Source organism: Notothenia rossii, assembly GCF_949606895.1.
Source record: "Notothenia rossii genome assembly, chromosome: 8".
In the NCBI taxonomy this organism is placed as follows: Eukaryota; Metazoa; Chordata; class Actinopteri; order Perciformes; family Nototheniidae; genus Notothenia; species Notothenia rossii.
Genome location: NC_136906.1, coordinates 66,824,441 through 66,966,767, shown reverse-complemented (window position 1 = coordinate 66,966,767; position 142,327 = coordinate 66,824,441). Strand labels below are relative to the sequence as shown.

Sequence of the window (142,327 nt, the reverse complement as noted above, 5' to 3'; positions counted from 1 at the left end):
CACAGACCTGTAACTTCTTCTTTAAGAGCCTCCTCTGTCCTCCACTTGTTAACTGTATTAATGTCACCTGTTTGAACTCGTTATCAGTATAAAAGACACCTGTCCACAACCTCAAACAGTCACACTCCAAACTCCACTATGGCCAAGACCAAAGAGCTGTCAAAGGACACCAGAAACAAAATTGTAGACCTGCACCAGGCTGGGAAGATGAATCTGCAATAGGTAAGCAGCTTGGTGTGAAGAAATCAACTGTGGGAGCAATTATTAGAAAATGGAAGACATACAAGACCACTGATAATCTCCCTCGATCTGGGGCTCCAAGCAAGATCTCACCCCGTGCGGTCAAAATGATCACAAGAACGGTGAGCAAAAATCCCAGAACCACACGGGGGGACCTAATCAATGACCTGCAGAGAGCTGGGACCAAAGTAACAAAGGCTATCATCAGTAACACACTACGCCGCCAGGCTCAGATCCTGCAGTGCCAGACGTGTCCCCCTGCTTAAGCCAGTACATTACCAGGCCCGTCTGAAGTTTGCTAGAGAGCATTTAGATGATCCAGAAGAGGATTTGGAGAATGTCATATGGTCAGATGAAACCAAAATATAACTTTTTGGTAAAAACTCAACTAAACGTGTTTGGAGGAGAAAGAATGTTGAGTTGCATCCAAAGAACACCATACCTACTGTGAAACATGGGGGTGGAAACATCATGCTTTGGGGCTGTTTTTCTGCAAAGGGACCAGGACGACTGATCCGTGTAGAGGAAAGAATGAATGGGGCCATGTATCGTGAGATTTTGAGTGACAACCTCCTTCCATCAGCAAGGGCATTGAAGATGAAACGTGGCTGGGTCTTTCAGCATGACAATTATCCCAAACACACCGCCCGGGCAACGAAGGAGTGGCTTCGTAAGAAGCATTTCAAGGTCCTGGAGTGGCCTAGCCAGTCTCCAGATCTCAACCCCATAGAAAATCTTTGGAGGGAGTTGAAAGTCTGTGTTGCCCAGCGACAGCCCCAAAACATCACTGCTCTAGAGGAGATCTTCATGGAGGAATGGGCCAAAATACCAGCAACAGTGTGTGAAAACCTTGTGAAGACTTACAGAAAACGTTTGACCTCTGTCATTGCCAACAAAGGGTATATAACAAAGTATTGAGATTAACTTTTGTCATTGACCAAATACTTATTTTCCACCATAATTTGCAAATAAATTATTTAAAAATCAGACAATGTGATTTTCTGGATTTTCTTTTCTCATTCTGTCTCTCATAGTTGAGGTATACCAAGGATGAAATTGACAGGCCTCTCTCATCTTTTTAAGTGGGAGAACTTGCACATTTGGTGGCTGACTAAATACTTTTTTGCCCCACTGTATGCATGCATGCTAATGAATACACACTGATTTGTTAGCACTGCTGCTTGAGATAAGCTAACCATACACCAGATCTAACTTTCTTTTTGTCATGCATGAGATCTGTATACAAAAGCCCAGATAAGTGTGCCACTTTATTTCCATATAGTGGAACAATGGAAACTATTTTCTGTCTATATTGACAGGCCAAACATTACAATCATGAGGTTACGGGACTAATATCCTGAACACACAAACATTGCTTTCAGTAAAGCTTCACTGTGCTCATCACGTGACCCCCCCCGCTGCCTCACCCTGAACATTGGACAGTTCTGAGATTAGACATGATGTTAAAGCAAATCATAAAGTCACTGAGCAATAGCTCCTGGCTACTGTTCCACTTTTTGAGTTGTTTTATATGCAAGTTTGGACACAGTTTATAGTGACAAGGAGCTGGTTCAGGAACATTCGGCACTCACCTAGATTGGATTGGATATTTTACATGACAACAATGATTCACTATCAACAACAATGTGCAAATCTAGTCCAGTAAACAACACAATGCAGCTGCAGGGCCACAAGTTAATAGTCCTGTGTTGATGGTCCTAAAGTGTTTACACGGAACACAATGGCAACAAAATAAACATCTGTAGCTACATACTTGTAAATCAAATTTCTTCAAGGGAGTTTCATTAACCTGACACACACACACACACCACACACACACACACACACACACACACACACACACACACACACACACACACACACACACACACACACACACACACACACACACACACACACACACACACACACACACACACACACACACACACACACACACACACACACACACACACACACACACACACACACACACACACACACACAGCCGTGGGCAAACATCATAAGCTTTCTAGGAACTTGCCGCTATAAAGGAAGGATGATAACCTTTGCTCAACATTAACTAAAAGAAAACCACTCACTCTTAGTTTAACTCATTCAGTCCAGGGAGACTTAGAGCTGCTTGTTGCTGGTCCTCTGAATTGGCTGTCTAATTATTTAAGTATAAAAGCAGTGATTTGCCTTCTTAAATATTCTTAGAGACAATGGGAAGTTAGAAGAGACACCGAAAACTAAAAGGCTATATTTCTGTCTGCTCGTCATCTGCACAGGAACATTACGCTGGACCCATTATATCTACAGCTCACTGTACACTTCCTTCTGTCTCATTATTAATTCATGGGAAAGTGTAACTACAGCTGAATTCTCGTAAGATGCTCAGTAATAGAAACCTGGAAAGAGCATGTGTCTAGTCTGGTGGTGTGTTTAAGGCTGGATATAAGTGCTCTCTGGGACATACAGATCATCACCTTTCCACTTAATGAAATTGTGATGCAAACAACTTTAGTGCATCTATGAGAGAAGCCATGAAATAAAGGTGTATTTCACTGTTGTACTGTACAAGCCTTTTCAACTTAATAAGACACTTGACAAATTCAACTCTTAAAGTCACAGTGACATTTAGAAGGAGTCCCACTCACCTGCAGGCAGTGTGTGGATCAGGAGAGTAGATTAAAGTCTGTCCAGCCTATAAAGGCCGCATGGACCATAGGAGCCAAGTAATCACAGTGAACTGCTGATAGGCTCCACTTTCAGCTGTAATGAAGTATTCACACACCTGAGAAGATTCAAACATGCAGTCTGCAAAACCCTGTAGCATAACTTCTTCTTCTACAGCCGCTCACTTTCCCAGCTTACATTGCCATGTGTGCTCCTCACTATTGTTACTTATTCCCGAGTCTCTCTTTCTCACTCTCAGACTTTCTCTATCTGTCGATCTCAGCAGCTCTGGTGTTGAATCATTAACAGTAACCTGAGGCTCCTCCCACCGCAGCAGGTAGAGGTATACAGGCAGGAGGAGGAGGAGGAGGAGGAGGAGGAGGAGGATGGACTGGAAATATAAAGCAATAATGGGGTTGGAAAAATCACAGTCAGCTGCTAGAATCACATTTAAACCAGATTCTATTACATGACTTTATTGTTAATTGATCGGCAGTCTTGTTTCTTCTTACTTTTACAACATAAATGCAAACCCATTTGTGTGACATTGAGAAGTGATATATTATTTCCTTCTGACGTAGAATACAACTACCTGCATGGAGGCACACAAATACAAAATGTCAAAGCAATTGTAAAATATGACGTGAAAGGGGAAGTCAAATGAAACACTTAGGTTAACTTTCATTTTTTACAATATGAGCCGTTTCCTTTGAGTCACATTCCTATAGCTTGATTTGAGGGAAACGATGAAAGCGGAGTGCAACCAGGACAACGCTGATTACATCTGCCCGAGTAAGAAGTGTGAACTCCATCAGGCTCCTTATTTTCCACAGGGGGAAGGACACTGGATGTTTTCCAGGCTGCAGCGTCATTAAATGAATCTAAATGAGGCTGAAGGGTTAGCATTGTGACAGAGGGCGTGGGCCTTTATTGTTCCGAGTTAATTATTGATACTCTGTCTGGTTAATCATCAACATTAACGACCCCACTGATCCCAGATAAAAGCTCCTCTGGTTTCAGCTGTGGGACCTGAGGGACCTCTGATAGGCAGTGAGTTTGACATTTTTCCAATAGGACCAACATGGTGATTGTGTTATTTAAAACAGACCATTGTTGGGTTGTGTGTTGCTGTTGACCACAACCACTAATGAGAATGAGTTCATTTCATCTTCATCACTCCTAAAACCAAGAAGATACAACACCAAAAGAGATCAACACATGTACTATTAACATTGTTTAATTCAAATTGAATTCAATAAACACAAATGTATTGTTCATAATGCCCACAGTTCCTTCAGGAGACAATCTTTATCAATATGCAAACAAAATGCTTGTAGTTACAGCTCATAGAAAACAAAACACATTCGTCCATTAAAAATAAAATGCACAGCAATTAAAAGGCAAGTGAATGTGGAGAACATCATATTGAGCAAATAACCACAAAATAACAGCAATAGGAACAAATTCTGCTATAATCTTTAGTCACATGTTGATCTAAAGAACGGGTAAAAATAACATGAATCATAAATAAATAATACCTTAATATTGGTATTATGAAATAATGTTGGTATTACTGTACACACAGATAATAAATTAAAACCCTATATATGTTTCTACAAACACGCATCATGTACAAAATATTCAAATTAGTGATTCAATTCCAAACTAATTACCTCCTGTACAGTAAGTCTAACTTCACATCAGATCGTGTGGACTCAAAGTGTCCGACATGATAAGAAATTCTTTGAACTATCGCCCGAACAACAAGGTGCGTTTGTGAGAAAAAGGCAGATTACAGCACACACAACTTCAAAAGCACTCGCTAGTACATTTCTGATAACCGGTACATTTATCTCAATTACTATTTACACGGTGTCAGCTCATTCACTTCTGGTATACTGCATCATGTACATTGCAACCAAGCACACTGCAGAAGCGTACACAACACTTCTACACTTTCACATTTCGTTTTCAAATCAAAAAGTCTTTCCATCATGGCAGATGTAAACTCCTGCTGTGTTTTCAGGTTGAGACAGTTCTTAAAACTAGGATGCTAGCAGAATTAACTAGCACGTTTGTTTGTATGCACTGCAATGAAAAGTGGTATGAAAAGTGTCCATGGAGGTGTGGGGTAGTAAACATTTAAAGAATGTTTCACACTTCAAAAATAACAAGTCTTGCAAAACAAAACTAGTAATTCTAGAAAAACAACTACATAGTTTCACATTCATTTCATTTAAATAACATCTAGTTCCTAAAATCAAAGCTTTAAATGTCTAATTGTGCGATTCGTTTTTGACACTAACTACAGTGCGCCATGTGAAGTTGGGACGGCAAACAAATGTTTTAAGAGCTTACATTCTTATATATTTTTTAACTAATATATATAGTTGTTTGGGTGTTATTATAAAAGTAGGCATTACCCAGCTCAGGACTTTTTTTACTTTCTTAGAATGCTAATTGAAAGAAAACCTGAGAGGGCGAGGAGGTAGTTGAGCATGATTGTACAATACCGTTGGTCATTTTCTGTGCAAACATGGAGGAGACGCAACATTCACGTGGTAACAGCATGCAAAGCTGAGCCATGATTTTTTTGTGAATTGCAGTTGCAGGATGTTAGTGGCTTCATATTGTGCTCAGCCAGCAGGCGTCCTGGGATTGAGTCGGGTTCAGAGCGTACAGAGAGACGGGGTGAACGTTGATCAGCTGCTCGGCTTCTCTTTGATGCCACAGGCTTTCTTAATATCTTTAGGGTGTTCAAAGGCGGCTTGGACAAACTGACCGAACAGGCGCTCCATGTAACTCTCGCCGCGGGGAAAGAAACCCTGCAGGAATGCAATGTGTCCGCCGTGGGCCGTTAGCAGCATGGCAACATTAGGCAGGCTCTGGATAGTGGTCAACGGGAAGGCTGTGTGAGCAGGAAATACAAAATTAGTGATTTTGTATTCCCTGATGATTAGTTAGCTTTGCTGAAACATTAGATGCTTGGCATTATTTGTAGCAGGAGGATTGAAAAATGAACTACGGCAGGGAAAAACTTAAAGTGCAACTACACAACTTTTGTAGCAGGAAAAACGCCCCCTTTATAAATTGAAAAATGCAACCTACACACTTTTGTAGATACTGTGTGTAATGCTTAGATATAACATCTGGTGGAATTCATAAAAACTTAAGTTACACATGTTGATGAATACATCCATAATGATGTGACACATGTAATATTTAAAACTGACTTGTTAATTAGCTACGATTTATAACACTTACTGCATGTCAACTTGTAAACATAATCTATGGACATTTGACATGTACACATATCTATACATTCTTGTATTAGTGCTTAGTGTTGAAACTTGAAGAATCATACAATCTTGATTTTTAAGTATTTACGTGAAAACTTGCATCAAAGTAAAAAACACATAGTCCCTCTTCTCCTGTTTCACACTCACCGCCTTGGGGAGAGAAGGGGTCATCGGCAGCGTTGAGACACATGATGGGTACCGCTGTATTTGGGAGTTTATGGTCTGGGCTGGCATCGTGGTAATAGTCCGTACAAGATTTATAACCAAACAGCAAAGAGGTGAAGCGTTCGTCAAACTCACGGATAGTCTGCGCCTAGAAGAGAAGGATGAACAGACATGAATATGAGGAGGAATTGCCATCACACATTAACAGCATTGAGAAACTGGCGCTGTGTTTGAAACAGGTCTTACCTTCAACACATGGTCAATGTCCACCACTTTCTCCAGAACCTTCCTGTGCCTGTGAGAAACAGTTTTTTTTTTTGTTTTAACACAGAGTTATTTAAACTACACCGAGGAATGGATGAAACTGCACCGTATCTGACCTGGTGACAGCCTGACACAGACCGTTGGTGAGGTACTTATTGAAGAGCAGCCAGTTTAGTGGTTCCTCCATCGAGGCGGCGGACTTCATTGCATTCCAGGGGACGGAGATGGTGAAACCCGCCACCATCCCTGACTCTGTGCGCTTTCGGGCCAGGTAGTTCAATAATAACATGCTGTACAGGGTGAGAGAAGGGAAGTATACAATTAAAGCATTTAGACAAAGAAAGGTAGGATCAATTTGACCATAACGTTTTGGACAATTATTACAGCATGCACCAACTCACCCTCCCAAAGACACACCAGCTCCAAGCACAGGGGCATGTGGGTAGAGTCCATTGACATGAAGCACCACGCGCTCAAGATCCGATGTATTGGCTGCACAATAGGTGACAGGCGTCTGAAGAGAGCAAGAGGAGGAGGGTTACATGCTGTGTTCAAGTGCTAGATTTGAAAACAGCTGGCATTATTTTATATTTGTCTAATTGTCAACAAGAATTATGTGAGTCGGGCCTCTCAATCATTTCCTACTTCCATGTCTTGATGGAGCATTTGGAAGTTCCACTGTGTGGGAACTGATTTATACGATATATATTTCAAATTTTAAAACTAAAATAATAAAAATGAGTTTTCCTACTTTTTTTGGGACATTGCAGATCGTACATTGTTAATGAAACAGAAGTTAATACTGCCTTTATTAGGGAGTGTTTGTACACACAATTTGTGCTTGAGTGAGAATTTACAGCAGCAGGATAGCATATGTTTGACAAAAAAAATAAACATTAGTGCCCATGTTCAACAGGGTGGTTCATTGTATAGTTTAAAGACAGAAACTATTTGACAACAATGGAGGTTTATGCCATAGAAGTACTGTCAAAGCTTGTTCAGGCTTTGCTTTGGGTACACATCAATACTTTGTTGGTTTTTCATTGGATCTGTTGATATGGGTCTTTTTTGAAATAGCAGCAGGATTAAATGAGTGTTCTTTAAGTAGTCAGGTACTTACCAACAACTCTTCCCCTCCCAGCCCTCTGTTGTTGAAGACCACAACTCTAAGAAAGAAAATGTCTTTAGGGTGTTTATATTTCACTTAGATTTTGGCTCACAGGTGTAATCAATAGGGCAGGAGACAGTAGAGGAGCTGACCTGTAGCCGCGCCGGGTGGCCTGGTTAATAGCATGGCGCACATAGGACACCTTGCTGTTTCCTGTCAGGCCCGGGAGGATCAGTACTGTGGGGCGGATGGAGGATTCTGGGTACTCCGCACTGTCCCGATTGTCCACCCAGTCCAGAGAAATCTGACCACCATCGACTGTACGGATCAGCTCACTGAGGGAGGAAGGGAGGATTACTATTTCACATAGAAACACTGTATATAGATGTGGAAGAAAGATAACCAGACGACTAAGTAGATCAGGTAAAAGTAACATATTAAAAATAGGGGACCCGTGCAGGTGGTTGGTCCTACTTGCGATAGCAGACAGTTGGTTTGGACTTGAGGATGGCACAGACCAGGGTTTGAATGCGGCCCCCCCAGCACCAAGGAGTGGGGATGAAAGGCTCGGACACCACAGGACAGTGCTTGTGGAGGAAAGCACTGAAAGCCTTGCTAGACACCAAGGCAGGAGTCTGAGAGGAAAATGAGTGAAGGAGTAGAACACAGGTGTATTTCAATTAGTACTTGTGACAAACAAGAGTGCATGCAAAACAGAGGGGGGGGGGGGGGGGGATTAGAGAAATGTGCAGCTTCAAGAAAAGTAAATATTTGGTGTTTTCCTCAATTCTGCATCATTGTAAATTAAATATATATTTGGGTTTGGGGAGTAATATTGTACCAAGGGACACCTTGGGCTCAGAGTTTTTTCGATCATGTAAGAGTTAATTATCAGATTAATCAAACATTTATAGAACCGGCAAAAAGATTTGTAATGATGTAGTTTTCAACTACTTACACTATTTCTTTTTTAAATCCATAACTCGCATAATTAATCTGAACAAACATTATAAAATGGTTAATAGATATGTTGAAAGACGTGTTTTATATATGTTACTACTATGTTAAATGTTGTTTCTCAATTTTGCATTTATTACCATGTTTTTCACCACTAATGAATGCTTCAAATGACAGTTCTATTAAATGATAACTACAATATAGAGTTCCAGATGTTGTTAAATCTCCTTACCATTAATTTAAAGTGCTTTTTATATAATATATTCATTTTTGAATATGCTAGTTATAATGCCAAATAGGTTATATTTAGTTATAATCTGGAGTGATGGTAAATAATCATTAGTTGCAGACCGAAACATAGGGCTTCATAAATTACATAACTTACATCTACATTTAAGTGCAATCAATTAAAAAAAAACACAGTTAGCTAATGTACTACTGTACTATTATGTAACATTATATTCATAGGAAGTCACATTAGGATGTGGCTGGGGTCTTTAAGGTGACTTTTTGTGGAAAGTTATGTCACCTTATAGACACTCAACTGTGTATTGCCTAATCAACAAAAACGTTTAAAAGAGAAAAAACTAGATAAATAATATAACATTAAATAAGAAAAATAAGAATATTAATAACAAAGAAAAATTAAAACAGAATAATATAATACAAACATGTAATAATTATATAAGAAACAAAAAAAATAAAACAGAGTAAACTCAAAGTTAAATATAGAAAATAAAGGAATATGCAATAAACTAAAATAAAGTATAAAAAGCATTTAATAAATAAATATAAACAATATATTGAAATAGGAAAAGGGATGAGGGAAAATCCAAAAGAAAAGGTGTATTTAGTGCAGTCATAACCGCTAACCTTTACCCCAGTGACTGACCTGACACTTGCGGCCCCACAGATAGTATAGTGCGGCCGTAATGGAGCAGATGAGGACCGTGTGAGGTCTGGAAAGACAATCCCAATATGTTCTCCATAGGTCGAAATGAGATAAAAACATGGCTATTGTCTTAAGTAGTTAGCTTCAGAAGAGAGCTAACTTGCTAGCTAACGGTATGGACCGGTAAATGACTCTTAAGCCGACACAGCGGAAAGACAGAGATACGTGTAACGTTGGTTACACTAATGCCCGACAACATGCCTTCATCACCATCAGCTAACGGTATAGATGTGTTACAGCCGAGGACGTCCCATCACCTCTGACGCTAATGGGTGGGAAATAGCGGGTATCCACCTATGGTATCCACCTGCAGCCTTTTATTCAGCGGTGTTTCCTACAGCAGTTGCCGCTTCCTGGTTCTCAGACCATAACAGGAGATCGTATGTTAAGTTAAAGCGACTCCTCCAATGTCAGCGACCGCACAACGCTAAGGTCCGCCTTCACCAGACGGACAACAAACCCCACAATGCAGTTCTGCTGCCAATTCTTCTTCTTCTTATCTTTAGGATTTTCGGCGTCTGCTCTATGACAATTTGGTGAACTACCTCCACTTACTGGACTGCCGGTGTTGAGCAGGAAAATAACTGGAAAAATAATAATACTACAACAGAATTATAGAAATGCAACTAAAATGTATCTCAGAAGAAGATTAACTAAATGATAAGGTTCATTTAACACATGTGCCCTTGTTTTACTTGTTATTACTTCCTGTCTGTCTACGTCCATAGAATGTTAAAAAGTCAAAAAACAATCCTTATCATAAAAGGTTGTGTAGCTGCTACTTTGTAGCAGTTTGACTGACAATTTCTTTTTTAAAGATAATGTTCATAGGTATCGATATGTTTGGCTATCTGACACTCAGTACGTATACAATTCTGTAGGTCAGGGGCCGTTGTTGATGAGCATTTCCCCGTTTTTCCTTTTTAATGAGGCTACTTATAGTTCTTAATCTTAAATCACCATTATCACACTGGTGGTATAAACTAAGTTAATTATTTTGTAAGTACGTCAGAGTAAGAATTATTTTCTATGCTGCAGGCCTCCGACTCTTTATACCCATGGCAGGAAAAAAAAACTTTAATCCTCTATGTTTCAGTCCACATTGGCTATGCTGAAACAAAGGCCATAACAAATAATAACATCTCAATATGTCATGCATACTCTTAACTGCTTAATTGCGGAAAAAGTACTGTATAGTTCGTAGAGAAAAAAACTTGGAGATAATCATAATCATTTATTCATGACAATAACAAAGCAAGCACAACAGTTATTATTTATATATTTATTTGTATTTGATCACATAAATATCAAAAATATTTGGCTTTAAATGCAATACACCAGTCTCTTACAAAACAAGGTCTTTATTTTAATCTTTCTTGAATGACTTAATTTGATAATTGTCTTTACAACCAGCACATAACATCTAGTTGAGTGGGATTCCTGCAACCACCTCTGACTCAATGCCACACTCATCATTTCCACGCTTGATCTTGAAGAAACCTGAAACAAGAAGACATAAAAACATGTTTAACACCATTCACTCTCAACATTGCATGATTATATGACAATGAAAGACTGTGTGACCAAGAAACAAGACGTCCTTAAACCCTGGTCCTGTGGTACCTTTATTTCCCCAGTCACTGTTCCAGGAGTTTGCAGCGAGCCAATAGGGCGTCCCATTCTCCTCCCCCCAGCCGAGGATCTTAATGGCATGACCGCCGAGCATCTCTCCTGTCACATGCTGGTACACACCTACAGTAGAGGAACATTCATTGCAATAACACAGCAGTTATAAGACAGTAGTGATTGTCTTTCTACTTTTTAACATATACTACAGATTTTATAGAGAATAAACTATGCTTTTAATCACGTTTATATGTTGTAGGACAGTTACATACACTAATCTGTTTTGTTTTTTTGTGAAATACTGAATATTTGTTCTCAACACATAATGTGCAAATACTTCAAATATAACAATCTGAGAAGGAAAAAACATTCTTTATTTCGATTTCTCACCACACATGTCCACATTATGGCCTTAAATGATGATGAGTGGTCACATGATTCGTTTTAAGGGGTCATGAGACAAAAAGGTAGGGAAATCCTATAGTATGATTATAATATGGAACTCAAAAAGCAAAAATAGATTGCATGACAGTTATGTGTCTGACTAAATATGAAATACGCAAAATAAACCAGGTTTAAAGTTGATTTTCATTCTGAGATTTAGTCAAACTGCTTTAAATATAAATACTGAGGTTACTTGTCCTGCTTGTTTGCTGCTGTGTGTAGAGGAGAGGTGTGTGTGCATGCAGTTTGTTGTAGCTAACGTAGCGGAAAAGTCAAATCAGTCTCACTCACCAGTCTTGTACAGCAGAAAATCTGCATACACAGAGAAAGCTGCCTCCACAGGCCCGTTCTTGTACAGCTCGGTCATGATCTGCTCCTGTTTGGACGGGACGCTGTATGCGTGCTTACCTGAAGAGGGAGACACAGTTAACAAAATCATGTAGAAAGAGAAGCTACTGGGAGTGGGAAAATTGATTGTTTGGGGGTCTGTACCAAAGTTTTTGTCCTTCTGATAGGATGGTGAGTATCCATCAGCGCACAGCTCCACACACTTGGGAGTCTCCTGTTCTCCCTGACACGGAGGACGGGTCCCGTTCACATGATGCTCACAGGCAGGGATGCTGTAGGGTCGGCAGCCTGTCAAACACACCGTCAATTTAATCATGATTTTCTTTAAACCCATTTGCAGCTGAATTTTTTTTATTTCTCATTTGTTCTCTGGGATGTAAAGTTCAAAATCTGTGAAACTGGTCTTAATTACTTAGTCAGGGCACATGAGTATATTCACCATATTTTGGGAACAATTATCCCATGGGCCCATAAATAATTGAGTATTTGATTTTTCAAATAATTTTCAAAAGATTTGTCATGAATTTGCCACAATAATCAAAGTGTGATTTGTCATGTGATCAAAACATTTCAAAGTTGTTCCATTAGATGCTTGCTAAACGTTTTTTCATAGTAGATTTCAAGACGTAAGACAAATCAGAACTAATGCTGTGGCATATTTTCTAATAATACTTCATATCTATTTCAGTTCACAGCTTACCAACGTTGGAGTTATACAGGCCTCCTGTCACAAGCCCTTTTTTCGCCCAGAACATCCAAGCAGCAGCTGGATTACCACCGAAACAGCTGCATCCAAAGGAGGATAAAAACTCCATGAGCGTTGTTGTTTAATATCCTCTAAAAATACCTGGAATTAATTCGTTTTGCTACTCATATACTCACCCCATGCCACATTCATCACAGCAGGAGAGCAGATCTTCAGCGGAGATCTCCAAAGAAACCTGACCACTGCTGTGGATACACAACCTGTCGGATATCGCCTCAACTGCCCCGAAGGCCTGTGGGGAAAGAACATTTGATTACTGGTTTAAGAATATGCTAGTTGGCTCTTAAATGCACTTTAATTGTCTTTTAATTCCCTTTAACCTGCAGTATTACAGCTTGCCCTGTCTAGTACACTGTTGTGTCCTTTTGTTGGCCTGTCTTACCCAGCAGGACCCGCAGGATCCCTGGTCCCTGATCTGTTTGATTGTGGGACAGTTAGGCCACTGCTGGCGCGGGTCGAAGCTTTCGGGAAGCCTTATGCCTTCAGTATTGTGAACCCTGAAGAAGAGAGGACAATCACTGATCTCTGCAGATAAGATGAACCTGCTGACTGTCACCTGTTTCAGCATGTGAGAGACTGCACGCACACATAAATCTGTGCCCTCTCACACTCATTAAACTTACACCTCTGGCAGCCTGGGTCCGTTCAGTATTGTCCCACACAGTCCCTTCACATAGCTGATGTCAATGTTGTAGAAGTTCTGCCCAGCCTGGACATAAAGAGATTACGTTTAATGGGAGATTAAAGAAATCACAGCAATCTTGGACGGCAGGTTTTTCTTGTTGCTGAAAAGACAGTTATCAGAAAAAATAACCCGAATTGACTTACTGTCCAGGTGGTGTTGGCTTTGTTAATAAGGTCCACCATCTCTGAGGAGGCATGAGGGCGTTGAGGTCGTGCCAAGGTGACAGAGACCGTCACAACGACACAAAGGAGAGCCAGAGGATGCATCCTTCAAACCAGATGACAGTCTGAAAAATCACCTAGAAGGAAAAATGTTGTATTACTTGAACATGAACATCACAAGGAAAGACAGTTTCACTTAGATCAGGATTTTCCTGTAATACCCCTGGAACCTCATGTTGTTTCTTCTCAAAATATGAATTCAACAACTCAACAAATATTGAGTAGAAGAATTTGAAGATGACGAAGCGGTACCTGTACAAGTCCAGCGCAACTACAGAATGCAAGATAGTAGCACATAATGTTTTTATATGATCATTATTAGCATCTATCTCTGTTCTTTTCAGAAGCATTAATGAATTGCCACATATTGCAGTGCTGACATGTGAAACCAAATTGTTGTTTTTGATCAATTAAAAAAGAAATTACAAGGAAGGAAATGGAGTCGCAGAAGCAAGTGAATCTACATACAAATATCAGAGAAAAAATATAAGCTACATATAATATAAGCTTATTCAACATTCACTCAAAAGTGAAGATGGTATGAAAGTCTAGCAGCTTTAAAGAGAACAATTTAACACAATATAACACAAGAAAGACGATCTCTCAAATATACTGTAGGTCTTGAACATTTACCTGCAGTTGTTTTTGATCAACGTCCTCCTGCAAATCCCTTCTGAAACTGAACTGAAGTACTTTCACTTTTTACAAGCAGTAAGTCATTCAATCACATGTCTCTATGATAAATGCATTGTCAGTAAACATGTGACTGAAATAAAAGTATTTCCAAAGCTTGACAGGTGATCTTAAAATGATGACCTGACAACAATACAGAGAACATTTATGACTTAACATTATTGTTGACTCATATTTACCTTTGAACAATGCTGTACAATTGTTGAGTCTAGGCTCTATTAAAATATTCACCCACTTCGTGTTGTTTGCACAATAACAATTCAGGCTGATTAGATTATTTAACTTCTTTATTTGTCTCATATATGTACAAATCAAAATGTCACATTACATATAAATGTTTGTAGCTCTCCTTTGGTTCTGTACAAGGTAACTCTGTGCAAGCCTTTCTACTCACCAAAGCTGCATTAAGGACACTTTAGCTAGCAGTCACGATATGGTTTTTTTTCAGATATGAAATGTATCAGAAATTACATTTGTTCTTCCTCATTCATTTAAAAAGTTCATGTCAAAACTACATAGGAATAGCTTCTTTTTCCTCCTATTTCTAAAGCCATAGAAATGTAACACAAAGACGTATAAGTGGTGAAATAAAGTTATAGTGTTGGAGGATGCAGATGCAACAGATTAACTGTAAAGTGCATGATTGTAACTTATATTTACTTTGAGTGTTTCTCCTGAAGAAACATAGTGAGATGGATATTAAACTTGCTTTAAATTTGACCTGAAAAATATAAGAGTTGACACAGAATCAAACAAAAACCTAATGGAATTAGTGACTGCCCTCTCTTAGATCCTTGAAAAAGGCAGTGTCATGTAATTTGCATTTACCAATTAATGGGAAAAATTACTACCTTCTGTCTTTAAATGTTAAATATGCTGAATAACTTTATTCAAGGGGTCAAAATGTTACAAATGAAACAAAAAAAGAACAGAATCAACATAAACAAACAAGAAAACACCCTGAATTGTTTTAATGTGTGATTTATGCTGGTGAATATGACCACACAACATGTTGTGTAATTAATGTATCCAGATGCAGGATGGACCACTATAAATCACTGTCAAACAACCTAAAGAGACCGGCCTGCTACCAGAAACCCCACATAGTTTAAATATGTCCATGTTCCTCTGAAGGCTGTAGGAGGGCAGTGTTTCAGATTCCAGATAGAAAGGAACTGGACATCCAGAGTGGGCAAAAAGGGGCTTTCTGAGTCTGTGGGCCCCGGTGAGGTTAGGATCAATGGGTTCACTGTCCCTTCATGTCCCCGGTGCCCTGTGCCTGTGCTGCGGTGGTGCTGAGGTACTGCCAGCTGAGAGCAGCCAGCAGCATGGCAGCAGACAAGTACATGGGCGACAGGTGGGCAGTCCTGGAGGGCAGGTTGCTCTGTGACACGGCCGACTTCTCCCGTATTAGAGCCAGGATGCGCAGGGTCTTGTCCCGGGTCGGGTCCGTGTGGGAGACCTTCTGTAGAATCTGCAGAGAGGGAGAATGGGATGTTAAGTGTCACTCAGTACAATCATGTGAAATACTTTAGATGGGAAGTTGGATTAAGAAAAACATTCACTAGAGTAGAAAGACATACGAAATAAAACAATACATATTACTTACAAAACATAAGAAGAAATAATAAAATAATATCCATACAAAATTGCACTCAGTGTGGGTACGTTATGTCTGTGTCAGAAAACACTTTTAAACTTTTACCAGAGGGTGTCACCAAAGCACAGTTTGCATTAAAACTGAGAAGTTTTATTATTGAAGCAAGACTTGTTTTGCAGAACACCAGAACTAACTGACTGGGTTTAACGTTTGACTGAAACTGTGTCTCCTGTAAAAACGAAAGAAGGAGAAAGAACAGAACGAAATGGAAATTTAAGTGGGGTAAACATTTTTTTACTTAATTAAAATCTTGGGAGAAAAGCAGAAGCTAAATATTATCATGGCTGGAGCTGTATGATGTATGAAAGTGCATTCGTAAAATATTTGTGTTTAGTCTTTTTGGGGTTATTTGTGTTGTTTGGTTTTGTTTTCCCTCTCTTTTCTGGTTGAGTAATATGTATCGACATTTATGAGTCATGTGGTTGTTAAATTGCTGTTTGAAAAGATAACAAATAAAGACTTAAATGATTTTTTTAAAAGGGCACCAATATGGTGAAAGCCAACATGACGACACACCCACCTCCTGGTTGTACTGGGCCATGATGGTCTGCACGGCTCTCATGTTGGTGGCCTCCATCATGAGCGTGACCGCCTGCCCCTTCCTAATCTTCACCACTCCCTTGAACAACATGGGGTTGTTGTAGCAAGTCGACAGAGTAGCTATTGCCATCACCTGATCAGGAGAGAATAAACATGTAGTTGAAGGAAAGGAGTTAAAGAAATAATGACATTTATACTATATTGTTGCCTCCTTTTTTCTCATCAACAATATTGCATGTTGGTCAAGTAGCAGTTAGCATTTAATGATGCGATGCTGTTTTATCTCGTGTTAGTCATGGAAAAGGAAGTACACTGAAAGGTAGTAAATGTAAAATGGACAGTATTTATATAGCATTTTCATAAGCATTTAACCATTCTTTGCGACTTCTCAAAGTCACTATTCACGAATCCAAACTTTGACATGCTAAGTGCAATCACCTCAGGCAAGCTAACATTCAACCACTTCTATAGGAAACAACTTTGGGTTAAGTATCTTGCCCAAGGATTCATCGAAATGTTGTTTGCAGGAGCTGGGATCGAACCCATAACCTACCTCACAGCCACAGTAATAAGACATAAGTCAGTGTGTACCTGTGGAATGGCGCAGAAGTTGAAGACGCTCTGGTTTTGCAGGCGGGACAGGTAGGCGATAACATCGGGGACGTGTCGCAGAGCGTCAGTGACCAGAAAGTTGAGACAGGAGAGAGCCGAGTCCAGCTTCTCAGGCTGAGCAAAGTCCTCCAGACGACCTGCAAACTGACTCCAAGCCTGCACGGGGACACGAGATATTAACACATCACATATGGTACTGTTTTTTTTTTTTTTAAATCAATATTCAGTAAACCTCTAAGCAACATCATCAAGAAGTCAAAAGGAATCATGTCAGTTTTTATATTTAGTAAGAGACACAATATACATAAAAGGTGTTTGAGACACTAGCTGACTTAAAAATGTTGGTCTTTGTTTGTAAAATCTGTATATTCTGCATTTCTGTTACTATCGAATTTCAAAACTGTGGTGATCAGGAAAACAAACACTCAAACCAGGGCAGAGGACAGGTTCTTACCTCTTGAGGCCAGAAGGCGCGTCCCACCTGAATGTCCTCCAGATAATCTCGGATGATGTTCGTCTTCTGGAGAAACAGGCCCATGGAGTTAGCCATCTCGGTGTCACGCCCCACCTCGGGGTCCTCCAGCTGGGACGCAGAGAACAGCTGAGACAGGCCGATACCAACCAGCCCCGCCACGTAATGGCAATACTGAGGATAACAGAAGACCACATGGGATCAGATTTCATTGTCCAAGCATGATATGTATTCTGGTTTATGATTAAGCAAACACAGTTATTCTAACATCCAAAGATTTTAAAACATTTATTCAATATTGTCAAAGTCATAGACAAATAGTTGGTTTTATATAAGGTTTTACGTGGTGTATTGTAAGACTGCATCAAAATCAAGTTACCATAATGACTAAAATATTTTTAACATAACACATCGGTAAGACAGAATGAAGCTGCAGAGATACAAGTCAATATTGCATATAGAAAAGTAAAATAGCATATATTTTTTCATATCTTATGTTATGGAAAGTGCAGGGTATTATAAACTCTGTTAGATATCTGTTTGTGTTGTAAGGATATGCACTTTTGCCATTTAGTACAAGTCATTGTTCTACTCCTGTCATTTATCTAACATTTTTGCTGTTATTTTAAGATAAGGTTGATATTTACCAGGTCCCACTCCTTCATGGATCCCACTTTCTTATCCAGGAACTCAGCCATTCCTACTCCCATACGGTGGCAGATATCTGAGATGACGTCTCGGTATTCCTTAGCGAGGTTTCTGAACTCCACTGATATCTGGAATGCAAGTACATATAAAGATTGTAGTAACAGATACAAGTGACAAAGATTTCATTTCAGATTTTTCTATCGAATACCAGCCTAGACATTTATAAAAGGAACTACATCAGTAAATGACACTCTTGAGGCCGTTCCAAGTAAAACCATGCCGAGCTACTGACCGTGGGGAAATCTGCCAGAACCTGTCGGTCTTTCTCCTGGCTCTCGGTGAAGCGCCACTCATCCTGGTACAGGAAGGTGTGGAAATCATTCAGCATGGGGACCTTCTTGTCCATAGGAATCGTCATGTCGTCCTCCACCGTGTCCAGCGCTCGCAGCACCAGGTAGAAAATACAAACTGCATGCCTGGATCAGAAAGATAGGAGAAGGCTTTTAGTGTCTTTTCACATGCTGACTGAAAAGATGCATATCCTTGAATCAAAAGACAAAAATAGCAGGCGTGTCAAAGAGGTCGTCACAGGTCAGGGTAGTCTATATGTAGAGGATTCTTTCCGACCGAGGATATATAAAGTGGACACCCACACACTTAGGATGTGTATTTTATGTTTAATAACTTACTCATTAAATGTCCATCTGTGTTTGTTTGATTAAGTGTGACATTGAGACATGAGCAGATAAGCTGATCAATCATTCTGTTGATCTGTTGATGTAGATCAACAGAAAAAATGAATGTACTGTATAAAGTGCTTTGTCATACTGAATCTAAATACATCCTTACAGATATGTAGCCTTATTTCCTTGGTAAATTACAGCAAACTATTGCCAACTGTGCGTTTGTATTGGTACAAGAAATTACTTAAATCATTAAGTCCTGCAGTGGACTTTGGTTTGTTGAGGCTGATACCTGTTGTTGAATTGATAAGCTATCATGTGCAAAATGTCTTCAAAAATAATGACTTATACATTCTGAGTGCCTGACACAAACGCAGTCTGCATGGAGCTGTGTCTTGTGTCAAACACGGTTGCAACCCCACAGGTGATACCGTCATTTGTGGGTACTTTTGGTAGAATATCAAAGACGCGCCAGATAACATAATGGATGCAATCCGAGTATTATGTTTAAACTGCTGATAGTGGTGTTGACGATGTTAATCACTTTAATGTGTCTTTTGCACATTATGCACATGTGTTACTCAGAGAACTAGTGCAGAAAATAGAAGTACCCCAGCCAACGCCCATCTGCCCTTCACGAAGAAAACATGCCCACAGACACACCCCTCCACCTGGAGCCAAGGCTGCAGTGGAATAGTCCAAAAGCCAGCTATATCGTCTATTCCTATCGTCTATTGCTTAACCTCTGTGTGAAAAGTCACGGGTTTAAGGAATAGTGGATAGGAGAATTCAAAAGGATTTAGGAGAAGAGACTGCGGTGCCTTGAGAATCGACTGCAATTTCACTATCCGACGTATTTATGATGCGCCAGCGGACGTCATGAATACGCGTCTGCTGTGGGGAAACTACAGTTTTCTATACAGCAGACTACATGGATGTTTCATAAGAACGGATGACTGTAAACTCATCTAGAGACTCTGCACCGTGCTCTGATGGTGTTGTGTTATGCTTTATGAACGTAGACAACAGAGAAACATAATATGCATGACTCACCTCAACTCCCCGTCCAGCGCTTGAATGACAGCTGCAAAACTGCGACTGGTTTGGTTCAGATACAGATAGCAGGTCCGCAGACTCTCACTCATGGATTCCTGGCAAGAGAGACAGGAGAAGGTCGAGTGTCGGTAAAAACATGCGGGTCTGAGGGCGCTGGAGGGTCGGGCGGCCTCCTGCAGGGCCCGCTCCCCCAGTCTCCAGCACGAGAGGAGGGACCGAGGAGCGGACCCGCAGCCACGCGGCGCCACCGACAGAGAGCGCTTGAACACGGACAGAGAGAAGGTACACTTGCAGCAAGCTCCGGCCATACGGACAGCCTGCGCGACCGACCCTGCAACTATGAAACGACTCTGTGCATGTCGACGCTACGGCTGGTGGGGAAGCTTGAAACATGTATCCTAGAGGACAAATGAGCGGAGGGTCGGGTGAGGCGAGGAACGCCACTGACTTCCAAGCAGTTTTCCCCACTGCGTAGAGGAGCGGATCTGCGCAGAGCGTTTGTAGATCTGTTGTTATGATTTTACTGCTCCTCCCACCTTTACCCAACAACAACACCAGTTGCGTATTTCACAACTTGCTGCAGTTTACAGCTAGGAAATAAGGCTAAAACTCAACATGCACTTCTGTTTTAAACCCTTCTGAATAACAGCAGACGGTTACATTAAAGCATAGAGGGTTTTGTGAGTGGAAAAAACATAATATTAAAAATAGCACTCGACTGCAGTTGCTTCTGCGTATGTTGACAATTTTTTTCTCAACTTTATTTATAAGAGGTACGCTGACAAACTATGCTCTACAAGTAAAGTAACGACTCGTGTAAGATGTTTCACATTGAAATACATTATAAATCAATTACCTATTACCTTACGTAATATTAAAAATCAAACACATTTATTTTTGCAATATTGAAAAAAATATTAAAGATATAAGTGTTAATCCTACTGAGGCAAATTTGCTTGGTGAGAATAAACTGTTTTATTTGTGTCTGATAACGGCAAGTTTGCTGCGAAAAATACATGGATAGCAGTGCATGGTGTGGACACCTGGTGGCAGACAGTGGGAAGTACAGTAGGATGTATGAGTGGAGTCAGGTGTTGAAGTCAAATCTGTGACCTGTCAGATTCTGTGAAGCTGGAGGGTTAACTTAACAGTGGTTAAGAAATATAAACAGCTGAAATGACTGACTATTACTATAACTAAAATGAATGACAATCTAAATGTTATAGGCTCACAACTTTTGCAACAGCCTCATTGACCCAAAATGAATTGCTGGTGGTCAGAGGTTAGTAAACCTTTGCATGCAAATGTTAGCATATTATCAAGTCATAAATCTGGCAGATCACAGAAAACTGGACAAACAGCTGGTACTAATACATCTGGCTGATGGAAACTAAATGCACATCTAGATGTCTGGGTTGGATTTGGCACTGTAGTAGCATCTATAATAAGTATTACTTACTGAACAAAGACACAATTTGTACTACAGGAAAGTGAGGGCTTGTGTTGCTACTGTCAACACGCTTGTTTCCAGCACTATCTTTGTATTCCTATTATTAGGTTAACTTCACTTTGCAGGGATATGCTTTTGTTAACCTTTTGTCTGGGTCATTTAATAATACGCCCAACCAGGATAAACTAACTGTTAACTTTAAACCATGGTACAGTATTTGCAGACTCTCTCTCTCTGGGTCACATTCGTGTTAAAACATTGGGATTAGCCGGTAAACGTGCGCACATCATCTCTCCCTGCTGTTGAACCCTCCAAGCTCCTTATGTAACGTAAATCCCAAGTCAATGGTCATATCAACCTGTGCACACCTGAGCCAACAAAGAGTGAGAGATCTCATTAGTGCATCTAGCAGAGTCTAGCCGAGCATGCCTCTGTGGGTTTCTGTTTCACTACCTACAACCTGTTTTTGGTGATGCTGTTAAATGAGGAACATCATGTGCTATAGGCTATGATCCGAAAGGCACGTTTGAAAATGAAATCCTGTAGGCAATACAACCTGCACACTGTCTTCATATGACTGTAGTATTATGTAGATATTAAAGTTATTCTCAGTATGTTCAATAAGAGTGTTTACTCACATAATCCAACTTTCGCATCACAGTGCTGCATCCCCCCATTTTAAATTTGAATAGGTTGAATATCTCTTCCGGGTGCCCCAGTGACTTCAGGATGTCCATGTTGCTTCAGGTTTTCTGCTGTTACTCTAACAAACTGATGTGTAAGTCTGCAGAGATGTTCACCCATCAAAGCGAAGCGTCCCGAGATGCAGTTGCACCAAGGAAAAAATGCGGCTCTCAGTACCAAACGTCGTCTGATCGACCGACGCCTCTGATTGGCTGGCGAGTCATGGGCATAGCGGCCAGTGCCCAATGAGCGAGCAGAGTGGCTGGTGTGATGCCCCGCCTCAGCGGAGTGACAGTGGAGCACGGCTTCTGATTGGTCCGTATTCTTCCGAATGGGAAACCATACCTGCTCATTTACATGATGTAATACTAGACTATAACACCCCTTGCTGCTAAATACAAACCAACTTTGTGCAATATGTGCTATATGTGCAATATATATATGCCATTAATAACTGTGTAATTTATACCTGGCCGCAAAATCAATATATATATATATATATATATATATATATATATATATAGCCTATATATGCCATTAATAACTGTAATTTATACCTGGCCGCAAAATCAATATATATATATATATATATATGCCATTAATAACTGTGTAATTTATACCTGGCCGCTAAATCCTAAGAACTGCTACAGGATTTAATTTGTAGATTTGATTTGTTTTTGATCGGTATTTTTGAAAATTATGTAACTTTTTTAGTTTTTATATATATTTTTTAGCATATTGTTTATTGTTTTATAACTTAGTACTTTTTTAGCATATTGTTTATTATATTATAACTTAGTACTTTTTTTAACGCATTTAAGATATGCAACACTAAGCTGTTTTCTGTTTTCCTGCTGTAGTGCTGCAAATTTCCCCTCTGGGACTAATAGAGGTATTCTGATTCTGATTCTGATACCTGTTGGTTGTGATCTAACTCTTTGACACAGCGTGTTAGCAATCATCTAATATATAACTCTAAGCTTTGTCTATTTGAAAACGTTTGTTCTATTGATTTGAATAGAAAACCTTTTATTTGTATATTTTGTCTGGTAGGCTTTTATGCCTTTTGGTCTGACTGTGATGCGATGTTTTTTTAGTTTTTTTTTACAGATATAATAATAATAATAATAATAATAATAATAATAATAATAAAGCTTTATTTATAACACATGCAGCTCAAAGTGTTTTACAAAATGACACATCACAAGTTAAAAACAAACAACAAGAAATTCCCCTCAGATTATTTATTAAGAACTTTAAAAAGGTATACATGCAGCAAATATATACCATTGTATCAGGTTTATCGACAAAAGGAGGTAAAATCTATGATAATATAAATATAAAGTTTATTATTTTTTTAGTCAGGTAATAAAAGGAGCTGAGGATTGTTCTAAGGGAGCTGAGGAGGAATATTAAGGAGGCTCAAGGCTCCTCAAATCTGTGTGGGATTGTAAAGTTCCTCTTTAACCTGAGCCTGAAGCAAGGAAGGGTACCACTGCTGTGGAAAACATCTGTATGGTACCAGTGCCTACAGTTTGTCTATCAATCTGGCATAGTTGTGGATGAAACTGTCCTCTGCACAGAGATCCCTTTCCCACCTGGAAAAAACAGGAATAACTATAAGAATCGTGGGTTTTTTTGTATTTCTCCAGTGCCTTTAATTCATGCTTCTGGGGGACAAGCTGGAGCACTGGGGGGAAATCACCACTGCACCTACTTTATTCATTTATCTTTCAACGCTTCATGATTAACATTGTCCCTTTTTAAGATATTCAACTGTTTTGATCACACAAGAAATGTAAGTTCCACAGCAGCAGAAAACTACAAGAACCTAGCAACATATAAATAAGCAACTCAATCAAACTTGATTATTATTATTATTATGTATTATGACCCTCTTAATAAAACAAAAAGTTAAAGATGAATATACATCAGTGAAGAGACGAGGAAATTGTGATTTAAAAACATCTATGCATGAATTTGCCTGCTGAGTTATAGTTAAGCTGAGCTGCTTCATTACAATGCTGCTTCATCATTGATTGACCAGAGGACATTAAGGTTTATCCAACGTGGAACACATACCATAACCTGACAGCTTACTAGCAATTTCACATTATATGCAGAAAAAACAAAGAAGGAGGAAGAGAGAGACAACTGCCAAAATAGGTTGAACGTATGAGGTCAACTTAAAATAATTAAATGGGACTAAGTGCTTTTCTAGGTAACAAAGATTCTTTCATAAATAAATAAAATCCCATGGGGTAAATACTAGGCTACTAATACAGCTTGTTAGAGATGTTTGTATAGTAGCCTATAGTAAAAACAAAGGTGCAACTAATTACACTGGTTCTGTATTTATTTTAATTTTATAACATTGATGTGGGAAAAGGAAAAAGCAATTTGTCCACAAAAATCGAAAGAGGGCATAATCAGTGCAATTCATTTACATGGGACACAACTGCGTTATATTTATAAGCTTACGAAAATAATGTTGATTAACAAATATGATATAATTTGTATTTAAAGCACCCTTCATTTGCAACATTGTAACGGAGGGGATCTAGGTGTTATGTTTGTGTAGAGTTTCATTAGGCTAAATGCGAAGCATTGTTTGCACCATTAGGTTGTGTGTTGCCTACAGTTATAATAGCATGTTTAGCACAAACACATATTGGAACACAAACAGACAAGCAAGTGTGGCGTTTAAAAACTTGTATTTGATGGCTTTATAATATCAGCAAGCAAGCAAACGTAACTCATGTTAATTTCTTATAGCCCAACCTATAATAAATAATAAATATGATATATAAAGGATTATGTTGTAGAACGTTTTCGGTGGCTTAATCAAAGTATTCATGAATAACAACGTAAGGGTCTTAAATTAAGTGATATACAGCGTAAGCCATAAGGTAGCCTACATCTTACCTGAGCGCTAACACTAATGGTCCGCGGTTAAAACGGTCCCAGTGGAAAGAAGACCTTTTTGTAAAGTAAAAACAGTTTCACAGAGTAAGCTACAGTAGGGGGTGATATAGTTGTTGGTAGCTTTTTCTGTATTGTTTTTAAATGTATTAATTATACATAGCTTCATAAATGTGTGCTTAGTATTGTGGATTTCATGTTTGATATAGTTTGACTTGTGTTTGACTATATGTGTAACAGGTGTGACTGTAAGTAACAGGCCTGTTTTTTGGTAGCACCTAATGGTGGGGGGCTATATAAGACTGCTCATACCGATTTGGGTTGTTACTGTGGGCAATGCAGCAGGCCTTACTGTTGCAGAGCATGATGCTAGCCATGTACGGACTTGTGAATAGTTTTCAAGAAATGCCCACATTTTGAGTTTGCTTTATTTTCTTCCTCCTTACTTCTGGACTGGTCCGCTCTCAGGTCAGTCAAACATATATTCCTTAAAGTAGAGAGGAGGGAAAGCTGCAGTATGCTAGCTATTTTTGTGAAGGCCTGCAGGTAAGTTCATTGACTGAATAAAGAAAGAGGATTTGTCAATATCTCTCTGTATTGCACGCAGGCATAAAGATCTAGGTTTCTTAACTCCGTGAAATTTCCCTCCAAACTATAAATGCCATCTCGTCTCTACGTGGCAAAAACCCCTGGACTATTTTTCTATAAATCAAATCACCCCAGGGTTCACATACATCGACAAACCTCGCACACAAGGGCGGGGTGGTGGCATAGCTGCTAACAGAAAATACATTAAAACGATAATAATCTCCATCCCCGATGTTTTTTCATTTGAACACCTGGTCTTCAAACTCTCTGGTCCCACTCCCCTGATCACAGCCATCATCTACCGTCCCCCGAAGCCAAACCCCTCCTTTCTCTCCGACCTCTGTGATATTCTCACTCAGCTTTCTGCCATATCCCCATCTGTTCTCCTCTTAGGTGATTTTAACATTCACGTTGACGACCCGACCTGCAAATATGCCTCTACATTTTTGGGAACCCTTCACTGCTGCAACTTCTCTCAACACATCAACTTCCCAAAACACACACATCCTGGACTTGGTCTGCTCCACTGGTCTCACCATCCATCATCTGTCCAGCCTCAATCTCCACATCTCGGATCACCTGGCCAGCATCATGGACATCAACATCCCCATCCCCGCCCAAAAGCAAAAACACACAATAACCTACAGAAATCTCAAATCCATCTCACCTTCAGCAATCACTGCCTCCATTACCTGCAAGATGGAGGTGTCTTGTCATTAGTTTCCCTGGTGTGTCTAATTGTCTGATTATGTTCACCTGGGCCCCTGTGTTTTCTCCTCCCTCCTCACCTGTGTCTTGTTGTGTGATTGAGTCTTGTGTGTATTTAAGTTCTGGGTTGTCTGTCTGTCTTGGTCGGTTCGTCTTGTTCTCTGTCTAGTTCTGCGGTGAGTGTTCTGTTTTGTCATTGTATATATATATACCATAGCCTTGAAATAAAGGAATTTTCAGTTTATATCTGCATTTGGGTCCTGCTTGTTTCACAAACCGTGACAGTACGAACCGACCAAGAAATGGGCCCAGCAGATCCGTTAGAGTCGGAATTATTACATTTTTCCTTTTTTTTGGCTAACTGCTCGGATAGATGGAAGAGAGCACCCGGAGTTCAGCAGCGGGAGGCTGTGTTGTCGGAGGCGCGCCAGATGGCTAGAGAGAAACCAGGTATGGTGAAGTTCTTACCTGGCTGGATTTCAAAGATCCTCCCTGTGTGTGATTCCCGGCCTGCTAGCCCCAGACTTGCTAGCTCCCGGCCTCCCAATTCCCAACCTGGCACCATACGCCTCGGTGGGTTTCGTCTGCAGTCAACCCATGCTTCTGCCCCAGTTCGTGCTCCTGTCCAGGAGTCATATTCTGGAACTCGTCTGGCTTATGGAGGTCCACGGAGTATTCAGGCGGCTGCTAAGAGGAGTCGCAAGGCCAAGCTAGCAGCTCAAGCCCCAAGAGCCATGGTTCCGGCTCCAGAACCGGACCTTACAGCCATGTTTCCGGGTCCAGAACCGGACCTTACAGCCATGTTCCCGGCTTCAGTGCCAGCTCCAGTAACCATGGTCCCGACTCCGGCTCCTCGTCACCTGCTGACTCATCGGCCGACGCCAGCTCCTCGAGTCCTGTCGGCGTACCGGCCGACTCCAGCACCTCGTCTCCTGTTGGCTGTCCGTCCGACGCCAACTCCCCGGGTTCTGTTGGCGAACCAACCCACTCAAGTGTCGTTGGAGGTCCCGCAGACTGCCCCGCTGCCGAGGGTCCTGCCAACCCCATGTCCTGTGCCGTTGGAGGTCCCGCAGACTACTCTTCTGCCGGGGGTCCTGCCAACTCCATGTCTTGTGACGTTGGAGGTCCCGCAGACTACTCTTCTGCTGGGGGTCCTGCCAACTCCATGTCTGGTCCCGTTGGAGGTCCCGCAGACTACTCTTCTGCCGGGGGTCCTGCCAACCCCATGTCCTGAGCTGTTGGAGGTCCCGCCGACTACTCTTCTGCCGGGGGTCCTGCCAACTCCATGTCCTGTCGCGTTGGGGATTCCGCCGACTGCTCTCCTGCCGGGGATCCTGCCGGTCCTGTGTCCTCTTCCATGGGGGATCTTGCCGACACCGGCTCCTGACCGGCCTCCGGAGGTGTCTGGTCTTCACCCCTCCTCGGACTCTGCCTTGCCCCCGGGCCGTCCGCCCGAGATTCCCTCCATGGACTCTGCCTTGCCCCCGGGCCGTCCGCCCGAATTCCCCTTTTTGAACTCTGCCTTGCCCCTGGGCCGTCCGCCCGAATTCCCCTTTTTGAACTCTGCCTTGCCCCCGGGCCGTGCGCCCGAATTCCCCTTTTTTGAACTCTGCCTTGCCCCCGGGCCGTCCGCCCCACTTCTCCCCTATGACCCCCATGCAAATGTCCCACTTCATGACTGGAATTAACTCCACCTGCACACTTGACCCAATGCCCTCCAAATGTGTTAAAGAGAGCCTCCCTGCCATCTCCCAGCTCATCGCCACCATCATTAACTCCTCCCTCAGATCTGGATCCGTTCCCCCCTCTCTCAAACTGGCTGCTGTCACACCCATTCTCAAAAGACCTGGACTCACATCCGACATCATGTCCAACTTCCAGCCCATCTCAAATCTCCCCTTTCGGTCAAAAATACTTAATTGCCTCACAACTGAAATCCCACCTCAACTCCAATTACCTCTTTGAGCCATTTCAATCCGGTTTCCGATCAAAACACAGCACGGAAACAGCTCTTCTCAAAATCACAAACAACCTCCTCCTCTCCTCTGACTCCGGCAACCTGAACATCCTCATCCTCCTCAACCTCACCGAAGCATTCAACACCATCAACCACACCATCCTGCTGTCCCTCCTCGAATCATCAATCAACATCACTGACACTGCACTCTCCTGGCTGAAATCCTACCTCACCGACAGACATCAGTTTATCAACATCAACAACTGCACCTCCTCTTCAAGGATGAAGAGGAGGGGGCCAAGCACCGAACTCTGGGGGTCGCCTCGGGACAGAGGAGCAGATCCTTTACATGCTCCCCCTTGGCAAAATCATTCTTCCCCACAACCTTCAATTTCACTGCTACGCCGATGACATCCAACTTTATATCTCAACAAAAACCATCACCCCCACAACACACTCCTCTCTCACCAACTGGAGTTATCTTTGACAGTCAGCTCAAATTCAATCACCACATCAATAACATCACCAGGACCGCCTTTTTCCACCTCAAAAACATTGCCCGTCTCCGCCCATCACTCTCCTCCTCTGCTGCTGAAACCCTGATTCATGCATTCATCACATCACGACTCAACTACTGCAATAGCATCCTCTACGCAGGCAGGGGTGTCGGGCCTTGAGTTTGACACCCCTGCTCTACGGCATACCTACCATCCAACCTCCTCAATAAACTCCAATATATCCAGAACTCTGCTGCCCGCCTCCTCACCCACACCCGCTCCCAAGACCACATCACTCACGTCCTCCAGAACCTCCACTGGCTCCCCGTCCGTCAAATAATCGACTTCAAAGTCCTGCTCATAACTCACAAAGCCCTCAACAATCAATAAGAAAAAGTCACGGGATCACCACAGAAGTCAGTAGGATTCATCCTATGGGCACCCTGAAAGCCATGATGAATAATATGGCCATGATTATTTTAATTTGTTTTAATTGATAAAATATCCTGTATTGAAACACACACAGATGTGCTATAACGTGTTACTTTGCATGACTCACACCTACACAACACTGTCTGTGCATGTTTATATTTCCTAGAAACCACAAGGAGAGTTATTACAATTCTTTACTGCACACATATGCAGTAAAGATTATGATCAAGAGCCTGGTTATTGAACGCATACTTTATTCATCACAGTCAAAGAAGAGATGGTTCTTCAGACAAGTCTTTTAAACACAAAGAATAAAGGGAAAAAGATAACACATTTTTCTAAATAAAGTTTCATTTATTTGACAGACTATTATATGTATTAATAAGCTGTAAAATGATGTAATACTTACAAAATGCTTCATAAGAGATGCTCTTCTACTGTGTCAGATGTTTATAATATACACAACCGCACAGGTCATTAAGGTTCATGGACTTTTTCAACCATGTGAACCAAGGACTCATTCTGCCTCCAGCCAGTATGTGTGTCACTTGTGGCAGCTTCCAGGAATTAACTATACAAAATAAATGATCAAGAAGCATCTCATACAATCCAGTTCGGCTTCTACTCTTTTTATTTATGTGGTTACAGTTATCATTTTTGATTTATCACTTCTATGAACTGGCTAAACTTGAAAAAGAGTGTCCTAGGATGCCGCAAGACAGTTGATGACACACATCTTGGTAATACTAAATAAACAATGTGCAGGGATCATATCAGGTGAGCAAAGGGAGGAGCTTACTGTTCAAAGCTCTTAAACTGTTGTTTAGGTAAACATGTTGGGAGTACAACTTTTCACCTGTCGGAGGTGACACTTTGTCAGAGCATTTTACTTTGTAATAAGGAGACAACTTAATGAACGACTCGAAAAGAGGAGGACTCATTTAACCTGAAAACTTCCTGGACGGATGATGGAACTTCCTATGTGAGTACACTTTCACATAATATGAGCTAAAAGAGAGGGGAAAGGACATGTTCTTGTATCTTGAGAGTTGTACTTCTCTTTGGCATTTTACATTTTATACTTTGGCATTTTTATTTATTTATATTTTTATATCTGTTGTAATTTATTGTCTTTTATTGTGATTATAGTAATGTGTTTTTATTACATGTACTGTACAGCACTTTGTCTCGACCAAAAATCGCTTTTAAATGTGATTTATAAGTAAAACTTGATTTGGTTTGATTTGATATTGGTGGAACGGCTGAATGTCACGATTCTTGTGTTATGTCACGTTTATACTTTTGTATGTCTGGTAATGTTTTTTTTGCTGTTCTGTTCTCCCTGTCATGTTTTCCTCCTTGTATATTGTCTGGTCCTTCTCCCTGTGTTTTCCTCCCTGTCGTTAATTTCCCTGGTGTGTCTGATTGTGTTCACCTGTACCCCTTGTGTGTCTCCTGTGCTCATCATCAACAGCCCCGCCCCTGATTGTTTTCACCTGTGTCTTGTTGTCATGTGTTTAAATTCCCCTGTCTCCCAGTGTTCAGTGTCAGTTCATCTAGTCTCTTGCCACAGTCAGGTCTATGCTCTCTGTGCTCTTGAAAAGTTTTGGTTCCTCACTACGTGAGCGCTTTCATTGTGTTCTCTATTTTTGTCATTTCAACTTGAGATTTGATAGTGACCTTTTTTGTTGTTTTTCATCTTGCTGTATTTTGGAACAATAAAGTATCTTACCAATACTTTACCTCTGTCTCCCGGGTCATACAATTGGGTCCTACATCCTAAGTGTCTGAGTTCGTAACACTGAAACACTCTTACATTTTTTAAAATCTTTTAGCAAAGACATAAACTATTGTTATCCATAGAAGTCAAACTGAATTTTTTTTTATTCGAACAGCCACCGTACATACACTGTAATCTGATCCCATGATGATATTCCTGTTTTCTGTTTCAGAGTTAGCCGTAAACGACCTCTGTGTAATGGGTATGCAAAGGAGCTTCCCATGTGCAAAAAGAAATGTCTCAAAACTCTGGCCAGATATGAGGCTGACACACGTACAGACAGGCATGACAGACAGTAAGTGCTGACAGAATATATAAATGTAATCTGGGTCGTGGAAATGTTTTCTTGAGGTGTTGCAACAGGAATGTCACAGGTTTATTCATGCGTCTGAGTTGTTTGAGGACAAAGGGTATTTCAGGGGACATTTCCAATTCTTCTTGGTATGCCACATCGTTGTTATGGCAACATAGGCCTTCCACATGTCGCATCCCTTTATTTGATGTGTCTCATTATGTTTCACTACTGTATTTAAATCACCACACCTTAACCACAATCCTTCTGAAAGCATTTTAAATAAATGTAAAGAGATCTGTTTCATATTTACAATTCACAAGTCGGACAGTAGGCTATTCATATGGTGAAATATTCATTTATCGTAGAGCTGGATTATTCATTGAAATAGGAAACTTTTTTTAATATGGTTTATTAATGACCATGGAGATCATTGTTGATTTCAACAATATATTCAGAGTTAGATGATCATTATTGTCCATCAAAAAATAATCTATATATTGCAGCCTGTTAGATGCTTAGACTGGAAACAGCGTAGACACGAGTGTGACTCTGTCCAAAGGTAACAAAATCTGCTTATTAGCACTTCAATTTAATATTTGTTCCAATTGAACACAAAATATGGTGTGTTCATTTTAAAAATAAAGATGTGGGTTTTGTTACTTTTTAGACAGGGCCAGGCTGGCACTTCCCCCTGTTTGCAGTTTTTATGCTAAGCTGACTTGCTGTAGATTTATATGTATTGGACAGACATGAGTGTTTTCTATCTTCTTGTCTTAATCTCTGCAAGAAAGCAAATCAATGTATTTCCCAAATGTCCAACTATTTGTTAGAAAAGCAAATACAATAGTAATTTAACAACAGAATTCTCATCATAAGACACCTGATTTAAATATGAATAATTAGTGTCAATAGTAGTCAATTGTAGTGTGTATTTACAAACAATACGCCCCAGTTCCCAGTTATCACAATGTTGGTGTTATTCACCCAGACTTGTATGCCATACAGTGAGATATCATGTCTTACAGGACAAGCTGTGGCCCCTTCTGCACACCTGAAGACTGTGTGAATGTAGCGACAAAAAACCTGACTGATACTGAGAGCTTCTTGGGTGACATATTGTCCTGGGCTGACACACAAACCTCTGTAAAGAAAGTGTTGTTGCATCTCAAGTTCAAAAAAGCCACTGATGACGTTTTACTCGACAAATCAATCAACAAGACATTTTTGGAGTTTCAGCACAACATCACAGAGGAATGTGGTGCAGTGGACAAGCAGCATTCATGGGCTGTCATTGAGAAACAGGAGGAGATTATCATGTATGGACCTTTCTATCCAAAGTACAACAAGGGAAAACACAGCGAGGACTTCATAATCAAACAAACCCAGGAACTTCTGGAGTCAGAGGCTGCCTCAGAAGGCGGGAAGGTGTATGTTTTCACCAAGAACAGCCCCTGTTTGGCTAGAAATACAGATGCGTGCATGCTGAATTTGGTTCAGAAAGCTAAGGAGTGGTGGACTGTGTATCGAGTGAAGACTCATATTGGTTACGTGAAATGTTGGGGCTTCAAAGGAAATAAAGAAAATGTCTTCAGGGATATTCACTTCAGCCAAGTGGACTGTATCGATCAGACTGAGGACTATGAGAGCTATGTGAAAGCAGCTGAAGAGACTGATCTTAATCCTGCGTGTGAAAATGTGTTTTCTGCTGTGAAACGCCTCCTGAGACCTGCAGATTTGGCTTTTATAAACACCGTGCAAGACCAGGACTGGAAGAGCTTTAAAAGAATGCATAGTATTTTTGAAGGCAAACCAGAAGAGGAGAAAGACATCCAGGAGCTAAACAGAATGATCAAAGCTGCACAAGTCCTGCTCCCAGACAAAAAAGAAAGTTTGGAGGAACATTTAAAAAAAGGACCTGCTTTTGCATTTGAGTACGCTCTTAGCTCACAGATGTCTGACGCCAAGCAGGGTGAAATAAGGCTCACATTTCAACAGTGTTGGAAGGAGATGGTGCAGGACAAATATGCTGAGTTCATCAGGGAGAAGCTGACTGAGGACTTCAATCAATGCACTGTACAGCTTTTTATCAAAGATGTTGTAAGCTTCACAAGAGAATACTTAGAAATTGGGAGGATACAGTTTCCAGAAGAAGCTTCACAAGTTCCCCAATGACTAAACTTCGCCAAGATGAAGAGGAAGTCACTGAGACTAGATGTCAAATATGTTTTTTTCAGTAGAATGATATACCCAGAACGATTACATCATACAAACCATTGGTTTTCTGTCAAAATGCTTGGTCTTTATTAGTTTTCTCAGTAGAGCTACAGTTGCACCCAGAGGAAGGGCATCAGAGTGTTAGTGCACACATGTCCGTCTCTCATTGTGTCTTTACTTACAATATATCACAAATGGTGTATTAAAATTATACTGGAGTGGAGTTTTCACATATATGCTCATATATTTGATGGTAATTACATGTGATGATATCCCACATTTACACGTTACCCCCCCCCCCCATGCTTGTCAGAATGCAAGCAAATTAAAGCATTGAGTATTTATAATCATCTGTACATTCTTGATACATTAAGCCGTCACAAAATCAAACAACCTTCAGCTAACACATGATAATTAAATGATTGTTAGGTTTGGGGTTGTGCCTTTAATAATAAATACTATATACCAGATATCTTTCTTTTTTTTGAGGCCCTCAGGTATTACAGTGTTCTTACGGATGCACATCTGCTCTTGTGTCAGCAGGGGGAGCTATGTGCCATATTCAGAACGTGCGACATAGCAATAGGTAGTTTCTCATGTATTCTTTCACAGTGGTGTCAATACTGACATGTGTTTTTTACACTTTAAATCAAAAGGCACACAGTTCAGGCAACTGATCGAGAAACGAGAAGCAACCAGGGCGCTTCTTCTATTGAACTGGCCTAATAAAATCCTTTCTCTGGTGGGGAGTGATGGATATCTTGAGCAATTCTCTTAAAGTTACAGTAGGTTTAATGCTACAGAATAGCTTCTTTGTAGATTTAAATACACTGTGAAATTATGCATGTGCATTACAAATATTGGTATCACATTTAAATCCGTGTAATCAATGAGGATTATTAAGTAACCTGAACATTATGGCTCAGAACAGTCTAAATACACACATGCACACAGAAGGATTCACACTTGTATTTCATGATCCACAAAAGGATTCACACTTGTATTTCCGGATCCACACTTGTGTTTTTCAATGCACACACAAATGTTTTCCGTTTCATATACATGTAAATAAAATCCAAATACTGAAAAAGGTTTTACATATGTATTTTTGATCCTCACATATTTGATTTCCGTTTAAAACCTCTGAACCTGCAAACACAAACCGCTTTCTGTGCACGGATCGCTTTGCATTCGTGTGTGGGTTTTTTGAGAGTCCCCTGACGCTCACCCGATTCGTACTTGTAATGTTTTCTATCTATAGCCAATCAGATGTCTCCTCAATTCTAAGCCAATCACATGAGCGCGCCCCCACGAGGGTTGATTTCTTGCGTTCATGACGTAGCGCTTCATGTAAGCCTACGCATTTTGCGCAGTCCGGAGCCAACAGGTCCATGACCATGGAGCAAATCTCAGGACACCTCCACTCTCAGTACATTGCCACTTTCCGAACAGGAAATGCACACAAATACAAGCCTTTATATTATTAAGGTACAGCGCCACTTTCCGAACCATTGATGAATGCTTGTGTACACAAAAACGGCAGGCAAAACCGTTTTAAATGTGTGTTTCCTGTATGGCGAATACAGCTGCTTTATGTATGTCTGTATGAAGTTGTTGTGAGTGTGGAGGGAGCAGCTACAGGTTAGCTTAGCCTAATCGATCAGTGCACTACGAAGCCAGTGCTAGACAGTGAACTGTCAACGAGGGGGGGAGCCCCGCCGGTCATTATCGGCCGATATTCACTCTTAATAGTTTGATCGGTGCTCTCTATAAAGGCCGATCAGGAGAGCTGGATCTGATCGATATTGACATAAACGCGAGTGACGTATAACCGGACGCGAGAGAGAGATCAGATCAGCTGCTGAGTCTGATGGAGACACGCAGCTCTGCATGATCACCTGAAGCTCCGCCCTCTGTTTAGCGAGCTGACCGGACAGCGCAAAATGCATAATAAGTGTCATGAACGCAATAAATCATACCCTCGTGGGGGCGCGCTCATGTGATTGGCTTAGAATGAAGGAGACATCTGATTGGCTATAGATAGAAAAAATTACAAGTACGAATCGGGTGAGCGTCAGGGGAGTCTCAAAAAACCCACACACGAATGCACAGCGATCCATGCATAGAAAGCGGTTTGTGTTTGCAGGTTCAGGGGATTTAAACGGAAAACAAATATGTGAGGATCAAAAATACATATGTAAAACTTTTTTCTGTGTTTGGATTTTATTTACATGTATATGAAACGGAACACATTTGTGTGTGCATTGAAAAACACAAGTAATCCTTTTGTGGATCATAAAAGTTTGAATCCTTCTGTGTGCATGTGTGTATTATGAGACTGTTCTGAGCCCATAGAACATTGTTTGCTCTGTAAAGAGATGTAGCTTTTGAGGTTTTGAAATGTATTATTAATTTAACTGGATTCTATTGTTGTGGCATTTCAGAAAAAAATTATAATTTCGTTTTTTGGTATTATTGTGAACTGACCCTTTATTACACATCTCCTCCATGGTGCTACCTTCTTTTATTCTTTACATGTTGTGTATGTCCATCGTTTTAAGGCAAATTGTCAATAACAACATGAAAATGAAAAGAAAGTATTGAAATAAAAAGACCTCAATAAGATAAAGTCTGACCATTACTGTTATTTGTTATTGGATTATGTTACAGTATCTATCATTTAAAGCAACTTCACTGGGAGGGTAGAGAAGCATGTACATGTTACAGTTCTTAGAGTTCAAGAGTTTTGTGTGTCTGATCGCGGCGCTGCTCTTTAACAAACTCCAAAAAGTCCCTCGATTGCTGTGAGTAAACATACAGTATCTGAGCAGTTCTGTTTAAGATCTCCATTTCTTTTGTGGCGCTCCCACATGTTTGTCCCAGTGACTTGTGCGGTGTGTCTGCTGCACAAACATCTGCATACAAAGCGCTCTGATCCCTCAGAAGAGTTTAATCGCTATAGATAGATTGGTTTGAGATGCGTGCCAGGTTGTGGGTCTTCTAAGCCAGGATTAGGTTGTTCCAGGGCTCAGCTTTGGAGCCAGAAGACCCACCGTGGCCCCCAGGGGACATCTTGAGAGGAGTGGCCCCACTTTGAGCTGTCATGTAGGCTGGCAGGGCTGAAATCTAGAGGGATACAGAAGGAAATGGTGAGAAGGCCTTGCAGATTTCTTATGTTGGCAGTCTGTCAGAGACTTTAACCTTTTTTTAATCATGGGGGAGAAAAACGTTTTAAAACATAACAAAATATGCCAATGCTGTCGAATCTGGGTTGATGTGTTGAACATTGGTTTAACTCTGTTCCTTATAGGCCATATTAGACCTTGGCCTTTAGGTGATATGATCCCGTTTTTTTATCTGATTAGCCTCTTTTTCATCACAACCACCAACTCTAACAACTATTTGATCTTAATATTCTCTGAGATTTGTTTAAACTGTGTCTTACCTGTGCGTGTGAGCCGTGGTGTGAGTACAAGCTGTGGGTTTCCGGCTCCGTCTTTATCTGCCGAGGCTCCTCAGTGGTGCTGGAGGCCCGGGGAGTGCTGCTGGTTGTGATGGGAGACCCCTCGCTGCCTGGGGTCCCTGTGGAGCACCAGAACTAACGTCATGATACATTCACAGACAGTATGAGCATGGAAATGGGCCTAAGTCTTGAGCTCCTGCCATTGTAACAGCTATCACCATGTCTGCACAAATGTAAGAATGTGGTTTTGAAGCTCACCAGTTTGGGGCTTGTTGAGGCTCTTAGGTTTGCGTTTGCGGGTCTGGATCCCCTCTTTCTTCATAGCCAGGGGTCTTGCTACCTGTCAGGACACCAAGACAAAGGAATAACCATTAGTCAACAACAGCAGACTGAAATAAGAGTAGTGGAACTATCTTGGAGAATGGTGTAGAATAAAGGTTAATACATTGAAGATGAACATTTAAATTCAAGATCAAAAGGGTTTTAACTATTATATAAGAATCAGAATCAGAAACAGGTTTATTGCCAGGTAGGTTCGCACATACTAGGAATTTGACTTGATATCAGCAGTTTTTGAGATGCACTTCTTCCCCCTCTTCCCTCTCTCACCCCATGGAGTTTCATGTAGAGGCCACAGGCGTTGCAGACCGGCTCTCCCTCTGCGTTTCGTCGCCACAGTGTGGTGGTGGTGGTGTGACAGTTGGTGCAGGACAGGCCCACCCTCCTCGAGGCAGACTGAAAATATGTCAGGAGAAAAAGATAATACATGTATTTTCCCAGAGTGAACACTTGAATGTATCCATCCATGTATTGCTTCACTGTTTGGTACAGAATACTAAAGTGCTGCTCTGTCACCCACCAGCCGTCTTTGAGGTTTGATGAGAGGTCTGTTGATGCCGTTCATCTTATGGTACAGTCCGCATGCATTGCACAGGTAGTGGCCGGTACCATCCCGCCTCCAGAGGGGGGTCGACATCGCCCCGCAGTTCACACACTCTCGCCCCTCAGCAAAGTCATCAAACAGGTCTGATGGAGGATGACAAGAGAGAAATATGATAAGCCAAAACATCTTTTTTTTTTTTTCCCCCGTAAACCTGATCTGGCTCTAACTGTGATTTGCTTCTATCAACTTATGGGTACTTTCCACGTCAAGAGCAATATAATTTAATATGAGCTAGAAAAAAGTCTTAAACCATCAATCTGTACTGAATAAAATAAAAAAACATCCTGGTTAGGTTAGGTTGAAACAATGGCTGCTTTTCAGAATAGTTGATGTGTTACACATTTGTTTTACCAATTTAGTTAGGAGAGATATTACAGTAAGTGTGTCTTCTACCATTATGAACTATTGCAAAGAAACATTTATTATCAATAATCTCCTTATAAGGTAGCACATATCCATCTCATGATACAAAACAAAGCTGATTTTGATAAATTCATTTCCAGCTGGGTTTATTCCACACAAACTTTTTTCCAGCTATCTTAATGAACACTTTACTCCACTGTAAACCCTGATGATCAAATGCAGGGGCCTCTCTATACCAGCAGGAGGTGCAGGCCGCAGTGTTTCAGGCCCACACAACAGCAGCCTGGAATCTCTCCTTATCTCATAGCTCCCCTTGAGATAAAGAGTCGGCTGGAAATAGAGACGCAATAGAGCTCCATCATATTCAAATAGAGACTCTGTGTCTAACACATCTCTCCCAGTTAACATGACATCTCATAAATCTGTCATAGAGTCTAATGAACCACTTAGGTATTCAGCGAAAGAACATATCCATCTGATATGTGAAAGTGACAGAACAGGTTAGAATATGTGAGGTTATGCTAAGAATAGATTGAGGAAATGTGCAAAACAGTCACATTTAAGTTGGATGTTATTGTTGTTTGCAACTGTACTTTCCCCTGTGCATAATTATTTGTCTTGAGATAGCATAAATCTAGCCCCCGTCTGCTCCTCCCTCGCTGCAGAGTGCAGCTGATACAAATGCAGGCCTCCTCCAAGGCTGAGAGCAAAACAGAGAAAGCAGGGCAAGCTAACCTTGAGCCAGGCAGAAATGGTAGCCAATACAAGACAAAAACTCAGAGGAAACACTGCAGTGTCCAGGTCTAAATGGAGGTTATCATCTCCGCTGTGAAAAAGTCACTGTGTGTCTTTATCAGGGGGCCCTGGTGGCTTTAAGGGGACAAAGGTGGAAACACCCGGGATACATAGACCAACTGCTCCGTAAAGATTATACCTTGATTATTTTAATAAACAGTGAACAGTAGGAACTGTATAAAACACTGTTAAAAGTCACAAGGGGTTTGCTTTATCTAAGGTCTGTCTGTGTACTTCTAATTTCCAAGATCATTTCCCTTTCTTTGTCCTTCTGTATTTTTAAAGATAGCAATTTGAAAACATACTTGACAACCATTTAAAACTCAATAATTGTACTTTTACAAATATACTCCAATTGTTTAGCCGACCTCACATTTTTTTCTTGTTCTTCTTTACTTTTCATATTTTTTCTGCACATATTGTTCGTTTTTAGATAATTTTTAATTCAATACTACAGTATTCACTGTTATTTTAATCATCCAAAATCTCCATGTCTACGGAAAAAAGTTATTGGATTGGAACTTTTTACCCAATCTGCCGTCTGTTGACACTATTGACATTGGATATAAAGACAACATGCAAAACATATAATTTGAAAAGTATTTTATGTTCCAGGCAATATTACAAATGTATTGTTTTATAAATTAAAATGTTCATGTGTATTCATACCATTTCATAACAAAGGCTTATATTGTTGTCAGAGAAATGGTATAGTTGTTAACATATATAATTATTCTATTAAAGTCATCAAACTCGAGAAGAATAATGATTATAAAGGAAGAATGTAAAATGTGATCCATTAAAGTCATATAGATGTTTCTCTGGAATAATAAATCAGTGATTAAAGTGACTTTTAAATAATCCCCAATATAATTTAGGTTTTTCAGTAAGGCTACATATCAGGCTATTGCTCAATGATCATTAAACTAACTCTCACTATGACTTATTTATATGATTTGAATTTTAAAAGCGCCACTTCACAGCTGAGGGAGTTTCCCCTTCATCAACAGAGCAATAGAAACTTTCTTTGCACGGCTCATCAAGCACTGAGGTTTGATTTAATTTGATGTGATTGTAAAACAATGCAGCTGGTTTCTGACACATAAAGATCAGCAATGAGTAAACACACTGATCTGTGAGTTAAGTGTGATTATAATCAGATGAAGAGGTCAATATGGATCAATGCTTTTATCTGTTAAACTGTTGAACAGCTCATCTTTTTCTTTCTTCATTGAAATTAGATGACCTCCTGTGTTAGGCCATGTAAATCATCACCGAACAAAGCATTTTAAGAGCAATCAGAGAGGAAGTTATAAGCCATTCATTTTCTGTTAATATGATACAAATACTATACTATCTGATATGACTAATTATGATCAAGCCCATCAGATCACGGTGTAAATTACATGATAATGAAATGAATGAATTAATACATTAAATATTGTCCAATATTGCCCATCACTCTGAATAAAATCTAGATAATGGAAGGTAAAATAAACAAAATGAAGATTATTAACCGAGACTATGGTGCAAGTCATCGAAAAAATGTCAACCTAAGCTAAATCAATGTGTTGCGATACAGTCCAGAGTTCAACCTCCAACTAAAGGCCAAATTCACATCCAACACAGACAAAAGATAGCAATTAATATTTAAATGAAGGCTTTTTAAAAGAAAAATTCACTGTTACTTCACTAAAAGAATTAATTATTTGAGTCTTGACCAAGATCAGATATCTTCAAATCAAATCTGACCTAATTATGAGACCAAACACAACTCGTAAACTTGAAATGTGTAATCAGCTCAGGTGCAGTTAAATATTCATTTATATCACTTCAGAAGTATTATTTCTATAACTCCAGTTCACCAGCAATAACAAATGGTTTGGCTAAAGCATTGCAGGTTCCCTTCTATTCTGTATCTGATTTTCTCATGTTTGATTGCACTTAAGTCAATTTGGATGTATGTCAATAAATGTAATAGGTCAATAAATGAAATAGGATATAGTCATTCAATATAATTTGATCCTAGAAAATAAACAAAAATATTTGCATAAATAAATATGTTATTTTTTGATATTTTATGTGCCAAAAAGTCAACCTGAGTAAGTGAACCAAACGGTAATTAATTGTCATTACAGGCTGCTCAATTTGGCCTTTTGTGTTGTTTTATTAAACAGTGAAATTAACGTTAACATTTGGTTCGAAATGGCTCATAAATAAAATAGGCTAAACTTAATAACCCCTTTTATTGTCAAATTAAAGAAGCTATGCATTTCACCCAATACATTTGTTTTGACTTAGTTTACTATTTTAAGATGTAAAATGTAAATTCGAGGTTTATTGAATAACTAATGTGTATTTAGTAAGCACATAATAACAAGGTTATAAATAATACAGCGATAGAGCGAAGCAGTCTCAAACGTCATTATCAAAAATGAAAATTGCTTAACACAGCATCATTAAAAATGAAAGAAAATGGCTCTTTCCATATCATAATAACTGTCATGGAAATACATTGCTGAAATAGAAATCGTGCTACTTAAAGAAACAAGCAGACACGATTTGAAGGTGATAAAGAGCCTTAAATTATTCTGCGGTATTTTTGTTGTTGTTGATCTCACGTGGCAGTCTATAACTTTTTTAATTCGTTTACTTTTTCAATTTGTTTTTAATAGAATATAATAATTTAAAACAAAACCTTTCTTGCTTTATTTAAATTAGAAGTTTTTTTTACAAACGCTCGTTCTGCAGAAATGCGATGAACAAAAACCGTCTCTCATAATCAGATCTTTAAAAAAACAAAAAGTTCTTCAATTTAAATGTAGCCTATCTCCTAATTTCAAGACATATTTCATTTTTGTATACCAGAATATTTGGGAAGTATAATCTTATTTTATTGTAATAATATTAGTCATGCAATCGGGTGTTCCTGTAAATTATAATGCCTTAATCTTGATGGGTCATGATTGAGAGATTATTTGTGCCACATGCAAACGAAACATGAATAATATATATAGTTTTATGGCGTGTAAATATTTATATTGTTAGTATTGTTTTATAAAATCATGTTGATCTCTATTTTAAAAAAGTACATTGATTTTTCAATCAGGCCTTGCAACCTTTAACCTCGTTCATGTAGTTTAACTTCTTCAATCGTTAACAAATACAAAAATAAATACATATATAAAGATATGCTACTTTCTTTTAATAATCTGCACTTGTTTGTCTCCCTGCAAGCAATGCAGTTTATCATTTAACATGATTTAACTTTCTGTGTAACACAATTTAAATAAAAACACCATTTACTGGAAAAATATATACAGCGTTACAGTTAAACAAAATATTTCAATTGTACATGTATTTTCCTGTAGCTTACCTATGTTTGGGTGCCGTGTTGTGCAATGAGGAGCGCCGGTTTGGAGACCGTGGAGGACCGAGCTATCAAAGGGGGACGCCGGCCATGTTCCACCCACGTTCGGGCTCATGTAAGCCGGGTACGGGCTGTGATACGACCCGCTGAGGCCCCGGGCGCCATAGTGCTCCCTCCCGTTGGCAGAGATGTTTAGGGGGCTGCTATAAGAGACAGCTGTGTCCCGGGCCGTGGCCACCCCGGAGGACATAGGCGGGCTGGTGGAGAAGGCGAAGCGCGGAGAGTGAGACACCGGGGAATGGTTGTACGAGGACACCGAGTCTGCGCACGGTTGTGCCCAGGCAGAGTGGCTCGACACGGGGCTGCTCTGCTGCGACGCACCGGGCGTCTGCAGGTAAGGAAGCGCCGGGATCATCGGGGTGACGACCCGGGTGGTGGGCACATAAACCGGAGAGGTGCCTGCCGAGGCGTTGTGTAGAAATCCGGCTTCATAAGAAGGGGGTCCGTGGTTGGTGGTCATTATGCCCTGATACATATCCTCTCCTTGAAGCTGGACATCCGTGTTGATAGAAGGGATAATGATATTGTGGATGCACTTTTGCTCAGTGCTGGTATTAATGTGATGTGGTCACGTCCTTAAAATCAGATATGCTGATAAAATGTGAAGCAAATCGACCGCAACATTGAGAGAATTAGGAATAACCTGAGAGAGGAGACATGTGGAAGACGAGTGAGAGAAGACTACTTGTGATCAAGATCCAGCTGTTCTCTCCCTACCTCCCTCTCTCTCTCTCCCTCCCTCTCTCTCTCTCTCATGAAACGTAAACCTAATAGGCTGATTTTAAATAATAACAATTACCATCCAAATAAGGTTTTATTATAGATAGCTGAAGATTATTGCCTTTACATCTATTGTTATTATCTAATTATGTTCTCAATTCAATTCAACCTTTTGTTGTTGTTTCTGGATTTAGGTAATCTTTTAAATACAAAAAAACTTTTATTTTCGTTTGTGAATTCCAATTTTCATTTATTTAAATGTATCATTTTAGCTGTTACAAACGTTTAAAAGATCAGTTTATATTTCTGTCAAACAATTTGAAAGTTGAAAAGCAACTTTAATTTATAATTAAATTAAAATGATTTCGTTAAATTGTACTAGGCCTTATGCCTTAATTGGACTATTATACGAGCTCAGTCTTTCCCTATGATAATTGTTAATTTCGAGTAATTTGTTCGATTTACAATTGCAATTATCTCAACAAACGCGCCATAAAAACCGTAGGCCTATTGTTTCTCTATCCAATTGAAATAAAGACACGTATATTGGCCTGTTCATGCCCCACAGGCACAGTTATCAAGTTATCCCGCAGAAAAGTATTATATGAATATGCATTTATGAAAGAGCACAAACATGTGCTGACATTTAAAAGATTGGTTCGAATTCGTTATCACGTTATTTGCTTACGTGTGCTGAGACGACATGCATTTCGAATAATCATCATCAAGGTCTATTTTTTTGTGTACTTCATTATGACAAACATGAAAAATAGTTCCGGATGCTTGAGCGCCTTTAGTGGGAAGTTTACGGCGGCTGCTGTGTTCATAAGGACATATTTATACCTGTCATCAACACCAGTGGACGTAAACACAGGAGGCCATTTCATTGTGCAGCCACTTCCCCTGACGGTCTCTCATTGAGTTATGAGACTATAATACAGTCCTGTGTGTGTGTGTGTGTGTGTGTGTGTGTGTGTGTGTGTGTGTGTGTGTGTGTGTGTGTGTGTGTGTGTGTGTGTGTGTGTGTGTGTGTGTGTGTGTGTGTGTGTGTGTGTGTGTGTGTGTGTGTGTGTGTGTGTGTGTGTGTGTGTGTGTGTGCTTGTGTGTGTGTGTGTGTGCTTGTGTGTGGGTGTGTGTCCTCACTCCTATCAACAGGGTATTCTACCTCCTGGGTTTTCCTGCTTCTCCATTCTTCCACCTTATATGCCATTTTTATTTTACCAAAATAATATACTGTATTTGATATTATGTCATGAATGGGTCATCTGCATTGCATATAGATAGGTAGGTAGGTCGGTCGGTCGGTCGGTCGGTCGGTCGGACCCAGGGATATATAATATATTGTACTTGGGCAGCTGGTAGCTAAGTGCTAATTGAACTGTAATCTGATTACATTAAACACCTGTGTGGGTCTATTGTACAGCTGCAGGCCCTTTTAAAAGAGCACCAATTTAGCGTTTTACTTTACAACATTGTTAAACCATAGGAAGTCTTTTTAGAGACTCAAATGCAGTGCAGCTGAAGCAGAGAATTATATATTTGAATTCAAATGGACTTTTAATTGGTCAAACTTGTGAAGTTCCCCTTTTAATTGGCCAAAACACCCACTATCTGTATGTGTACGTGAACCTTATACAATAACCTATAACCATAAACAGCAGTATTGATTTTCTGCCCCCCCCCCTCTCTTGTAAGAAGTCAAGGCAAATAGAGCAATATTGCCTCAATGGAAATGGGGAACTGTCATCAATGTGTAACTGCATGCTGATAACAGAACCACCAATTGGTGGCTAATAATATCGAGGCGTGGGCCCCTGTGAGCCTGCGAGGGCTTAAAGTGGCAGCAGAGTCAGAAATGATTCATGCTTTTATGGTTCAAGTTAATGTATAAAAGCCAAGTCTGTGTTTGTGTTAGTTTTGCGTGTTGTACAAGAAAATGATTGAGCAAGATAGGTCCCGATTCAGCAGCAAGGCTACCACTACAGGCTATTAAAGGATGTAAATAGAGTGAAAAGTTTACAAAAATACAAAGAAATCAAACAGAGATCATCCTTTTTTCTGTTATTTTACAGTACAGTGTGTGTTTTGATTTGTGTGATTGCACATGCCAGGCTGTCACAGTGACAGAGGCCAGAGCTTTGTGTGTGTGTGTGTGTGTGTGTGTGTGTGTGTGTGTGTGTGTGTGTGTGTGTGTGTGTGTGTGTGTGTGTGTGTGTGTGTGTGTGTGTGTGTGTGTGTGTGTGTGTGTCTGTGTGTGTGTGTGTGTGTGTGTGTGTGTGTGTTTGTGTTTGAATGAGGAGGTGTTGGGTGAGGGACTAGATAGAGATGATGGTATGTGGCGGACAACAGCAGACTGTAACTGAGGAAGGCTTGTGTGCGTGTGTTAACACATTTTTGTTAATTTGTAATCTGACATACGATATAGGTGTCAATTTTAATCTCAATTTACCCATCAAAGCACCTCAGTCATTACTATATGGTGATTAGTGGGCAGTTGATTCCCAAATAAGCTATTTGGGAAAATCACCCCAAAAATAATTGGTGTGTGTTTGTGTCTGTGTCTCCAAACCAGGCACCAGGAAAACTGTCACCGTCTTGGCTGGGGCTGAGATTCAATCATTTGGGGTCGGCTACTTACTTTGGCCCCTCTTCCTTGCACACACAAACGCTCACACACACACACACACACACACACACACACACACACACACACACACACACACACACACACACACACACACACACACACACACACACACACACACACACACACACACACACACACACACACACACACACACACACACACACACACACACACACACACACACACACACACACACACACACACACACACACTGACTAGTAGACTCTTGGCTCCAGGAAGAGGACTTCAAATGGAGAAGCAGGAAAACCCAGGAGGTAGAATACCCTGTTGATAGGAGCGAGGACACACACACGCACACACACACACACACACACACACACACACACACACACACACACACACACACACACACACACACACACACACACACACACACACACACACACACACACACACACACACACACACACACACACACACACACACACACAAACACACACACACACACACACACACACACACAGACACACACACACACACACACACACACACACACACACACACACACACACACACACACACACACACACACACACACACACACGCACACACACACACACAAACACACACACACACACACACACACACACACACACACACACACACACACACACACACACACACACACACACACACAATCACACAATGGCATGCTATTTTGCAAATTAGGAAGAACATATTAATTCTCGTCTGCTTCTGCTGATGTCACCCGTTAGTGTTGTTTTATCTTATCAGGTTGATCAACATGGATCCACTCTTGTGATACTGATAATGATGAAACAGTGCTAATCAATGTTGGTTCTTTGTCTGTCAAATTGTCCCTTAAAGACCTTTAATCATGTCTGAGGAGTCTCAAAGTCCTTTTGGTTTTAATTTTCAGATTTCAATTGTCTACTAAATGCAGATAAAATAATATACTACATTCTTTTGTGGGGTCAAGCTTAGTCATAATATTTTGGTTAAAAGTGGGTGGGTCTTTTAGTTAGATTAAGCTCTATTCCAATATTTCTTCAGAATACATTTTTCTATAAATAGGAACTATATTCTTATAGGATTATGGTCCTGCAGGTGTGTATGCGTGCCTAAGTGTGTGGATTTGTGTGTTATGGTCAATTATCTGTATGTTGTGCTTGTGGATTAGATGTGTTTTACCAGGTAAGGTCAAGGGGTCACGCTGCGAGGGACACAAGTCTGCTCAGCAAGACACCTGGGCTTCAGCAACACAGATCCTCACATAAACACACACTTACTATTAACCAGGAGGGTGTGTGTTTTTTGTTTTTGATTACATTATTAACTCCTCAGTTGCAGGTTCTCATAGGTGACGTGCTCAAGTGCTATTAAACTCTTGGTTCACAGTGTTTGAATAGCAGCGCAAACACATCACAAAACTCTCAATTACAGATGATAAGAATTGAATTATCAAAACGTCTTTTGTTCTGATGGCCTCCACTGTTTGGAAAGCTACTTAACCAACTCACTTGCAAAATATTTCTTTGATGCTTGTTTGCTAATATTTGAAATTCCATTCCTGGGTGTTGCTGGTAGCTATAAAAATATTGAAAAATCCTAAGGGAGTTCTGTGAGTGACTTGTTTTAATCAGGTGAGCGTTGTGCAAAATGCCACTGACCAATCATATTGTCTGCGTTTCTGAATGACAGCTTTATAAAAGGGAGCCCATCATACCCAGAGTGTGTGTGTGTGCATGTTTATGTGTGTATGTTAGCGTTGGCGAGTGTATTTTTAGGAGTGAGGACTTAGGGATCCCACAACCTCTCCCTGTGATAAGAAATGGCCAAAGTCCGCAGACTAGCAAAGGCCTGAAGAGCAAACAGGGAGCACACACACTCTCACTAATACACACAAATGCAAAGGCAGTGCTTAATATGCTGATACGCTGGGCCTTAATTGCAGAGAGAAAGCTGTTTGTTTGTGCGCTGAGGGGCAAACTAGGGGTAAGATTCAGGTTAGGTAAAGGTGAGGCGACATCATCACAACAATGGATCCTGGAGTCTTTAAAGGGGTCGTGCAGAGTTCACGAAAGATGGTTAAATAGTGACTTACATGGTGTGAGAATAAGCAGAGTGTGATGGAGAAAGACTGAAAGAAGGATGGAGGTTTGGAAACAAGTGTGAGAATGTTTCAACAGTGTCAAAAACTTTTTCTGCTGTCAGTCAAAAGGCAGCTTCCTCACGCTCTCAAAACACTGCACGAGAAAACAAAAACACAATGAGGAAGCCAGAGGAGTAAAAGGTGCCTCAATCCAGGGACGGCCATAACGCACATGTCCGATAAAAGCGGGGATATTTCTGTTTGGACAAGAGGAGGAGGGGTAGGCGGAGGGAGAAAAGTCTAACAAATTGGTTTAAAAAAAAAGAAAAAAGAAGAAGAAGTTGAAAGTGCACGGAAGAAGAGGGAATGTCAGACAGGAGGAGAAGGGAGAAGCCACCAGACAGGAGGAGCAGTGGAAAACAAAAGAGGCTCCACACTCTGCTCTGTCTTATCTGTCTGAGGGTCTTATCCACCACTGGCTCTGTTGGTGTAACCCCATTCGCTCCCTCCCCCCCCTCCCCCCTGCAGGCCGCTCTCCTTCCACCTCATCCTTCCATCTCCGTCCCCCTCCTTCCTCCCCCTCCACCGCTTGCTGTGGACCCCCGTTATCAGGACAAGGCTGACGTCAGGGGGGCCCGCTGGTGCTGGGGGGCCGGAGACGGAGGCTGATAGCACGGCAGAGGCTGCCTCCGCACAGGCTGTGGGAACCGAGGACCCAGCCCATCTCGACCCCGTGGCCCCGCACGTCCACCACCAAAACACACAGAGGTGAGGGTAGTTAATTTAGAAAAGAAAGAAAAAAATGTGAATTTGAAAACACTCTTTTTGCAATCCAGAACTATTTATTTTAACCTGAGACCAGTATTTTTGTGAAATAATGTGACATTTGATTATACTTTTGAGCCAATAATGATGACATAAATATGAAATAAATCAAGGCTTCTGGAATATAATTTCTGTCGGTGTGGAGATTATTAGAAAAAAGGATATAATATGCTTTACGGTGGATACAAAAAGAAAGAATCTTAAATGAACAGTTCACTGAATAAAAAGAAGACGCAGCATGTGACTCATGACCCCCATGTATTTCAAATTGAACCACAGGGTATCAAATTCACTCCAACTGTATAAAAAAGCAATTCTCAATTTAATTTAGAAAAATGTATTAAATTGAGAACAAATTAAAGGCACTCAGTCATAGGGAATTCAATTCTTTGTTTTATGCTGCTTTCAACAATGCTGCAATATTATGCTATGTATAACAAAAAAAATGTGTCTCAGACATAAACATAAGAGACCAGAGGATCACTTCTCTTCTTCGAGTCCGTAGAAATCTCAGATGTCGTTCTGCCAGTATCGGGCACAGGCCACAGCTGATGGGGTAGGTTCAGCCAGGTCTTCTGGACTGCACCGGTGGGCATCGGCACATTCCAGTAGGTGGGACATTGTCTGCACTGATCCACAGCTGCACGTGTCTTCTGTGGTGTAGTTCCACACTTTCATCAGTGCTTTGCACCTCCCCTGTTCCACACGCAGTCTATTAAGTGACTTCCAGAGGATCACTGAACCAGAATGATAGAGATGTCAAAACCAATGCAAAACATTCTGTCTCTAAAAAAAAACGATTTATTTAATTACAAATCACTTTGGGCTTCAAAGTATACTCTTAGTTTTTAGTATTACGGCCCCGATGCTTATCCATGTGTTCCTCAAAAGCACAGCTAACCTAGCCCTCTATAAAAGGGTAACAAATGCACATTTATATAAAACAGCATTCATATTTCCACATTTCTACCTTCAACTTTCATAGACTCTGCACTCTCTCCAAGCCTTAAGTAAACACAACAATCTCAGAGCAGATATATACTGCACAGTGAATGACCTGTTTCTTATCAAAAGGAGGATCCTCTCATCCACTTCTATAAAAATAGGATGTCTTGTGCATAAATATGTCCCAGGGTAGCAATATTACTGTTATCTCCCATCATGTGTGTTGCAATATCTCAACAGGGACTGACTACTACTTTACAAAAAATGTGCACAAGTTCAGCGAATCACTTTACGCGTCGCACATTTTCAACCTCACCCCTTAGAAATCAATCCCCCAGGAACCCTCTCCGCTTGATAAAACTGTATATGACATATATTATGTAATTTAAGTTTAAGATAAAGCTGAGGTTACTTTCTTTTGGACATTTGTCAGCCCATATGTCTCCATAAAAGCTGCAGTGCAGTTGACAGATTGTGATGTCAGGGTCAGTATTAGTCCATGAGTCATAAATTCACTTGAGGAAAAAATCATGGAATTAATTGCCTGAGACTAGGTTAAGGAGGCACTTAGCCCTGAGAGGTGGGATGGCTATTGTCATGCCAAAAAATATGATGTGTAAAAGGTGTGTGAGTGCATGCATGTGTGTGCGTGAGTCTGTACAGGTCAACAGGTGCAAGTTTGATCGGAGGGGAGTGAGTGGAGCGTGGAGTTCTGCAGCAGATGAATTTGGCAAGTTTCTCATCATTAGTTGCAGGTGCAGCACTCCCATCATGTGCAAACACACTCTCTCACACACACACACACACAACTCATGTCATCTAAACCTTGTTAATTATCATCCCTTAACATCAGTTTACCCACTGAAACCATCCAACTCAACCCTTCTCCGCTATTACACTTTGGTATGAGTCACTTACAGTAATGGGAGTGAACTGAATAATCAATCTGTCCGTCACACAGAAACAAATGTCCACATTTTCCTAAGTGCGTCTCAGATGTTTTCGGAGATGGATCTGTCGGATGGGGAGTGGAGACACAGTTATCAGTGTGTTGTCCTCGATAAGGCGGAGAAGATTTGTAACTGTTTCAGTGTGTGTGTGTGCGTGTGTGTGTGTGTGTGTGTGTGTGTGTGTGTTTGTGTGTGTGTGTGTGTGTATGTGTGTGTGTGTGTGTGTGTGTGTGTGCGTGTGTGTGTGTGTGTGTGTGTGTGTGTGTGTGTGTGTGTGTGTGTGTGTGTGTGTGTGTGTGTGTGTGTGTGTGTGTGTGTGTGTGTGTGTGTGTGTTTGTTTCTCTGACTTTGACCCCTTTGGCCAGGCAAGTAGGAGGAAGAAACGAGTGGCCTTGACAGAGCGAGGGGAGGGGTGAGATGTATAATAAGAATCAGCGAAAGAAGGAGACTGTTGTTCCGAGTTTCTTTCTTTTTCTCCTCCTCTCCCTGTCGTTTTCTCTCACTCTCTTTGTCAGGCAAACACTCCCTAAATTTCACCAGTGGCCACGGTGTCCTTGATTGTAAATAACCTTTTTAGAAAGAAGTTGAACTTCAGGTGACCTCTAAAAATGTTTTATTGCACTGGAAAAAGAATGAACTCCATACTGCTACAAATGATACTACATCACCGTTTACATCTCTGATTCAGCTCTTTGGACGTAACATAAAAGCATGTTTGGAATATACACAGGACATGTTATGTAATTGTTTTATTTTGATCAGAACATTGAAGTCAATGCAAATTGAACCGCAGGGTACCAAACGCAATCCAACAGGATAAAAAGCAATTACATTTTTTTAAATTATTTTTTCATATTCGCAATCAGTCATTGGGAATGAAATTCTTTCTTTACACTTGTTCAACAATGCTGCAATAGTATGATATGTATAACAAGAAAATGTGTCTAAGACATAAACATAAGAGACCAGAGGAGCACAGAACCAGAATGATAGAGATAACAAAATCAATCCAATTAAAAAACTATTTAATTAATTACAAATCATTTTGTGCCACACAAGTATACTCTTGGTTTGAGTATTGTTCTAAAACATAAAGGTGAAAATACAGGGAATACATATTAAAAATCCCTATACTTGCATCACACATTTCAGTATCAACCTGAACTAAGTATTTGTGTTAGGGTACTTTACAGAATGGCATCAAAACCAGACAGCAGCAGTGTGTTGGGCTAGTTAAATGTGTATATGCAAGTGTTAATTTTATGTCCAAGTGAGTGGCTGCGGCCTAATTCAGTTACAAGTTAATTCTGAAGATTACAAAAAATAATCAACCACTACATCCTACTTGACTAATATGTCCAGAAAAAAATAAACAAGTTAAGATTGTTGTGTGGATAAAACATTCAACTACATTACTTCACTCACACTTGGTGGCAATTTCCATATTTAAGTAGTACATTCAATCAAATTTGATCTGATTTGTTTTGCTTGTCCTGATTCGGACTCATCCAGTCTCCCCATTGTATCCTAAATTTACATTTTCAATCTAAAATGAAGTGGCAAGATAGCAGACAGATGCTTCTTTATACAATAGCCAAGGTTTCTTTATGTACATAGCCTTCTGTATACTGTATGTGTGTTTGTGCTTTTCCAGGAAGTGTTTGTTTGAACAGATGATTGATTCATATCAGAGATTGTAAATGAATCACAAAGAGAAATCACATTTTTTTTTTTACTTTGCTTTATCACCAAGCCATCACTCAGAGAAAGTGTAATGAGATCAGCTTCCAAACAACTCTCTTAGCAGTCGGACCTCTTCTCCGCCCTCTGGGTGACATGATAAGCGCAGACCTCATTAGTCTTTTTAATTGGTCCAAAACAGTTGTAGTTACTGTAGCCAGTCTGTGGTCTGGCCACATGCCAGGCTAAAGTAAACCGACCCAATGGAAACACTGCACAGGCCGACCAACAGATCACAGATTGCAACATTGAGCTTGACAAACACACAGCTTCATTTATAATTTAAAAGGGACAGTTCACCCCAAAATCCATAAGAATTGTTTATACACTTTTCTGTTGTGCTTTCTATAAATCTAGATTGTTTTGGTGTGAGTTGCTGAGCTAGCTTGAGTTACAGCTCAGTCGATGTGGACGCCATTACTGTTTACATCGCACGTTGTCACAAGAACAAGCCAAATAATACAAATGTGAGCCTGCAAAATATTTTTCATGGACCAGCTTTGTTTGATCTTTTTTAATCACACAAGTTATCCATATCTAAACACATCTACTCCCTTCCCTTGACAGCTTGTTGGCCTTCTCTTTTGCCCACAAAACTTTGACCTGACTAAAGTGCCAAATCATTAAAAATCAGTTTTTCATCAGCTATTCAAAAGAAATGATTCTTCCCAAGATGAGAGCAAAACAGAACAACTTCTGAGTATGACCTTTAGCCATTCGAGGCCTTTGTTTTCTCTAAGTTCAATGTTAAAGATGAATGGTATATTGTATTATATTTATTAGCTTATATTGCTAATACGTGTGTGTGTGTGTGTGTGTGTGTGTGTGTGTGTGTGTGTGTGTGTGTGTGTGTGTGTGTGTGTGTGTGTGTGTGTGTGTCTACCCTGGCGTCTATAGCTTGTGGGGAATCCATCAAAGCTTATCAATTTAAGTAAACATGACAGAGTGGACAAAATGTCTTGTGCACCGCCAGACCTGCTATCTAACCCCAAGCCATATCTGTGATGATGGACTGATGTGGCGCTAGCTTGGACTCACCAGAGTCTGAGTGTGAGAGTGGGAGCGTATGTATGGGCGCACACACACACACACACACACACACACACACACACACACACACACACACACACACACACACACACACACACACACACACACACACACACGAACACATACATCAAAAGGTGTACACGTGTAAACACTCAGTAAGCACACACTCGAGTTACCTTTAACATGGCCCTATATCTCTCACAGGAGTACTACCTATACAGTATATGAAAAGTTGACCTATCGCACAATCATAAATGAGCAGGCACAGTCATAATTCATATAGGAATTTATAGCTGTTATTTATTGGCTGATTTTTGGTGGGGCTCATAGTTTCTCCTATGAGTTGAGCAGAAAAGAGATGCTTACTGTATAGGACAAGCCTCTTTTTATGGTGGATGAGATCAGAGGAGAGTTAAGGAGGGCTGAGGGAGATTTATTAGTAATGCTAGCTAATAGTTCATGATCTGTATATTATCATGGCTCGCCTCCGTTTTAGGATATAATTCTTTGTTAAGCATGAACCGTGCTTTTTCAAATAAAGTTATAAAAATCGGAAAATGAACAAACTTGTTTGGAGCTTTTTTGACTGCTTTGAGGTTTTTTGCATAATGTGTGTTTCTCCACTTGTTACAACACCACTGATAAGCAGGGTAAACACCCATGCACTGTTTGCTCCCCTACCATGGTCATGTGATCAAAAACAATGATGAGAGGGTGAGTGTTTGTCTGTATGTATTTGAGTGAGTATGATATAGTGCTTAATGTCCATCTCTCCGTTTTCCGACACCGTCTGCTCCTTCCTTGAGGTGCGCCCCTGCACTGTCTGGACATTTGGCTTTAAGAACGAAAAATCCCCAACATTGATAACCTTTTCCCCCTCCATTCAGTTCCTGGGTCAAAGGTCATGGCTGCAGTGCCTCAGCTGATTTGGCAGATTGACAGTGTGTGTAGTGGCACTGGATGGTATACAGTATGGAGCTGTTTCAAGCAACGTCTCCATCACTTTCCATCCCCTCTCCATCTTCAACAACTGACAATGGGAGTGTGTGTGTGTGTGTGTGTGTGTGTGTGTGTGTGTGTGTGTGTGTGTGTGTGTGTGTGTGTGTGTGCGTGCATGCGTGCGTGCGTGCGTGCGTGTGTGTGTGTGTGTGTGGGGGGGGGGTCATTAACCCCATGGTAACCTATAAGGTGGTCTTTCACTCACTCTGGACCCTTTTAGACCACCAAAGGAGTGATAAATGTTTCTCCATCTCATCTCAACTGGGTCATATAAAAGTTTTCTAGATTTCTGAGTTCTTAGTCACTGCTGCCTAGCACCAGTCACTTACAGTGACTGTTATCTTTATGATAAGAAGCTACAATCAGGGCCAGTTAAATAAGTTTAGCACAAAGAATGCTAACAGGCGGAAGCAGTTAGCCTGGCTCTGTTGAACAGACAAAATATATACATATATTTCCTGTCTTTCCTTTTAAAAACGCAAAATTAAAGTGTGAAAACGACAATTGTAGCATGGGCTATATGCTACACTTCAGTTACGCTAGTTGTTTGACCAAGCTAACATTAGCTTTTCAGTTTACTCACTAAGCTAGTCACATCCGTCACAGTTGTTAGCTGTCGAGGTTCTTAAGTGGGACTCTCAATCCTGATGGTAAAAACAACTGTCTTTCAAATAATTAGGTCCTAATTGGTTTATTGTACAACAATCTCTCAGTATGTTTACTTGTAAACATGAACAAACAGATAAAATACTGTCTGATGGAAATCTTTTTCAAATCTAGCTAGATCACAGGTTGGGTTCATTATATTGAATTACGACTCCTAATACCTATAGATTATCCTTTGTGTGACATATCCTTTTTCAGTGTTTAGGTTTTGCCGCTTCCTGCTGCCACAGTGTACTTGAAGTTATCAGTAGTTGTAGTCTAAGCTAGAAGTGTATGACGTCCGAGTAAAATTATTTGAAATATCTCCAAGGTCTGTGCTGGGTCAGACCTTTGTCACTACAACAGTTTAGAAAGATATGCAAGATGATATCTACGTTTGTGCTGACTTGGCAAAACAAGGCAAAAAATGACAATGATTTTAGGTGCTGCTAGTGACAGTCTGAATACACAATTGAAATGTGATAATAAAAATGTAATGGTACAAAAGTTGGCACAAACAATAACACAGGAATTCTGGGTGGTACAGCCAAAGATACACTATCTGAAAATCTTTTCTTTTGTTCCTTGTTCTGCTCATCCTCTAAATTCCTGTGTGTTTGTTAGAAATAATAACAAAATAAACAATCTCTGTAAAGCTCATGCTAGAAGATTGTGGGCCGGGAAGGGACAGTACTGTAAAAAAATTATAATATAGTCTGAAATGATACCATCTGCATGCTGTTCAGATCTTATACGACAGAGAGACCCTGACGCTATAAGTTTGATGGACTAAGGCTGTTACCCTGTCTCAGTATCACATCTTGAAAACATCAAACAGTAAAGAGTAAACCCTTTACTAAATTTCATCCTTGGCTTTTTTTAGTGCTTAAAACTCTGAAACTACTATACTTTGTAAAGTTGTATACTTTGGAAGCATTATCTGTGCTTCCAGGAAGACAAAGCAGAACATCAAGGACGATTTTGCGCTATAAAACTTTTAGAACGTATTAGAAATAAGGAAAGGGAACCAAGAGCATGAGATAGGGGAACAGCAACATTTAAGATGTGGTCATGGCTGTCCTACTGCTAAGTCACATGAAGGTTTTGATGGTTTGAAAGGGGACGATGATACCCAGAGCCCCGGGGCCCTTGCCAACACAAACCCTGCTTTCAACCAAACAGTCCCCCACAATCCTTTGCTCCAAGCAGGGCAGGGGAGAGGAGGGGGTCAGTGAGAGTCTGAGCAGGACGGAGGAGGGACACACCGGCGCCATGGCGATCCCTAAGACAACTTATCTCCTCTCTCACAATGATAGCGACTGTCAAAATCACTGCCAAGATACATAGCCAGCCAGGAACTGGTTAACTCTGCCTCGTCCAATCAGAGCTGGGTTCTCAGTCTTCCCCCACCTCAGCCAGCTCTATGGGACTAAAGCTCCACAAACACACTATCTCAGGCTAATTTATCTCTAACAGGTTCAGTTTAATTAAGATTTATTGGAAGAAGTGACAGGAAATCATCACTACATCACATTTACATCTAAAACCATTTGCATTAATTTAACACATTTTGGTGGTGCAATATTTACCTTGTATTTCTGTGTAAGGCTAAATTAAGAAATCAATCTGGAATCTTCTTTTTAACTTGCAAGATACATTTACTTAAAAAGTGACTAATTTAGCTTAAGTTACTAAGCTCTTATATTAGACACTGTTTGGTTATGTTATCAATTTCATGTACAATGTATAAGATCTATCTATAATCTACCTAATAAAAATAAAGTGATGCAGACATCTGTTTCTAGCGGGCTACTATTTGTTGTGAATTGTCGCCACCATGTGGTATTCATCATTATAGATAGCTCAGGTCAGGCAAGGTCAAGTGGACTATCTCATCTTCCAAGAAGTCACGTGCTGATTCTAAAGCTATCTGAAAGTAAACAACAAAAAAAACAATACATTTAACAAATATATTTAACATTTTTAAATGTTCGGATGCATTACAAAAACCAGAGAGTATAAACGAATATCTTGTTTTAAATGTAAAAAAACCTCAACAATGTGATACTAATACACCTAAGCGTGCATTTACATTGCATCAGTAAAGCATTATACTAAATATGACCCCAGTAGTTTAAAACTTGAGACAATGATCATATTCCAAATTTTAACCAAAATGTATGTCTCTGGTGCTTTAGGTATCTTAGTTGACTACCTAAATAACCATTTAAATAAAACATTACCCCGACCTTCCCCCCCACAGACCCCTTTATACATCCAGAATTCCTATTATGTGACTATCAAAAATACATAAATCACCATAAAATCTCACTGATTTAAATAAAATGTTAAAGTAAGATACTTTTGATGTTGTTAAAGGACCAATAACTAAAGCAGAGGGTCCTTTTTTTTTTACAATGACACATTTCCATGTAATAGTCACCTCAATATCATACACAATCAACAAACATATGTGTAAAATGTTGACATTTTTATGTTTTATACTACTAAAACAGCCTGGGCTCAAATTGACCCCAAGGAACACCGATGCGTACAAAGTGCGTACAGGACATTTTAAAAAACATCTTCATGTTCATTTGATGTTTACCCATTAGTCCTCACTAAATTAGGAAAAGTCACGAAATACTAAGCAAAAAAAAAATGTGAACCATTTTTTTAGATACATAAAACATTGAATGGGGTCAAATTGATCCCAAGGATAACAGGAGGCTTAAGTGATTGATTGTACTGTATGGGTAAATTCATGATCGGTGCTATTGATATAATAATTTACTTGACTTCAGTAATACAGCTGATAGTGCCTCAGGAGTCCATGCAAATCGGTTAAACTGAGGTATATTTAACTGTAGGAACTGTTATTTGGTCAGATAAGCTTCATGTGCTCCGCAAACTTTCTTGAGAGGTAAACGGAATTTAGTCCGAGAAAAAAAGAGTAGTTCCCTGACCGGGAATCGAACCCGGGCCGCGGCGGTGAGAGCGCCGAATCCTAACCACTAGACCACCAGGGACCGTTGTGAGATGAAAATATATTTATATTTTTAAAGCTTTTTCCGTTTAATACGTTTCCGATATTGTTTGTGGAAGCTTATATAGACCTTGTATATCGACCAACACTCTTCAACACATCTCACCTACGCTAATTTAAGACCTAAACCTATTACCTGGAATTTAGCTAGACCTAGCTAAAGTCAAGCTTGTGTTGAGCTAATGTTTATACAGCGCACATGACACCAGAGGGCGTAGTTAAGGAAGGCTTCATTCGGAATTGATTCAGCTGGTGGAGGATGCACGCAAGGTAACGTTATGTGGGCATTTTGGCTACCTGTTTTTCTGTCTAATTTAACGTTTACATGCGTTGTTGTACATACATGTTGAGCTTCAGCGTAAGGCCAGGTTGCATGGATAGGAATACCATATTTTAAGAGGAAGCGTTAGCGTCTGGACCGAATAAAAATATCAATATTACCATCTCCAGCAGGTTGCTATTTTCTGTAAACAACGTAGCTAGCTCGCCAGTTAGCATCAGCTGTTAAATCAGCTGGAAAGGTGAACCTTGTTCACAGTGATTGTTTGCTTAAACCTGACGGTCGCACATATTGCTTTCACATTAGCACAACAGGATGTCTGTCGTTTGCCGCTGCACCTTAAGAAGAGGCTGAAATCTGGTCAACAGGAATTGCCATTGAGCGAGCTGCTACAAACTGAAGAATGTAGCTAGGTGGGGGTAACCGTTGCTTCAAATTAGCCTTTCCTCTATAGCCATTTACCTGTTATATATCTATTTGAGGCTGTACATAGGTGAACGATTAATGCTTTTCTTGTTGTTCACGGTGTGCGCCATGCGTGTTAACGATTGTTTGGTTTCTCGCTTACAGCTAGCTTGTTTTTTTTATGCTGCATGTTTACATCTACTGGATTCCATAAGCATAATTACATAATAAAACTCATGTTTACTGAGGCAGTGTTAACAAGTAGCAGATGTGTCTTCCCTCTGCAGCACAGTGATGCATTTTCCATTCCGTCTGTTGGTCAGCCATTGTCAGCTGAGTGGCCTGACATGCTTGTAGGATGCTTTCATCGCCCTCTACTTAGGCTGATGAGGATTCAGTATCATTTATATGGTTTTTGCCTTGTAGTGAGTGTTGTCGAGTGAGAAGAATCCCTGTAAATCTCATTGTTTAAATTCTCTGCAGGACAAGAAAGAAGAGGTGATCTTCCAAAGTATGCTGTGGATGTTTGTATGGATGCCCTGACTCCATGCTGATTTAACACCCTGGACTGATGGAGAAGAGAGACAGGAAGCCGGGATATTTTGCCAGGTAAGGCCCCTTAGTGACTGTGTATGTTTGTTTTTATTTGATGTCATTTATTTGCATTCAAATTATGTATTTTCCATGCAGCTAAACACAATTTTGCATGTTTCCTGTGATTTATTTTTAATGTATGTTTTATGAAGTACATTTTGTTTAAGAATAACACATTTACCCAAGTGCTTTACAATGTATTCAAAGTCTATCATTCTAACCTCGATTAGAATCAGAGAACAACTACTAAAAAAATACAGATAACAAAAAACATAAAAGAAAATATATGTGCAGAATTAGAACTGTAGATGCATTAAATTGAATCTGCTGCAAATAAATCCTGTCATTTGTTATTCTCTATTAACATTACAGACCAATTACAGTGTCAGGTTTCTTTCTAAATGCTCTCCAGTTAACAGACGTCCCATTAGCTCAAAAGTTAATAAATGATCAAATGTTTCCTTGCTGAAAAGGACAATGATATATCTGCTGTTGTGATATTTTTATTTTTATTTGACTCAGCCCAGGTATCACATGCTGCAGTTTAAAGTCCAAAATGTCAGTATGACCTAGTCCCACTCGGTGACAGTGCGGCTCTCCCATTGTGCCGCACGGCCATGCGTACCTTGACAAACTGCTGTAAAGGTGCATTAACCAATACATTAGTCTAACCTTTTCTTAATGAAGTGTCGGCACAGTTAAGTCACCTGTCTGTGAGCGGCACCCAATCCGAGTCATGCGTCAGAGTTTTGTTGACCCGCAGGGTTGATGTCGGCTGTAAAATTGAATTTTGGTAGCATTGTGAAACATGATAGCAGCAAATGTGTGGAAAGAGGATAGTCACGGCTACGGTGCATGGATTGACAATACATTGGGGGGTTAGGGTTAAAGATCAGAGATTTTTTTTTTTTTTAGGTCAACACAGATTAGACGTCACTATTTAGAGAATGAATGACACAGTGGATAAAAGAGATAAAGTGGTGTACTATTGTGTCTAAAGAACGTTAAACCACACTGCAATCTGCTAAATGTCTGCAAAAACATTGCGTTATAGAATGAGAAACATAAACATGATTTGTCTCGGTTTATGAATTCAAATATGTGAACATTGATTATATGTAAATAACGGCTCCGATGGTGAACAGTCAATATATAAAGTGTATCAAAAACTGAATATATTAGTTGATTTATCGATAAGCAGAAGTCATCCAGTCAATGTTGGCTTGTGATAAATGATCTACGATAGAATGAAGCCTAATGGCCTTTTTCTCTATCTTATTATGTCTCAGGTTACTTGTTCAAGCTATGCTGACAGCCTTGTACAAACTTGCAATTTGTCTTGTGTTTTATTAATGAGATTGTCTTAAGTTCAAACTATTATTTTGAAGGCATCAGATATCACTTGCTCTCTAATAACGAGGTAAGCAGTGCAATAGATCCTAATGGGATTGCAGGCTTTAACCTGAGTTAGAGGAGGGGTTCTCCGGCAGAGGCTGTGGCCGTTTCTCAACCTCGAGGAATTTCAAGGATGCTACGTCATCAAGTGGCGCAGCAGGACCTTTCCAATATCCAGTATACTTGGAATTCCGCCGACGCCGCGTCCTTGGTTTGGGGGAAATTTCGAGGCTGCACATGGGTAGACTTCGCGTCCTTAAAATCCCCACAATGCTTTGCGCACGGACCAATTTCCCCAAATCTGTGGCAGAAAATGTAAGGCGGGGCCTCTCATATGACGCACACCTGCATACTTGCTAGCTTGTTCCACTCTTCGTTTTCCGAATGCCAGAAAGGATTCTTCCCTAGCTTCTGAAGCAAGTGACTCGGAAGACATGTGCTACCAAGCAAGCGTACTCGCGATTGAGAAACACCCAGTGTGTATATCTGTGGCTGCAAAAAAACAGTTGAAATGTGCTGGATGGAAACCTCAGATATGTACAATCCTCCTCAGCTTTACAGACAAATATATGTTTTGCCTGCGTGTACAGAATGTGAACATTTCAGGAAGTAAAATCGGCCTTATTTCTCAACACGACTCCTCCTATAACATGTAGCTCGGCTGCTTTTTGCACTATATGCAGCCTCACTTCCTGACCGATGGAGGAAGGGTCAATGTTGAGCTTACACATGCCATAACAAGTATTGTTTACCCATTATAGATTTTTTCATGTTATATTGTTTTAGGACAGTGAAATGGTATTCATGCCGTTGGAACTGCACAAAAGAAAAACAACTCTTTAATGTTAAAGTTGGAATAATTATACCAACCTGATCTAATTTAGGTATAAAATGAACCCCTTTTTAAAATTACACACAACAAAATGTTTAAAATAGGATCAGTCCTTCAACACATCTTTAAATTTGCTTATTGCAGGCTGTGCAAACACACACTTGAGATTGAAGCTCATTGCAACTCTGAACGAGCTCCACAGCATCCATAAAGACTAGAGAGACACTCACATGAATTAGCGGTTGTCGTGGTGATTTCACTCCTCACAGCTTAATGGCTGTAGAGAAAAATAACAACGCTTTGAAGAAGCCTCTTTACCACTAGGAAATTAGGGGTTAAATGTGTGTGGCTGTACAGAAAAATCCTGAAGCAAAACGTATTTCCATACCATTGTTTTCGAGCAAAACAAGTTAAACAACATAATGACCAAGCAAATCCGGAATTTCTTAAAAAATAAATAATATTTGTTGTAATAGCGGAGGCCAAATGTATTGGGTCTTTTTAAATCCATGCTAGCAACAACTACTCTCCCTGGGATGTATATTCAAATAAAATAACATTTCAACATCTACCTTTCATTCAATAATAATATCACGTGAAAACTACACGTGTACCAAACATAAAAACAATAATTAGACTTTAAATTGATTGAAAGGTAACCAAAACAACAACACTAGTCTCAGATCTCAGATATTTACTAAAGGGGTGTGAGTATTTATGGAATTAGTTATTTATGTTTTTTTTTTATTTTTACTCGCAATACTGTGCTTTCTCTGCCATTATGTCAATACACTGGTTAAACATTTAAGATTAGAGGGGAGAGAGGAAAGTGGAACGCTCAATATGAAGGCTCAATGCTCTGTGAATCCCCCAGAGTGAAACAGATGGTGCTGTTCAGACACATTTTTGAGTTCACCACCAGATGTTCGCTGCATCACAGACCCGAGGCTCTGGGAGAGGCCTGAACTCCGTCAGCGGCCTTATCGACCCACTCCTGCCTTCCCATTAGGGCACTTGAACATTTGAAACGCTTCTCTTTGCATTTTCCTTTTATTCCTCCCCTTGCCAAGGGTTTTGCAAGGCAACACTGCCCCCTTCACCAAAAGCTTCGGATAAATCAATTTATCTTTTCTTAACATACTCATAGGCACACTTAAGAATTCAGCTGGGCTCATTCTGTAGATCGTGCACTATCGCTAAGTGCTCCACCAACTCATGGTTCCACTGCGATGGTTTACCCCTTATTGAACCTCAGCGGGGGCTGGAGATGGCATTACATCACTGCATCACCAATCAATCATTGAACGGGGGGGGGGGGGGGAAGGACAGTCTGAGAGGATAATACTGCTGCTGACACAGAAAAGTTGAAAGGGAAAAGTTAAAGCTCAATCCAATAACTTTGAGCACAAAAGCAGCACCTGGAAAGAAGGTCTGAATTTGCATAATGGAAAGTTTTGATGACATTGGACCACAAGGAGGGCATTCAAAGAGGGCAGACATCCGCCAAGGCCATTCCCTTTCTCGCAATGCTAACAAAAATCCTAAATAATAAAAAATACTAATAATAGGGTTATTCTATTTCCCCTTACACCAAGTTTCATAAACATTTGAATGGTAATTTTTCCATTGTTTTCCTCTCCAGTTTAACTCCTATGTAGTCTAGACTATACTGTATATGTTCATATATACCGTATATTGATCGCAACATTATCCGAGTTGTTATTGAATAAGTTATACCAAATCTGATTCAAAAGCCATTTTAGCCCCTGTTTTTTTTTCTTATCCTACTTACAATAAATAATGCTTTTTGTCTTGTATCCACATCAGGCTGAAGAGGCGGAGACAGCTTAAGCAGAGCCAATCAGAGAAGAGCGTGACTGATCAGAATCCCGCCATCATTTCCTGTCCAGACATCCCAAATGAGGGCGACCCCCACAAAACGACGGACCTGCAGAGAATAACATCGAAGCCACCGGCCTGCCCGGGTAAGACCTGCTACGAAATCCCAAAACACCTGGAAAACTGGGGCAGCTTTGCGTGGGGGTGCTCGGGTATCTTCTGTACACGGTTGATGCAACATGAAGCAGAAAGAAGACTTGTGTTGCCCTTTTCAGTATAATAAGACAGATTTGCTCTTTGTCGTTTAGTTCTTGCCGTGTAAAACAAAGGAATTCTCATCTACAGAAGTTTTGTTTTTAGGAGAACTTTAATGGGTAATGCTTACACCCAGCAGCAAGGTGAAACCAAATATCCGTACTGCTACAGAAGGATTCAAGGTTTTTGTCTTAGCTCACTTGTTTTTGTTGCCCGCTGTAAATTCCAATGTTTATACACAAGCAATATCTCAACTCGTGGTACTAGCCTACTGTTGGTGTGAGTTGTATTCCCCTGTTCTGTTTAGTGGTATGCAACATAAAGGCCATCTCTGTTAGGAACAACCTCAGCAGTTTTAAACAGTAAGTTGCATAACTTTTTATCCTGCACTCTTTTACAGTTGATGATGACATTTAGGGCTCAGTACTCACAAAGAGTGTGAGTACTGAGAAGTGGTGCTAGTTTAAATGTAAAGTTGAAATGCTACTATGCCTTTAATTTCTGTTACTTCAAATCTAACTGAGAGCTCTACCATCTTTGCTATTTATATGACTCTTAAATGTAAAAAAATAATCTTTTGAGCTTTCGAAAGAGAAGCATTGCTGTACTAGACCGCTCATATAATTTGATAGTGACTGGATCATATCACTGGTATAGGCTATTGAACTTGAATTACATTACAGCGTTAATCCGCACATGTTGTTTTGCAGATCAGTTCAATTTTCCCTTTTTTGTTAAGGGACAGGGAAAAAATCATTAGCTCTTATATATTATTACCTTTTTTTTTTCTTTTAGGTGAGCTTTTATCCTTTATTTGTCCTGACTCAACTGACATTGCATCCAAAAATAAATGAGGACATTGAGAATTAATATTTGTAATGTATCAATGTCTGTATAAGCTAATTGTCCGAACACAGTATAACTTCACATTTGCCAAACACTGAACCTAATCTAACTTGCATTGTGTCTTGCCTTTCGTCAGTGTGTGCTACATCATGCTATCATGTTGCTGGTTTTGTTTGTACCACAAACTGTTATTGACTCCTTCATGTTGACAGTGATAATGGACTTCAGTCATGTTTGAGCTGGCGAGCCAGCTGTGTAAACTGCTGTATTTGTTTCAATTAGACTGCAGCCCATTCAATAAAATGTTTAGCAAATAACAGACAAATGAAACGGGACGCTTTAAACTAGATGGGCTTTCAGAAAAAAGGCCATAGTCTGAAATGAGTCATAGCAAATTACCAGTGACAGTTTGAATGTAATAAATAAGCGACAGTGTTCATAAAAATGAATGGGGTCTTGATTTTCTTTAAAGTGAAGAGCGGCTGGAGTCTCACTGTCTCGTGCTTAGTCATGCTCTCTGTGTCCATGGTGGAGCAGCAGGGTAATTTAGCATTCAGGGAGTGGTGCGCTAATAGCTTCTGTGTTCTTGGCAAGAAGAAAATGCTGACTGTGGTGCTTGTCTACTACAAGGGTCAAATTGTGTGTGTGCGTGTGTGAGTTGATGATAGCATGTGTGGGCCAGTGTTTTTAGACCTGATAATGATATAGGAAAAACAAGCACTGGTATTGACTTCAAAAGCAGTAAACCACGGGATACTTGAGTCATCTCTAGTGGGTTTTCTTTACCCTCCTTTTACTGTTTATTGTGGTAACTTAAATCTATATGCTAGCAACCGCTGTATAAGATGGACGAAATGAAACCATACATGAATTGCCTGAAGGAATAATTTGATGTTTTCCTCGTATGACATCTGTTTGCATTTGTCGTTAGTCTTTACAATACTGTTTTCATTTCTCTCTTTTAGAAAATGGCTGTAAAAGTACCAATCAGGCAAAGAAGGAAAAGCAGAGGCCACCAGGGACAGTGGAGTTCACTGTGAGTAAAACTGTGAAAGCACATCAAAATAACACACTGACTTATTAACAGAAAGGTTATATTTTTGACGATCTGTATCGTGGTATCTTGCTACAGGTGGGAGCTAATGATTCCCTCAACAGCATCGCACTCAAGTTCAACGTCACCCCAAACAACCTGGTCCAGCTGAACAAGCTCTTCTCCCGCAGTGTGTACCCCGGGCAGGTGAGACCCTCCGCAGTAACATGAACATCTGCCTTATTGTTCCTAAGACTGGCTCACCGTCTGCTGTCCCTCGTCATCATCATTACAGAAGCTGTTCGTCCCCGATCTGAGCCAATCAGAAACAGAGCTGAAGTCCTCGAGTTCCACTGATCCCGCCTTCAGAAATGGCTTATCAGAGAAAGCATCACATGTAAGTATAAGGTGATTCATTATGTTGTGCAGACTAAAATCAGTTGAAATGAGCCATTAAGGGACACATTTCTTATGCTTTCTATTTAAATGATTACTATAAAAATTTCACAAAAAAAAGCCACAAAAAATACTTAACTAGAAGTAATAGTGTGTCTTCCACCAAGTACTTCAGGATTAACACGTTGGTTTATTGGATAACATAGTAAGTTTCTGTTTGTTTTCAAGTCAGAAAATAAATATTTTTTGATTTTAATCAAACAGAAAAGTCATGAACCTTAATTTAAAAGCAGCAGCGTACCTGCCGTTTTTATGAGTTTGCTCAATATATATGGTACATTAAAACTAAACACTGCTTCTCCATGTATAGTTTTGACATGTAGACTAAATATTTTGCAATGGAAGGTCATTTAAATAAATCATCATCTGACAGACAAGTCAAACAGTCTGTTTCTGGACACTTTGAATAGTGATACCATGTGGTATGGCCTGACACCTCTGAATCTGAACCGTAAAGGTCAAAGGTTGATGAAAGCTGAAAACACACATTGATTAAACACAAAAAAAAACAAGCTGTACTGAATTCAAGCACAACATTAAGGTCTGTCCTTTGAACTTCCTTCAGGATGGCATTTCAAACGGCAAGTCAGCAAAGTCCCTCCGGCACGATCTCTCCCCAAACTCAGAGGACGAGAGCCCGGCAACCGTTAAATTCATCAAGATGAGCTGCAAATATTTCACAGATGGCATGGTAAGAAGCCTAGAACATGTGACAGGGGCAGGTAATAATTCAAGAGAATGCTGAAACACTGTTCCTGAGAATATTCTGATGTTTAAAGAAGAATCAGCCGGTACCCCTCTCTCATTCAGATGTGGTTGCAGTGCCCTCATGTGTTATGTCTTCGTTGCAGGGAGTGGTGGGCGGCGTGCTGATTGTGACCCCCAACAACATCATGTTTGACCCCCACAAGTCGGACCCCCTGGTGATCGAGCACGGCTGCGAGGAGTACGGCCTGATCTGCCCCATGCAGGAGGTCGTCTCCGTGGCGCTGTACGATGACGTGTCGCGCATGAACCTCAAAGACGCTCTGCCATCGTAAGCGCTTCAGACCGCCTCGTTTTCTAGCTTCCCTCTTCTCTAAATGTTCTTCTCTATATGTTTTTCTTACAGTCCTCTGCTCAGATTCATGCTCTCTTGTTCCCGTCTTCCAGTTTCTATTCTTCTTTTTACTCTCAGTAATACTACGGTTTGTGTAAACCCTTTTTCCTCTTCTCCATTCAAAACACTTTTCACGTTGGACTCAAAGTCTCATATGTCAATAGTTTTGTAGTTTCTTCATTGAAATGTTGTTTTGTTCCTCATTTATCTCTTTACTTTTGCTTTACTTCTATTGTGCTTTGATCGTTTTACATCACATGTTGTTTTGTTTTGCATCATTCTTGTCATTCATAATTTTCTGTTTGGACTTTTCCTTTTTTGTTTTCCCTTTTTTCATTTCATCCTGGTTTGCGGTGCGGTATGTGTGATGTCCCGTGACCCCACAGAGACCTACCCCAGGATTTGTGTCCTGTGTACAGGCCCGGAGAGTGGGAGCAACTGCCCTCAGAGCGAGATCTGAACCCCTTCAGCCGCTACGAGGCTCTTGATCCCAAGCGACCAATCGTGTTGGATGACATCGAATCAACCCTCTCAGAAACTGGTAACATCATGTCATGAAATATCCACAGTTTTGCTGCTGTAGCGAGTACAAAGTGACCCTCGTCTTTAGAGACAAAAGTTCCTTTAAAACGGTGGTCACTCTGGGTTATAACTTTGAACTTGTATCTATTTTACTCTCCACAACCAGCATTTATTATGGGGTGCTTTACTGGTTTATATGAATGGAATTTAGACTTGAGTATCTAGATTTCCCTTTGACATACATTTGAACACATAAAGTATTTATTGGTTTACTGACCATTGATGATAAATCCTAAGGGACCATTTTCTTAGATGTAAATATTTTCTATTCCTATTTTTTTTTTTTACTGTTTTCTGCCATTGTCGAATTTCATTTGGGGGCATGGGAGAAATGTACTTTACATAAAACATCAACAAGACACTACAAACAATACATCTCAAATAAAAGTGTGCAGATGTATTGAAATTAAAAATGTCTTTCTAAAAATGGCTTAATGTTCAACAAAGACCTGTTTATCATCTTCATACCAGTGAGCACAGAGGGTGATCCAACGGAGAAGTCTCCATCAGACGAAGGCTTCACTGAGTTGGAGCCGACTGTGAACGCGAGCGCTGAAGAGGTGGAGGCGACGTCTTCCAAAACTCCCAGCATCCTCAGAAGGGACCAACAGGAACTAGGACCAAGCTGCTCGGGCCGGGAAGACTTTAAAGACAAGTCGATTGGTGGTAAAACTAAAGTGAAGCTGGACGATGACGAGGATGAAGGCGTCGCTCAGACCAGCTCCATTGAGGAGGGAGAGTCAACACAATCCTCTTTAGAGACTGAAAAACAGGGTGTCTTGCTGGATAATCCTACAAACCAAAAGGAAACCAAATATATACAACCTAAAGGGATAGAAGAGCTGCTAAACAGTGCACATTATGAAATAATCGAAGTACCAGTGGACCAAAACAGTAAACTGAGTCTGAAGGAGGCTTCAGAGGTTTGTGGGTGCTCGAGTCCTAAGAGACAAAGCCCTGTCAGACCAGCAGGGCGCGCTGAGCTCAGCAAGGAGGAGATACGCAAGAAAAGCAACGAGGCAGAAGTGAAGACATGGCTGCTGGAGAGGGTGCATGCTCCAATAGAAGGTAATATATACATGTTTGTATTATTTCATACCATTGGTACCGTCTTTAATTAATCTATTTCTATTTTGTTTTCATTTAAATATATTCTTATTTGTTTTGTGTGTGTTGACATAAAGATATTGTTGTGTATGGTGTGTGTTTATTGAATATCAAACTAAGAAAGCATGAAAAAAAGGGGAAAATATACTCTCCTGATGTGTCCTCCACCTCACTTTGGCACCTCCATGTGGGCTATGATAGGGACTACAATAACATTTGAGTGTAGAATTAAACTCTTTCTCTATTTTTTTTATTTACCCATCCTCTATAGACATGCTCTTCTCATCCAAGGAGAAGAGTAAAATCCCCCCAATGTTCCTGTGCTTCAAAGTGGGAAAGCCAATGAGGAAGTCCTTTGCCACCGCAATGACTTCTAGTCCCGCCCACTCATTTGGGGGCCGGGGTAAACAGCCGGAGTACTGGTTTGCTGTGCCACAAGAAAGGTGAGGCGATAATAGATGAAGGAATGTCTTAAACTACAATGTATTTAAGATAGGAGTGTGTATTTAACCCATCTAATATGTGCTGTGTGTGTTTTAGGGTGGACCATCTGTATGCATTTTTCGTGCAGTGGTCTCCTGATGTGTACGGGAAGGAGGCTCGAGAGCAAGGCTTTATTTTGGTGGAGAAAGATGAGCTGGACATGATCGACAACTTCTTCAGTGACCCTGCTTCTTGCAGTTGGGAGGTAAGCTCAGCCAAAAAGGAAGCAGCACCCTTGTCTTCTATTCACATCACACATTGATTTAATTTAATTGAGTTTAGTTTAGTTTAGTTAGTAAACATATAAACCAATGCATAATGCTTTAACGAAACACCCGGCTGCCTACCAACGCTTATTGTTTAGGTGTCCCTTGATAGGCAGGCAGTCATATCATTAGCTAATGCTATCTAGATCTGATGGAAATGGACATAAAGGCGAGTGAAGTACAATCGGACTCGAGAGAAAGATCAGAGATCAGGATCAGATTCTGCTGACGGAGAACTGCAGCTCTCCCACATCACCTCCACCAAACACACACTTAGCAATATTATCTACCTCTGGAACTAGCTAAACTACTTCGAAATATGTTTATTCTTTACTGTGGGGTGACTCATTACTGGATCACGCACTGCATGAGACCGATACTGTCAGGAGAGTGAGAGTTTCTCCAGTTTTTCACCTGATGAGCCCAGAGTAAAATGCTTTTGTGTGCACGAACTATAGGTGAACAGCAAACACCAGTTTGATGTTGTTGACAGGATGAATATCCTGGAAAAAGTTATAGGGGGGGTGCCAAATCCGCCAGCATATTGCTTGCCTTTTATCTCCTGTGTCACTTTTGCTGTAACGCTGTACATTTTCCTGATGCAACTTTGTCGTTGAATTCCTTTGATATGCTTGTTTCCATCCCAGATAATCACTATTGACGAGGCTAAGCGCAGGCAGAGTTTCAGCAGCTGTGATGCAGAACTATCAGTGGATGCACTTCCCATACTCGGTGAGGCCAGTGACCTGCTGCAGGACACACACATGGAGAAGGTATATAATACTTTTAACCACGTAAAATAAATCCAGATTCTGAAATGACGAAATATGCAAGATACTAATCCGTACGCTTCTTAATCTGATGATGTGTTTGCCCTCCAGCTTGCATGCCGCTTGCCGCCCCGTGTGCAGATCTACCCCTGGAGACTGGCCTACAGCACGGTGAAGCACGGGACCAGCCTGAAGACTCTGTACCGGAGCCTGGCAGACGTGGAGAGTCCGGTTCTGCTCGTCATCAAAGATATGGACAACCAGGTAGATAACTGTGCAAAGGGTCCTACTGTATGTGCGTGAATACGGCCACACTGGCTGAGAATACAGGAGGTAAATAACAGTCAAAGAAAATGGCCTTGTATCATAAGTGGTTGATAAACAGGTGGCAAAAGAAATGTAGAGGTAATGATATTTTAAGATTTTTACATAACAAGGCTTCAATACAGAGCATTTTTGTCCTACTCATGTCAGTCATCATATTTCACAACGTAATCCCCCCCCTAAAAAATCTACTGAATCTGCCTCTTTATCACAGATATTTGGGGCTTTCTCAAGTCATCCGTTCAAAATGAGCGAACATTGCTACGGCACAGGAGAGACGTTCCTCTTCAGCTTCTGTCCTGAAATCAAGGTTTGCCTTACCATTGTTTATAATCTCAATTTAGGTATGAGGTCTCATTATTTTAATAGCGTTAACATAAATTGCTTGCTCTCATTTTCAGGTGTACCGCTGGACGGGCGAGAATTCTTACTTTGTGAAGGGAAATATTGATTCTCTGCAGATGGGAGGAGGAGGGTAAGAAGCAAATCATTAGCTTTTTCACTCTGGGTTTCTTTGGGTTTACCATCAGTTAATTTCCTCTCTCCCCTCTGCAGTGGTCAGATGGGTCTGTGGCTGGATGCTGAGCTGTACCGAGGCACCACCAATAAATGCGCCACTTTCAACAACCAGCCCCTCTCCGCTCAGCGGGACTTCAACATCCACAGTGTGGAGGTCTGGACCTTCGAGTAGTCTCACCTGATCATAGGTAGTCCTACATTCAACCTCTGCTCCAACATCCCCCCCTCCCCCCAAGTCTATTACACGCCACTTGGAGGCTAAAGCTAGCTCCCCCACCACGACACTGAACGTTCTTTGAGAGAAGACTGGCGGAGAACGGCCATCTGTAGCCTGCTTCGACCTTCGGCAGGCAGGTCGGCCAGTTTGCGTTTGGCTCCTCCTTCCTTCTAAGGTGGAAGTGTGTCGTTGCTCTCCGTTCATTGGCTGCCTTAGACATCCGTCAACGCCTCAAGCTTTCCCAGCATGCAAACTGCCTGACCACCATAAGAGAGGAAAGAGAGTAGAGGAAGGATGCTGATGTTACTATTGAGGTAATCCCTAAAATATTTCTAGTGTGAGGAAGAACAAGGTTTCCCATTATGATGAACGTTATTTTTTGCAGGAATAATGATGTAATTAGTTTATTTGGGAATGTACAGGATAAAGTGCTGAAGACATTTTTTTTACGATGTTATGGATTTTAAAAGGAAGTGCAAATTGCCAGAAAGATCATTTTGGATCCTCTACTATTAAATTCATTTAAATGCAGGAAATGTTTACAATGGAAGCGTTGCACTTCCTCTGACGGCTGAGTTTTAGGTGAACTTAATGAGTGTTTCATTGCATTATCCCACAACTACTTAAGTTTTAATTTCCCCAAAAGAAATCCAGGTTTGCAAAGACCAAATATTTTTATTTTGCATTTGTTGTGAGTTTATTTTATAAAATATTTTAGATTTTTTTATTTTTAAATTAATTTTTTTTATTTTTAAATTGTATTCTTATTACATTGAGTGCTCAAATTTTTTTTTTAATGGATGTGGTTTTATAGAAAGTGTTAAATGTTTCTGTTTGTGATTGGACCTAACAAGCACTACAAATGACTGTTTTGTCAGTATTGAATTCGTATCTCACGTCGACTGATTTCTACCTGTTTTATTAATTTTGCGGTCATTGTTTAGAGCCAGTAGAAGTTAAACATGATGTCACTTTGCACTATAGGATTTATCGACAGTCATTGCTCTGTTGTGGCCTCGTGTAATTAAACATTTCGTCAATGTAAAATTGTTACTTAATGCTATTTGATCACCACTACAGGTCAACATTTGCTTTACTTAAAAATGGAAAAAGGGACAGTCTGTTTTTGCACTCTGGTAAGCCGCTAACAAAAAATTCCGATCTACTAACACAGAAAATAAATGTTCATTTATATCCTTTGTGTCATACAGAGGCTTTTAGTGCATGCATTATGCAATACTGCAAATGTTTGACACCACTCAATGATACCTGCCATACTTTTCACTCATGCCAGTTATCGCTTTATGTGAAAATGAGCTTTTTGTTCTTGTGTTTTAACTGTGAATGATCCCTGAGTATTATTTCTCGTGAACCCAAAACTGCTGTGATATTAATATGGATCTATTTATTGTGTTGTTATAGCAAACACATTTAAACCTAAATAAATGTTATATATACACACATATTATTAAGGGTTGTGTCTACTTTTATATATCTCATCTTATGGTTTATTGTCGGTAATCATTGTAGGACTGTTGAAAGAGTGTATTCATTTAAGTCTTAGTGTTACTGTTAGCATGGGCGTAATTTCCACTGGGGACAGGGGGGACATGTCCCCCCCACTTTTCAAAATCCAGTTTGTGTCCCCCCCACTTTTCAAATGTGTTTTTTTTTGTTTTTTTACGCAAGTAAAAGTGGTCATGGAGGAGCGTCTGTGTGTGTGTGGCAGGAGCGCATTTTGTGTGAGAGAGAGAGACAGAGAGAGACAGAGAGTTACGGGGGTTGTTGTTAGCATCTGGTGCTAGCTCGGAGCTAACGGAGATTAGAAGATGTTTCAACAATAAGGAGAGGGAGAGTCCCCTGTCGGACTGAGAGACTGAGGTAACATCAGCTCAGGTAGGTAAAGGACTCGCTGAGTGATTATATTATAAACTTTAGTCTAAGTTATCTCAGTGGGTCTCAAACGGTTTGGTCTAAACATATGTTCATCTATTTAATATAGTTGTTCAAAATAAGTAAAACAATTATTCCAATGTCAGTAAAGAATTAAAAACACAGTTTGAAAGGGGAGTGATTAGTAAAATATGCATAAATAAAAAAGAAAGAATGCAGACTAGGTAAGATAAAGATAGGAGAGAGGAGTATATCAATGATGTGTTATTGGTTGTGAGAATATTTTAATGGTTTTTGGAGTATTGAAATATATATACAGGTCTGTTTCATATGAGTGTTGAGAGCTGTATCCATAAATCTCTTAATTTGTGCACCAGATTGATGCATTTAACTTCAATTTAAAGAAAAAAATCTTACCGGAGGTCCATGCCCCCGGACCCCCCTATAGGATGTGAGGTCATCACAAATAAAACAGGTTCATGGATAGATAAGTTTGCACACTCATTATATACACTACACATTTTTCTTGGATTAGTTAACACCATAGTCCCTAATATATATGTGTAGAAAGACAGGAAATGGAATTAAATCGAGAACAATGCTTCATTGCGGAGGACACCCTGTTTGTGTCCCCCCCACTTGTCAAACCAAAGTTACACCCTTGACTGTTAGACACTGTGCCATAGCTGTATAAGGAAGAAGCCAGTGGTGGGATCTTTCCGGGAAGTCATTCACTGCAAAGATCTCACATTTAAGAAGATGAAACACTCTGAACATGAAACTGAATTACTCTCTGCCCTAAATGAATTCAATTGAGAGGAAACAGGGGAAATAAATTATGAAGTTAAGATAATAGTAGAGGTTTAAGTTTGTTGAAACTTAAAATTGTTTGAATTTTCAATAAAAAAATCTATATTTGGCTCACAGCCACAGGTGTCATTTATACTGGGGACGCTGGGGACCAACCACTTTTGTAAATGGCTAATTTGCTCCCCACCGTTTTGCATTAGGATCATTTGTTAAACATGTTCTGAAAATAGCGTGCACAAAGAATTGTACGCTTTGAGATTTCCACAACAGAACATGTACAATGTTGACGACTGTTCACACTTTTTGGGTGTATTTCTGGCCATCCAAGTGGTGCAATTTGGACCTGCGACACGTTTAATATTATAATTCAATAGAGAATAGTAATGTTGCTCCCGCTTTGCCCAGTGTAGCATAGTTACTTTACTAGTTGTCAAAAAAAGTATTGTAATCGTATGTTTGTATACACATACATAAGCTTACAATACTTATCTATGTATATAATATATGTATGGTTTGCGGGGGGCGCTTAATGCAGTAGTGTTTTTAAATGTGCCCCACCACTTTTTCTAACAACATTACACCAATAATTTAGCTTATTAATAATAACAATAATAGATTACATTTTATAGTGCATTTCAAGGGACCCAAGGTCGCGTTACATGCTATGAACAAACAAACAAGTAAAAGGCAAATAATTAAATATAAATTAAATAACTAGCAGTGGGAGTGGAAGCACGGGGGCTGTGATGGGTTAGGGGTCAAAGGCCATGAACAGGTGAGTTTTTAATGATGACTTGAAGTTGTATGCAAGTTATTATTGTATCCCAAGAACTTGCAGTTCAGAGGACATTTCTGTGATCTGACCCTTTCACATATTTAATGTTACATTTTGTTGGGGAATAATTTGCCCTGCATGTCCTTCGCCCTCTGACGCAGCTGACCAACCTTGAGAAGCCATTATCTCCCATAAGGAGGGGCTGCCCTCGGCCTAGCATATTGTTGATGTTGCCAGTTTATGACCGGGCAACTCTCTGTCAGAGATCGTTATTGTTGTGGGACACCTGGAACACATCCTTCTCGGGGTGTAGACTTTATATAATACAGTCTATGGGTGTAGATGACCCCGAGCCATAAGCGACAACGACTGTGATTCAGTGTCCTGTCCTCAGCTGTTTAGTCTATCTATTGAAGAATGTTGATTATTACACTCTGAACTAGTTAAAACCTCAAGCTACAGGAGGGTTCTTCAGAATTTATTGTTTGTGGCATCTCTCAACCGTGTGGTCAACTCGTGGCCCGTGACATGTCTTGTGAATTCTCCGGCCGAAGCTTCAAATAAACCATCAGTGTTTGACATCTGGCTCCAGCACTCCTTCGTGTTTGAGTCGTGACTCCAATTGCTTCAGAAGTTTCCCCCACACATTTCATTACATTTATTCCTCTATAATGTCACTCTATTTGTTTATTTCGGTTTAAAAAAGCCAGTAAAAGATTTGAAATATTGTGTTCAAACGGTTCAAACCGTGTATGATGTGAGGATTTATGGAAACAAGATTGAGTAACATGTCTTCGTAAATATAGACGATCTTTGGTCCACATACAGCCTGGGCAGAGCCTTAGGGCTCTGAGCCTGGGTAACCAGTAGATGGGCGGGACTTCGCCTCTCTATCATAGGTTGTGTTTACCGGCAACGCGTTATGAAGGAAACAAGAAAGACCATCTGAAAAATGTTGAGAAACAATTCAAAGTTAACTTCAGAAAGCGATGAAACTTGTATTTTCTGTTTGATAGCAAACGGTCAAGACAAAGAAACACAAGTCATCAAAAAGGTAAGATCCTTAAAGTTGTAACGGCAGGTAAAGTTCACCTCTATTGCATTACACCATTGTATCAATAATATAAGGGTTTAAATACAGTTTGGTTATCCTTAAGAAGTCTTTAAATCAGGAAATGGCAACAATGGAGATGTTCATTTTGTGCCTTTCATCATAGCGGAAGTAGTTGACCTTTTTCGGTCTGGATATTTACTCTCGTTTTAATAGCAATGCAATTGTTGAAGTCTGAGGTAGGCCTACACACAAAATAAAATTATTAAAGGTCAACGTCTCTACATTTCAGAGAATGGATAATTATGCAGTGGTTAAAAATACATTATGTCATTATTAGTTTTGCTAGTTAAGAAGAAACGTCTACATTTTTACAAAGGTTATTAGGCATCTGAATAATGATAATAAACTTTATTTTATATAGCCCTTTTCAAGAAGACAAGGTAAAAAAGTGATCTACAAGAAATAAACGTCAGACAAATAATAATACAAACAATTTAAAGGTGATATAACTTGAGCAAAGAAACTACAAAATGGTAAAAAAAAAAATTATAGAAAAGTACAATAAGTTAGGTAAAACAAAATTAAATAAATAACAATGCATTTTAAGAATAGACTTAACAGATAAAGGGTCCAGTTTTGGCCACAAACACGGCAAAAACACGTTGTTGTTCCAGAGAATGGGGGCCCACAATAATAAATCTGAGTTTTATTCATGCTGCATTCATTGGCTGTAGGTTAATGTGTGTGTTTTGTATCTGTTATTCCTTCCTCTCTGACAGAACAATGAGCTGGTGTGTTTTAGAGACATTTACCCTGCTGCTCCTCACCACTACCTGGTTGTACCCATTCAGCACATCCAGAACTGCTTCTCGCTACACAGGGGAAACGTTGATCTCGGTCAGTCATAAGATCACTAAAAGCTCATAAAAAGCTCTGCAAAAACACGGAACCTCTATTTCTCCTGACCTGCTGTCCCTTACTACTTATAGTCACACTACTACAGCTTCTACAAATAAAGCTGCAAAGACTCTTACAATACCTTTAGAACTATTTAGGTGTTATGAGACTGCTGCTGAAAGTATTTCCACAACTGATACTGCAACTTCCGCATTTACTTTTAAACATCTGGATTTACCTTATCCTTTATTTGAGTTCCTCTTATTGTGGGGCTCCCTAATAGTGGTATAACTGAAGTGTTGTAACTTGTATCCAACAGTTAAGAGGATGGCTGAAATGGGGAAAGCTGTGCTACAAGACCAAGGGATCACTAATATGGAGGATATAAGGTAGGAAGAACGGTTGTGTGTGTTTGACCTTCAATAAGCACAAAGCTTAAAGGAATATCTTGTGGAAAGTTAAATGACATGATTGATACTACATATCTGGATGTCAGGCATAAGACTATGAGTTTAGCACAAAGAGTTAAACCGCTAATCTGGCTCCAAACAAGCATTCTATCTCCTTTTTTTTTTAAATATATGTATATAAAGTGCAAACAAAATAATCCAGCATCTACGCCAACAGCAATCTGTTGTTTTTTCCCTTTTGCATAAGGTTAAAACAAATAAGAAATAAGAAACCAGTGAGCTCTAGAGGAATATTTTGTTGTTGAAATGCACCTTTAAGCTCAATTCCGACTATATGGTTGTAGCTTAAAATGTTAAGAGAGGTGGAAATACTCACTCTGTCAAAAGGTTTTTGTTATTTTAAGTTTTTTATGAATTTATTAAAATGTTTCCTTTACATTTATGTGTTTTCCTACACAGCCTCGGCTTCCACCAACCTCCCTTTACTTCCGTCGGTCATCTCCACCTCCATGTGCTCGCTCCTCGCAGCCAAATATACGGACACTTGATGTATAAGTTTATTCCAAAGACGGACAATTTTGTTACGGTGAGAGGCTCAATGGCTAAATATGAGACTTTAATGTTACTCAAACACTTACAGTATATTGACTATTTTCTTTGAACTGGACCCTTTCTGCCCTTGCACTATCTAAAAGAATATGTTTCACTTTACAGGAAGAAAGTCTCCGGAATCGTATTAAGGATAAAGCTTCCATAGTAAAGGGAGAGTGGAGTGAACTGCATAAACTATCAAGACCATCCATCTTCTCCTGCTTATCCGTGGTCGGGTCGCGGAGGTACTGTAGCAGTTCCAGCAGAGAGCCCCAAACGTTCCTTTCCCTGGCCACATCAACCAGCTCTGACTGGGGGATCCCAAGGCCCTCCCAGGCCAGGGAAGAGATATAATCCCTCCACCTGGTCCTAGGTCTACCCCTTGGTCTCTTCCCAGCTGGACGTGCCTGGAACACCTCCCTAGGGCGGCGCCCAGGTGGCATCCTAACTAGGTGCCCGAACCACCTCAACTGGCTCCTTTCGACGCGAAGGAGGAGCGGTTCAACTCCGAGTCCCTCCTGGATGACCGAACTTCTCACCTTATCCCTAAGGGAGACACCAGCCACCCTGGAGAACCCGGAGAAAACCCATCTCGGCCGCTTGTATCCGCGATCTCGTTCTTTCGGTCCTTCAAGACCATTTTTTGTAAACCCTAACCAACTGTCCTTCACTGCAAACATCGCTGCAACAACCCGCTACTGCAGATTCACTCTTTACAACATCAGGAGGATACTTCCCCTCCTGACCCAGAAAGCGACGCAGCTTCTGGTCCAGGCTCTCGGCATCTCACGCCTAGACTACTGCAACTCCCTCCTGGCTGGTCTACCTGCATGTGCCATCCGACCTCTGCAGCTCATCCAGAATGCAGCGGCTCGTCTGGTCTTCAACCTTCCAACATTCTCCCACACCACACCGCTCCTCCGCTCCCTTCACTGGCTTCCAGTAACTGAAGAATCCACTTCAAGACACTGGTACTTGCGTACCATGCTGCGAATGGATCTGGCCCTTCCTACATCCAGGACATGGTTAAACCGTACACCCCAGCACGTGCACTCCGCTCTGCATCAGCCAAACAGCTCGCTGCACCCGCACTGCGAGGGGGACCCAAGTTCCCATCAGCAAAAACTTGTGGGTTTGCTATCCTGGCTCCAAAATGGTGGAATGAGCTCCCCATTGAAATCAGGACAGCAGAAAGCTTACATATCTCCTGGCGCAGACTTAAAACTCATCTCTTTCAACTCCACTTCGAGCGATTGAATTACTAACAAAGCACTTACATACTAACAAAGCACTTATACACTAATAAAGGACTGGCTTATCTAAAGCCAGTTGAGTATCACTTGAATTGTTTTGGCTCTATGAAACCTGATATACTTATATGATTCTGTTTTCTTCAAGTTTGTATCTTCTTGGTCGAATGCACTTATTGTAAGTCGCTTTGGATAAAAGCGTCATCTAAATGCAATGTAATGTAAACTGAGTGATTTAATGAAATAATGATAATAATAATAGTTTGGTTTAATCAAATGTTTCACCGAATGGCTGACCTCTCGTGAGTAAAGGGCAAACCACGTATCATCAGAGCTCAGAAAGGCTTAATGTTACAATTACTACTGACTATAACCTGCATTTAGTTTTGTTGCCTTTTGTATTTGAATGAACTGTGAACCTGAAAGCTCATGGCACTTAAAGGCACAATGAGTACGGTTTGTCCCTTGTGGTTGTTGTAAATTCAAAGTTTGCTCCTCCTCTCCATGGAGGACATTTGTTTTTGATTGTGTGTGTACGCTTTCTTCATCAATTGAAACAGCTGCTTATACCTTTTGATATTTTCTGTCACAACCTATCTGATTTTAATTGTAATTAAAGGTCTCGAGAAGCTCCAAATAAAGGAATCCTCTCTGACAAAGTCTTAATGGTTTTATTATCCTTGATAATTACCTAATATTAACGACTTGGGTCAATGTTTTCTACGGTATTTCTAAGGTGTTTCTCAGTTTCTGTCTGAACACTGTTTGGAGAAAAAAACTCATGAGAATACTGTAGGTAAATGGTTTTATGAAGAAATGTCAATATTTACTTTAAATTGGCAGGGTGTGCATAGATATCTAAAGGGTTCTCAAATGATATAAGATAAGAGTAATGGCTCTTGGCAAAATGCATTTCTGGTTTACATTACAGTGTCACTTCTCTCTGTGCACCACTTGGAGTCACTAGTGTGACTTTCAACTCTCACTTTGTTTTGATTTTATGATCCATAAAACATACAGGCTTTAAAAGCTGAATCTCAACTTTTTTGTATTACTTATGTAAAGATTTGAATGCAAAAATCATAAAACATAATCCTCTCTCACATTATTATGCTGCTATAATACTGTGATTAATTTTCAACCTTAACATACAGATATACACACCTTGTCCCTTCAGGGCTGCAAACCATCCTTTTATAATCTTTTTGTCATATGTCTGTAGGGAGATTGAAAAGGGAGCTTTGTGTCATCTTGAGCTAAACTGAGGAAGAAGGTGTCCAAAACTATAACATCCGTCATCAACAGCAAAACATGTCAGAGTCTAGAAGAAGCTGTCATACTTCATTACAAATATATATATCAGTTCTTAGACCAATACTTTTTTTATGTTACTCTAAATCTACAAAAACAGCACAACTTGTTGGGACCCTTTAAAAATGCATCATCCTGCTATTTTCCCTGCAAGATTGAGCTTATTGAAAGCCCCTTGAAACCCAGATCCAGAGGGTTTCATCCTGTTAGGATAAATAAATAAATGTGGCCACATGCCTTTGAAGTCTTTTATCTATCAAAATGTTTGCATGTTATCTGGGGATTTTACGGCTGTTGGCTGTCAATACTTATAAAGCCTTCTCTAATCAAGTATGAGAACAAATCAGGAATTTTCAGGTCATTTATTTAATATTCCTTAAACCATTGTTGACAGAAAATAGGAATATGCCACCTAAAAGCACAACATGTGATATGAGAATGAGGAGAAAAAACAAGAAGGAATTGGATGTTAGATGGGTAACATCAAGTTAAAAGTGTGGTCCAACATTAGTTCTATTTTTTCAAATAATCAGGCAATAATAATATGTTTTATTTCCCTTTATTCAAACATTATATAACAAAACATTAACTTCAGGGGTTCATAGGTACTTATACAGAGTTAAAAAAAACTAAATAAATATTAAAAAAGAAAGAAACTAGTGAAAAAACGGTAACATTTCAAATTAAATATGAATCAAATACACATTTGGTTTTGATTGCCTTCTTTTTTTTAATTTTCTTTTTAATATCTTTGATAGTGTTGCCTTGTAAATCTAGGTATGAATGTGCAACATTTGGTTTAGAGTCAGTCCATATCTTCTTGTGAATGTTCCCAAAAATAAAATCAGACCTAGTTGTATAAATAAGACAATATTTGTATAAAATCCATCACCTTTAAAGTGTATATCATACTGAAGTTGTATTGTTTGTCCTCAACATGAACCCACACATTTTGTTTGTACAAACAATGATAAAATAAATGACAAATTGGTTTATCATGTAAAATAATTAATACATGTATTTCTCTCATTTTTTGTAAAAGCAGTAACACTGTCACCTGCAGCTGGTATCCTGGCTGGTGACGTCAGATTCTTGACGTCTCACGTCGACCTGACGCTGTGCTGCTGCGGTGAAGCCCCGCCCCTCCCCCCGTCAACAACTGGACTCCAGCTATTTGTAATTTCACTGCTAGCCTGCTAACGATGATTCATTGCGTTCGAAAAAAGCCAATTTAACCTAATCTGGGGGACATTTATTTTTCTGTCGTGTGCTTGCAGCATACTCCATCGATAGCTGGTGCCGATGTGCATTAAATGTGAGCCAAAGGGCCGACGAGAGCGGTGATATCTTGTGGCTCACCGTCCTTTAGCCGCCTCGGAGAGCAGCTACTACTAGCACCTCCGGAGAGAGTTAGCTGGCTGACAGCTGGCTCGGCTAGCTACGTGCCTTCAACAGTAACGTAGCTAAGATTTACTCCCCGAAACAATGCATTCTCTCTGACATTGGTGAGTGTATTTAATGTGTTGGGCTTTAGTATTATCAAGTTTGTGCATGTCATTTGATTTTAAATCGCCTCAGCGTTGCGTTGCGAGCTAACAGCCAGGCTTGTTTGTAGCAGCAGCTGCAGGAGCCACGCCTGGGCCATTTAAATTGCACGTCTGTGGCTGATAGCATTTGCTGCTGTTTTTCCTCCCTGCTCAGTTTTAGAGCACTATATTCATTCAGCTTGTTTTGGGGTTTACAGAGAGGACTGATGCCCAGTTGGTTGACACATTGGAGTAACTAAAACTAGCTAAGGTGCCATTGAAGATAACAGGGTGAGCCGTCATTACACCTGCCGATGCGCCCCTGGTTCTGATCAGAGCTGCCAATATGATGCCGGTAAGTCCACTCACACCCTGCACCTCTGGCATTTAAATGCAACTTATTGTTGCTTTATTATGTCATGATATATGCCAAGACCATTTATTATTATTTTTAAGATACATTTTAAATTCATGAATAAACCTCTGCCTGATGTTGCGCAAGATAAACAACAAACAAAAAGATATGAATAAAAATGCATCTCTTAAAAGAGGGCTTACTCAAATAAATCAAACATATCTAGAAATGAAAACAATGTAGGCACTTTCTTGTCTTTCCAAGGGTGCAGGTTTAACCTTAAAGAATATATACATTTATTTATAAAAATAAATGTTGTTCATAACATTTTGAGGTGTTATGCAGTAATAGGAATAGTTCCACATGTTGTTATTGCTATATAGCATTTGGGGGTCTTCATTAACAATTTGATGATTAACCGATTTAAGATGAATAGGCTAGTATTACACTCTGACTATCAATGTGCAGTCGTACATCTCACAAGTTCAAGCAAGATTCATATCTGTTCATTTTCCTTTCCCTCTGCCACCCAACTAATCTGTATCTATCCCAGAAATAAAAAAACTGTACTTCTTCTAGTACCTAATCTTTTGTCATCACTTCAGCTGATTTCCTTTCTGGACTTACATTTTTCATGTTAATGGTTACAAGGCCCCTCGGCAGGAGACATTTAAACAGGGCTTGGCATTTGGTTTGTGTTTTAACAACGCTGAATAGAATACATTTTCCTGCAATTATATGCATTATTGATTTACACTGCTGTATATCGGGACAGGTTTACTCTACACCAGGTACTATTGTCTCTATAATAATGCATTTGTGTTGAATAACGTTGCTTCGTTCTTGCATGATAAATGAAGTAGAACTCTTTTCCATCTGTTGTTTTCCCTGGTGTTATCTTACAAGACGCTCTGTGACAAAGAGTAGATTACCTGAACGGCAACACTATAGGAGTCATGCTTTGTTGAGACTTCTTTTGTTATCTGTCGTGCTGAGAATGCTGTGGTGTATTGTGGGTAAAGTGATAGCAGCCTCTTTGGCCTTCAGGGAGTGTGAACATGAACTCAGACGCAGGATAAGTTTACTGCAGGTTTAGTAAGGTTTTGTCGTATATGGAGGCGATTCTTGGCCAGTGAAAATACAGTATCACGGTGACGCTTGAGAGTTTTCAGGAGTACAGGACGACAGAGAAGCTACTCGGTATTCACTGTAGAGTTCTCAGGGGGGACTGCGATGGTCGCCTCTGTAGACGTTTGTACCCTGTGGCACCACCGGGCGATCAGAGTCAAAGAGCCAGTGGAGCAGGGAGGCAGCCCCGCACTCGGGTCTCGCGTGACTCGGGCAGCCAATGAGACGTCGGGAGATCTAGGTCTGTGTGGCTGCGTCCACTAATGCTCTGTTGTTGAGGGGAAACTTCGGAGCTGAGTAGATTGTCAAGTGGCATTAATCTCACACAGCGAGCCGGGCAGAGCATGACTTACAGGAAAACGTAAACATTGCATCTTGTTGTCGCTTATACTATTTTTGGGTGGTATTCGTGAGCTTGTTCTAAAATGACATCAGCTCGGCCAGAAAGCACTCCCTATTAAACAGTCAAATGCCATAAATTGAATATATGACTTAATGTCAGACCCTTTTTGTCAAATTTCTAAAAGTAGTCATTTTTTGATTTATTAAACAACTCTCTCCTGTTTAAAAAGGCTAGACCTCCTTTCATATTGGTTGAATCAATATGCATTATTAATTAGACTCTTCCCCTCATGGACATTAGTCAGCTTTCAGTCAGGGACAGGGACACATCCTTTTTTTGAAAGAGTAGATGACATCTTCTTTGTTCCCATGCCCTGTCTAGGTTTATAATTTCAATGGAAGTAAGAAGAGCATTTATTTTCTGAATAGTTTTCTATGAGGCTTTCAGTTTATTCCACATCATTACCTCATCTTGCCTCTATATGGTTCATTAACATCTTGAGTGTTTGGGATATTTTGCTGCACGAAATGTGGTTTCTATATTAGTCAAAAATGTCAAAGGCAACCTCCTCATGTCCCACTCAATAGCTGTCTTGGATTGAGCTATGATTAAGCTGTTTGTGTGTCATGCATAATCCTGACCATAGTGTATGTGCTCTACTAGTTGTTTCACACAATTCAGCTTGTGTTTAGTTTCATTTATCTTGCTGTGCTACTGTACGGTTTTTCTCTGGCATAATATGAGTAGATACGTTTAGAAGTGGACTCCATCTTTATTTCATTGCAATGTCTTCAATCGTTGCATTTGTGGACGTTTTCAGTTCAAGTTCTTTGCTGTCAGGAAGCAATATTCTGCGCTTGATCTTTCTTTATTCATCATAGGTATACCTCCTCTTTAATAGTAAGTGAGTGACAGGATTTGTGAAAGAAAATGACTGTTTGATTCATCCTGCTGGAGATGAAGCCAGCCAAGCATCCACTCTCCCTCTCAGGAGTTAAATGATAAAAGCCCCCAATCTCCTGATGATGCCCACAGTAGCATCAGGCTGAAGCAGAGTCCTGCACGGGTCTGATTTTCAAGACCCGCTCCCGTCCGCACCCGCGACGTGCAATACCGGACCCCGACCCGCTACCCGTACATATCACCAATTAGTTCCGCAACCCGACTCGACCCACCGGCACAAGATCCGCAACCTGACCCGAACCCGCATATATATGAGCAGTGAAGACGTGCAATTATTAACACACGCAGTCGCATGTTTGTCTCAAAAAGCGTGAGATGTTGGTTATTCTCTCCATCTAGGATGACACCAAAAGCCTCCCAGACGATTTCGCTCTTAAGGAAGTGTTATTGAAAATGCTGTATTCTCCGCTAGAGAGCTTCACCTCAGCCATTTTGAATGTGGCGCGCTCAGCAGCAGATTGATGCGCGGGGGAGAGGTCTGAGGATTTAAACATTAAACAAAATTATTATTATTTTAATATATTTATTATGCAACACCAGCGACCCGACCCGCATCATCTTTGGTTTACCCAGAAAAAAGCGTTTGAAAAAATACCACCCGCGAATCACCTTTTTTGCGGGTCACCCGTCGGGTACCCGATGCAGGACTCTGGGCTGAAGGGACGCTGTATGTTTCTATACATGTACAGCTAGGCCTGTCGCAGTTATTGCATAATCGCCTGATGGGGATTATTTGAGCTGACTGCGATCATTTCACTGTTGATTCCCATATAAAGGAATTTGAAGCTAATGGTATCAATGTGGCAACAAATATAAAGCAATAAGGTTCATATCTATTATGAAATGGATGGATGGAACTAGATACAGCGTTCAAAGCAGGGTTTGGTTTAAAACTACCCTGATCTTTAGAGCAAGCTCACTAACAGGAAGGAAAATAACTCTGCATCCAGTATTTTACAACCTTTATGATTTAATAAGAGATATTTAAGTGTTCTTACTTGGAATGTAATTCCCCTAAAAAAGAAAAATGGCTGCTGACTTCTCCTTCCCAGTGGAAGTCAATGGTAAACGGATTTCAGGCTCCATAGCATCACGTGATGAACACATTAGTTCTGTGGACTGAAGCAGATAATACATGTATGCTGAAGTTGGTAGTATAGGTTAAAGTTAGTCTCCAAACCCCTTCTTTGTGACATTATAATTGTTTGGTATAAACTAACAAACAAGACAATATTTATTTAATTGCAATTATTTGTAATCATCACTTAAAATGTCATCATTGTGACGCCCTGTGTTCAGCCAACATGGAGAGTAAGAATGATGTTCTTCCTGCCTCATCATAGTGTCCTGAGCGTCTTGCCAGTCAGAGCTGCAGCCAACTTATTCTCATTAGCACGGAGTCGTTGGTGTTGCAGCCACTGGCACAACACAAGGACTTCTTTCCAATCGAAGGACTAGTGGGCACCTCCCGGTCCCTCTCTCTCTTTCTCTCCTTTACTGTTTGTTTCCCTCTTGCTCTCTCTCTTCCCCTCCCTCTCCGAATTACACATACAGCAAGTGTTTCTTCCTCCCAAGTCTCCTCTGCAGCACTTTACAAATGCACGCACCGCTGTCGGTTTCAGAGGTCTGCTCGGGATGGCATAACAATTAAGTCTCATGCCTGCGAGAGCGGCAGTGCTATGATGAAGCGGTTTGTCGCTATAGTGTTACGTGGCCTTGTTAGCATCTCCAAGGAAAATCCCATTTGGGCAAAGGAGCACCACCGGCCACCAAAGAAGGAGATCAGGAGGAAACGGAGGGCAGTGAAGAGAGCCACGACCATGGGCAGACGCAACTTAGTGCGGGCGGTTGGTATTCCTCCAGGGGTCAGAGAGCTGGATCACTGGAGTTTGTCTTTTCTACGCTGTCACCATCTGAATGGTTATTCGCAGGATGTAGTGGTTTCTATTTATGTGACAGAGGTTTAGCTTAGAATATTCAGTATTGGCTTTTAATGATTAGTTTTCAAATAGGCCCACATTTGCAGTCAAGTGATTATTTTGGTGTTCTAAAAAAGAAGGAAACTAAAACAACCCAGTTTTTTTTATAACTGCATCTACTAGTTGACTAAGTGGGTCGTCGATCAACAGAAAATAAATGATAATTGATCATTTTCATGCAGAAATGGCAGGAAATGTTGAGATTTTTGCTTTTTTTCAGTTTTGTATCATAGCAAAAGTGAGTATTTATATGCTTAGGAATGACAAAACAAGACTTCACCTTGGACTTTGAGAAACTAGGTTAGACTGTTTTATTTTTTTACTATTTTTAAGACATTTTACATTCAATGAACCAAATGATTGTTGGTTAATCTACAGAATAATCTGCAGATTAATCAATAATGAAAACAATGATCAATTGCAGCCCTATTTATTTATTTATATATAGTTTTATTACTACAATATTTCATAACATGTCTTGCCTATCATATTTGACTGAAACATAGTGTAGTCATTAATGTGTGTACGGATGCACCAAGACTCATTCCAATAGTGGCTTCATTGTGATCTGTATTCAAACCGATGTTGTTATTGACCTCACTGTTGTTGTTGTTTTGTGTTCATTATTTGTCTTCCTGTACTATGTTGTCTCTTATTATGCAGCTGGTAGCTCTCCAATTTCCCTGGGGGATTAGCAAAGTAATTATCCATCAGTAATATGTAGGCATAACTATTCCCCAGCTTACTTTCATTTTCTCCCCATGTCCTTTTTTTCTGTTAATGCTCTTCCAGATAGGGTCCCAAAAATGACATCCATTACTCGTCATAGATGGATGTTATGGGCGAACAGTATTGTTTAAGATTGCCACGACTACAGTATCACTTTATCATACATCCAGTTGTTCCTGAATTTGCCAAAATCTCAGCTTTCAGATTCATAATAGACTAGAGTGAAGTCGCAGAGGCTCCGAAGCACGAGTGATTTATAATGTTTCAGTTAGGCTGCTGCAGAAAATGTCCATGAATCACTCGGCTGCATTATTACAAAGGGTGAGTCACTTTGTCTCCGAGGAACTCCCGGAGTTATAATCTATACGTAGCCCAGACAGTAACTGAACTTAGATATTAAATGTCATACTCTGACAGTCATTGTAGCACTAAATATACCCTGAGGGCCCACATACAGACGGTTATGCATCAAGGAAACCACATCGCACTTTGAGCACCTTAAGTGATAAATTAAGTATTTCTACACACTTAACAGAGTAAGGTGTGTAAATGTCTGTGGGTTTTGGCCAATTGATTTGGTTTGGCATTGTAGACTCCAATTTGACATTGTGAACCATGTGTAAACTTGACATAGAGGCATTTGGATATTACTTTTTCATTTGAAGTCTTGATTACGTGGTTTTCTTTGACTTATTCTGGAACTGTTTCTCGGCTCAAATCTGGATTTTCTCATTTCTACTCTGTTTACTGACAACCAGCTAAACTCACATCTCAATGAACAAACTCAGTCTTTTCTAACACAGCCAGCATTTTTATTTCATTTTGAACATCCATTTCATTGGCTTTGTTATGTACGAGCTACGTCGCACTTTGCATCAGAGCACCTACTAAGTGGGCGAGGTGTAAATGCCTGAATTGAAGTTGATACATTACATATTTGTACACACTTCACAGAGTAAGGTGTGTAGTGGTCTGTAGGTTTTGGCCAATTGATTTGGTTTGACATTGTGAACCATGTGTAAACTAAGTTGATAACAGAGGCCTTTTGATATGACTTTTTCATTGAAGTCTTGATTACGTGGTTTTCTTTGCATTATTCTGGAACTGTTTCTTTACAATGTGCAAAAGCTATGCAAGTTAAAAAGCAAGCTACTGGAAAATAAGAAATCTGGACTCTCTACTCTGTTTACTTAAACTAAACCCGCATCTCACATGCATGAAGGTCATGATAACACTCAGTCTTTTCAAACACAGCCAGCATTTTTATTTCATTTTGAACATCCATTTCAAACTCTTGGCTTTGGTATGAAGGTACTCTCCATTTTGGCTCTCTGCACTTTATTTTGTGAGCTCGTCACTGTCCAATGAAACAGGAAGGCACACCTCAACCCCCGAGAGTGAAACAATGACAATCTGGCAGAAGGGAAACACATCATGTCGATGTTCTGTAACACTGCATATAAAGAGGTTTATATTAAACCATTTGGTCTGTTCTCATCTCCCAAAAACATTTAATAGCAATAAAGGGAAAGTTAATTTGTGCAGGTTGAACGAAGGCAGATGGGAAACTGACTGCAACTGTAATTCAACTGACTGTCCTTGAACACGACAGTTTATGGCATAACTTCTTTCTTTTTCTGTGTATAAAGTACTAGAGGACATTTTCCACTGCTCCTCTCATCCTGTATTTTGGCTTTATTTAACCAGAAGCTGATTAATCTGATTCTAGGATCCACAAAGTTGTTTACCCAGAAAATGAATTGCCAAATTGTGAAAATGTGCGGTTTTTTTCAGTGGTTTTACAGACATGTTTAACCCAGTGATTCAATGTGTTGCCATCATTGAATCTTCTTACATGGGTTTTTATCATCTTGGACCATCTGGATTTGGGGATTTTTTTTTCTTCTTCTAGCTGGTGTGTGTGTGTGTGTGTGTGTGTGTGTGTGTGTGTGTGTGTGTGTGTGTGTGTGTGTGTGTGTGTGTGTGTGTGTGTGTGTGTGTGTGTGTGTGTGTGTGTGTGTGTGTGTGTGTGTGTGTGTGTGTGTGTGTGTGTGTGTGTGTGTGTGTGTGTGTGTGTGTGTGTGTGTGTGTGTGTGTGTGTCCAATTACATCTAATCTTGTCTAAATATGAGACAGTTGTTACATTAGCATATAGATATTACCATAATTGGTCTACGCTCTACAGAGATTATATAAAAATAGAGCAAATATGCTGAGGGAGGAAAAATAACATGACGTTAATTTATGATAATAAATACAAAAAATATGAATACAAAAAGGCCAAATAATTGCCAATATATGTTTCCTGATCCCAAATGATGTTATTTAATTTCTTTTTTTGTACATATTCCAGTTTAGAATAAAACCTCCCCTATAAAATAATCTCAAATTTCTGTTAACCATGACCGCTTAAAATAAATGAAAACTAGAATTCCATTTTGGATCAAACTGCTAGAAACTCTAGTCTGTTCTCTGATGAATAAGATATGCTGCACTGTATTTATGTTAGGCAAATTATTTTTAGAAAGAAGCACAATCACCCTATATTAATGCAATGTTTCTTATCTTTTGTTTAATATTGTGTGTAACACCAACTAGGCTTATAGTTTTATTTATAGAACATTTGAATCAAAATTGGTAAAAAAAAAAAAACTGAAATAGATATTTTTCCAAACGTTTCGAACCTAGCTGTTAATTTCCTACCAATGAGCTGTTCGATTAATCAACCATCATTTAGCCCTTCCAACAAAAGACACGCACTCTGCCGGCAGTGTGTTTAGGATTAGTCCAGAGTTCATATTTGCTTTGAACTTTTCCTCATCACCTCTCCATTCGGCTGAAGTTGTTTGGACATTAGAGTTCTAGAATGCTGTTACGCTGCAGCTACAAAGGAACTCGCAGGTGATAACTTGACGCTGCATTTAGCACATTTCAGTCCTCATCATGTCTTCTGCAGGCTCCGGGCTACCCCATGAAGCCGTTTAGTAGCTCACATTCAAGAGGATATGTTCAGGTTAGACCTGCAGTTTCCTCTGATGTTCATTCACTCAACGTGTCTCGTCCTGAAAGCTGTTTGTTTAGCACTTGGAAAGCAGGGCGTTAGATCTCTGCTTTTACTGATATGTGTGCATAGACAGAAGCATGTGGGGGCTTGCACTGCTATGTCTTACCTCCCAGGTTAAACAGTGTATCCTTAACACTTCGGCACGCCATAATCATAGTTAACAGAAATGTGGCAGGCAAAGGCATGAGTCCAAGCTAACAGTTGGGCCTGGTGGATGTTTAAAGTGTCCCATCAGCAGACTAGGCTTTGTGTTACCCAAAAACTAAATTGTAGTAATATTTCAAGAGAGAACACATTTTCATGTAACGCCATCTGTAGGTCCATTTCTGCCAGTATCATCTGCCACTGTTTTGTGTTTTTCTTTCCTGATTTTTGTGTGTTTTTATCCATCTTCATAGATGATATTGACGGTGTACCTCAGCGATGGGGAGCAGGCTGTGACGGAGGTGCCCATCACCCCTGAGACGACGTGCCGGGATGTCGTGGAGTTCTGCAAAGAGCCCGGGGAGAGCGGCTGCCACCTGGCTGAGGTCTGGAGAGGCAACGGTAAGAACTCAGAACACTGGGCTCTTTTTCATGGGAAGCTCAAAAGGAAGAAAAGCCGGTTGTAACCAGTAATGCATGAAGGTGAACTCCATTATCCCGAGCTTGGCACTTCACTTACATGCGCAAGAATGTAATTATATAGAGCAGTAGCCTCTAGCCTTCTTCATTAATGTAAAAACAAGATTCATTAAAGAAAGATCAGGTGCTGAGAAGGGCCTACCTGGGAGGAGGGAAATCATTAGACAACCTCACATCCTCCAATAAGGAAAAAAAGTGCTTTTAACACACTTTGAAATCATACTTGAAGTACAATGTGTAGGTCAGGAAAGGGTTACGTGCTGGGTCAGTCCATAGCTCTGTCACAGCAGATTCCAGTCGGCCCGAGCGACCTGCTCCCATCCCCACAGCCCTGCTGACACACCCGGTGTTATCAGCATTTTTTGCTGAGGGGCCACTCCCCAGCTGAAAACAACATCCCGGCCATGGGCTTTATCAACCCGCGTTATGCAATCATGTTCGGCGGGTGCCTGACAAAGCAGCTGTCTGCCCCCAGCCCGACCCTCCTAAAACCTCTCTGTCTTTGTCAATGTTGCTTTGTCTCTCTTTATCCACAGAGCGTTGTCCTCTTGATATTGTTAAAGGGATTTCATCACTTGATTTAAATCTGAGCAAACCCTATGCTGATAGATACAGAGAGATTACAGCATAGTGCGCCTAAAGTCATCCTTTTTTCTGTTGTTATTGAATGTTTTAGACTTTTATTCGTTTTTCAATCATCGTAGTTGAACCCCTCCACTCCCACGACAGGTTTGCTTTGGCTTTCAGTGTGTCACCTGTGTTGTGGGTTCTTTCGTTATTACATACTGCAATATTGTATCACTAGTACATGGTCTTTGCAAATGTATGGCAGGATATAATCCCGCGTAGAGACCTCCAGTTTGACAGAAACAACCCCAAAATAATGTTTGAATCATGTTTTTTATTTGCCATGTGTACATTTTCTTTTTCTGGTAAAAGGAACACGTTGACATTTTGGAAGTGTGCTCTTTTGCTTAATGAATAATAGTTGTAGACTAATTAATCCCATAATGCCATATTGAGATTATTGGAATCATTTTAGAACAGGGAAGGCTAACACTCTTATTTAAGCCAGTGGAAACAGCATTACTCCCTCTAAAATCACCAATTGCTGTTTTTACACTTTGAACAAACAAGATATTTACCTAGGTGTTCAGTGTGCTTCAGATAACTTGTGGTACTGGTGTGTTTTGTTTTTACACAGCTGTTTCCATGGAACAAATGTGTTGAACTACTCTTTCCTGTTCTGTCTCTGTAGAGCGAGCGATCCCCTTCGAACACATGATGTATGAACATCTGCAGAAATGGGGGCCTCGGAAACAAGAAGTCAAGTTCTTCCTCCGGCACGAAGACTCACCGACAGAGAGCAGCGATCAAGGTGTGTGTGTTATCGTGTCGGCTCTGTCTGGACGTTTTCTCTCCATGTGGAAAATGGAGGGTGGGGTTTGTTTTCCAGAAAATCCCTGACAGCGGTTCCGGCTCGCTGCTCAGCTTTAGTCGTGGTGTCAATCAAATTGACTTTTTTCAAAAAGTGTAATCAATACTTGATGGGGCATGTCAAAGGAATAAATCAGTGCCACATTTTTGCACGCACACACACTGCATTGACATGAACCTTTTTTGCCTTTGTGTTTTTGGAGTATAGCCACATAAAAAAGCACCCATGCTTAAAATCAATCGCTAAAACAAGTGCTGCACACGATCAGGAGCTGAGCTAGAGTAGGATTTATTCAAATGTTGGAATTGAGTTGAAGTACACTCAAAGTCAAGAGGCGGCAGGGAAGCAAACTCACTCTGCCGTGATCCAGATGCGATTCATATTTGATATAAGTGTGGAGCTTGACTAAGAAAGTGAGTTACCCTCAAAATATCTGAGGATCTTTTTTAGAAGTGCAGCATAAGTTGCTAGTTTTCTATCCCTTCCTGTAGGGCTACACGATTTTGGGAAAAAATCTAATTGCGATTTTTCTGACATATTGCGATTCGATTTGCGATATTTGTTTTTAAACGACCCAACAGAAGTTTATTGTAAAATGCGGCCATATCTCCGGCTAGGAAGGTCGCATCAACGTGCTCCCGTCTCTAGCACCCCCGCAGCCCGAGCTACGAGTGAAAGAACTAAACTTACATGAAACGTCCGTTGGGTTGCTTTAAAGTCAAGCTTCAGTTTAAGATTCACCCTGTAATAGAAACATGTGATGGAGCATTACTAACCTGACTCAGATGGTTTGTTTCACCAAACCATCTAGGAAAGCTCCATTGGAAGCCATTTGGAAAGGGCAGGCACTTTCAAAAAGACTTGGCAGGTGATTGGATCAATCTGTCTATCACCTTCTATCATGGGCCACTTCTGATTGGTTAACAATGGCTGGTACATGTGGAGCACAGCACTTCTGATTGGTGTGGATGACTGACACACAAGAAAACAAAACAAAAAAATTGTTAAAAAAAATCGCAGGCTTTGCGATTTGATAATCGCATCATTTCAAATCGCGATTTCGATTTAAAATCGATTAATCATTCAGCCCTACCTTCCTGTGAGGTTTTAAATCATTTACTCCATCAAATCTGTTTTATTAAAAAAAACGCTTGTGCTCGGTGCGGCTTTAGTCAGCAGCGCTTGTCCCAGTTCTAAATGCCGCTGTCATCAGCGATCAAGTCAGTGGATTTTCAAACCATTCCTGACAATGGTTGTTGCCTCTTAATCTGCACTTGTTTGTGGCTGCGTGCACATTTGTTTGTGTGTGTGTGTGATGGCGACTGTTTCTGTTTGCAGGGAGTCAGCAGTCTCAGGATCAGACGAGTCGCAGAAGTGGAAGCAGCGGAGAGAAGAACAGTGAGAATGGGGTGAGACTCAATAAGCACCATCTAGATTATGTTAAAAATACAAATGTACTCTGGGTCCTTATTAAATGTCATTATCAAATCCTCCCAAAATCTGATTTAAAAAAGGTTCTACATATTTGTTTTTTATTGCATTCAATAAATGAGAACACACAGTTAGTTTATCTTACAAATGGAGTGTGGAAGCTAGTTAGCCTAGCCTTTTTACGATAGCACTGGTTACTAGGTCATGTTACTTTTGGTTCATGTTATTTCGACATGCTCTGAGTGCCATTGTAAAACTCCTGCATACTGTGTTGTATTCATCAAAGATAACGGAAAGGATGAACTGTTTACTTTAAAAGACTGGAAAGTACATTTTCAGGCTCATTGTTCTTCCTGTGAGTTCAGCTGATGTGATATCTTTTTACATCTTTATCTATGCTTTCAGGTTGTTTACTGGGTTGAACATTTCTGGGTTTTAATTGTAAAGCACAATAATGGCAGAATTCCAGTCTACAGTCTGATGGAGAAGTCACTGTCTCTGAACATATGATTCTGATATGAAGCTTGTCTCAGAGTAACATCACTGACCCTGGTGTTACGGAGCTGCTGGTTTTGCACACGGCCCGGTTTCCCTGTCAGGAGGTGTACCCACTGTTGTGCAGGCTGAGCTCTAGCTTCAGGACGTGTGTCTGACTCCGATAAGAGCAGCCTCTGGCGTGGCATCCTTTTCTCTCTCTTGACGGTCTGTCCCAGATTTCACAAAAAGGAAAGTGTTGCGATCAAGGAACCGTAACTAATTCAACCTTAAGGGTGAAGGGAAGAATCCAGCGACGCAGGATATGGAGAAGTTGTTTTTGTATCTTGAAGAAATCCTGTAGCACAAAAGCCCCTAGAATGAATTCCTCTTAATATCCTGAAAGCCCACAACTTTAAACTCTGTTTCGAGGAAGCATCATACATTTGTTATGGACCCAGATATATGCGGTTGATCAAATCTCAAAGCGACCGTCTTGTTTAACTAACCTTTACATTTCCACACTATAGCATGACATCTAAAAAAACGTGGATTTTATTACTACAGTTTGTTCAGCAATATCAGCTTCTCTGCTTAACCGTCTAAGTGCCGAGGCTCAGTCGTGTCCGAGTTTCTTCCCTAATATCAGATTTAAAGGATTATATCAGTCAGCCCGCTGGATGATGTAACGGGCCCTAAGAGGATCATTGCTTTGGCTTTCCACGGACTGCTGCCCAAACCCAGGGTCTCTCTCTCTCTCTCTCTCTCTCTCTCTCTCTCTCCGATCATCCTCTGAGAGGGACGCTGCCTCGTAAAGAGCAGAGACCCCTCAAGGGAACGCGACAACAACCACACACATTTTCAATATATCTACGTATCACAAATATACCTTCCATAGTTGATGATGCCTGCTGATTGCCAGTATACTATTTACTAATTGATCCTACATTTTTCAAGCAGATATTCTCTTGTTCAAGCTCCTCAAATGTCAAAATGTGCTGCATTTCTGATGGTTTACTGAATACCTTTGGGTGTTAGACTTTTGGTCCAACTAACCCCCAATTGGAAAGACATTGACGAGAGAAATGACTTGTTTTCACTTCGATCTACATCCATTGAATACTTGATCAAATAATCCACATGGGAATCAATAATGAAGATAGTCGCAGCTAGGGGTGGACGATATTGAAAAATATATTATCACGATATTTTTCAAGCAGTATCACGATAGACGATATATATCACGATATATTTTTTCATGTCGGTTATTATGGTTATTTTTCAAGTTACTTAACAGAACAACCACCTACAAGGTAACAGAAACTAAAACAAAAAGGAGTAACAGACCAAAATAGCATTTCAAGCTGGTTTTATTTCTGAAATTTATGGCTTCAAGGCACAGTTTCTCAGTATAAAAATGAACGTTCTGAGGTAGCACGAGCAGTGAACATCAATAAACATGAAAAGGAGGGTAAAACATAACTAAGTAAAACATAAAACATCAATGAGGAAAAGTCAGTGCCATACAATTAAAATGTAAACTTTAGACTTGAAGTGCAATAAAAGACTTTAGCATAACTGAAGGGAAAAACTATATAAATACCTTATTGATCAAATAAAATATAAGCCAACAGAATCAAACAAGACAATAAATAAAGTGCAAACTGTCTGAATCCTGACTAGACAGCTTTAGAGCATGTCTTTCACATCAGTTTTCTTTTTTTATAGTTTATTTAAAAAAAAAAGAATAATTCAAAAAAAAAAGATTCAATTTTTTATTTTTATTTTATCACGATAGATACGATATCTCTGAAAAAGCATATCGTGGAGACCTAATATCGTCACGACGATTTATATCGTCATATCGCCCACCCCTAGTCGCAGCTCTATATTTGCCCATGTCAAAAAGATAAAGATTATTTGTATTAACTCTTAATCTGCAGAGATTTATTCTGACTAAACCATCAATGTTTTGGTCTATAGAAAGTGGGATACTAGTTAAAAATGCAGATCATAATTTCGTAAAAAAATAAATAAAGGCATTCAAATGACCATCTGAGACATGAATCTGAAGATTATCTAATTTCAAAGTAGTTGCTGAAATTATTCTCTTGATCAATTCATGACAGTGATAGTCATCATGAGTAACTGTTTTTTTTATTTTATTTGGTATCCTTTTGGATTATTTTATTAACATGATTATTTTAGCCATAATCATGGATTGCTCTCCATTTCGGACCCGTACAGATCTGAGCTGTTGTTGGCGTGGGTAGCGTGGTCTGCCCTCAGTGAGGCTGGTTTCTGCTCAGGCGGGTGTTTCTCCGGCTCCCTCTTCATCACTGTCTGAGGGCGAGTGTGTGTGTTTCTCCCTCGGGTGAATTGTCACTGATGCAGTGTTGCCTGAGTGCATCTGAGCGTGGCTGCATGTGTGTGCCAGTGGCTTCCCCCGCTCTCCCCATCTCCACCTCGGTTGAGTCACCCCCCCCCCTCCGAGGCTTCCCAGACAGGTAGGAAAACACTGCGTGAGCCACACGGGCGAAGCTAATGCACTGTCCGTGTCCAAGGAGATGAGATAACGCATGAGTACTAAAGTCAAATTATTCCCCCAAAAAAGCATGTTTTATTCAGACAAGATGAGTCACAAACATGTCTGCCTCTTCTAATCAGCAGTGAGAACAGGATTTTTTTTTATACTTTTGCGTGTTTATTTCCCTTTATTATCTCATTTTCTTTCATGTCGTCATCCTTCCTCTATCTGCTCTACTCTAAATCTCTTCACGTCTTAACAAAAGCAATTTATCTGAACCAGTATTATAGATTTTTTTGATCTGAAAAACAGAAAGCATGACTTTCACAGCCTCGCCTCCTCCCTCTTTCAACACACTTTCCTAAAGGCAAAGTCTCGGAGCGCTTCAGCTTTTCAAACCGCTTGCAGTTGAGAGGACTCTCACTCCGTATGCTGTTTTATCCAGAGTAGTGTGCCAGTGTGTTGATGGTAGAAACTACTTTTAGTTTTAGAACAATTGTGGAGACGGAGAGTTTGGTGAAGAACAGAATTGAAAGTGATCTCCAGTTTCCTTTATTCTGTGAGCTCTGGAACAACACATGGAGGCTGGTTCCACCCTCGGGAAGAGGATCTTTATGTTTATGAAGGTGAACCTTTTTTTATTCCTGTTAAAGCCTGTTTTAACTGTTATCTCTGCTGGCTAGCTGACTAACGGAGTCTCATTATAGCTAAGGTCTCATCCTTGAGATTTGCTGGAGCTTTGTTGTGGAGGAAGAAGCTGAGTCTCCGGCTGATGAAACGGGCATCTTTTAAAAAACATTTCTGCAAATGGCTTCTTTTTGTCTATCCTGTTTCTTAATGGTTATGTAATGTTTTTAGCTCGTATAACTTTGAATGGAGAATATATTTTCCTGCATACATCTTGCAATTATATAAAAAATGTGTTTGTGAGTTGGTAAATAAATGACATCATGAAACATGGCACTGCATGGGATCTTACGTTACAGATCTTCAAGGCATCATTTCTATGTATAAGGTATTATTCATTCTGAAATCAAACTATTCCCGGATTTAACTTTAACCAAACTACTAAATGATGATGTTTTGGCTAGAGCGAGAATCGTGTATATATATTTATTTATTTAATATTCTTTCTCCTCTTGAATATAAAAACGTGTATTGGGGTTTAAAAGAAGCGAAGCAGTAGCCCTTTCTGTTTAAATTCGTATGTATAATCAGTCTACGTGGCTCGGTTGAAAACATCAGGACCACCCTGCTTAGGTTCAGTGTGGTAATGACTTTTTCGTGTGTGTGTGTGTGTGTGTGTGTGTGTGTGTGTGTGTGTGTGTGTGTGTGTGTGTGTGTGTGTGTGTGTGTGTGTGTGTGTGTGTGTGTGTGTGTGTGTGTGTGTGTGTGTGTGTGTGTGTGTGTGTGTGTGTGTGTGTGTGTGTGTGTGTGTGTGTGTGTGTGTGTGTGTGTGTGTGTGTGTGTGTGTGTGTGTGTGTGTGTGTGTGTGTGTGTGTGTGTGTGTGTGTGTGTGTGTGTGTGTGTGTGTGTGTGTGTGTGTGTAGGTGGGGAATCAGCGTGTGGAGCTCACGCTGTCGGAGCTGCAGGAGATGGCCACACGGCAGCAGCAGCAAATCGAGGCTCAGCAGCAGATGCTAGTCGCAAAGGTACCTGCCAGACAATAATCTAATTTAAATTGTCCACTCCTTAAGTGTAAAAGTTAAGTTCTCATGTTTTTTTTAATTAGTCTTTTTTTTCATTTTTTGGGCTAGAGATGGCCTTTATTTGAGATATATATTTTTGAACGGGGGAGGACATTGCCTGAATGTTCGTTCGAGCTTACTAGGCAGCGTTATGGGCCACCAGCTCTAACCACTGAGCTATCTGGCAACCCGAGGCTACACTTTATTTTTGACTTTTAAAAAGGTTTCTGATGTTGCAAATGTTCTATTAGTAAGCTGGCTGTGAAACATGGCAGACTACATTAAGCTGGACCAATCATAGCCAAGGTATCTTTCACATGTTGTGTAACGCAGTAAAGGTGCAGGTCAGTCTGATATTATGTCATGTAGTCTGGGACATGGACACAGGCTAAGCATTAGTCCAAAGCCACATAAGTTCAGAGCACAGTCTCAAATCCGTCTGTTTGAGAGAAAATTGACTCTTGTTGCACTACTCTCATCCTCAGAGTCCCGTCGTGACCTGAAACTGGGGCAAACCGTTGTGTAACAAATGAGATGGGAGGCAGTATGAATCATTGTGGGAGGATTGTCCATTTAGTCAGAATTCATAGTTCAGTCTTTAAAGAAACTCGTGCACAGACATTGCAGTGTTTTGTCAAGCATGTGCTGTATGCATGCTGTTGAACCTTAGGAATACTACCTTTCTCAGACCAGTTTTAGAAAGGCAATTGTACCTTTTTAATGGCATGAATACCTCCACACCACCAGAGTCTACCAGGCGATAAGTCTCACCACGGTGCTCGTGGAGTGCAGATCAGTCGACATTAGTCATGCGAGATGAAGCCCACTGTAGACCGCAGATAGCAAGACGTATTCATCTATTGTTGGGGTATCTGAAAAGTAGGCCCCTCATGAAGCCCTGCAGTCATTTGGAAACCTGGGCCTGTCATTTCCTATTTTAAGACCCTAACTGGAGCAGTTCTCAGTTGGGTGGAGAGATGAAGTCACCGGACCCTTTCTTCAGCCTTCTGACAGTTTTGACACGGCAGCATTTCACTTCCAGTAGAAAGATTTAGCCCACTTTCAGGGTGTGTCTGCCACACAGATATCTGCCAAGCTTTAGGGTGGCGCCTAGCTGTTTGTTTCTTTTACTGTTGGATGCATTTCGACATCATTTATTGCCCATAATAACGTGCGTCTTGTCCTCTGAAGGAGCAACGTCTGCGCTACCTGAAGCAGCAGGAGCGGCGTCAGCAGCAAACCGTTTCAGAGAGCGAGAAGCTGCAGAAGCTGAAGGATCGCGTGGAGAACCAGGAGGCAAAGCTCAAGAAGATCCGGGCAATGAGAGGCCAGGTGGACTACAGCAAGGTCATCAATGGCAACCTGAGTATGTATACTATCAACCTTTTACAAATGAACTAACTTTGTTTTAAACAGTAAGGGCTGTAACTAAGGGGATTTCTCTTTCCTTGCTCAGATTCTATTGATCTTTTTTAACCAAGCTTTAAATGTCTGTTTTCACTTTTCACCACAAAAATCCTCAAGTCTTTAATTAGAATAAAGCAATTATTCAGGCTAAATTCGTTTTTTTTTTATAATTAGAACTAAACAGTTTGTTAGACAATTACAGTACAGAGTAGAGGACACAGCTTGCTTTATGTGAGTATGTACACATTTATGGCTAATAATATTAGTATAATAATATTGTGATGTATGCTCAGAGCTCAGACATTCTCTCTCAAGAGAAAGCCTAATCGCACCCAGATATGAGAATAAACATTACCTTTCACTTTGAAGGAGTCCCCCAACATGTAGAACGAGCTGATGTGTCTTTTCTTCCTTCCTCTCCTCCAGCGGCAGAGATAGAGCAGGTCAGCGGCCTGTTCCAGGAGAAGCAAGGGGAGCTTCAGTCTGCGGTGCTGAGGGTGGAGCAGCTCAGCCTGCAGCTGGAGGACCTGAGGAGGGGGAAGCTCAACGGCATTCAGACCGCTCTGGGGGGCCAAGTCAGCGGCGCTGCAGCCCTCGAGCTCCGCAAACTGTACCAGGAGCTTCAGGTACCGTTTTTTTTAGAAATAAGTTGAACAAAGTTTGTGCTGCTGCTCATACCAGGTGTCTATTCATACACCACTTAACCCTTGTGTCGTGTTCATTCCTCCCCCCCAAATGTAACTGGTCTGTTTGAACTGCTCTTACATCAACACAACAAATATGAATCACCAGCACATTTGATTGAACCCCCTTTTAAGCTGTAAGCAATGTCTCAGACTACTTCATGAATAACTACAGTGATGTTAGGTCTTTTCTTTTATGCATAATTTTGTTTTAATGATTGCCTTGCATTATATATGTTATACAGATGAAGCATGTTTTTTTTTTTAATCTTTCATTCTTTCATTTTTGTATTGTTGTATAAAAACAATTCCAAATAAAAACATTTTAGAAAAAAAAGAGATACAATTGACTTTTAATAATCTCTGTAAGGAATGTCGCGTTTCAAGGCAGCAACAGAATAAGTTAAATAAATCCAAGTGAATGGTTTTTACTGCGATATCTCCAGTATAAATGTGTTCTAATGAATCTGTATGTGTGTTTGCGTCTGCATTTATCACCCACAGATCCGGAACAAGTTGAACCAGGAGCAGAACAGCAAGCTGAAGCAGCAGAAGGATATCCTGAACAAACGCAACATGGAGGTGACGCTCATGGACAAACGTATCAGCGAGCTGCGGGAACGTCTCTACAAGAAAAAAGCTGAGGCACGTCAAAAAGAAAACCTTCCTGTAAGACTAAGAGCGCTCAACACCTCTCCTCCTTAAGACTCTTTTCTTTGTTCAAATGCTTCTGACAAACGCCTGTCCCAGTGAGAAGGCAGAACATCAGATGTTTACCAAATTGTATTTCTTTAAGCTTTTGCAAGTCTTCACGGAAACATTACATTACATGTCACTTGTTAAACGTAAAGACATTGTATAAGCCATTATTGAATGAAAACTGACTAAGAAGCTTCCGTATATTGTATTGAATATATTATCATTATATAATAATAATCAGCAAAATAATTATAATAACATTTCAAGTCTTTTCTTACAAGAGATGTAGCTCAAAATGATAAAGACATTCAAAACGTATAAACAAGAGGAAATGGACATAGACATTTGCAAAGATTATTTAATATATAAATACAAAATAAAGAATAATACAACATTGAAAACACACATTCAAATTACAGCCAAATTTAGACAAATTAAATGTGTTTTGATTTTCATTTGATAGAGCTCACAGCTTGCATGTCTCATAGCTCTTGCTGGGTTGTTCAATAATCTTGGATCCTAGCATAAAGAAGCTTTGCTGCTTATTTTCATGTGCGTATAACTCCGTACATTAAAAACCCAGCAGAAGAAGATCTGAGAGCTTGTGAGGGATTATTAAAAGGACAAGTCAGCAATGTAGGCCGGTCCCAAACCATTAAGAGCTTTTCTCTTTCTCTTATATCTCCTTCTACATGTTGATTGTTTTCCCCGTCATCATATTTGAATCTTTTCTATCTCTCTTACAGCTGAACAGAGCCAACGGGCCCCCCTCCCCTCAGCCGGCTGCTGGTACTCTGGGCCGCGTCGCTGCCGTGGGGCCGTACATCCAGGTGCCTGTCCCGGGCCGACAGGAAGGAGGCTACAACATCCCCCCCGATCCCCTCAAGCCTCAGACTCTGGGCGTCAATAACCAAGCCAACCACGGCCGCACCAAGTCAGGTTGGTGGAAGCAAATGAAACTACAATTGCAAGGCGTTTTTCCCCCAAATGCCCAAACAACCACTGTAGCAGTGGATACGAAGTGATACACTTTCTTTAGGCCACATTTTTTAATTGAAGATACAGTATTTCTATTCCTTTTTCCTCATGAAGAAAGCAGGGACTTAGTCAGTGAGACAAACCAGAGGAGAGAGTTTGAAGTCTTACTACACATTTAACACGTCTTGCATGGAAACCTTGTGACTGAAATTCCCTGCTGGGCCCAAACTGTTAATTTCCTTCCGACCTGACTTCTTTGTTAATTCTCCGCCTGCACTTGATTTCTGTGACTTCCTTTTCCTTCCTCTCTAACGTGCCTCTCTTCCTGTGGTGTGATTTCTTTTCTCTCCTCCTCTGTCTGTCTTGTCTTTTCTCTGTCATGTCTCTGTTTATTCATTGGGGGTGGGGTCAACTCTTTCCTGGGGCAGACGGTGTGCGAAAGCCTCCTGGTCCTTGGAAAGTGTCTGATTTAGACATCGTTGTGGACCCGGTACCCCCGTCCCTTCAGGAATCACAGTCGGGCCCCCGAGCCTCCACGGGCTCTGACGGCACGTCCCGTGAGTGCTCAGTGCTGCATAAGCAGGGTGGTGGGGGGGGGGGGGGGTCACCTCCTGAACCTTCTCTGTCCATTGTAGCACGAGACCCTCTGCATGCACCGGAGATTTTACACCATCGTCATCTTTTAAATATAGTCAGTTTGCCCAGTCACACCTTGAGCGCCCCACACTTAAGTCACCAACTAGCGTTTTCATACTCAACATAAAAATATGGCTGTGCCAGATTTTAAAGCTTAATTCATAATGTTCATCACATTTTAGACCAACATCTGAATTTCAAGCAGCACTTTCATTTTGAAAGTCTATTCATTTTGATGAGGCCAGTTTTGTCGCAAACACAGATTAACATGCATCGATTCTCAGCGTTTGTAATCGGGATACCAGCGATTATTCGATTTTTTGAATATTCGTTACAGTCTCCATAATCGAAAATTATTTTTAAAATTCGATTCAAGCGGCGAATAATCGATTAATATTCGCCAGGGCTGTCCGATTTTCGAATTTGATCATGGTCAGTTTCTGGCATCCCTAGTTTGTACATTTAGATTGTATATAATTGATTGCTCCTAATATTTCCAATCAAAATGTAACAATATTCTGCTTCAATCAATATTGGCTGGTTTTTGGTCACTTGACAACAGTAAAAAAAAAGCGATTGCTATTCCTTTCGGCACGCACAAAGGGAGGCATTGATAATTAATATTAATTAAATACAAGTTGATTTGATTAAAACAACAAAGGCTTTTATTTAATTTGAATAAAGATATTATTCAATTTGAGGATTTTGTTAATGGAATCATTTTTTGGGGTGATGACATAACGACGTATGACGTCAGAGCTTCAAAACATGTTTGGAAATGATGTACAGCCCTTCAGATTCACTTTACTGTAATGCAGCTGATTTTCTCTGGCAGACAAATTAAAGTTGCACAGCTGTGGAATCTGAAGGAGATGAGCATCTGTACCAGCTTAACGCCAACAATGGCAGGCTGATGGAAGCACATTGGTTTGGCAGCATCAAGCTCTCCTGCCAGAGCAGCATTCAGCCAGTTTTAGTGAACTGAAGAGAGCACATGTTGACATTTGAGTGTTTCCTCTGTGGATCGGGCTAATGACGTCAAAGCGGTGGGGAGCCATCTTGAAACACTTTGCTGCCATCTGCAGAAATTGGACGGCCACTAATCGTAGCTGACATCATGCCTCGTATGAGGAAAGTGTCACCGCTGATCCCTGTGAGTGTTTTCGGTACACTTCTGAGAAGGTTCAGTGAGCGCTGTGCCTCGTATAGTCACACATTCAGAGCAGATATTTGGGCTTTGTTTTAGTTTCATAACATCCCCCAGACTGCCTAACCTTAACATCCACATCACATCTTCACAACAACTGAGCTGTGAGAATCTCTTCTCGTTGTCAAACACTTAACATGTCGAGGGAAATTAACTTGTACATCATCAAAGTCAATGAACAACTCATGATAGAATGCAAAGACCCAGATCAAGCTGTTTCCTTTCGCACTCTTGATTGTAGGTAGGGCCGCTTTCTCAATCTTTATTTTTTGTTTATTCGGAGTAACCATAGTTACTCAAAAGCATCTTGGAAATCTGAAAAGCCATATTCTGCTTTTTAGACATTTTGGGTCTGTAACTAGTTGGTTATTGTCATTTCCATACAACCACATTCCTGTAGAATTGTCCCACAAATATTGCTTTTGTTTCGTCTTCCAATTTCCATCCCACTTCTTTTCAACCTATCCTTGCATCTTCTTTACCCTGCCTATATATATATTTTTCAAGATATACGTTTATTCTTGGAGATAAACGGTACAAGCAGTCCTTTCCTTTAGTTGTCATTTAACAAATGGAACTAAATCCAGACACTAAAAACACGTCCAGATAAGCAACCCACTAATGTAGATGAATTCATTACCATCATTGCTGTGAAGGCTCAGGATGTGTTTCCTATTGACCGAAAGCCTTTCTTGAAATATGTTGTGTTCGGCCTTCTTGAGGAATGTACCTCTCAGAAGAAGGGAGGGTAGTTGATAATCCTTTTTGCCAGAAATGAAGAAATCAACCATAAGTAGTTGGTGGCAGTAAAAGTAATAAAGCTTTAAGCAATTGTTGTTTTTTCTAGGGACATAGTTTGACTTGTACGTGTAAACAATGCTCAATTGTTTAGAAAAAGGCAACAGGAATTTAGTTTTGAATGTCTCCTATTGGTGTCTGGTTAATAGGATAAGCTTCTCAAAATCCTGAACCCTCCATTTAACACCAAGTCTGGGTCAAAATGGTAGAGATGCTTTATGTGTGTCAAGTCTTAAACTTTTTCTATTCTTGCTATACAATCACAAATGTTCCACATTATGTGGTTAATCACACAGTCACACATTTCTAGTGTGAAAGATCATCAATGGTTACCATTTGGACCTGGATCTGGTTTGTAAAAGAGGCTTGTGCTTCTCATATCACGTCCATTAATAGCCTGTTTTGATCTTTTACAACATACTCACTGTGTCCTGTTTGTGCCCTAGCGAGTGAAGCTGGTTGGCCTACTTTAGGCAAGTCAAACTCAACTCTGAAGCCTCCTGAGAGACGAAACTCAGGGACTGACACCCAGGGCAAGAGCCCTCCCTCAGGCTCCCCCGTCACTCCGAGTGCAGACAAGGTTTGTCCTCCTTCTTCTATCTGTCTATTGTTTTTGTTTTCTAACTCCTGATCTCGGGTCACATCTATAAGATTCCTCTTTATTCCTTTGAAAAGAGTGTAGTGATGGATGCTGTATTTCATGCTCCTTCACAGGTGCTAGACTCCAAAATGGTTGTGTCCTCCCCCGCCATATCAAAGCCACAGCCGCCCCCCTATGGCTCCCACCTCATCTCAGCAAACTCGGCCACCACCTTGGATCGACGCAAGGAAGTTCCTCCTCCTCCTCGCCCCCTCCCAAACCCCCCAGCTCCGGCGTGGCCCCGCACCCCCGCCACCACTGGCTCGTCCTCGCAGCAGATCCAGCAGCGGATCTCGGTGCCGCCGAGTCCCACCTTCCAGCAGAACGCCCCGCTCTTCCCCCCAGGGCTGAGCGAGCGGCTGGACCCCCTCCCAGCTGTGGCAGTGCGCCCCTTCATCCCAGACAGAGGGTCACGGCCGCAGTCGCCCCGAAAGGGACCGCCTACCATGAACTCAAGCTCCATCTATCACATGTACCTCCAGCAGGCAGCGCCAAAGAGCCAGCCGCTCAAACCGGCACTCAAAGCAGGTGAGAGATCTGAACAGATGGTGCAGTACTCACATTTCTACTCGAGTAAAACTATTAATACTCTTGGGTAAAAATGCTCAATCAATCAGTCGGGCCTACTTTTCCATATTGTGATACAGATATAAAGATATACATGAGAAACTAAAGTTCAACCAATGAGACTTTTCATAAAAGATACAGCATTATCATACATACACTTAATTCTCATTTAGCACTTAAAGAATAACTTCCTTTATCCTCAAAAAGCTTCAAGAAAGAATAAAGACATAATTACTCATGAATTGGTCAGCAACAAACAACATAAGAAAAGGATAAGTAAATACATGTGCAAATGTTTTTGTGGCAATTGACCATAATCTTATCTTTTTCGATCAGCTGTCAAGAAAGCTAAAGTTTGCTTGTTTCAGCTTTAAAAAAGCATATACATCACTTTTTTGTATTTATATCAATTTAATCTTGGACTGTGATACAGACATTTCGATACAAGTGATGTGCAATTGTAACTTTAGTGTTTTTATGAATGAAAATAGTAACTACCAGGTGAATAAATGATGATGATGATGATGTAAATTCCCTCCAATGTTCTCCCCCTCTCTCTCTCTCTCTGTTTGTCTGCAGTATATGGGAAGCCTGTCCTCCACCCCAGCTCGACCCCCCCCTCGCCTCTGCCTTTCACCCAGGCCGGAGGAGCCTTCCCGTTGCTCCAAGGCCATCTCATTGGTGAGGACTGTATGGACGGAGAAATGGATGATCAGGAGTTCTACCAGCACCCAGAGCCCTTAGCCCCTCCCCCCAGCGTGGAGAACATCCCACGGCCGCTCAGCCCCACCAAGCTCACCCCCATGGTTCACTCCCCGCTGCGCTACCAGAGCGACTCAGATCTCGAGGTGCTACGTAAGAAGCTGGCGAACGCTCCGAGGCAGCTGAAGAAGCGCAGCTCCATCACAGAGCCGGAGGGCCCCAGCGGCCCCAACATCCAGAAGCTGCTCTACCAGAGGTTCAACACCCTGGCAGGGGGCATCGAGGGGAATGGAGTCAGCGGGTCGGGAGGAGGCAACGGTGCAGGTAACGGAACGCCATTTTATCAGCCGGCGAACCCTCCTGCGTATCTGGGAGGCGACTCGGGGGCGGATACAGACAATGGAAACCTCCTCTCTGAGCTGCCGCTTCCTCCTCCACCGGAGGCCGAGGAGCTGGGCGGTCTGACATCACCGAGTGACGCCAACGCCAACGAGTCGCTGCCCTCGCCACCAGAGCTGGATCCCGCTGAAGACGAGGAGGCAGAGGACGACAACAACAACAACATGGGGGGCTCCGAGGCGTCGCTGCCCAGCCCCCTGCTGGAGGTCAGCACTCCAGAGGAGAGCGGCTCCGCCAGCTCACACACTCTGGTGAGAGAGACACACACACACACACACACACACACACACACACACACACACACACACACACACACACACAGACACACACACAGACACACAGACACACACACACACACCTGTTATGGGACACTACATGCAAATACTGTGTTTTTCCCACAATTGAGCTATTTTGCTTACATAACATCTCAACGTCTTCTCACAGACTGAAAATACTCAAAATCATTTAAAGTGTTTTTTTTACAAACGTAATTTTGTTTCTGTAGATTTCTCTTTCATTTACCATAAAAAAGCCTAAGAGTATACCTCATTTGCGTAATTACACACATTTGCTTGTTCAAACCTAAAAAGCACTGTATATATTTAGTTAGTTTCAGTTTTTCTATGATTAATATAATTTTTATTTACCAACATGAGAACAAACAAGGACGTTAACCTGTCTAGAATTGTTGTTTTAAAAAAAACTTCAAAAATACACAACGAGGTGTTTCTTTTACTCCTCTGTCTATTTGGGTCTATAGAGTTGGATAAAGATCATTCCTCATTGTTATTTTGAACATAACATTTAAGAAAGTTATCAACTGGGGTAATATCATACCCACCAATTCAATAAATAAAGAGAATAAGAGTAATGCATTGAATTTAAATGCTTTATCTAAAAAACATACAAAGATGTACAGACAATATGCGACAGTCATAACTGGTGCTTCCTCCTCTCTGATCAGGATAAGCGTACGAACCTGAAGAAGCCGGACTCTGAGCGGACGGGCCACGGCTTCAGGGTGAAGTTCAACCCTCTGGCTCTGCTGCTGGACGCCTCGCTGGAGGGGGAGTTTGACCTCGTCCAGAGGATTATCTATGAGGTATGTCACGACTGTGTGAGTATGCTTTTAAATTATTTTAATTCCCACGCATTTGCGCCTTAGCACTCATCTTTTCATCTTGGCCTTTCATTCATTTCCAGGTGGAGAACCCGAGCACGGCCAATGACGAGGGCATCACCCCCCTGCACAACGCCGTGTGTGCGGGACACCACCACATAGTCAAGTTCCTGCTGGACTTTGGGGTGAACGTCAACGCTGCAGATAGCGACGGATGGTGAGTGCTGAAGGCACACATTATGAATAATAATAATAATAATAATAATAATAATAATACTTTCCTGGTGCTCAAAGCACTTTGAAAGCAAGTAAAGAAGAAAAATAATAACATAAATAAAAAGCGCTAAACTAGGTGGATAAGGGCGAGGGGTTAGTGGATTAGGGGTTGAAGGCAAGAGTGAAAAGGTGAGTTTTGAGGGATTTCTGGAATGACGTGAGACCTGAGGCGACGGGTGGGGGTGTGTCGTTGGATTAGGTCACAGAGGTAGGGGGGGGGGGAGGGAGGCACGGTTGTTGAGAGCTTTGAAAGTGAATAGTAAGATAAGTAAGTCAATGCGGTGTTTGATGGGGAGCGTCGGGTGGAGTTGAGCAGCTGAGTTTTGGACATATTGAAGCTGAGTTTTGGACCTATTGAAGCCGAGTTGTGGACCTATTGAAGCAGAGTTGCGGACCTATTGAAGCCGAGTTGTGGACCTATTGAAGCCGAGTTGTGGACCTATTGAAGCCGAGTTGCGGACCTATTGAAGCCGAGTTGCGGACCTATTGAAGCTGAGTTGCGGACCTATTGAAGCCGAGTTGTGGACCTATTGAAGCTGAGTTGCGGACCTATTGAAGCCGAGTTGCGGACCTATTGAAGCCGAGTTGCGGACCGATTGAAGCTGAGTTGCGGACCTATTGAAGCTGAGTTGTGGACCTATTGAAGCTGAGTTGCGGACCTATTGAAGCTGAGTTGCGGACCTATTGAAGCTGAGTTGCGGACCTATTGAAGCCGAGTTGCGGACCTATTGAAGCCGAGTTGCGGACCGATTGAAGCCGAGTTGCGGACCTATTGAAGCCGAGTTGCGGACCTATTGAAGCTGAGTTGCGGACCTATTGAAGCCGAGTTGTGGACCTATTGAAGCTGAGTTGCGGACCTATTGAAGCTGAGTTGTGCACCTATTGAAGCTGAGTTGTGGATCTATTGAAGCCGAGTTGCGGACCTATTGAAGCTGAGTTGCGGACCTATTGAAGCCGAGTTGCGGACCTATTGAAGCTGAGTTGCGGACCTATTGAAGCTGAGTTGTGGACCTATTGAAGCAGAGTTGTGGATCTATTGAAGCCGAGTTGCGGACCTATTGAAGCTGAGTTGTGGTGGACCTATTGAAGCCGAGTTGCGGACCTATTGAAGCCGAGTTGCGGACCTATTGAAGCCGAGTTGTGGACATATTGAGGTTTATATGAAGACATTTAGTGGTTTGATTTTTCTGTTGTGTTAATTTTTTCATTAATATATAATGTTTGTTTTCCTTGAACAGGACTCCACTCCACTGTGCCGCCTCCTGCAACAGCGTTCATCTCTGCAAGGTGCTGGTGGAATCAGGGGCCGCCATCTTTGCCAGCACCATCAGCGATGTGGAGACTGCTGCAGATAAATGCGAGGAAATGGAAGAGGGCTTCATCCAATGCTCCCAGTTTCTATACGGTGAGAAACAACCCACACATTCTGAAAGGATGTATTCACTTCCGTCCAAAATGTATTACGGTTTGTAAGGCAGCTTGGTGTGATTAGAAATAGTGCTGTGGTTTTAACCGAATGAGATTACTTTACCTTAAAAGATATTGGTGTAATGTTTCTCTGTTTTGGACTCTCTTGAGCAGGAGTTCAGGAGAAGCTGGGCGTAATGAACAAGGGCACGGTGTACGCTCTGTGGGATTACAAAACTCAGAATCCGGACGAGCTGGCGTTCAGCGAAGGAGACGCCATCACCATCCTGCGGCGGCATGACGACATCGAGACAGACTGGTGGTGGGCGAGACTCGAAGACACCGAGGGCTACGTGCCACGCAACCTGCTAGGGGTAAACATAAACTGTCATATCTGCCCACCAGCAAGGTTATGATGGTTGGGATTTTAAGATTTTTCTTTTTTAAATGTTATGTTGTAGTCGTATTGTATTTCATTTAGGTTTAGTTTTAAGCTTTAGTGTGTTTACCGTTTTTGTTTATTTTCAAGTTTTCGGACTATCTCTCTATGTCAGACTTTTACATATAGTTAGCTTTTTTTAGGGCCAGGTCTACTGTCTGATTTGTGAATTAGATTGAGTCCTCTTTCACTACCACTCTCATCAGAAAATGACATCCGATGTTCGGACCCGAACTGGATAGCTTGGTTAAATGGTATTTAATCCACTTCAATATTTCTCATGTTCTTGTAATTTCTTTCTCCAAGACCTAATGTCAAGTGAACCTTAGAGATTAAGTGTAAATAAGATAAGATGTACTTTATTCATCCCAATTTGGGAGATGTTATTGTTGCAGCAGCATAAAACAAAACAAGGCTTTGCACATAATAACAAATGAAAAGAGTAGAAATAAACAATTCTAAAATAGAAACATCTCAAAATAGAAATAAACCAGCATTAGAGAGACAAATGATGACTGTAAAGATAAAACATCTATAAACTGTCTGAGAAATAAAAACACTATTGAAGGGAATAATGGCATTGCGCCCTCTGCTGGAATGTCATAACAAATGTGAGCAAGTCAACTTAGTCACGTTTAACATGTCTCCTCGTTGTGTTTGTTTTCCTGCAGCTCTATCCCCGGATCAAGCCTCGTCAGCGCTCCCTGGCGTAATGTCTCACTCCTCTCTCACTCCGCTGACCTCTGGCTAACAGCTGGACTTGTGACACAAAGAGCAGAGAACAAACAAGCCTGGTGCTCTGTCTTCTTCCCGCGGCCGTAACCTCCCCCCCCCCCCCCTCCCCTCCCCCAGCAAGCAATGGGCACCAAACTGACACACATATTTCCATGTACACACACACACACACACACACACACACACACACACACACACACACACACACACACACATGCAACAAAACACTAGCACTCCAAATGCGAAAAATCTCTTAAACCACTCCACCCTGACCCCTACCCTCCTCCTCCTCCTCCTCCTCCTCTCATCCTTTTGCTCATTCATTGTCCTCATTCATTGTCCTAACTTGGTTTTACCGCCGTTAACTGAGAGCTGTGTGTCTACTTGAAGATTAAAACACTAACTTATGTTTAAGTATTCATTGCAGCCATGAGTTCTTAAATGGCACTGGTCTGTATGACACTATGGTAACTGTAAAATGATCTGTAATGGTGAGACATTACAGTTTTATGTAAGTACATTGTTATCAATTTATTATAGTTTTTTTTATCCCAATTTGATCCCCTTGCATGATAAAAACACTGACGCAGAAAAATGTGCTACGTGTTTTATCTTGCTGTAGTCTAACCACCAAAGATGAATATAGATTTAACAATGTTTTAATCCTATAACCCCCTAAGACCTCGCATAATTGTTGAGGTGGGGAGTGAGATAATCAATTGATTTGCTGCTTTCAGAAATGAATGAAGATAAAGAATCCCTTTTTTCCTCAAGATTTAGAAGGGAAAAATATTTAAAAAATAGGTGTAGATTCTCAGTATTAACTACACAGGCCAGTCCGAACAAATCCAGCGTATTAAAGCAAAGATGAACATAAATTGACGGCTCACAAATTGTCATGAACATCATTACATGTTTTTTCATTCAGTGTGATCTGTTCAGATTCTGTATGCGGGAGTGTTATGGGTTATCCAGTTTGTAATATGAGATTTCAAGATCCAAATATTTACGCAGAGTTTGTATTTTTGGTAATCTGATTGTCCTTGAAATGAACGTCTCATGCTATTGTGATTTGAAATGGGCAACAAACAGTATTTTGCTTTACCAAAAAAGGTTGCCAAATTGAGAAGCTGTGTCTGCACAACATCTGTAGAGTGTGATCCAAGCTTACAAATGTAAATCTATTATATTACTATACGTATTGCCGCATTTAGAAATATGAAAAAAGTTGTTTTAAACTCCACAGCGGTGAGGCGGTCAAGAATCAGCTCCACAGAGACAGAAAGATACTATTTAATTTGTGCTATTTTTAAGTCGTTACAGTATGTATAACCTTTTTTTAAGCATTTATTATACTTTTATTTTTTTCTGACTTCTGGCACTTGATCTTTGCTTTTTCTATGATTTCACTTGACCACATGGCAAAACACGTGCAAGCAGTATTTTCTTAATCAAAAGAAACCTGTCTTTTAATGAAATTCAGACACTCCACACCAGAAACACTCGCCCGTCCATCATACAGGCTTTGTAGACCTCACTAGACAAAGTGAGCACTCAATATTTATATCCTTTTTTTTTTTTAAATATGTATTGTCTTGTTATCTTACGTTGCAGTTCTTTCTTTGATGCTGTGACAAACAAACCCCACTTTAACTCAGGACCAACACGGTGCTGCTGACACAGTTCCATCACTCAACTAGTGATCATATTTCTATTTTCTATCACCACAAACATCACCTTCTTTTGCGCAGCGAAACAAATACACAGTCCAAATTCAAATAAATCAAATCAGTAATGGGCATAAGTAATTGATCGATGAAGAGATGGTTATTGTGTTTAGATTCAGATTTTGAATTCGCTACAGACAATCCTGAATTGACCCAGTTTTCTTCTTCCGGCTGCCCCCTTTCAGGTCTACACCACTCCAGTAACACTAATACATGTGTTGTTTGTCACATAATTCAACAGTCCATCAACTTGTTCCTGAACCCTGAGTGACTGAGCGTAATGCCAAGTGTGCTAGTGGCCCATGCTTTATCATGGCTTCATCTGCATCTAGTGTGAGGAGATGTGTTATATGTCTGTTTGCTGTATGGAGAAGTGGGCTTGCTGTATAAACGCTGTACTCACACATTGAGTTCTGTAAATGTGAATTATAAAACAGAAGCTCTGGCATGACAAATGTATTTCAGTGTCGTATCCGCAAAATAATTCAACGAATGCAGTGTTGCATTTTATAAAATGTTTAAATATTGTGAACGTTTGAAGTTTCTCTTTTTTTTTTATACAGTAAAATGGTTATTAATGAATTCAGGATTCGGTGAGAAGCAGCTGTCTTTTTAGGAGACTTTTTGTGTGAAATGGAGAAGCTTGTGAAAGTGATACCATCAAGAGCCTCACTGATGTTATGGTCCCCACTCCCCACATTGCATACAGGCTGTAGGGGCTTAGTACAGCTACGTTTAATTTAACTAAACTAACTGATAAAGAGATGTAAGTAAATCAAAGTCAAAAGGGAATTCAAGTAAATGGCTTCAGCATAGCCTTATATTTTAACTCTATTTCTAATATGTAATGTTTCCATTCCAAACGAGAAATGTGATAACACTGTTATCTATCAATCAATCAATGTTTATTTATATAGCCCGATATCACAAATGTTACATTTGTCTCAGTGGACTTCACAGTTTGTACAGAATATCAGTATGACAATACGACACCCTCTGTCCTTAGACCCTCACATCGTACAAGGAACAACTTCCAGAGAAAAACCCCACAGTTTAAAGGGGATAGATTGAGGGAAGGGTGTAGCAAGTAAGAAGTAAGGAACAGAGGTGGAGAGGCACAACGTGTCTACGTACATGCACTCCCTTAGGATAAGGTGAGGGAAAAGAGTAGGAATTAAGATGTATGCGCCACATCGATACCATGAGCGCATTGCTCCTAAAAGGTTTTGTTGGCACTGACACCATTCAACCAATTAACAGTTGTGCGTCGACTCGGCAGGGATCAAGGCACGTATATATGCCTCTCCCTGCTTCCACCGTCTACACACACAACCAAATTACATACCATAAGTGAGGAAAAAGAGTAAGAACTAAGATGTATAGGTGAAGAGGCACAACGTGTCTACGTCAATGCACTCTTATTAGATTATTTTATCAACTATAAGCTTTATCAAAAGGGAAGGTATTAAGCGTACTCTTAAAAACAGATAGGCTGTCTGCCGCCCAAACACAAACTGGAAGCTGATTCCACAACAGTGGAGCTTGATCCCATTGTACTTTTAAAGACTCTAGGAACAACCAACAACTGTGCATTCTTGGAACGCAATGCCCTGGACAGTAGGGTTAGAACTAGGCTACCTGAATGTGTGGTAACCTATTTTTGATAATGTTGTGCGGCAAGAATAATTAGAATGACATTAGGACAAATTCAAATATATACAAATGAAAATAGCCTATGAATTAACAGATGAAGTTCGATATCCAGAACTTTAACAAAATCAGCCTTCATCTCTTCAGCAGCTGCAGTGTTATTTCCCGCCACTAGATAACACTCCAGTTTGCTGCTTGATGACGTCACATTTGTCGAATTCAAAAACCCTATGAGCGAGACTGTTTCTCGCCGGGTGCAGTGGCGCGCGCCTGTAATCCAAGTTACTGGGAGGCTGAGGCTGGCGAAGCGTTTGAGCTCAGGGGATCTGAGCTGCAGCGGACTATGCCGATCGGGTGTCCACACTAAGTTCGGTATCGATATGGTGCTCCTGGGGGAGCTCGGGACCACCAGGTCGTCTAAGGAGGGGTGAATCGGCCAAGGCCGGAGACGGAGCAGGCCAAAGCCCCCGTGCCGCTCAGTAGTGGGATCGCGCCTGTGAATAGACGCTGTAGAGCAGCCTGTGTAATACAGCGGGACCCAGTCTTTTTAACTCAAAAATAATATACTACAACAACTCAGACATGCAAACATTATTTTTTTCCACCACACAGCAGCTTGATCGCTGCCTTTTGTTATCTTCTTATTTTCATGAAAAACCCTCGAGAAGCAGCTGATCTGCCTGTCCTACACGGCCTCCACCTGGAGGGAACCTGAAACTACATCAACAACACTGATAGTCAACTGTACATTCAAAAATGCTGCAGCAGGACATACTTGTTGGTGGTTTATTATACTGAAATGTGGCACTGTAAAAACTATAGTCTTTGTTAGTCAATACGTAAAGTGTTTACACATTTCTCATCTGATTGTCTTCATCTTGTTCTTTATTGGGGCTTCAGTTCTCAGTAATCTGTGTGTACAATGTGCCAACTCAGTGGCTCTATTGGAAAAGGTGCTTTGGTGAAGTGGCTCATGTGATCGCAATTGCGCGGGTGAACAAAGTTCATGCAGAGCAGGAAACTAAATGAACATATCCGGCTTTTAAAAAAAACCTCATTCCAGTTTTGTATTGCTTTTAGCATCTGTTAAGCTGCATTAAAATGAGTTTCAAAGCCTCTACGTGTAAATCCCGTCCAAACTATCGACAGCTTTACTATCACTGGTAGCAAGAACTGTACAAAACAATGTTCCATAAATGTCTTGTTCGTCACTGCTGTGCTTCTTCTCTGTCTCTTCGGTTGCATTTACAGAAAGAGGCTCAGGTCACCATTATTCCTTTTTAGATTCTTTATTTCTGTCTATCACGTATACAAGAAGCTGCAAGCTCCTGGGTGTAAATAACTGTAGGTGCCAAATGAAAGTGCGTTTATCATCAGCATCACTTTTACAGAACATTTCATATTTCATGATGATTGTATTGACCTGATTCATTCCACTACTTTTCCTTTTGATTTTAGTGGTCAGTAACAACTGTCATGATGCTAAAATTAAACTCTTTATCTTTTGGTTTTCATTTGTCTGTCAATGGTCCACTTTGGTCATTATGTATCATTCTTCATCAGTAGCATGAACGTTGCTCTGTGACATGTAGAATCTTACTCAGTATAGCACCTTAGTAATGTTAACCCAACACTAGTCATTATTTATTGATTAACATAACAATTGATTAGTCTTATAACAAAACATCATCATTTATTGCATTTAAAACAACACAAGCAAGATATGAACTGTTTGGGACAGTACACATACAGTAGCCTTCATTTGAACATTGTAAATAGATGGGGTGGATGTGAAACTTCCAATTTCTTTACTGATATCTTCATTTGTTCTGCAATATAACATTTTCTGTCATTTCAGTATGAATCTATAGATGCCTGATATTTTCTTAGATATAATACAGGCAGACACTTTTGTCATTTAGAAACAGGAGCTAAACTGATAGAGAATACACTTCTTATAAACATTCAAGGAGGTTTTTTCCCCAAGGGATCTCTGAATGTGATTTCTTCATTATAAACTTCACAGAATGTGGAACATTTTTACTATTTTCAGAGAACCTTCAGAGAGCGATACCTGAATGTGTGGTAACCTATTTGATAATGTTGTGCGGCAAGGATAATTGGAATGACATTAAGACAAATAAAATATATACAAATGAATATAGCCTATGAATGAACAGATGAAGTTCGATATCCAGAACTTTAACAAACTCAGTCTTCATCTCTTCAGCAGCTGCAGTGTTATTTCCCGCCACTAGATGCCACTCCAGCTTGCTGTTTGATGACGTCACATTTGTCGAATTCAAAAACCCTATGAGTGAGACTGTTTCTCGCCGGGTGCAGTGGCGCGCGCCTGTAATCCAAGTTACTGGGAGGCTGAGGCTGGCGAAGCGTTTGAGCTCAGGGGATCTGAGCTGCAGCGGACTATGCCGATCGGGTGTCCACACTAAGTTCGGTATCGATATGGTGCTCCTGGGGGAGCTCGGGACCACCAGGTCGTCTAAGGAGGGGTGAATCGGCCAAGGCCGGAGACGGAGCAGGCCAAAGCCCCCGTGCCGCTCAGTAGTGGGATCGCGCCTGTGAATAGACGCTGTAGAGCAGCCTGTGTAATACAGCGGGACCCAGTCTTTTTAACTCAAAAATAATATACTACAACAACTCAGACATGCAAACATTATTTTTTTCCACCACACAGCAGCTTGATCGCTGCCTTTTGTTATCTTCTTATTTTCATGAAAAACCCTCGAGAAGCAGCTGATCTGCCTGTCCTACACGGCCTCCACCTGGAGGGAACCTGAAACTACATCAACAACACTGATAGTCAACTGTACATTCAAAAATGCTGCAGCAGGACATACTTGTTGGTGGTTTATTATACTGAAATGTGGCACTGTAAAAACTATAGTCTTTGTTAGTCAATACGTAAAGTGTTTACACATTTCTCATCTGATTGTCTTCATCTTGTTCTTTATTGGGGCTTCAGTTCTCTGTAATCTGTGTGTACAATGTGCCAACTCAGTGGCTCTATTGGAAAAGGTGCTTTGGTGAAGTGGCTCATGTGATCGCAATTGCGCGGGTGAACAAAGTTCATGCAGAGCAGGAAACTAAATGAACATATCCGGCTTTTAAAAAAAACCTCATTCCAGTTTTATATTGCTTTTAGCATCTGTTAAGCTGCATTAAAATGAGTTTCAAAGCCTCTACGTGTAAATCCCGTCCAAACTATCGACAGCTTTACTATCACTGGTAGCAAGAACTGTAAAAAACAATGTTCCATAAATGTCTTGTTCGTCACTGCTGTGCTTCTTCTCTGTCTCTTCGGTTGCATTTACAGAAAGAGGCTCAGGTCACCATTATTCCTTTTTAGATTCTTTATTTCTGTCTATCACGTATACAAGAAGCTGCAAGCTCCTGGGTGTAAATAACTGTAGGTGCCAAATGAAAGTGCGTTTATCATCAGCATCACTTTTACAGAACATTTCATATTTCATGATGATTGTATTGACCTGATTCATTCCACTACTTTTCCTTTTGATTTTAGTGGTCAGTAACAACTGTCATGATGCTAAAATTAAACTCTTTATCTTTTGGTTTTCATTTGTCTGTCAATGGTCCACTTTAGTCATTATGTATCATTCTTCATCAGTAGCATGAACGTTGCTCGGTGACATGTAGAATCTTACTCAGTATAGCACCTTAGCAATGTTAACCCAACACTAGTCATTATTTATTGATTAACATAACAATTGATTAGTCTTATAACAAAACATCATCATTTATTGCATTTAAAACAACACAAGCAAGATATGAACTGTTTGGGACAGTACACATACAGTAGCCTTCATTTGAACATTGTAAATAGATGGGGTGGATGTGAAACTTCCAATTTCTTTACTGATATCTTCATTTGTTCTGCAATATAACATTTTCTGTCATTTCAGTATGAATCTATAGATGCCTGATATTTTCTTAGATATAATACAGGCAGACACTTTTGTCATTTAGAAACAGGAGCTAAACTGATAGAGAATACACTTCTTATAAACATTCAAGGAGGTTTTTTCCCCAAGGGATCTCTGAATGTGATTTCTTCATTATAAACTTCACAGAATGTGGAACATTTTTACCATTTTCAGAGAACCTTCAGAGAGCGATACCTGAATGTGTGGTAACCTATTTGATAATGTTGTGCGGCAAGGATAATTGGAATGACATTAAGACAAATAAAATATATACAAATGAATATAGCCTACACTCTAAAAACTAAGACGATGATGTACTCAATTTTATTGGTGAAACAAATTACACTTAAAAATATTGAGTAAATCTTAAAGCTGTGAAATCATTTAAATGTACCTTATGAATTGAGTAAATGTACGTAAAAAAAATCAAGTAGGTCTAAATAACTACATTTAGTACCATAACATAAAAAAATTGAGTAAATATAATTAAAATCCTAAGTCAATGGAATAGTAACCCTAAGTCAAAACCACTGAAAAAAATGTGTAGATATCACTTAAATGCTAGGTAGATGTAACTTTAAAAGGAGACTATTATTTAACAAAACAAATGTGTGAAATGTACTCAATTTTCTTAACTACATTTAGTTAAAACTGGTCTATTAATTATATAAATATATAATTACATTTACTTATTTTTTTTAAATGTATTTACCCTTTACTCCAGGAGTGCTTTACCTGAGGTCAATACTTCTAATAAAACATAAAGCAATTGTACACATTGACATTTTAATTACACATTTATTGTTCAAATTTGACCAGTATAAAACATGACATTAAGTCTCAACCTGGTTTACTTTGCACATTACATTTGTAACAATTAGGGGCTGTTCTTGACACAATAAAATCTTATTCAACTAACAATCATAGAAATGTGATGACTAATCGATTAAATCAACAGATTCACACAAAAACACCACTTTAAATCCTTGTGTTTACCAGAGATATCTATGAGTGGCCATTATTCAGAAATACCGTTCACATGTGAAGCACTCTCTCACACACAACTGAAACCAAAATCACACACACACACACACACACACACACACACACACACACACACACACACACACACAGCTTAACTGAGGCCGAGGCGTTGTTAAACAATATCCTGGCCTCAACACCATGGGGTCAGCTATCGTCCCTCTTCCTGTCCCGCGGCGGGCAACGGCCCACTACAGCTCTCCTTAGGAGAGACTGTGCACCCTGAGGCCAGAATATTATTTAACAACGCTGCTGCCTCAGTTAAGCTTTGTGCATGCTCCTGAGCAAACATGCTGGAACAATCGCAAACGGACCAAATATTGTTTTCGCTTTTCTGAAATTGACTTCCGTTTCAACTGAAATCCCTCTCAAACATACCAAAATCGCTTTTCATGTGTATATGATAGCGTTTAATTTGTGTATAAGAGATTGTTTCGTGTGTGTGTGTGTGTGTGTGTGTGTGTGTCACATGTGTATATGAGAGATTTTTACATATATTTGTAAATGATTTTGGTTTCAGTTGTGTGTGTGAGAGTGCTTCACATGTGTATGTGAACAGTATTTCTGAATAATGTCCCTAATGGCCACTCATAGATATACGTTTCTTACAAATAAGTCATTTACCATGAAAGAAATACATTAAAATATTACTAATTGACTTAAGAAATCTTTGTCGAGCAAAACCACCAATAAAGTCGACTAAGAAGGGGCAGCCCTGGTAACAATGTCCAAGCTATAAAAACGATTAGCTGAATTGAGCTCTGCATATAACTAAGCAGTCCTTTCAACACGGGTAAAATGCAACAAGACCAATTGCAGCAGAGAAATCTTCGCATGAATGGAAATCTCAACTTGGAATATTTAACACTTTTAGGCATTTTATCTAGCTTAACTTTCAACCAGGTATATTTTTGCCAATGAGCATGTGAACATTTCCATTGGGCTATGGGAGCAACGGGCAGAACGGAACTCTGCATATGACTGAAATGCACCAAGAACAGTGACACTTTAAAACAATACCAGTCCAAAATGCATTCTATCAATGGAACTCTCAACTCGTACTTTTTAGCATCTTGCTGAACAGTAGTCGGCAACTACATATGCAGGCAATTTTTCAGTGTCTGAACCTTGGTTGAAAGGTTGCCAGGATCCAGCTCCAACAGTAGTTTTTGGAATACCTCAAAACTATATTTGAGATTCTTGGGGTATCTCAGATCCAAGGCATAGGTTAGTCCCAACAGATAGCAGCAGGCTCTGCTAAGATCCCCAAGGCTTCTGAGGACAGAATCACAATCCCTACATCAGTCGGTTCATCGACTGACCCATCTTGGTTCTGCAGCAGGTAAATCTTCATCACCTCCTCTGCCAACTCCTCTTGTACACTGACAGGTGCATCAGCAGCATCCTGCAGACATTGAAAAGATAACTGGTTAGTGCTTACTTTCAGCCTGCATGTTACAAGACAAACAAAGAGCAATTCCTCACTGCTCACTCACCATGTTATTGATCGTCTCACAGTCATCAATGATTACATTATTTAAAACTTCAAAACTAACACTGTTAAAAATCCGGAAAAATATTGTACTAACGAGGGCTGCAGCTATATAGTATTCTAACAATTCATTCATTAATCGGACAATACATTATTTTGCTTGATTAAATGAGCAATAGTAAATATAGAAAATAGAAAATAAGACCGGCCTCTTAAAATGAACAACAAGAAAAATCAATATTGTTTAAATTGCATACAATAATATTATCTGTCAAAACTAGACATTAAGTTTTAAAGAAGCGTTTTTTTTTTTAATGCAAAAACTAATCATTATTATTGTTTTTTTATTTCAAATAACAAAACAATAAAAAAGGTATACGTCTTCTGGGCTACTCATAGAAGGGTACTATAATTGTAACTGATCACTGCACATCTGTATCGGCCTCGGTCTCACCTCTATGCCACGCTGTCTGTTTGTCTGCTTGACTGAGTGGTGTATTTCTGTCCCACTGCCCGATCATTTTTAGTTTTTTGAGTTACTCGAATAATCATTTCAGCCTTAGTACTAACCTCAAAGTCCTTGATCAAGGCACTCGCATCTTCTCCAAGATGGTCGATGAGACATCGGATGACAAACTCTCGTTTTCGCTGAATGGGGATTCCACTCTGCAGAACAGAGCAGTCTTTCAACAACTAATACAATGTATTACTCTGCACATTACTCAAGCAGAATTTTGCTTTACTGTAACAACTTTAATGTCAAACTGTTTCAATTTAATTAACATTAAAGAAATGAAACATTGTCAGCATAGTATGTTGTGGAGGGATGCAAAGTAGGTGCAAGAATAAAACAAAACATGGAACATTTGGCATATGAACAGAAGAACGAGAAGAAGCCAATGCTGATTGATATATATATATATATATATATATATATATATATATATATATATATATATTTACATGGTGGTGGGGTGTCTAGAAGATGTGAGTTATTGAAGGGCAGAAAACTAAGGAAGAAAAGCAATAACTGTTAAGGAAGACATGAGGATGAATAATATGAGAAGTTTGCAAGTAAACAAGATTTGAACAGGAAGGAGAGTCAGAGGGTTTAAAGAGGAGTTGTCAGATTAGGATAAATGAATATCTAAAGTAATTAGTGATTGTAATTAACTTACACAAAGGAAATAAATGCAATTGAGACAGGTGGAATTATTAAGGCAGTTAAGGAAGTAACTGTATAAGTGGGGGATAACATGTTAATACCTGAAGTAGAATACTCATTTTTGCCCGATGTCGCTCTCCGACCGCACCCTTTTCCCCTTGGAACATGGACAACAGTTTTGGGAAATAGAAGTCCAACATTGACATGAACTTTGGCTCAAGATTCAGTGTGGTGATCCTCTGAAACTCTGCGCTGACCTGAAAGAGAGAGATTACAAAAGACAAAAAAATACTTATGATTAAATTAATTGTCATTTCATTCCATCAAAAACTAAAGTCCATATAGCTTTCAATAGGATGTAAAACTGTGACACACGCAGGTTATCCGTCTGTAGTGTCTGTGTTGACCACTGCTTAAAGAACATTCCCTTAACTCACTTGCGAGACATCAAACAAGACAGGCCATCTGTCCTTGATGTCTTCGATGCTCATCTTTAGACTGATGACATCATGTCTTCTATGTGCAAAAGTTCTGCACATCAAGTCCTTGATGGCTGTGCTGCCTTTCTTCTTTGATTCAGCGATTAGTTGGTCTTGATCCAGCTCGTGTTGTTCCTTCGTGTGTCCTGACAAAACAGTCAATACAAATGATTGGAGTTGCAGTTTTCAGAGCCAGGATCTTCAATTGCAGTATACAATGCAGAAGTAAATGCTTAATATCCTTGACCCAATGTTTCAGGGATATAATTAGTAAGTTTGTATTATCAAGTCCTAGATATTTGTATATAGTTACTGTTTATGTTTCTAACAAATGCTTCCTGGCCTTTGCAATCAAACATGGTCAAAATCAAGGTGCAAATAATTTAGCTTATTCACCGATTGTTTCAGTGTTTAATAAAAGAATGACATTCACCTCCTCTGTTTTGTTTTCTCGGTTCAACTTCTCTCCGTTAGCGCAGTCGGTGCTGTGAAACAAATATTGAAAATATTTAACATGCTTCACAAAAAAATATTCAACTTTACTTGCTCTAGCCATCATCAAGTGTTCCCCCATCAATATGACAAAACATAAGTTGGGCAAGTAGGCTGCTCCTCTTAAGAGAATGCAATGCCTTATTAGAATAATGATGAAACAGTTTCATAAGCATATAGGCAAGACTGTGTGTGTGTGTGTGTGTGTGTGTGTGTGTGTGTGTCACATGTGTATATGAGAGATTTTTACACATGTTTGTAAATGATTTTGGTGTCAGTTGTGTGTGAGAGAGTGCTTCACATGTGTATGTGAACGGTATTTCTGAATAATACCGTTACAGTTACATCTATCTAGCATTTAAGTGATATCTACACATTTTTTTCAGTGGTTTTGACTTACTGTAGGGTTACTATTGCATTAACTTAGGATTTTAATTATATTTACTCAATTGTATATGTTATGGTACTTTTGACATACTTGATTTTTTTACTTACATTTACTCAATTCATAAAGGTACATTTAAATGATTTCACAGCTTTAAGATTTGCTCGATATTTTTAAGTGTAAAAATGTTTCACCAATACAATTGAGAACATCATCGTTTTAGTTTTTTAGAGTGCATATCGGCAAGACAACAGCTGCTACTGCGGTCAAGTGAGCCTACGCTACGTTTCTGTTGGTCAAGTGAGCCGTCCCAAAATTGAAAGTTCGCCCGTATTACGAGTTTTACGGTAAAAATGAAGTCGGCGAGTCTTTACTGGCGTGTAACATCTTCCGGTTTTCAGAATAAGACGAGTTTTTTTTTTACGGTATATATATTGTAATGATCCCAGGAAATTTCGGAGACAGATGTATTCCTCAGTTAGGCGTCTTCCCGCCATTGTTTATTAAAGACAACACACATCAACAGGGTCACATGTGTCTCTCTCTTATGGACGTCCATGAACTAGCAAGCAGCAGACTGCGGTTACATAACTTCCGGTCTTAGACCGGAAGTCCGCTGCAATAAATTAAAATAGAACTGTCAGTATGATCAAATCCTAATTTTGAGACATTAGTTTACATGATCTTTGAACATTGAGCTAAAAAAAAATATTTCTTTCTCATATTATAAATCAGATTGTCTTGTAATCTAGGCGAAACACTGCTCAAATAGGACATTTTGGATAGCTTTTATTATGAAATTAAACATCAGATTGTTATGAAATTTCATGAGTAGCTCACTGAGGTGGTCTACTATAACACTGAATAGAAGAAGTTCTGTGGAAGCAAAGATTTTAGGAAAAATTGCAATTTGAAATCAGGATGAACACTGTTCAAATTCCACTTTTTACATAGCTTTTATTCTGAAATTCCAAATCAGATTGACATGAAATTTCATGAGTAGCTATCTGAGGTGGTCTACTATCACACTGAATCGAAGAACTTCTGTGGAAGCAAAGATTTGTGGAAATATTGCAATTTGAAATCAGGAGGAACACTGTTCAAATTCCACATTTTACATAGCTTTTATTCTGAAATTCCAAATCAGATTGTTATGAAATTTTATGAGCAGCTATCTGAGGTGGTCTACTATCACACTGAATTGAAGAACTTCTGTGGAAGCAAAGATTTTTGGATATATTGCAATTTGAAATCAGGAGCAACACTGTTCAAATTCCACATTTTACATAGCTTTTATTCTGAAATTCCACATCAGATTGTTATGAAATTTTATGAGCAGCTATCTGAGGTGGTCTACTATCACACTGAATTGAAGAACTTCTGTGGAAGCAAAGATTTTAGGAAATATTGCAATTTGAAATCAGGAGCAACACTGTTCAAATTCCACTTTTTGGATTGGTTTTATTCTGAAATTCCACATCAGATTGTTATGAAATTTCATGAGTAGCTATCTGAGGTGGTCTACTATCACACTGAATCGAAGAACTTCTGTGGAAGCAAAGATTTGTGGAAATATTGCAATTTGAAATCAGGAGGAGCACTGTTCAAATTCCACTTTTTGGATTGGTTTTATTCTGAAATTCCACATCAGATTGTTATGAAATTTCATGAGTAGCTATCTGAGGTGGTCTACTATCACACTGAATCGAAGAACTTCTCTGGAAGCAAAGATTTTAGGAAATATTGAAATTTGAAATCAGGAGCAACACTGTTCAAATTCCACATTTTACATAGCTTTTATTATGAAATTCCACATCAGATTGTTATGAAATTTTATGAGCAGCTATCTGAGGTGGTCTACTATCACACTGAATTGAAGAACTTCTGTGGAAGCAAAGATTTGTGGAAATATTGCAATTTGAAATCAGGAGGAACACTGTTCAAATTCCACTTTTTGGATTGGTTTTATTCTGAAATTCCACATCAGATTGTTATGAAATTTTATGAGCAGCTATCTGAGGGGGTCTACTATCACACTGAATCAAAGAACTTCTGTGGAAGCAAAGATTTTAGGAAATATTGCAATTTGAAATCAGGAGGAACACTGTTCAAATTCCACTTTTTGGATTGGTTTTATTCTGAAATTCCACATCAGATTGTTATGAAATTTCATGAGCAGCTATCTGAGGTGGTCTACTATCACACTGAATTGAAGAACTTCTGTGGAAGCAAAGATTTTAGGAAATATTGCAATTTGAAATCAGGAGCAACACTGTTCAAATTCCACTTTTTGGATTGGTTTTATTCTGAAATTCCACATCAGATTGTTATGAAATTGTATGAGCAGCTATCTGAGGTGGTCTACTATCACACTGAATTGAAGAACTTCTGTGGAAGCAAAGATTTGAGGAAATATTGAAATTTGAAATCAGGAACAACACTGTTCAAATTCCACTTTTTGGATTGGTTTTATTCTGAAATTCCACATCAGATTGTTATGAAATTTTATGAGCAGCTATCTGAGGTGGTCTACTATCACACTGAATTGAAGAACTTCTGTGGAAGCAAAGATTTTAGGAAATATTGAAATTTGAAATCAGGAGAAACACTGTTCAAATTCCACATTTTACATAGCTTTTATTCTGAAATTCTACATCAGATTGTTATGAAATTTTATGAGCAGCTATCTGAGGTGGTCTACTATCACACTGAATCGAAGAACTTCTGTGGAAGCAAAGATTTTAGGAAATATTTAAATTTGAAATCAGGAGCAACACTGTTCAAATTCCACATTTTGGATTGGTTTTATTCTGAAATTCCACATCAGATTGTTATGAAATTTCATGAGTAGCTATCTGAGGTGGTCTACTATCACACTGAATCGAAGAACTTCTGTGGAAGCAAAGATTTTAGGAAATATTGAAATTTCCAATCAGGAGGAACACTGTTCAAATTCCATATTTTGTGTACACATACAGTAAGTGAGCTTCAGTGTGTCGGTGAAAGTGAGAGTCAAGTGTTGTTTGCAGCTGTTTTTCAATTTAAATGCAAAGGACACATTCCCAATGGCCTGCCCTTGCTTTTTTAAGTGTGTCTTCGTCGGTCGCCAGACATTCTTCATGATACCATCGCTCACATGTATCACACTGTATCTGTAAAATAAAATAAGCAAAGTCAATGATTTATCAGTCATACATTGCTTCTTGGATGTGTCTTGAACATATATGATTACATAAAAGTACCGTAATTTGATTGAAATAAAGAGCGTGGGGCGGGGGGGAGATGAAGATCGTGGTTCAATTAGGTTTTAACACCTTCAATATATTTTAATTTAGTTTATACCAGTCTATATTAGAATTGAAGAACAACAACAACGAAAAATCCTGCAGTCATTGATTTAAAAGGAAAACTCACCCAAAGGGTATTCGGAGGTCCAGATCCAGGGGGCTTTGGGGCAGCGCACATCGCACAGTCATTGTCCATATCAAACACTGAGATGAAATACATTTATGTTATTATTTACTTATGTACACATAACACAGTTCAGTTACAACAGACTTGCAATCAAAACACATTTAGCTTGTCAACAAGATGATTGATAATCATCCACTCAGGCGTATTGAAAGCCTGACAGTCTAAATCAATGTAACTGTCACTATTCAAAATTATTTACTGTCGCAAATTATAAAAATATTATTACTTCATGCCTTAACAGATTATAAATTATATGCAAATTATAAAAATATTAATACTTCATGCATTAACAGATTATAAATGATATGGATCATGTTTCATCTCCAGTTGACTTTTAAGTTTGATAAGAAGTATTAATGATTCTGAGAAATGTGTGGGGTACATGAATTTGCATTTGTACACAAATTCTGTCACACCTTGGACTACAAAAGATGTATTATTTGGGCTTCTTTTGAGAGGCTTCAGTTTGTTTGGATGTGTAGGATTAAATCAAATTTCACAATAACATGATAAGGAATGAATTATGTCTACAGTAAATATTAAAATGGATTACGAACCTGAACCCTTCAACAATGACTGTGCCAAGTGTGTCCTTGCAAGAGCCATCTCCTTCTTGGTGGTTTTGAAGGTCATGTCTGGCAATGCAGGCTACAGCTTCTTCCAGAAAAACACTTTAAAAATCCGATTGTAAATTCAAATCCGCAATTAAACCCGTAGCAGTCCGTAGCAAATAGACAGGCATTGGTATTAACCCTTTACCTCTATGAGTGCATTTGAGTAGCCGGCGACGCACTTCAAGCTTTATATTTATATCGCCGTAACTCACATAGTAAATGGCCATTTCGCGCAATTGAAACGACTTTGGAAAGCTACTATAACAGTTGGGGCTTTGCGCTGATATGCGTAATTACGGTAGGAGGTGTGAGAGGGTTACTGGAGGCCACTTGTTCAAAGACTTTTAGATTGTCTCTGAAGGCTTCGGCAACTACAAACGCTTGGACAATAAAAAAAAGTTTAAAGCCAAAGGAGTACAAAGGAGATTGTAAGATCAAAATAAATATAACTTGCTGGAGCTATGTTAAAATAAATTTTAATTCGGTTTTGATAGATAAAAGTATTTTTTACATGTTAGTTTAGTGTGTGTTATAAAGAAATTTGGTATTTGAGTGTAATTGAGTGCTTCTTTGATAGTTTGAACTGATCCTTCTTTGATCCTTTTAACTTCGATTGGTCTAACCTTTTGACCTCTCTTGTATTTTTAAATTTACTAGTGCTGTAGTAGGTATTTGGCTTTACAGGTGTGTGTGCGTGCGTGTTTGCGTGCGTGCGCATGTGTGTGTGTGTGAGAGAGAGAGAGAGAGAGAGAGAGAGATGCATTTATAGGTTTGCATCAACAGCCTACATGCAGCAGTATTTCGTAAATGCAGAAACTAAATTTATGCATAAATGCATTTTTCAGAAATGCATTCATGCATTATGCATTTATAGGTTGGCAGCAACAGCACCTAAATGAACATACTGCAGTAAAAACCAACACAAAATTCAGTATTTGAGTTTAATAGAGTGCTTCTTTGATTGTTTGAACTGATCCTTCTTTGATCCTTTTAACTTCGATTGGTCTAACCTTTTGACCTCTCTTGTATTTTTAAATTTACTAGTGCTGTAGTAGGTATTTGGCTTTACAGGTGTGTGTGCGTGCGTGTTTGCGTGCGTGCGTATGTGTGTGTGTGAGAGAGAGAGAGAGAGAGAGAGAGAGAGAGAGATGCATTTATAGGTTTGCATCAACAGCCTACATGCAGCAGTATTTCATAAATGCAGAAACTAAATTTATGCATAAATGCATTTTTCAGAAATGCATTCATGCATTATGCATTTATAGGTTGGCAGCAACAGCACCTAAATGAACATACTGCAGTAAAAACGCTAAAAGTGCTTCTTTGATTGTTTGAACTGATCCTTCTTTGATCCTTTGACTTCGACCCTTCGACCTCTCTTTTTTTAAAATTTACAAGTACTGTAGAGTGTACTTGGTCATACAGGTGTGTGTGCGTGTGCGTGTGTGTGTGTGTGTGTGTGTGTGTGTGGGGAGGCGGGGGGGGGATCAATGGGAGAAAACACCTGTCTCCTCAATACCTGTGTCATTCCAGCTGGACATGTCCTCCTCATCCTCAGAGGACTGTAGGACAGATCCTCCTTTGCAGAAAAGTCTTTTAATTTTTGCTGAAGCAATGAGAAGCAAAGCAAGCTACATGCACCTGTATATATGTACTTTGGCACAAAGGGAAAAAAATATTGTAGTTGAGTGCAATTTTGAGTCTTTGAACTGATGACCCTCTTGGATCCTTTGACTTCGATTGGTCTAACCTTTTGACCTCTCTTTTATATTTAAATTTACTAGTGCTGTAGTAGGTATTTTGCTTTACAGGTTTGTGTGCGTGCGTGCGTGCGCATATGTGTGTGTGTGTGAGAGAGAGAGAGAGCGAGAGAGCGAGAGAGCGAGAGAGCGAGAGAGATATATGCATTTACAGTTGTGACCAAAATTATTAGCCCCCCCTTATGAAATTAGACAAAACGTTTGATTTCTCCATGGAAATGGCCATTAACAACACATATTTGTTAATGTGAAAACAAATGGACTCTAAAGACATAATTTGACATTTTTGATTAGAATACTTTATTGATACAATCAGTTTAAACAAAAAAAGGGCAGAAATGAGAAATCCAAAATTATTAGCCCCCTGGCCATTAATTGTCAATGGTGTACCCTTTCTGAGCCACAACTGAAAACAACCTCTTAAAATAGTTCTTCACTAGGTTGGCACAGGTCACCTGAGGGATTTTGGCCCATTCTTCCTTTGCAAATTGTTCCAGCTGGTCCTAATTGCGTGGTTTCCGAGCATGGACGTTCACTTTCAGCACCCTCCAAAGATTCTCAATAGGATTGAGGTCTGGGCTCTGTGCGGGCCACTCCAGGACCTTGGTTTTGGTATCCTTCAGGAACTGTTGGACCAATTTTGATGTATGCTTTGGGTCATTGTCTTGTTGGAAGACCGAGCGACAACCTAAGGACAGACTACGAGCAGATTTCTGCATATTATCCCTCAAAATGTCAACATAATATTCTTTTTTCATGATTCCCTGCACCCGAACAAGGCTCCCTGTGCCTGAGGCTGCTAAACAGCCCCATAGCTTGATGCTCCCACCACCATGTTTAACTGTGTGAACTGTGTTCCTAGGGTTGAAGGCCTCTTCCTTAACTAACTGACCATTATGATTATGATGAGATGGTTTTGAAAGCAGATTAGAAAGCGGAAACCACAAAAAGATCCCCCCAAACTATGACAATGAGGCAGGAGTCTCATAACTGCAAGTCTGATAAGTTGTAGTTGAATATTGGAAATAGCATTAATGAAAAACTAAATGTGTTAACTAGGCCTTAAAGGGCCTAAGGTGTGGCTGGCTCTGTTACAAATAGAACATTCAAAGGAGGACTGGGGGATGCAAAAGATCCTTTACAGCCTAAGAAATAAGATATCAGAATAGCTTATTAAATAGATGAGCAACAAAGACTATCTATCTATCTATTATATATTACATTATTATAAATTTCATAACAATCTGATGTGGAATTTCAGAATAAAACCAATCCAAAATGTGGAATTTGAACAGTGTTGCTCCTGATTTCAAATTTCAATATTTCCTAAAATCTTTGCTTCCACAGAAGTTCTTCAATTCAGTGTGATAGTAGACCACCTCAGATAGCTACTCATGAAATTTCATAACAATCTGATGTGGAATTTCAGAATAAAACCAATCCAAAAAGTGGAATTTGAACAGTGTTGCTCCTGATTTCAAATTGCAATATTTCCTAAAATCTTTGCTTCCACAGAAGTTCTTCGATTCAGTGTGATAGTAGACCACCTCAGATAGCTGCTCATAAAATTTCATAACAATCTGATGTGGAATTTCAGAATAAAAGCTATGTAAAATGTGGAATTTGAACAGTGTTGCTCCTGATTTCAAATTTCAATATTTCCTAAAATCTTTGCTTCCACAGAAGTTCTTCGATTCGGTGTGATAGTAGACCACCTCAGATAGCTGCTCATAACATTTCATGTCAATCTGATGTGGAATTTCAGAATAAAACCAATCCAAAAAGTGGAATTTGAACAGTGTTGCTCCTGATTTCAAATTTCAATATTTCCTCAAATCTTTGCTTCCACAGAAGTTCTTTGATTCAGTGTGATATTAGACCACCTCAGATTGCTGCTCATGAAATTTGATAACAATCTGATGTGGAATTTCAGAATAAAAGCTATGTAAAATGTGGAATTTGAACAGTGTTCCTCCTGATTTCAAATTTCAATATTTCCTAAAATCTTTGCTTCCACAGAAGTTCCTCGATTCAGTGTGATAGTAGACCACCTCAGATAGCTGCTCATAAAATTTCATAACAATCTGATGTGGAATTTCAGAATAAAAGCTATGTAAAATGTGGAATTTGAACAGTGTTGCTCCTGATTTCAAATTTCAATATTTCCACAAATCTTTGCTTCCACAGAAGTTCTTCGATTCAGTGTGATAGTAGACCACCTCAGTGAGCTACTCATGACATTTCATGTTAATCTGATGTTTAATTTCATAATAAAAGCTATCCAAAATGTCCTATTTGAGCAGTGTTTCTCCTAGATTACAAGACAATCTGATTTATAATTTGAGAATGAAGAAATATTTGTTTTTTAGCTCAATGTTTCAAAGATCATGTAAACTAATGATTCAAAATTAGGATTTGATCATACTGACAGCTCTATTTTAATTTATTGCAGCCTGACTGCAGTCTGGAGGGTGACTTCCGGTCTAAGACCGGAAGTTATGTAACCGCAGTCTGCTGCTTGCTAGTTCATGGACGTCCATAAGAGAGAGACACATGTGTCCCTGTTGATGTGTGTGTTCTTTAATAAACAAGGACGGGAAGACGCCTAACTGAGGAATACATCCCTGTCTCCGAAATTTTCTGGGATCGTTACAATATCTCGTTTTATTCTGAAAACAGGATGTTGCTACACACCAGCAAAGACTAGCTGAGGACGTTTACCGTAAAACTCGTAATACGGGCGAACTTTCAATTTTGGGACGGCTCACTTGACCAACAGAAACGTAGCGTAGGCTCACTTGACCGCAGTCAGCTGCTGGGCCGCGGATAGTCAGACGTTATCTGAAATCACTCGCATGATACAGTAATCACCCAAATAAACTAACAGCCACATTACACAAACAATGTGCATTTATCTTTATATTATCCATACTTTCGCCGCGAGACTTGAGCCGTTATTCCGGCATGGCGGGACATGCAGACAGACATATTCGCCGGCGCCGTTGTGTTACACGTCAGGCCGGCATACCATCTAATATCATCACACACTGGGGCAGCATTATGCGTGCATTGTCTGGTTAAGTATTACAAAGTAGACGTAATGGCAGATCTTCTTTACTACAGCATTTCTGAATAACAGTGTAAAAGGGGCTTAAAATAAACAGCTAACTATGCTACACAGCTGGTTGGTTAGGTACTTGAAACAACATCTGCGGACAAAGCAGGTGCTAATGTTTCTCATTTTTACTCGAGTAAAACGTTAGCTTCACTTCACCTGGTTGACTGTGTCCACCATGCGTGTGTAGAAGCGGACAGAGAAACTAGCTAGACTTACGACAGCATGGCTGCAAGTGTGACAGTATTTAGATAATTACACGCTATAAAGTTGTATATGCACAAAGACAGGGTCAATATTTCATTAACTTTTGCTAGCTGGCTATTTACCAGGATTTTCAGGGAGTTTTCCTGGTGCTTCTCGTCGTGGTGTTTTCCTTGCTTGTTTTTCACATGACATGTGGCGCAGATTTCCCATGAGCACACTGTATTTGCGCGCGATTGTTAATGGGGTCCACTCATGACGTTTAGTGTAATTTACTCAATGTCTTAAGTTGCTGTTAAAGATGAAGAATATTGATTTGGAATGAGTAATAATTGCTGTTCCTGAAACTGATCAGTATAATTAGCCAATTCTCAAATATTTTGACTGAAATTTACCAAATATATTAAGGATATCTTAAAAATATAATTTGTTAGTCAAATACTCATTTATTTTCGTGTAATCAACTTAAATAATAGTAATAATTTAACACAAAATTAACTGTTGGATTTTTAAGCATTTATTTTGGTATGTGCAACTCAAACAATTACTTTGGTGATATTTAGAGATTTTATTAAGGTAATATAGCTTTTTATTATTGTGATATCTACAAAGCCACTGATTTAGTTTTTAGAGTGTATGAATGAACAGATGAAGTTAGGGTGACCAGATGTCCCGCTTTGCGCGGGACTGCACAGCATTTTCACGACTTTTGGTGCGTCCCGCAAATTGAGACGATGTCCCGCATATTTCATTTTGATAGGCTAAAACGTTTTTCTAAAATCAGATTTATCCAATGGCTGTTGAGAAAGCAGGGAAGGCTATCATCACGGGGGTGTGTTTGCTGTCAATCAAACTGTAACACACGGTGGGTGCTGGTCAAGTGTTAACCAATGAGAGTAACTCACTCACACACACCCCCCGCGGCCCCGCCAAACAACAACAACGACAACAACGAAAGTCAGTCAATAACGCAGGCGACGCAGCAGGTTATGGAAAATGGAGGAAACTGAAACTACAGCTTAGAAGAAAAGAAGATGCACATACAACAAAGACTGGGAAGACACTTACCCGTGGGTGAAGCCAGTGTAGGGCGACTCTCAGAGAGAGTTTTTTGCAATCTTTGCAATAGTAATTTTTCAACTTCACATGGCGGTGAATACGACGTCAAAAGACACCGAGAATGCAATTCTCACAAGAAACGTGTCGCTCAAAAAGAGACATCCCACTCTATGGAGACATTCCTACTCAAACCAAAAAATGATGGCCACTCAGACAAGGTAACAGCAGCAGAAATAACCAGTGTCACCACAGTGACTGTGGTAACAAGCTAGCGCCGACCATTTTTCCAGACTCTGATATAGTAAAGAAAAAGTCATGTGGTCGTACAAAAGCAGCGTCCATAATAACAGATGTGCTTGCCCCTGCCTCTGTGGAGAGTTGTTTGACAGAGTTAAAGACACCAGTGGTTCTAGGTGACAAAATAGCCCACACACTGTGGGGGGGCCCACCTGTTGTTGCTGTGATGGACACAACAGAAAGCTATTTTATGTTATGTATTATTATGTTTTTGTGATGCACTTCTAAACACTTGAAGTGAATAATACCTGCTGCCTTGGTTAGCCTTAGTTTACTTGTCTTTATTAAGATACTAAATTGTTACTGCATTTTGACTTCACTTTCTGTCATCTGTCATTGTTTATTGGATTTTCCCAGGGGGGGTTGCTGCTGTTGAGAGGGTGTCCCACATTGTCCCACACAAACATACTCCTTGTACCACATTTGGTTTGTTGGGACCTGGTCACCCTAGATGAAGTTCGATATCCAGAACTTTAACAAACTCAGTCTTCATCTCTTCAGCAGCTGCAGTGTTATTTCCCGCCACTAGATGCCACTCCAGCTTGCTGCTTGATGACGTCACATTTGTCGAATTCAAAAACCCTATGAGTGAGACTGTTTCTCGCCGGGTGCAGTGGCGCGCGCCTGTAATCCAAGTTACTGGGAGGCTGAGGCTGGCGAAGCGTTTGAGCTCAGGGGATCTGAGCTGCAGCGGACTATGCCGATCGGGTGTCCACACTAAGTTCGGTATCGATATGGTGCTCCTGGGGGAGCTCGGGACCACCAGGTCGTCTAAGGAGGGGTGAATCGGCCAAGGCCGGAGACGGAGTAGGCCAAAGCCCCCGTGCCGCTCAGTAGTGGGATCGTGCCTGTGAATAGACGCTGTAGAGCAGCCTGTGTAATACAGCGGGACCCAGTCTTTTTAACTCAAAAATAATATACTTCAGACATGCAAACATTATATTTTTCCACCACACAGCAGCTTGATCGCTGCCTTTTGTTATCTTCTTATTTTCATGAAAAACCCTCGAGAAGCAGCTGATCTGCCTGTCCTACACGGCCTCCACCTGGAGGGAACCTGAAACTACATCAACAACACTGATAGTCAACTGTACATTCAAAAATGCTGCAGCTGGACATACTTGTAGGTGGTTTATAATACTGAAATGTGGCACTGTAAAAACTATAGTCTTTGTTAGTCAATACGTAAAGTGTTTACACATTTCTCATCTGATTGTCTTCATCTTGTTCTTTATTGGGGCTTCAGTTCTCTGTAATCTGTGTGTACAATGTGCCAACTCAGTGGCTCTATTGGAAAAGGTGCTTTGGTGAAGTGGCTCATGTGATCACAATTGCGCGGGTGAACAAAGTTCATGCAGAGCAGGAAACTAAATGAACATATCCGGCTTTTAAAAAAAACCTCATTCCAGTTTTGTATTGCTTTTAGCCTCTGTTAAGCTGCATTAAAATGAGTTTCAAAGCCTCTACGTGTAAATCCCGTCCAACCTATCGACAGCTTTACTATCACTGGTAGCAAGAACTGTAAAAAACAATGTTCCATAAATGTCTTGTTCGTCACTGCTGTGCTTCTTCTCTGTCTCTTCGGTTGCATTTACAGAAAGAGGCTCAGGTCACCATTATTCCTTTTTAGATTCTTTATTTCTGTCTATCACGTATACAAGAAGCTGCAAGCTCCTGGGTGTTAATAACTGTAGGTGCCAAATGAAAGTGCGTTTATCATCAGCATCACTTTTACAGAACATTTCATATTTCATGATGATTGTATTGACCTGATTCATTCCACTACTTTTCCTTTTGATTTTAGTTGTCAGTAACAACTGTCATGATGCTAAAATTAAACTCTTTATCTTTTGGTTTTCATTTGTCTGTCAATGGTCCACTTTAGTCATTATGTATCATTCTTCATCAGTAGCATGAACGTTGCTCGGTGACATGTAGAATCTTACTCAGTATAGCACCTTAGTAATGTTAACCCAACACTAGTCATTATTTATTGATTAACATAACAATTGATTAGTCTTATAACAAAACATCATCATTTATTGCATTTAAAACAACACAAGCAAGATATGAACTGTTTGGGACAGTACACATACAGTAGCCTTCATTTGAACATTGTAAATAGATGGGGTGGATGTGAAACTTCCAATTTCTTTACTGATATCTTCATTTGTTCTGCAATATAACATTTTCTGTCATTTCAGTATGAATCTATAGATGCCTGATATTTTCTTAGATATAATACAGGCAGACACTTTTGTCATTTAGAAACAGGAGCTAAACTGATAGAGAATACACTTCTTATAAACATTCAAGGAGGTTTTTTCCCCAAGGGATCTCTGAATGTGATTTCTTCATTATAAACTTCACAGAATGTGGAACATTTTTACCATTTTCAGAGAACCTTCAGAGAGCGATACCTGAATGTGTGGTAACCTATTTGATAATGTTGTGCGGCAAGGATAATTAGAATGACATTAAGACAAATAAAATATATACAAATGAATATAGCCTATGAATGAACAGATGAAGTTCGATATCCAGAACTTTAACAAACTCAGTCTTCATCTCTTCAGCAGCTGCAGTGTTATTTCCCGCCACTAGATGCCACTCCAGTTTGCTGCGTGATGACGTCACATTTGTCGAATTCAAAAACCCTATGAGCGAGACTGTTTCTCGCCGGGTGCAGTGGCGCGCGCCTGTAATCCAAGTTACTGGGAGGCTGAGGCTGGCGAAGCGTTTGAGCTCAGGGGATCTGAGCTGCAGCGGACTATGCCGATCGGGTGTCCACACTAAGTTCGGTATCGATATGGTGCTCCTGGGGGAGCTCGGGACCACCAGGTCGTCTAAGGAGGGGTGAATCGGCCAAGGCCGGAGACGGAGCAGGCCAAAGCCCCCGTGCCGCTCAGTAGTGGGATCGCGCCTGTGAATAGACGCTGTAGAGCAGCCTGTGTAATACAGCGGGACCCAGTCTTTTTAACTCAAAAATAATATACTACAACAACTCAGACATGCAAACATTATATTTTTCCACCACACAGCAGCTTGATCGCTGCTTTTTGTTATCTTCTTATTTTCATGAAAAACCCTCGAGAAGCAGCTGATCTGCCTGTCCTACACGGCCTCCACCTGGAGGGAACCTGAAACTACATCAACAACACTGATAGTCAACTGTACATTCAAAAATGCTGCAGCAGGACATACTTGTTGGTGGTTTATTATACTGAAATGTGGCACTGTAAAAACTATAGTCTTTGTTAGTCAATACGTAAAGTGTTTACACATTTCTCATCTGATTGTCTTCATCTTGTTCTTTATTGGGGCTTCAGTTCTCTGTAATCTGTGTGTACAATGTGCCAACTCAGTGGCTCTATTGGAAAAGGTACTTTGGTGAAGTGGCTCATGTGATCACAATTGCGCGGGTGAACAAAGTTCATGCAGAGCAGGAAACTAAATGAACATATCCGGCTTTTAAAAAAAACCTCATTCCAGTTTTGTATTGCTTTTAGCATCTGTTAAACTGCATTAAAATGAGTTTCAAAGCCTCTACGTGTAAATCCCGTCCAACCTATCGACAGCTTTACTATCACTGGTAGCAAGAACTGTAAAAAACAATGTTCCATAAATGTCTTGTTCGTCACTGCTGTGCTTCTTCTCTGTCTCTTCGGTTGCATTTACAGAAAGAGGCTCAGGTCACCATTATTCCTTTTTAGATTCTTTATTTCTGTCTATCACGTATACAAGAAGCTGCAAGCTCCTGGGTGTTAATAACTGTAGGTGCCAAATGAAAGTGCGTTTATCATCAGCATCACTTTTACAGAACATTTCATATTTCATGATGATTGTATTGACCTGATTCATTCCACTACTTTTCCTTTTGATTTTAGTGGTCAGTAACAACTGTCATGATGCTAAAATTAAACTCTTTATCTTTTAGTTTTCATTTGTCTGTCAATGGTCCACTTTAGTCATTATGTATCATTCTTCATCAGTAGCATGAACGTTGCTCGGTGACATGTAGAATCTTACTCAGTATAGCACCTTAGTAATGTTAACCCAACACTAGTCATTATTTATTGATTAACATAACAATTGATTAGTCTTATAACAAAACATCATCATTTATTGCATTTAAAACAACACAAGCAAGATATGAACTGTTTGGGACAGTACACATACAGTAGCCTTCATTTGAACATTGTAAATAGATGGGGTGGATGTGAAACTTCCAATTTCTTTACTGATATCTTCATTTGTTCTGCAATATAACATTTTCTGTCATTTCAGTATGAATCTATAGATGCCTGATATTTTCTTAGATATAATACAGGCAGACACTTTTGTCATTTAGAAACAGGAGCTAAACTGATAGAGAATACACTTCTTATAAACATTCAAGGAGGTTTTTTCCCCAAGGGATCTCTGAATGTGATTTCTTCATTATAAACTTCACAGAATGTGGAACATTTTTACCATTTTCAGAGAACCTTCAGAGAGCGATACCTGAATGTGTGGTAACCTATTTGATAATGTTGTGCGGCAAGGATAATTAGAATGACATTAAGACAAATAAAATATATACAAATGAATATAGCCTATGAATGAACAGATGAAGTTCGATATCCAGAACTTTTCCAAACTCAGTCTTCATCTCTTCAGCAGCTGCAGTGTTATTTCCCGCCACTAGATGCCACTCCAGTTTGCTGCTTGATGACGTCACATTTGTCGAATTCAAAAACCCTATGAGCAAGACTGTTTCTCGCCGGGTGCAGTGGCGCGCGCCTGTAATCCAAGTTACTGGGAGGCTGAGGCTGGCGAAGCGTTTGAGCTCAGGGGATCTGAGCTGCAGCGGACTATGCCGATCGGGTGTCCACACTAAGTTCGGTATCGATATGGTGCTCCTGGGGGAGCTCGGGACCACCAGGTCGTCTAAGGAGGGGTGAATCGGCCAAGGCCGGAGACGGAGCAGGCCAAAGCCCCCGTGCCGCTCAGTAGTTGGATCGCGCCTGTGAATAGACGCTGTAGAGCAGCCTGTGTAATACAGCGGGACCCAGTCTTTTTAACTCAAAGATAATATACTACAACAACTCAGACATGCAAACATTATATTTTTCCACCACACAGCAGCTTGATCGCTGCCTTTTGTTATCTTCTTATTTTCATGAAAAACCCTCGAGAAGCAGCTGATCTGCCTGTCCTACACGGCCTCCACCTGGAGGGAACCTGAAACTACATCAACAACACTGATAGTCAACTGTAGCCTACATTCAAAAATGCTGCAGCAGGACATACTTGTTGGTGGTTTATTATACTGAAATGTGGCACTGTAAAAACTATAGTCTTTGTTAGTCAATACGTAAAGTGTTTACACATTTCTCATCTGATTGTCTTCATCTTGTTCTTTATTGGGGCTTCAGTTCTCTGTAATCTGTGTGTACAATGTGGCTCTATTGGAAAAGGTACTTTGGTGAAGTGGCTCATGTGATCACGATTGCGCGGGTGAACAAAGTTCATGCAGAGCAGGAAACTAAATGAACATATCCGGCTTTTAAAAAAAACCTCATTCCAGTTTTGTATTGCTTTTAGCATCTGTTAAGCTGCATTAAAATGAGTTTCAAAGCCTCTATGTGTAAATCCCGTCCAACCTATCGACAGCTTTACTATCACTGGTAGCAAGAACTGTAAAAAACAATGTTCCATAAATGTCTTGTTCGTCACTGCTGTGCTTCTTCTCTGTCTCTTCGGTTGCATTTACAGAAAGAGGCTCAGGTCACCATTATTCCTTTTTAGATTCTTTATTTCTGTCTATCACGTAGGCCTATACAAGAAGCTGCAAGCTCCTGGGTGTTAATAACTGTAGGTGCCAAATGAAAGTGCGTTTATCATCAGCATCACTTTTACAGAACATTTCATATTTCATGATGATTGTATTGACCTGATGCATTCCACTACTTTTCCTTTTGATTTTAGTGTTCAGTAACAACTGTCATGATGCTAAAATTAAACTCTTTATCTTTTGGTTTTAATTTGTCTGTCAATGGTCCACTTTAGTCATTATGTATCATTCTTCATCAGTAGCATGAACGTTGCTCTGTGACATGTAGAATCTTACTCAGTATAGCACCTTAGTAATGTTAACCCAACACTAGTCATTATTTATTGATTAACATAACAATTGATTAGTCTTATAACAAAACATCATCATTTATTGCATTTAAAACAACACAAGCAAGATATGAACTGTTTGGGACAGTACACATACAGTAGCCTTCATTTGAACATTGTAAATAGATGGGGTGGATGTGAAACTTCCAATTTCTTTACTGATATCTTCATTTGTTCTGCAATATAACATTTTCTGTCATTTCAGTATGAATCTATAGATGCCTGATATTTTCTTAGATATAATACAGTAAGACACTTTTGTCATTTAGAAACAGGAGCTAAACTGATAGAGAATACACTTCTTATAAACATTCAAGGAGGTTTTTTCCCCAAGGGATCTCTGAATGTGATTTCTTCATTATAAACTTCACAGAATGTGGAACATTTTTACCATTTTCAGAGAACCTTCAGAGAGCGATACCTGAATGTGTGGTAACCTATTGATAATGTTGTGCGGCAAGGATAATTAGAATGACATTAAGACAAATAAAATATATACAAATGAATATAGCCTATGAATGAACAGATGAAGTTCGATATCCAGAACTTTAACAAACTCAGTCTTCATCTCTTCAGCAGCTGCAGTGTTATTTCCCGCCACTAGATGCCACTCCAGTTTGCTGCTTGATGACGTCACATTTGTCGAATTCAAAAACCCTATGAGCAAGACTGTTTCTCGCCGGGTGCAGTGGCGCGCGCCTGTAATCCAAGTTACTGGGAGGCTGAGGCTGGCGAAGCGTTTGAGCTCAGGGGATCTGAACTGCAGCGGACTATGCCGATCGGGTGTCCACACTAAGTTCGGTATCGATATGGTGCTCCTGGGGGAGCTCGGGACCACCAGGTCGTCTAAGGAGGGGTGAATCGGCCGGAGACGGAGCAGGCCAAAGCCCCCGTGCCGCTCAGTAGTGGGATCGCGCCTGTGAATAGACGCTGTAGAGCAGCCTGTGTAATACAGCGGGACCCAGTCTTTTTAACTCAAAAATAATATACTACAACAACTCAGACATGCAAACATTATATTTTTCCACCACACAGCAGCTTGATCGCTGCCTTTTGTTATCTTCTTATTTTCATGAAAAACCCTCGAGAAGCAGCTGATCTGCCTGTCCTACACGGCCTCCACCTGGAGGGAACCTGAAACTACATCAACAACACTGATAGTCAACTGTAGGCCTACATTCAAAAATGCTGCAGCAGGACATACTTGTTGGTGGTTTATTATACTGAAATGTGGCACTGTAAAACAATAGTCTTTGTTAGTCAATACGTAAAGTGTTTACACATTTCTCATCTGATTGTCTTCATCTTGTTCTTTATTGGGGCTTCAGTTCTCTGTAATCTGTGTGTACAATGTGCCAACTCAGTGGCTCTATTGGAAAAGGTACTTTGGTGAAGTGGCTCATGTGATCACAATTGCGCGGGTGAACAAAGTTCATGCAGAGCAGGAAACTAAATGAACATATCCGGCTTTTAAAAAAAACCTCATTCCAGTTTTGTATTGCTTTTAGCATCTGTTAAGCTGCATTAAAATGAGTTTCAAAGCCTCTACGTGTAAATCCCGTCCAACCTATCGACAGCTTTACTATCACTGGTAGCAAGAACTGTAAAAAACAATGTTCCATAAATGTCTTGTTCGTCACTGCTGTGCTTCTTCTCTGTCTCTTCGGTTGCATTTACAGAAAGAGGCTCAGGTCACCATTATTCCTTTTTA

The 142,327-nt window shown here is 40.2% G+C and overlaps 10 protein-coding genes across 24 annotated transcripts in view; 4 read left to right on the top strand and 6 right to left on the bottom strand.

Moving 5' to 3' along the window:
- prkg3 (protein kinase cGMP-dependent 3) overlaps positions 1-3,202 on the bottom strand; it is a 13,501-nt gene extending 10,299 nt beyond the window's left edge. Inside the window, exon 1 of the mRNA XM_079642711.1 lies at positions 2,901-3,202. The gene's annotated coding sequence lies outside the window, so the exon portion shown is untranslated. The remainder of the gene's footprint in view (positions 1-2,900) is intronic.
- Positions 3,203-4,140: 938 nt separating this feature from the next.
- Positions 4,141-10,123, bottom strand: LOC307015096 (phospholipase ABHD3-like). 3 transcript variants are annotated; one of them, XM_079643485.1, is made up of 9 exons: positions 9,605-10,123; positions 8,230-8,390; positions 7,908-8,090; positions 7,768-7,813; positions 7,049-7,161; positions 6,764-6,937; positions 6,630-6,678; positions 6,366-6,531; positions 4,141-5,827 (listed from the first exon to the last, which is right to left on the bottom strand). In XM_079643485.1, the coding sequence occupies exons 1-9, from the start codon at positions 9,722-9,724 to the stop codon at positions 5,622-5,624; spliced, it is 1,218 nt and encodes a 405-aa protein (XP_079499611.1). In that variant the 5' UTR covers positions 9,725-10,123; the 3' UTR covers positions 4,141-5,621. The 3 variants fall into 3 exon arrangements, with proteins under 3 accessions (XP_079499611.1, XP_079499612.1, XP_079499613.1); XM_079643486.1 differs by having other exon boundaries at positions 9,866-10,123; XM_079643487.1 differs by having other exon boundaries at positions 9,875-10,123.
- A 760-nt stretch (positions 10,124-10,883) lies between these two features.
- ctsbb (cathepsin Bb) lies at positions 10,884-14,513 on the bottom strand. The gene is made up of 10 exons (XM_079646356.1): positions 14,388-14,513; positions 13,677-13,831; positions 13,472-13,557; positions 13,231-13,345; positions 12,965-13,080; positions 12,783-12,868; positions 12,227-12,370; positions 12,026-12,142; positions 11,288-11,416; positions 10,884-11,164 (listed from the first exon to the last, which is right to left on the bottom strand). The coding sequence occupies exons 2-10, from the start codon at positions 13,797-13,799 to the stop codon at positions 11,088-11,090; spliced, it is 993 nt and encodes a 330-aa protein (XP_079502482.1). The 5' UTR covers positions 13,800-13,831; positions 14,388-14,513; the 3' UTR covers positions 10,884-11,087.
- Positions 14,514-14,716: 203 nt separating this feature from the next.
- On the bottom strand, positions 14,717-22,408 carry fdft1 (farnesyl-diphosphate farnesyltransferase 1). Of its 2 annotated transcripts, XM_079642792.1 has the most exons (8): positions 22,207-22,408; positions 20,116-20,213; positions 18,672-18,855; positions 18,379-18,507; positions 17,714-17,905; positions 17,239-17,415; positions 16,628-16,780; positions 14,717-15,921 (listed from the first exon to the last, which is right to left on the bottom strand). In XM_079642792.1, exons 1-8 carry the CDS (start codon positions 22,303-22,305, stop codon positions 15,694-15,696), a joined length of 1,260 nt encoding a protein of 419 aa, XP_079498918.1. In that variant the 5' UTR covers positions 22,306-22,408; the 3' UTR covers positions 14,717-15,693. The 2 variants fall into 2 exon arrangements, with proteins under 2 accessions (XP_079498918.1, XP_079498917.1); XM_079642791.1 differs by lacking the exon at positions 22,207-22,408 and having other exon boundaries at positions 20,116-21,010.
- A 7,795-nt stretch (positions 22,409-30,203) lies between these two features.
- Positions 30,204-33,992, top strand: LOC307014652 (uncharacterized protein). 2 transcript variants are annotated; one of them, XM_079642710.1, is made up of 3 exons: positions 30,204-30,338; positions 31,309-31,431; positions 32,457-33,992. In XM_079642710.1, exons 1-3 carry the CDS (start codon positions 30,322-30,324, stop codon positions 33,601-33,603), a joined length of 1,287 nt encoding a protein of 428 aa, XP_079498836.1. In that variant the 5' UTR covers positions 30,204-30,321; the 3' UTR covers positions 33,604-33,992. The 2 variants fall into 2 exon arrangements, with proteins under 2 accessions (XP_079498836.1, XP_079498835.1); XM_079642709.1 differs by lacking the exon at positions 30,204-30,338 and adding an exon at positions 30,368-30,977.
- A 1,858-nt stretch (positions 33,993-35,850) lies between these two features.
- Positions 35,851-43,337, bottom strand: gata4 (GATA binding protein 4). The gene is made up of 6 exons (XM_079647092.1): positions 42,586-43,337; positions 37,968-38,134; positions 37,718-37,843; positions 37,367-37,448; positions 37,091-37,227; positions 35,851-36,771 (listed from the first exon to the last, which is right to left on the bottom strand). Exons 1-6 carry the CDS (start codon positions 43,112-43,114, stop codon positions 36,646-36,648), a joined length of 1,167 nt encoding a protein of 388 aa, XP_079503218.1. The 5' UTR covers positions 43,115-43,337; the 3' UTR covers positions 35,851-36,645.
- A 15,065-nt stretch (positions 43,338-58,402) lies between these two features.
- ncoa7b (nuclear receptor coactivator 7b) lies at positions 58,403-73,047 on the top strand. Of its 3 annotated transcripts, none has more exons than XM_079641868.1 (17): positions 58,403-58,550; positions 59,449-59,574; positions 63,614-63,771; positions 65,692-65,762; positions 65,859-65,966; positions 66,055-66,156; positions 66,781-66,906; positions 67,067-67,251; positions 67,734-67,855; positions 68,368-68,964; positions 69,275-69,446; positions 69,544-69,691; positions 70,400-70,525; positions 70,634-70,786; positions 71,061-71,156; positions 71,248-71,321; positions 71,402-73,047. In XM_079641868.1, the coding sequence occupies exons 2-17, from the start codon at positions 59,537-59,539 to the stop codon at positions 71,535-71,537; spliced, it is 2,412 nt and encodes an 803-aa protein (XP_079497994.1). In that variant the 5' UTR covers positions 58,403-58,550; positions 59,449-59,536; the 3' UTR covers positions 71,538-73,047. The 3 variants fall into 3 exon arrangements, with proteins under 3 accessions (XP_079497994.1, XP_079497992.1, XP_079497993.1); XM_079641866.1 differs by having other exon boundaries at positions 67,701-67,855; XM_079641867.1 differs by lacking the exon at positions 58,403-58,550 and adding an exon at positions 58,713-58,973 and having other exon boundaries at positions 67,701-67,855.
- Positions 73,048-75,943: 2,896 nt separating this feature from the next.
- Positions 75,944-79,921, top strand: LOC307016080 (adenosine 5'-monophosphoramidase HINT3-like). The gene is made up of 5 exons (XM_079645121.1): positions 75,944-76,114; positions 76,894-77,011; positions 77,331-77,400; positions 77,881-78,007; positions 78,136-79,921. The coding sequence occupies exons 1-5, from the start codon at positions 76,013-76,015 to the stop codon at positions 78,364-78,366; spliced, it is 648 nt and encodes a 215-aa protein (XP_079501247.1). The 5' UTR covers positions 75,944-76,012; the 3' UTR covers positions 78,367-79,921.
- Positions 79,922-81,684: 1,763 nt separating this feature from the next.
- On the top strand, positions 81,685-113,790 carry ppp1r13bb (protein phosphatase 1, regulatory subunit 13Bb). Of its 6 annotated transcripts, none has more exons than XM_079645964.1 (19): positions 81,685-82,078; positions 82,318-82,454; positions 91,059-91,206; positions 92,543-92,662; positions 94,061-94,131; positions 98,705-98,806; positions 100,034-100,208; positions 100,676-100,875; positions 101,437-101,577; positions 102,378-102,570; positions 103,038-103,166; positions 105,697-105,830; positions 105,965-106,418; positions 107,037-107,809; positions 108,523-108,660; positions 108,762-108,895; positions 110,193-110,359; positions 110,536-110,735; positions 111,472-113,790. In XM_079645964.1, the coding sequence occupies exons 2-19, from the start codon at positions 82,446-82,448 to the stop codon at positions 111,511-111,513; spliced, it is 3,330 nt and encodes a 1,109-aa protein (XP_079502090.1). In that variant the 5' UTR covers positions 81,685-82,078; positions 82,318-82,445; the 3' UTR covers positions 111,514-113,790. The 6 variants fall into 6 exon arrangements, with proteins under 6 accessions (XP_079502090.1, XP_079502087.1, XP_079502086.1 ...); XM_079645961.1 differs by having other exon boundaries at positions 108,523-108,675; XM_079645960.1 differs by having other exon boundaries at positions 81,686-82,078; positions 101,437-101,601.
- A 5,846-nt stretch (positions 113,791-119,636) lies between these two features.
- LOC307016548 (uncharacterized protein) lies at positions 119,637-133,705 on the bottom strand. Of its 4 annotated transcripts, none has more exons than XR_013801846.1 (6): positions 133,221-133,705; positions 123,485-123,536; positions 123,010-123,197; positions 122,371-122,829; positions 121,978-122,073; positions 119,637-121,320 (listed from the first exon to the last, which is right to left on the bottom strand). XR_013801846.1 is itself a non-coding variant. In XM_079645673.1 (6 exons), exons 3-6 carry the CDS (start codon positions 123,109-123,111, stop codon positions 121,144-121,146), a joined length of 531 nt encoding a protein of 176 aa, XP_079501799.1. In that variant the 5' UTR covers positions 123,112-123,197; positions 123,485-123,536; positions 133,221-133,701; the 3' UTR covers positions 119,637-121,143. The 4 variants fall into 4 exon arrangements, 2 of the variants coding, with proteins under 2 accessions (XP_079501799.1, XP_079501800.1); XR_013801847.1 differs by having other exon boundaries at positions 122,688-122,829; XM_079645673.1 differs by having other exon boundaries at positions 122,674-122,829; positions 133,221-133,701.
- Between the last annotated feature and the right edge of the window lie 8,622 nt (positions 133,706-142,327).

What these genes read in the sequence shown, in the direction of transcription:
- LOC307015096 (XM_079643485.1), bottom strand. Translation starts at nt 9,724, where the DNA reads ATGTTTTTATCTCATTTCGACCTATGGAGAACATATTGGGATTGTCTT. An exon ending in TGTGGGGCCGCAAGTGTCAG is followed by an intron (nt 8,391 to 9,604) that starts GTCAGTCACTGG and finishes TTTTCCTCTCAG; the next exon opens with ACTCCTGCCTTGGTGTCTAG. An exon ending in TGGGAGGGGAAGAGTTGTTG is followed by an intron (nt 7,162 to 7,767) that starts GTAAGTACCTGA and finishes TGCTCTCTTCAG; the next exon opens with ACGCCTGTCACCTATTGTGC.
- ctsbb (XM_079646356.1), bottom strand. Translation starts at nt 13,799, where the DNA reads ATGCATCCTCTGGCTCTCCTTTGTGTCGTTGTGACGGTCTCTGTCACC. An exon ending in TGTGATGAATGTGGCATGGG is followed by an intron (nt 12,869 to 12,964) that starts GTGAGTATATGA and finishes CTTTGGATGCAG; the next exon opens with CTGTTTCGGTGGTAATCCAG. An exon ending in CCTGTATAACTCCAACGTTG is followed by an intron (nt 12,371 to 12,782) that starts GTAAGCTGTGAA and finishes TGTGTTTGACAG; the next exon opens with GCTGCCGACCCTACAGCATC.
- fdft1 (XM_079642791.1), bottom strand. Translation starts at nt 20,426, where the DNA reads ATGGCCGGAGCTTGCTGCAAGTGTACCTTCTCTCTGTCCGTGTTCAAG. An exon ending in GCGCCTTCTGGCCTCAAGAG is followed by an intron (nt 17,416 to 17,713) that starts GTAAGAACCTGT and finishes GTCCCCGTGCAG; the next exon opens with GCTTGGAGTCAGTTTGCAGG. An exon ending in ACTTCTGCGCCATTCCACAG is followed by an intron (nt 16,781 to 17,238) that starts GTACACACTGAC and finishes TCTCCTGATCAG; the next exon opens with GTGATGGCAATAGCTACTCT.
- LOC307014652 (XM_079642709.1), top strand. Translation starts at nt 30,673, where the DNA reads ATGTTTTTTTTGCTGTTCTGTTCTCCCTGTCATGTTTTCCTCCTTGTA. An exon ending in AAGTTTTGGTTCCTCACTAC is followed by an intron (nt 30,978 to 31,308) that starts GTGAGCGCTTTC and finishes TTTCTGTTTCAG; the next exon opens with AGTTAGCCGTAAACGACCTC. An exon ending in ACAGACAGGCATGACAGACA is followed by an intron (nt 31,432 to 32,456) that starts GTAAGTGCTGAC and finishes CATGTCTTACAG; the next exon opens with GACAAGCTGTGGCCCCTTCT.
- gata4 (XM_079647092.1), bottom strand. Translation starts at nt 43,114, where the DNA reads ATGTATCAGGGCATAATGACCACCAACCACGGACCCCCTTCTTATGAA. An exon ending in AACACGGCACCCAAACATAG is followed by an intron (nt 38,135 to 42,585) that starts GTAAGCTACAGG and finishes ATCCTCCATCAG; the next exon opens with ACCTGTTTGATGACTTTGCT. An exon ending in TCTACATGAAACTCCATGGG is followed by an intron (nt 37,449 to 37,717) that starts GTGAGAGAGGGA and finishes GTGTCCTGACAG; the next exon opens with GTAGCAAGACCCCTGGCTAT.
- ncoa7b (XM_079641866.1), top strand. Translation starts at nt 59,537, where the DNA reads ATGGAGAAGAGAGACAGGAAGCCGGGATATTTTGCCAG. An exon ending in CTCAAAGACGCTCTGCCATC is followed by an intron (nt 67,252 to 67,700) that starts GTAAGCGCTTCA and finishes GTGACCCCACAG; the next exon opens with AGACCTACCCCAGGATTTGT. An exon ending in ATCAACCCTCTCAGAAACTG is followed by an intron (nt 67,856 to 68,367) that starts GTAACATCATGT and finishes TCTTCATACCAG; the next exon opens with TGAGCACAGAGGGTGATCCA.
- LOC307016080 (XM_079645121.1), top strand. Translation starts at nt 76,013, where the DNA reads ATGTTGAGAAACAATTCAAAGTTAACTTCAGAAAGCGATGAAACTTGT. An exon ending in CAGGGGAAACGTTGATCTCG is followed by an intron (nt 77,012 to 77,330) that starts GTCAGTCATAAG and finishes TGTATCCAACAG; the next exon opens with TTAAGAGGATGGCTGAAATG. An exon ending in ACTAATATGGAGGATATAAG is followed by an intron (nt 77,401 to 77,880) that starts GTAGGAAGAACG and finishes TTTCCTACACAG; the next exon opens with CCTCGGCTTCCACCAACCTC.
- ppp1r13bb (XM_079645959.1), top strand. An exon ending in AGAAGAACAGTGAGAATGGG is followed by an intron (nt 94,132 to 98,704) that starts GTGAGACTCAAT and finishes GTGTGTGTGTAG; the next exon opens with GTGGGGAATCAGCGTGTGGA. An exon ending in CCACGGCCGCACCAAGTCAG is followed by an intron (nt 102,571 to 103,037) that starts GTTGGTGGAAGC and finishes TTCCTGGGGCAG; the next exon opens with ACGGTGTGCGAAAGCCTCCT.
- LOC307016548 (XM_079645673.1), bottom strand. Translation starts at nt 123,111, where the DNA reads ATGTGCAGAACTTTTGCACATAGAAGACATGATGTCATCAGTCTAAAG. An exon ending in AAATGAGTATTCTACTTCAG is followed by an intron (nt 122,074 to 122,673) that starts GTATTAACATGT and finishes TCTGTTCTGCAG; the next exon opens with AGTGGAATCCCCATTCAGCG. An exon ending in CCTTGATCAAGGACTTTGAG is followed by an intron (nt 121,321 to 121,977) that starts GTTAGTACTAAG and finishes CAATGTCTGCAG; the next exon opens with GATGCTGCTGATGCACCTGT.